The 140,348-nt window shown below is 49.6% G+C and overlaps 2 protein-coding genes across 2 annotated transcripts; one reads left to right on the forward strand and one right to left on the reverse strand.

Annotated features, from left to right (window-relative positions):
• Positions 1–23,602: 23,602 nt before the first annotated feature.
• cni (protein cornichon) lies at positions 23,603–50,904 on the reverse strand. Its single transcript, XM_077637915.1, has 6 exons — positions 50,749–50,904; positions 50,473–50,541; positions 47,643–47,755; positions 43,883–44,026; positions 39,585–39,745; positions 23,603–23,893 (listed from the first exon to the last, which is right to left on the reverse strand). Exons 1-5 carry the CDS (start codon positions 50,827–50,829, stop codon positions 39,715–39,717), a joined length of 438 nt encoding a protein of 145 aa, XP_077494041.1. The 5' UTR covers positions 50,830–50,904; the 3' UTR covers positions 23,603–23,893; positions 39,585–39,714.
• Positions 50,905–51,831: 927 nt separating this feature from the next.
• Positions 51,832–111,610, forward strand: LOC144104755 (sphingosine-1-phosphate phosphatase 2-like). Its single transcript, XM_077637928.1, has 5 exons — positions 51,832–52,891; positions 89,106–89,196; positions 95,754–96,026; positions 96,873–96,989; positions 101,677–111,610. The coding sequence occupies exons 1-5, from the start codon at positions 52,140–52,142 to the stop codon at positions 101,863–101,865; spliced, it is 1,422 nt and encodes a 473-aa protein (XP_077494054.1). The 5' UTR covers positions 51,832–52,139; the 3' UTR covers positions 101,866–111,610.
• The last annotated feature ends 28,738 nt before the right edge of the window (positions 111,611–140,348 follow it).

A 140,348-nucleotide genomic window follows, 5' to 3' on the forward strand; every position in this document is an offset into this window, starting at 1 on the left:
AGGGCTCTTGTGCAGTACGCATGCGAAGCAGCAAGACTCAGCGGAGCCCTGGAATAGGGGCCCGACCTTGCGAAGAGGCCAGACGTCAACGATGAAGACGACGGCCCACCGCTAATCTCAATGAGATTTCAATAAATGGTTTCTCTCTCTCTCTCCTTGGGATGGCCTGAGAGATGTCCGCAGTTGATATTCTGGAGCTAACTCAACGTTTATCAGACATCCGGAGCGCGCGTCCTTGGCACATTCTTCCGACGCCTGGGGTCCAATGGGTACTAATATTTTACAGCCAGATAGGGAACTGTTCCGCCGAGTGGACGTCGTTATAGTCCGTCGCTTCTCGGAGCAGTTATGTGGAAACTACGCGCGCGCCGGTGAAAAGCCGAATGGATCGTCATACGTGTCATTGTCATGGCAACAGTATCGAGCAGAAAACACTAAAACCCAGCGGGATTCGAAGTGTACTGCTGGCGCAAACGGAACAGCCGTCGCTACCCGATTGATGCTGTCCACGATTCGGCCATCGACGCGACAAGCGCAGCGTCAGTAACTATAGAGAGTTTTATAGCGTACCTGGTTAGCCGTACGGCAAGTACGGTAACGTATTGCCATTGCCAGGCTTGCCAAGACACATTTGCCGTAAGCCGTAGCTACCGTGTCTACCGTATGGTAGAGCTAAAGCTATCTTATGTCTCTGGCCGTCCAATTCAGAAGATTAACACTACCAGTTAATTAAGAAGTTCTTGGAGCGGAAGAAATTATTTCTACCTTGGGGATCACATAGTCTAAACTGCAAGCAGGCAGAAACCATAGACCACGTTTTTCTTTGCATTGTTTGGAGGGGGTATATTTTTGTGATATCTTGCAAAGGACACTAAAGAAGGAATTTCCGCTGGACTCGCATGCTAATAGGTGCTTACATGCACAGGGTAAAGATGGGGTACCGTACGACTTAATTATGCTAACAGGCCTCCACTGCATTTGGCGTTTCCGAATGTCAGGATGCCATTGCGATCCTGATGCACGACCCACACGGATTTATTTTCGGGAGTGCATGCATCGGTTTGTTGAATTACGGAGACTTCTGAAGCTCCCAAGTGGCTTAGAAGAGTGGAGCCTTTAGTGGAGTTCAGAGAGCATTAACATCACGAAGCCATTTCACCAGGCAGATATCTTTGTTACCGTTTGGTTTTTGCGACGTTTAAGCTTTATTTTTGGATATTGTGGCCCCCGATGAAGTCAGGCAACAAAGAAAAAAGATTATTCTAAATGTAAGTAATACAGCAGGGGCGCATAGATTTCTGTTTTCTTAACACTCATAAGACGGGCGCCACGAACAAGTGTACTTTCCCAACGATCACTAACCTCGCCTATTTTGCTGAAAACTTCCGGAAAAAACGCGGAAAATCCATTTATTTTGTCAACCGACAATAAAAAAAAATACTTTTCGAGCGATCGCCGCCTACAGCGTCCATAGGAACACCTCTACGCAACGAGCAGCGCGCAGAAGACGACGCGGGGCGGCTATGCCCTTGTGACATCGCCGATCAGAGGTTGCCAGACCAACAAGCTGTTCTCAAAATAAACGAAAAAACATTAAAAAATATCGACTGCGCCAAATAAGCTGAAACTTCGGGGAGCTGTAATTTTATGTGTTGGGAATTGAATGCAATACGCTGAGTATGTACGAAAATTGGCTGCCATAACCCCTTTATAAAAGCGATGGCACGGCGGCAGGTGCTGCCGTCGGCGGGACTTGTGCGACCCATGTTGCTCGGCCTGGGCAACTTATCGCTTCCAATCATTAGTATAAGTGCCTCCTGCCATTGCGGTAACTGTGCTCACTTTCCTGTGGGCATGATGTGGCAACAACACAAGACTGCGTGACGCAGGTTGCCTACGCGGGTTTCTTCTCCGGGGATTCTTCGCTCACAACGCCGACATCGAGGCCGAAGACGCCGGATTTTGTGCACGATGGCCGCCTTAACATTGTAGAGTTCGAAGTTGATCAAACGGAATTGAACTGCGGTCCTTTGGATCGGAAAATCTGAGGAACGTTCTTTGGCCTTGGAATTTTTGCGCGAGCAGCTTACACAGCACAGTATGCGAGTTGCTTTAGAAGAATACTCATTTATGGTCACTGATTACAGAATAATACGGACAATGACCTGTAATAAGCAATATGTGCTGGTAACAGGTCCGTAAACTCAGCGATAGCTTGCGCCAAGGGAACCCCAAGCGACCTTATAAGCATCTTTTAACACTGTGGCGTGATACTGTTAAGGTGAACTAATTGTGTCGCAATTTTTTCGTCGGCTACTTGTCTCAAAAAATTTAATTCTTGCGCGTGTGTGATTTAATTCCTCTAAACTGAACTAATCACGCGCACAACCTGGACATATTACTTATTGTGTAAATAGTTTGTACATATTACTTCTCCCCCTGTCCTCTATTCCTGTCCCCTCACCTCTTTCATTTCATTTCTCCATTCTGCCTGCTGTCCTTTATTTCCGCTGCCCCAGCTCAGGTGCTTCAGTATCGATGGCAGATGCCGGGGCTAGCAAAAATCTTTTCCTTCCTTTTTACTATTATTTTTAATAAAACCACTACCACCACCACTGAGGTTGAAAGGCACGTTATTCAACATCCCACCTCCGGGTTCTGCCCGAAATTTCGCCGCTAATAGCCGGGAGAAGAGAGAAGAATAAAATGACGTCTTTGGCCAAAGCCCACGTGCAGCACGCTGCATTCCGAACGTGGCGCTCGGTGCTGAAGCAGCAGCAGCAGCAGCAGCAGCGGTGCTGATATCGAGGACAAACAGACCGAGCGACAGCAACAGAAACCGAGACTTCCGAGCATCTTCTTCCAGGCTCTCACTGAGGTGCGCACAGAGGACGCAGGGACGCCCTGCTGAGGCGCACAGGCGACACGGTCCTGTTGGGAGACGCCGCCGAGGCTGAGGACGACGTGGCGAGCACATCGTGCAGCAGCACAGCGAGCTCCTCCTCGGACTCCGAACCAAGGGAACCACAGCGGCGCCCTGGCCTGCAGCGGCTGACTCTGAGCGAGGCGGTGCGACTCGGCGAGACGCGTCAGGATGCCCCGAACGCGGCTCACCGAGGAGATGCCCAAGCTGCTGGGGGTGCTTCATCCCGGGGCCAGGAGCTGCAGCAGCTGCCTCTATCCGCACGTGTACCGATCGCTTCACAGGTACGGCCGATGCACTCCTGTCTTGTATGGGCTGTTTGAGTTGTTCACCTTGTCCGTGCTCTTAACTGAGGACCGCTACTGAGACGTTGGGAAGGCGCTGGGCACTCGCGTCCCTTATGTAATCGTAGGCTGGGAGAAGCGCTCGTGATGTATTGCCCGTAATTTGTTCTCGCGATACATCACCATCATCAGCCTGACTACACCCACTGCAGGGCAAAGGCCTCTCCCATGTCTCCTCAATTAACCCTGTCCTTTGCCAGCTGCGCCCACCCTATGCTTGCAAACTTCTAGATCTCATTCTCCCGCCTAGACTTCAGCTGCTGCCTTCTACGCTTGCCTTCTCTGGGAACCCACTCCGTTACCCTTAATGACCAGAGGTTATCTTGCCTTCGCATCACATGCCCTGCCCAAGCCCATTTCTTCCTCTTGATTTCGACCAGGATGTTATTAACCCGCGTTTGTTCCCTCACCCACTCTGCCCGCTTCTAATCTCTTAACGTTACACCTATCATCGTTACACCTTAACGTTACACCTATCGTTAAACGTTTCTACCCCGCAGGCGAGTACCGGTAGGGTACAGCTGTTGTACACTTGTCCCTTGACAGATGTTGGTAAACTGCCATTCATGATCTGAGAGAATTCGAACCTGCCATATGCGCTCCACCCCATTCTTATCCTTCCAGTTATTTCCCTCTCGTGATCAGGATCAGCTCTCACTGCCTGCCCTATTCCTTTAGCACTTCCAACACCTCGCTTCCAATTGCGAACTGCTGTTCCCTTGCTAGGCTATATTGAACATTATTTTGGTTTAAGAGCGTACGTTGTTGGGCTAGTCGGTCAATCATGGTAAATACAAGGGGGGGGGTACTGCGCACAAAAAGACAAGGACAAGAAGATAACACAACAGGCGCCTGTTGTGTTATCTTCTTGTCCTTGTCTTTTTGTGCGCAGTACCCCCCCCCCCCCCCTTGTATTTACTATTATTTTGGTTTTCTGCATGCTAATTTTTAGACCCACCGTTCTGCTCTGCCTGTCTAAATCATTGATCATGCCTTGCAATTCACTCCTGAGTGACAGCACGGCAATGTCATCAGCGAATCTCAGATTATTAGGTATCCTCCATTAACTCTAATCCCAAACTGTTCCCAATTCAGGCCTCGGAATACCTGCTGTAAACAGGCGGTGAATAGCAATGGCGAGATCGTATGGCCTTTCCTGACGGCCTTCCTTATTGGAATTTTATTGCTTGCTTTATGAAGGACTATGGTAGCTTTGCAGTTGCTATAGATATCTTCAAGTATTTTCACATAAGGCTCTTCTACACCCTGATTATGCAATGCCTGTATCACTGCTGAGGTTTCCACTGAGTCGAATGCTTTCTCGTAAGCAATTAAGGCTATATATAGGTGTTGGTTATATACTGCAAATTTCTCTATCAGCTGATTGATAGCGTGAATATGATCTATTGCGGAATATCCTGTACGAAAGTCTGCCTGATCATTTGGTTGATTAAAGTTTAAGGTTGCCTTGACTCTAGTAGCGATTACCTTAGAAAATACTTGTAGGCAACGAACAGTAAGCTGATTGGTCTGTAATTTTTCATGTCCTTGGCGTCTCGTTTGTTATGAATTAAGATAATGTTGGCATTCTTCCAAGCTTCTCGTACGGCCGAGGCCATAATGCATTGCGTATACAATGCGGCTAATTTTCCAGCACAATTTCTCTTCCGTCCTTCAATGGATACCCGCCGCGGTGGCTCAGTGGTTAGGGCGCTCGGCTACTGATCCAGAGTTCCCGGGTTCGAACCCGACCGCGGCGGCTGCGTTTTTATGGAGGAAAAATGCTAAGGCGCCCGTGTGCTGTGCGATGTCAGTGCACGTTAAAGATCCCCAGGTGGTCGAAATTATTCCGGAGCCCTCCACTACGGCACCTCCTTCTTCCTTTCTTCTTTCACTCCCTCCTTTATCCCTTCCCTTACGGCGCGGTTCAGGTGTCCAATGATATATGAGACAGATACTGCGCCAATTCCTTTCCCCAAAAACCAATTATTATTATTATTGGTCAATGGATTTGCTGTTACCTGATCCTTACCAGCTGCTTTTCGCCTTTGCATTGCTCCTAAGGCTTTTTCGTTACTGGTGGCATGATGCCTTGCTGTGCGCTAATGTCTCTCTCATTAACGCTCTGATTACATTCGCTACTGTATAGGTTTGTGTAGAACTCTTCGGCTACTTTAATTATCCTATCCATATTGCTAATGACATCGCCCTCATTGTCTCCTAACGCATTGGCCTACATCTGGTTTTTACCTATGCCTAGTCTCCTCTTCACCGTTCAGGCTACCTCCGTTCTTTAGAGCATGCTCGGTTCTCTCCATATTGAACTTCCTTATTTCCGCTACACCCCCCCCCCCCCTTTCGCTTATTTACTAACTTCGATTGCTCTGCTAGTTCTGTGCTGTCTGTAGGGTTAGACGCCCTCATGCTTTGGCGTTTCTTAATCAGATCTTTCGTCTCCTCAGATAGCTTGCCGGTATCCTGTCGAACCGCCCTACCGCCTATACTTCTACTGCACACTCTGTAACGATAGCTGTCAGATTATGATTCATTGTATCTACATTGAGATCGTCTTCCTGAGTTAAGGCTGAATATCTGTTCTGCAGCGATATCCTGAATTCCTCTATTTTCCGTCTTATCGCTAGCTCGTTAATGGCCTTCTTCACAAGCTTCTTCCGTTCCCTCTTCAAGTCTCGAGACCTTACCATTCTGTGGTCGCTACAGCGCACCTTTCCGAGGACGTCCACATCCTGAACGCTGCCAGGTTGAGCGTATAGTATGAAGTCGATTTCATTTTTAGTCTCACCATTGGGGCCCGTCCAGGTCCACCTCCTGTTCTCTCGTTTGCGGAAGGAGGTATTCATGACCCGTAAATTATTTCTATCTGTGAAATCTGCTAATATTTCTCCCCTGCTATTTCTAGAACCTATCCCATAGTCACCTACGGCCTGGTCGCCAGCCTGCTTCTTGCCCACCTTCGCATTGAAGTCACCCACCAGTACAGTGTACTGTGATTTTACTTTGTTAATACCCCGCTGCGGTGGCCCAGCGGATAGGGCGCTCGACTACTGATCCGGAGATCCCGGGCTAGAACCCAACCGCGGCGGCTGCGTTTTTATGGAGGCAAAACGCTAAGGCACCCGTGTGCTGTGCGATGTCACTGCACGTTAAAGATCCCCAGGTGGTCGGAATTATTCCGGAGCCCTTCACTACGGCACCTCTTTCCTCATTTCTTCTTTCACTCCAATCTTTATCCCTTCCTTTAAGGCGCCGATATGTGAGACAGATACAGTGTGATTTCCTTCCCCAAAAACCAATTTTCATTTTTAGTATGTGCCCGTCGACTAGTACTGCATACGCCTCACCTGGCCTCCAAACTTCACTGAGCCCTATGACATCCCATTTAATGACCGCTAGTTCCTCGAACAGCACTGCTAGCACTGCATCTCGCGATGCGCAGCAGGCTTATTACGTATTTACCACCTACTACAAGCCGCTTGGCCTGCTCTGGTGGACACTGTGCGGCGGGTCATCGCTTAATTATTCATCGGTTTCGCATCTTCATACGCGACGGACCAGCGTCGATCATCTCACAGCCTTGCTTTACAATGTTCCATTTCTGAACTAACCTGTCTCTCCCCGTCATGGCATGCAGCGGTCGGCTGTAAAGTGACAGCCGAAAGCCAGGAAAGGATATCGTTCGCTGTATCTAAAATATCGGGCTGCCCAATGAGAAAAACAATAATAAACGGCAGGCAAAATATTGCCACAGTGTTAGCCATTTACTGGCGCCGCCATGCGGTGGGACAGCACCCGCTGGTCTTCTTTGTCTTCCCCGGCTCGTGCGTCCGTTCGCTGAGTGTGTCTGCCTGGCTAGTCCTGGTGTGCCCTTCTGCCATTTCTGCCGGCTTTCGTCGACATTTTGGCGGAGGTGCTGGGTAATTTCCCAATGCACGAAGAGCTCCCGGGAGCCTCCGACGACGCCCAGCTACACCCCGTGGACACGACACCTGTCCACAAGGCAAACCACCGCTTGCCAGGCTTATATCCTGAGTTCCGACCCCTGATTGCACCACCCCGCGCAATGACGTCCACTGCGACAAGTCAGACCACCCAGAATGCCGTCAGTTCCCCACCGCTACTTCTTCATGCGCCTCGCACTCCCGCGCCATTTCATGGCGACAAGTTCGAAGACTGGTTGGCCAGCTACGACCGAGTCGCTGCGTTTAATCTGTGGGACTAGGACCGCAAGCTACGCAATGTCTATTTTGCCCTGGAAGACTCCGCCAAGACGTGGTTTGAAAACCACGAGTCCGCTATCCCCACCCGGCGAGACCTCCGGCGACAGTTGTTCTACACATTCTGCAGCAATGAACGGAAGGAGCGAACTGAACTTGCCCTGTAGACCCGAGCGCAGCGGCCAAATGAGAGCGTCGCCATGTTCGTAGAAGACATGACGCGGCTTTTCAACCGCGCAGATCCTACCATGTCTGCAACGAGGAAGGTGCGTCGTCTTATACGAGGAGTGAAAGAGCAGCTTTTCGTAGGACTTGTGCGAGAGCCTTCTAGCACAGTGGTTGACTTTGCTCGGGAGGCGACGAGCATGGAGCGCACCTTTCAGCAGAGGTTCACGCATTACGGCCGTCCGGCGAATATAACTCCTATGGACGCCAACATGCCGCTGCTCGGCACCGAGAGTGAGGCCCTTTGGGCATTGTGGGCGAGGGGCCACAGAAGCTTTGCCCTGTCGAGCAACACCCGGGTGTCGGAGCCATCTCGGATGTCATTCGCGACGAAGTCCGTCGAGCGGTGCAGCCAATGGCCTGTCCCCAGCCGCTGCTTGAGCCATATGCCATGACGTACAGTGAAGCGTTGCCCAGCTCTGCGCCAGCACCACCGGCTTTTACTGCCCTGCTCCTTCTGCACCGCATGACCGCTTTTCGACTTCGCCTGCCCTCTCCGACGCACGACCACCCCTCAGCAAAGCACACGCGTGGCGCACATCCAACAACCGGTCCCTGTGCTTCCTCTGCAGTGAGGCCGGCCACATACTGCGCAACTGCCCGCATCGTCGGATGGGTCTGCGAGGGTTTTCACCAGACGCACCCCGGCCACGCTATGGTGAACGACCCCATGACATCGAGCAGTACCTTTCGGTCAGCGTCCCCCCTGCGCCTTCGCCACAGCGCCCGTCCAGGTCGCCGTCACCCCGTTGGTTCTCTTTCCCAGGTCGCCAGCCGTCCATCCGGCAGACCCGTAGTCCACGCCGGGAAAACTGAAGACGGCGACCTCTGGGGGTAGGGCCGCCGTTGCTCCGCAATCCGAAGATCCTCCGCTCACCGGCTTGACCCTTCAACTCGATCTTCCACCTGCTCCGACCACCTTCCGACGCCTAGAACAACCTCTGCTCGACGCCCCATTTCTACGAATACCTCCACCATCCACTCCGGAACCTTCCACGACGCGCGTTCCAGAAAATGAGGTTGTTTCAGCCTAAATACCGGTCCTCGCTAACAACCACCATGTGACTGCCCTCTTCGATACCGGCGCAGATTTCTCCGTTATGAGCCTTGTCTTGCCTACCCTCTTGAGAAAAGTCCTGACACCCTGGCACGGAACACAAATTCGGACCGCTGGCGGTCATGTGGTGATGCCGCTCGGCGTCTGTACCACTAAAATTGAGATTCGCGGTATCATCTACACTGGTTGCTTCGCTGTGCTGGCTGAGTGCTCCAAGGACCTGATCCTCGGTCTCGATTTTCTTCGCGAAAATGGGGCTGTCATCGATCTCCGCGAACTCATGGTGACATTCTTCGCCCCATGCACCGTAGCCGACGACAGTACGCCAGGAAGGCCCGTTTTTCGCGTGTCCAACGACCACGTCACTCTACCACCGCGTGCCAGCTTATTTGTTACGGTGGACTGCGACAACCCCCGCGCGTCCAACGGCATCGCAGAAGCAAACTTGTCTTTACTGCTGAGCCAACAAGTCTGCATCGCGCGGGGTGTCGTTGCCTTGCAGAACCAGCGAACTGAGCTAGCTACGAACTTCAGCGCCGAATACCGCCACTTGGCGAAAAATATAGCCATCGCCTATTTCTATGAAATTAGCATTGAACAATGATCAGCATCGCCGCTTGCAAACCGTCCTTGACTCTTTTATCACTGCTTTGCGACCACCTCTAAGGTCAGGCAGACGTCCATAACGAAACATCCTATCATAGTTGATGACAGTGAGCGGCCTATTCGTCAACACCCCTATCGAGTGTCGGCGAGAGAACGTGAGGCGATACGACTGCAGGTGGATGAAATGCTCCGGAATGATGTCGTACAACCGTCTACAAGCCCATGGGTTTCGCCCGTTGTGCTGGTCGCCAAGAAAGACTTAACAAAATTACCAAAAAGGACGTTTACCCGTTACCACGAATTGAAGACTCTTTCGACCGGCTGCGTCATGCCCGCTACTTTTCTTCTCTTGACCTCCGCAGCGGGTGTTGACAGGTTGAGGCAGATGAACGGGACCACGAGAAGACAGCGTTAGTTACTCCTGACGGGTTGTACGAGTTCAAGGTGCTTCCCTTCGGCTTGTGTTCCGCTCCTGCCACCTTTCAGAGAATGATGGACTCAGTCCTCGTTGGCCTCAAATGGCAGTCCTGCCTCGTCTACCTTGATGATGATGTGATTTTTTCTGCCACCTACGACGAGCATCTCAAGCGCTTGAGTGCAGCACTGGAGGCCGTACGATCGGCCGGCCTCTAGCTCAAACCAGAGAAATGCCACTTTGCGTTTCGACGGCTAAAGTTTCTGGGTCATGTCGTGAGCGCTGACCTCGACAAGACGGCTGCCGTCTCTGCGTTTCCGACCCCCACTGATAAGCGTGCTGTGCGCCGTTTTTTGGGTCTCTGCGCCTATTACCGACGTTTTGTGCGAGACTTATCCCGCCTAGCCGAGCCTCTAACTCGCTTGACAAAGGACGACCAGCTTTTCATCTGGGCCCAAGAACAGCAGACGGCCCTCGACGACCTCAAGAACTGCCTCGAAACTACGCCCATTCTTGGCCACTTCGACGAGGAAGCGGACATGGAACTACACACCGATGCCAGCAACGTCGGTCTGGGTGCCGTCCTCGTTCAGTGGCAATTAAGATGGTGTTGAGCGCGTGAATGCTTATGCAAGCCGCACTCTTCGCGATCTGAAGCGAATTATTCTACCACGGGAAAGGAGTGCCTTGCTGTCGTTTGGGCGGTAACGAAATTTCGACTATACTTGCATGGTCGCCCATATCGAGTCGTGAGCGATCACCACTCGCTTTGTTGGTTCGAAAGGCCCATCGGCGAGGCTATCGCGTTGGAGTCTCTGCTTCCAAGAATACGATGTTACCATGGTGTAAAAGTCTGGCAACAAACACAGCGACGCAGACTGCCTGTCCCATGCTCCTCTCCCGTACACCATTGCTGACACGGAAGACGGTTCCGCTTTTCTTGGCGCTTTAACCACGTCCGTCCTTGCTCAACAACAGCGAGATGACGCCGAGCTACTACCCCTCGTACCTCGAAGGCCGCACCTCGTCGCCGCCTCGATTCTTCACACGCGGGCTATCGGGCATCCTCTACAAGAGAAACTACGGTTCCACGGGCACTCCGTACCTGCTCATGGTTCCAACGGTGCTTCGAGATGAAGTTCTGCACGCATGCCACGACGACTTTTCTTCCGGCCACCTCGGCTTTTCTCGCACGTTGGCGCGGATACGGCCCAAGAATTACTGGCCCCGGCTTGCTACAGTTGTCCAGCACTACGTTAAGTCTTGCTGCGAGTGCCAACGTCGGAAGACACCACCTGTGAAGCCGGCCGGCCTACTGAAGCCCATTGATCCGCCTCAAATCCCTTTCCACCAGGTCGGCATGGACTTGTTGGCACCATTTCCGACATCATCATTGGGCAACAGGTACATTATAGTTGCCACCGACTACCTCACCCAGTATTGTGAGACGAAAGCCCTTCCCTGCGGAAGGGCTTACTCCCAAGATGAGGAGTAATGCCACAGTGTTAGCCATTTACTGGCGCCGCCATGCGGTGGGACAGCACCCGCTGGTCTTCTTTGTCTTCCCCGGCTCGTGCGTCCGTTCGCTGAGTGTGTCTGCCTGGCTAGTCCTGGTGTGCCCTTCTGCCCTTTCTCCCGGCTTTCGGTGACAATATTATTACAAATTTCAATCCCTTAACTCTGCACTGCAAAGTGCCCTGTAATTCGAGAGCTATAGTTGCGACGAAACCTTCGCGTGTGACCACCACAGAACATTGGTACAGAGAAGCTTAGCGTTGGCTTCTTTTTCATCCTGTCCTCGACGTCTTTCGCGAAATAGTGCGCAGTAGCCCTCTTCGAATCCGCCAAGGCGGTGGCCGAGTATGATTCGCACTTGAAGGAATAAAAATACCACATTTTTGCTCGCGTGTTTTCTTTCAAGTGACGCGTTAGACATTAGTACACATGTATCAACCCGTGTTATTCCACTGCGGCTGCTAAAATATTTAAAACTGAATTTCTTCTCTGATGCTGTTTCGGTTTCATCAACCGAGCGATGGCTGTGACATGTAAGGAGCGGTCGCATGAGAGATGAAAAACTGCACTATATATCGTCTGTTATCATTCCAGGTTTTGAGACATGCCGGCTTAAGCGTTACAGTATACTAAATCTACGTATTAGAGATCATATTGCAGATTTTTCCTCATGCGACCTGAGCACTCCATACTCGTCGCAACTATCTTTTGGTTGATGAACCAAAAACAACATCAGCGAACGAATTCAATTATAAATTATTTAGCGGCCGTTCTCAAGTAACACCTCGTGATTCCTGTATTCTAAAGACTTAAACATCATTACAGAGAAGAAATCATGCAACTAAACTGAAATGCACATCAGACGGGCCAAGAAAATTTTTCAAGAAATGTGCGGTAAGGTTTCCATGTTGATGACGATTGGTTCGTGAATATATCCCCCCAAAAGTGTATTTCGAACGAATCTTGTAAGAACTGATTGAACGGTAATCGAAATTTGCTCTTCGCACCTCTCCTGCTGTCGCACCTCAACAGTTGCCAAGTGGTTTTAGGATCGGCTTTGCATGCAGTAGGTGCGGGGTTCGATCCCCAGTGCCGCTGGGTATTCACCGGTGATGCAAGGGGCGCAAGCTGTGTCCTAGCCTGGTGCTCGGCTCCTCTGAGGTGGGTCTTCAACCCTTCTTTCGCACACGGAAAATATCATGCCGGGGTGTTATTTGGCCGAAGCTGTCCTTGCGCCACAATGATTCGACATCACCATGTCCTCCTTTCTTGATTCCTAGGAAGCTATAAGCAGTGGGCTTCTCCACTGGCCCCACCCACTGAAGCGTCGTCAGTGAAGTAATCGTGCCGTCCTTTTCTTCTTCTTTACTTATCTGCTCTCATTCATACGATGGCGCCCGTGACTTGCCGGGACTGCGACGCTGCGCGGTACGCTTCGCCTGGGCGTTATTTTAGAATCTGTTTCGCTGTACACTCTGAACACGAATTAGCCTATATGGGAATAGAAAAGGAGTAAGCTGTCCTGCAGCGCGCTCTCATTTAAGGACAGGGTATGCTGCCCAAGCACCGTGACAGATTTCAATAACTAAAAATAGAGAATGATATACTCTTGGCCGCGCGAGCATATTCCCCCCTCAAAGCATAGTAACTTATGCAGAGGAAGCTTATTAACGCCGCACAAGGCGCTTTGAGGTTAGCTGATAGAGGAGATCAAATATCTGTTACAATCTACGTAACCGATACAACTTCACATGTTTTGAAGAGGAAAGTTGTTTCCGTTGCCGTCCGTATTTCATTTTTTTACTGATGGAAATATACCCCAGAGTTGGGGCACAATACCCTGCTACTAAAGGGGAGTGCGCTGCTGCTTGTAGAGTGTAGTTGACCTTCATGTGACACTAGGAGGTATCTGACGAATAGCCGTTCCGAAACAGAGGTAGAAGTGGTACAGGAAAAAAGGCGCGACTTTTATAAGCCTCATTGCGTGTTCTCTGCTGCGTCTGAAGGCCTGATGTTAGAGGTATACATTCTAACGATTACATGTGAGTGCGCATGCTAACCACCCATGCCACACAAGAGACAAATGCATAACAATGTTCTTGCCTCTGACTCATCCACAAGAGGTTGTCGCTGAAGCCTCACTGATGTGCCATCGATTTGGTGAAAATGTTTATTGTGGAACTTCCGGCGCGCCTCTTTCATTCTTAGCAGAGGTGGCCGCTGTTTGAAGCATGAGTAATGCAACCTTTCCCCAACCCTGTTTAGAGCGAAACATTCATGGTATAAAAAAAAAACTCACGTGATCGAAACTGGCCCCCGAGCCTTTGAATATACGTGCCCCATACCATGCCATCATCATCATCAGCCTGACTGCACCCACTGCAGGGCAAAGGCCTCTCCCATGTCTCTCCAACTAAACCTTCCTTCCTCTGCCAGCTGCGCCCACCCTATGCCTGAAAAATTCTTAATCTTATCTGCCCACCGAACCTTCTGCCGCCCTCTGCTACACTTGCCTTCTCTTGCAATCTACTCCGTTACCCTTAATGACCAGCAGACATCTTGCCTTCGATTACATGCCCTGCCCATTTCTTCCTCTTGATTTCGACTAAGATGTCATTAACCAGCGTTTGTTCCCTCACCCACTCTGCCCGCTTCATAGCATGTGCGTAGCGTTTGCTCACAAGTGAAAGGAGAAACCGCAATATTTTTTCGTTTTCAATGTGCAGGATGGCCTTCGCGAGGTGAGCTGCCGGCCTGCTCTATGTATCACGGCTGTTGTATTGCTGGACGTCCTCTGTGCCTTGGTGGTCTGCTTAAGCTTCGTACACCGGATTCATGTGCGGCGCCGGGACTTAGTCGGCCTGCGACTGTCCCATGTGGACCACGCGAGCCTGCCATTTTTCTCTGGCTGTGACAAAGGGACCTGCCAGAAACGCACGGCCACCATTGAATCGTCCATCAACCGATCCCAAGACCCGTGCAACAATTTCTACCGATTTGCGTGTGATGGTTGGAAGAAACACCACCGTCCATTTTATGTTGCCAGTTTTGTAGAAGACGCCATGTACGGCCGTGCTTTAAGTGCCATCGAGTCGGTGACCCCGAACCTCAGTGACCACTGCACGGCACCGTCATCAACATCGAGCGTACAAGAAAAAGTGGCCAGCTCGGTTACGTCGTGCGCAAAGCTATCAAACAGCGGACATTGCAGTCTTAGATGGTTTATAGCCCAACACTGCTTGCCATTGCCTGAAACTTCACGCAAGGATCTGCTTGGCATTTTGCTTGGCCTCTGCAGAAATTATATCGCACACCTGTGGTTCCAGATTAGCTTAGACCTGTCGCATTACCGCAGCAAAACGGGGGAGCTCCATCTCAAGATCAGACCCAGCCCCAGTTTCCGAGTCTGGGTTGCCCCAATGCGCACCTCTGGCAGCCAACCAAGGGGAAACACCACCGTCGGTCCAGTGTCAAAAGTACGTTCGGAAATTTCTGCGTCTATTTGACGTTCCTGAATCGCGTCTCGACGAGCTACTGGCTACGACTGAAGCAATGAATAGGCAGACTCTGGCAGTGCTCGGTCCCGCAGTGGCCCATCCCAAACAAGGTACTTTGCGGATGTCAGTCCGAAACTTTAGTGAGAATGTGAAATCCGGCATCTCCGCCGGCCGGTGGGTACTGCTGCTCAACCAGTACTTCACCTGGGCAGAGGTCGTCCACCGAAACAATGGTGCAAGTCGAGAACCCCGAACCCCGACCTCATCCCAGCATTTTTTTACCTCTTGGGACTGAACACGGAGATGCAGGAGACAATGATGTTTTGCTTGGTAACCAAGCTAGGATTGGACGACTGACATCTCCAACGGCACACTTGTGCTAATGGGGCTCCCTTCGTTGGTCCACACGGACCTCTGCCTAGTGAAAGTGGAGAGCAGCGCAGGCGTTGCTTGGCTCAGCCTATTTTGTGGAAATCGTAGAGCAGCAGCCGTCGTTAAATATGTGCGAGACTCCCTCACCGATGTTGTGATGCGCCACACCAGGACCTCATTCGACCTTAGGGCAAGGGACAACTTTGCCCTGCTGGACGAGAGAAGCCAGCACACTCCCTGAGGAAACCTTCGGGCCCAGCTTATTCGGCAGCTGGGTGGATTTCATCAAATCGCGCAGACAGCTGCAGCAGTTCAGCTTGATCAACGTCCTAAAGCTGAGATCTGTCATCAGCCAACCATGGAGCCTTCACGGTGCACTCGTGACATCAAACGAGTACTTCCTGTTCCCAGTGTTTCACTCCGGCTTGTTGCTTGCGGCGAACTACGGTGGCACCGGAAGGCTCGTTGCAAACGAAGTCCTCACGGGCCTCTCCTGCGAGCTACTTTCGAGGGACAAGGAGCGACTGCTCCGCTACCACAACATCGCTCCTCCCAACGAAAGTGGCCCTACCCAGCACCAGCCGGTGTGGTCCCGAAACAGCGTTGACACTAAAGCTCTTTTGGTCACATTGGAAGATTACAGGCTGGGCTTCTTGCATCACGCTACCAGAACTCTTGCCCGGAAGCCAACTGTTGAAGAAGGCAGGCTTTAATTGTTTCTGTTGCCGCCTGCAATGCGCTTTGTTCGAGCGACGACTACGTAGGTGAGCTCTACGGGGACGCTAGCCGCCGCTGCAATGTGCCTGCTACAGCGCTGCACGAATTCAGGGCGGCCTTCCACTGTGACGCCCAAAATTACCCCCCAAATGTTTCAGCAGTGGGCGTTGTTTCTCTTTTAAAGCCAGGAACTTCAAGAATTTTTTGTTGCAACTCGTCATACGTAGTATGCGTGTCAGATAAGCCTCTGCTTACCGTTGTGTGGACTGTCTCAGCCGCTATGTGTATACTATTTGCACGTTGTGTTAGTAAAGTCCCTGATTTTCGATGTAGCTATGTATAGTGTGAATACGCCGTTTTTGTACGCATTCATTCAAGGCTTCCTGTAGACGTATCGAGGACATCTGTAGAGCACCTTTGCATTACCTCTTTTCTCGCCGACGGAAGTGCAGCGATGTTGCGGAAGCAGGAAATTCTGCCTGCTAAGATTCTCCGTCGTTCCTTGTGCGCGCTATTTGGTCTTCGCAGCTTTTTCTCTCCGTGAAGTCTTTTGGACGCTTATGGCACTTCGACAAACTCGCATTCGTGGTTTATTCGGAACCGCATGCGGAGTTTAGCACCTGGAAGAACGATAAATATAAAACGAGTATTACGAATATAATTACTAGTGCACTTCTCAGAGAACTTAGCTGAACCCGCTGGTGTCAGGCTCTCTACCTGTAGTTTTCACATCATTAGCAGCTAATGTGAATTTTTTTTGCTTGTCTCTCTTGTGTTAATGGCCTGCCATCGATACGGCCTGGAAGGGCGGCTTTGTGAAGACAAATGCTAGAAACAGGCACTGTAGGGAGATGGAGAAATGTGATGCCAACAGCGTCCGAGATTTGGATCCTCTCTGCAAACCATAGCGAAGCACTTTTCGAACGCACTTTTGAGTTCTCATATTATTTTACCGGCCCACTCTTACAATCCAACAAACGCAGGGATATGACATACTAGTGGAAATAAAGGGAAATGTGCTTGGGCAGGGCACGTAATTCGAAGGCAATATAACCGATGGTCCTTAAGGGTACCAGACTGGATTCCAAGAGAAGGCAAGCGTAGCAGGCGGCGGCAGAAAGTTAGGTGGCCGGATAAGAGAAGTTTGCTGGCATACGGTGAGCACAGCTGGCAAGTGACAAGGTTAACAGGAGAGGTATGTGAGAGGCCTTTGTCCTGCAGTGGACATAGGCTGATGATGATGAATTGTTTCCATGGGGTGGACCACGCCCAGTGCCCGGTCGCTAAAAAACGAGACGCGATTGTCATTGACTGCCACGGCATGGATGGCGTGAAGTGAAAGGAAAGTGTACGAGCTTCGCCTTGTCTGCAAATGGCACAAAAATGGCGATCACATACTGGGACCGCCACCATGCAGCCAGAAGTCCCCTTCATTCAACGCGCGCCAGCAACGTGCAAAGAGATTCTTAGACTTTGTATTAGCGTTGACCTTGTTCGAAGAATATTCCCGAAGGTGTTGAGTTTTTCGCTACGAGGGATGTGCGCATTGGTATTACAACTCTTCTCAGTCACTGTAACGCCAACAAGGGCAAGCAAGGGCTCGGTCGATAGAGCAGCTCATCGCTGGCAGAAAATCTTTCTGTAGCATTCAACACCTCAACTCAATCTCTCTGTAGACGCAGCCAGCTACCCAAGACACAGAGCAATGCGGCAGTCGCAATAGACTACGCTCACAAAGAGCTAGCCAGCATCACCATAGGGTTGTACCTCTACTGAAGCAGAGGAGACTGCATGCGATTACTCCCGCAGTCGCCGAAGGACACAGAAGAGGCGAATCCCTGGCAATCATCTCGGACTCGCAGACTGCCTGTCGGAATTTCCTGCGAGGCAGAGTTGGCAAGAATGCTCCCCGCGTTCTAAGACGAGGTGGCTCAAGCGAAGAAAAACATTCTATCATGTGGGCACCGGGACACGCCGGCCTGGCCAGGAACCATGCGACGGGCGCCATCGCTCGAGGACACGCTAAACCACAGATGGCTCGAGTCAGTTAATTACCCAGACGTACGGCGACATACTGGAGCACCTTAGGGGACTAAGGAGGGTCTACACCCCCCCCCCCCCCCCAAAGCCATTTCAGTAAAGAGCAGACCGTAAGTTGGAGACAGCTACAAACACACATCCATGCTTGTTTATTCTAAGTATAGGATACACCCCACTGCAAACAGGCCCACCTACGATTTCACTCTAGGGAATTAACCGCGATGTCAAGAGAACCGGTCAACGCCATTGGCTGTCGCTGCCTTCTCGGGGGAAGAGGGGAAAGGAGACCCCCCCCCTCCTTATCTAACGAGTCCCAGATGCGGGTATAGCCCGAAGTACCGCAGAGCCACCGCCGTCAGCAGAAACCTAGCTGACCCGTGGCGATAGAGAGAGGCAGTCGATGTAGAAGGTGGCTCCTCTCCGGTTGCCATGGTAACGGCGCATGAGCACAGCTGGCCTCTCGCATGTACCGCGAAATGCTCGACTGGTAGCCGAGTGTAGCTCCCACTACAATAATAATAATTGGTTTTGGGGGAAAGGAAATGGCGTAGTATCTGTCTCATATATCGGCGGACACCTGAACCGCGCCGTAAGGGGATAAAGGAGGGAGTGAAAGAAGAAAGACGTGCCGTAGTGGAGAGCTCCGGAATAATTTCGACCATCTGGACATCTTCAACGTGCACTGGCATCGCACAGCACACGGGCGCCTTAGCGTTCTGACTACATAAAAACGCAGCCTCCGCGGTCGGGTTCGAACCCGGGAACTCCGGATCAGTAGCCGAGTGCCCTGAGCCACCGCGGCGGGTCCGTAGGTGATATCCATATCAGTTTTTTTGAATTTCGAAAACGTGGTTACGCTCGGTGCTGTTGCCCAACAAACTTTGGCTACTTCGACGACTTACGTGCAATGGAGAGGTTGCTTTGCCTGCAGGCTTCTTAAAAGCGCATGTATTTTGGCGCGATGCGGCCAAAATTTGTTGGTCAACAGCGGCGAGGGTAACCACGTTTTCGATATCCAAAAAACTAACATTCATATTAATTACGCTAGGCTACACGCCTCTCAATAATTCAGGGGCCTAATAGTAATGGTTAGAAACTTTACTCTCCAATATTGGTTAACCAGCCTGCTAGTTAGCACGTCTTAGCTGTATTCTGAAGTGCTACACCACCGACAATCCAATGCCGAAAAAGTGTTCAAACTCAAAAAAATTGTGTAATTTCTGGTTTGTGACATCACAAAATCATAACTGAAGGAAGCATTATTGCTTAATGTACATACACAAGCCACTGGCTCCAACAGGAGGGTCTCAGATTTTGAGTATGTAAGGTCTTGAAAATTTTGTTCTCTAGGTGCATGCTGGTGTTCCATTACGTACCTCTTCTGGTTTATGTAGCGTTTCTGTAGCTTGATGTGAGTGCCGCATGCTTCGTGCTGGACACAGTCTTTTTGACAGCGTGCGATACTATACTGTTCAAGTCTCGTTCGCAAATATATCGGCGTTGGGCCTAACAAATGCTCCATTGTAATTAGCTGCGGAACTTTGTTTCTTCACATCTATATTTCAGAAAATGCAAATTTGGCTTCACGAATATTTTCACGTGTACTCACCAGTAAAAAAGTGATTCCTCATTGGGCCGTAGTGTAGGGCTCAGCATGGCCCGGCCTTGGGCCATGCTGAGCGAGCTATGCTTTACAAGCGAGCATTGGAGAAAAGCAAAATGAAGTGTCGTATCGTTGTCATGGCAGAGGTATCCAGAAAAAAAAATGGCAGTGGCTTAGCTCTGCTATGTCAGGATATACGTAGCGAGAGGTACGTTTCCCTGGCCGAGCTTGTTGTGGTCACTGTGTTTGGCAATGAGAGACATTGGTGTGGTGGCACGAAGCGCCGAGAGAGCAGACGAGGCTGCATTGAGGGGTATCGGGAACGCCCCTTTATTCCGATGACTGTCGCTTATATAGAGATGAGATGAATGATGGGTAGCACCTCCTATACACACACAATTGGGTATACGCATCTTTTATTCATTTTGCTAGACAGAGACGAAGATTGCCCGACAGTCTGTGAAGTACAATTCAGCGGTCTCAATTTTGTGGATACAGTATTTCGATTTGGTAGAGCCTCTTTCGTATAAAAGCTCTATAGTAGTTCCCCATTGTGTAGTCTGAACGTGAGGGTCCGAAGCTAAATTCAAGTCAAACTTTTCTTTCATACACTAAGAGAGTCCTGTTTCCTATTGAAGTCACCCAAAGTCAAACACAGCTGTGAAACTGTGCCGTGGGCTGGTATACACATGCCAACCACATCAATCGTCTACTTGACAGATGTTCCCGGTGCCACGTAGACTCCTTGGATGATAATGTGGCTTTCCAGAAGCCGAACACCAGCAGACTTCACCATTATACATCGCGATCGAAGGGAGATGTCTAACAGCAGTGATACTTTGTTTCACGTACACACAGACTCCAGCGTTCTTATTTGGATCAAGCCAACTTCCAGGCGACTTCAGGATCGGAAGTGTTAATCTTCTCTTGTCTATACTGCCGTTTAGCAGCGGCTGTACTCTCCTTCTCTGCACGCATTTCAAACACTGTGATACAGACGCCCACTGCATCCCCGCCTTTTATACGCAATCCTGCGCATGCGACGCGGGGTTCGGGTGATAGAGCGGCGTGCGGTGACAAAGAACGCAGCGATGCATGCTGGTGTTCTATTACGTACCTCTTCTGGTTTATGCAGCGTCTCTGTAGCTTGATGCGAGTGCCGCATACTTCTTGCTGGACACAGTCTTTTTGACAGCGTGCGATACTATACTGTTCAAGTCTCGTTCGCAAATATATCGGTGTTGGGCCTAACAAATGCTCCATTGTAATTAGCTGCGGAACTTTGTTTCTTCACATCTATATTTCAGAAAATGCAAATTTGGCTTCACGAATATTTTCACGTGTACTCACCAGTAAAAAAGTGATTCCTCATTGGGCCGTCGTGTAGGGCTCAGCATGGCCCGGCCTTGGGCCATGCTGAGCGAGCTATGCTTTACAAGCGAGCATTGGAGAAAAGCAAAATGGAGTGTCGTATCGTTGTCATGGCAGAGGTACCCAGAAAAAAAAATGGCAGTGGCTTAGCTCTGCTATGTCAGGATATACGTAGCGAGAGGTACGTTTCCCTGGCCGAGCTTGTTGTGGTCACTGTATGTTTGGCAATGAGAGACATTGGTGTGGTGGCACGAAGCGCCGAGGGAGCAGACGAGGCTGCATTGAGGGGTATTGGGAACTCCCCTTTATTCCGATGACTGTCGCTTATATAGAGATGAGATGAATGATGGGTAGCACCTCCTATACACACACAACAATTGGGTATACGCATCTTTTATTGATTTTGCTAGACAGAGACGAAGATTGCCCGATGGTCTGTGAAGTACAATTCAGCGGTCTCAATTTTGTGGATACAGTATTTAGATTTGGTAGAGCCTCTTTCGTATACAAGCTCTATAGTAGTTCCCCATTGTGTAGTTTGAACGTGAGGGTCCGAAGCTAAATTGAAGTCAAACTTTTCTTTCATACACTAAGAGAGTCCTGTTTCCTATTGAAGTCACCCAAAGTCACACACAGCTGTGAAACTGTGCCGTGGGCTGGTATACACGTGCCAACCACATCAATCGTCTACTTGACAGATGTTCCCGGTGCCACGTAGACTCCTTGGATGATAATGTGGCTTTCCAGAAGCCGAACACCAGCAGACTTCACCATTATACATCGCGATCGAAGGGAGATGTCTGACAGCAGTGATACTTTGTTTCACGTACACACAGACTCCAGCGTTCTTATTTGGATCAAGCCAACTTCCAGGCGACTTCAGGATCGGAAGTGTTAATCTTCTCTTGTCTATACTGCCGTTTAGCAGCGGCTGTACTCTCCTTCTCTGCACGCATTTCAAACGCTGTGATACAGACGCCCACTGCATCCCCGCCTTTTATACGCAATCCTGCGCATGCGACGCGGGGTTCGGGTGATAGAGCGGCGTGCGGTGACAAAGAACGCAGCGCAGCTGTGGTATCGGCGCATGCGCACAACTTCTCATCCGCGTGGCGTCACGCTCGGCTTTGACGGTGGAGTGGGCACGTGGCCACGGCGAAGCGCAGCACTTTGCTTCTCTTCGGTTGCCATGGTAATGGCGCATGCGCACAACTGGCCTCTCCCATGTACCGCGAAATGCTCGACTGGTAGCCCAGTGTAGCTCTCGCTACAAAAACTAACCTACGGGTCTCGAACTATCGCCGGCGCAAAACCAGCAGCAATCGCTACCCCATGCCTTCGACAATTCAGCTACCGCAGTAAAGTGTCTCTCGCCGTCTAAAACATAAGAAAATTGTGCGTCTGTGGAGTAGAGGAAAGGATAAAAGTGCGTTAATCACAAAGACTTTAGTTCATTTCGGAAATTTATTCTGTGTGCGTTAAAAAAGCACGAATGTTGGATGTGCGATAGTTTGTTTTTAATGACGAGTTCACCAGTCCCCAAGTACACTGAAGTAGTCGAAACTAAACGGAGTTTCCTGCCCCTGACCAGAAAGTAGTGGCAAGACCCAACCGTGTGCGAAGCCGAGAGTGAACGACTTCGTGGCCAAATCGACACTTCACTTCTTCAGCCGATGGCCGAGAGCGAAAACTGTCGCTTCTTTTCCCCATTTACAAAAAAAAATTGGCGGTGGTTTAGCTCTGGTTAAACTGGAGTGACGCGATAGCTACAGCTGGCCGAGTGGAACTTGCTCAGTTGAACTGCAAAGTCAGTCTTTCGCCGCTCCGTTTTGCTGGGCGTTCCTTCATCTTCGTCCCACTTGACACGGCGCATGCGCACAGCTGTTGCAGCTCGGTTTCGCCGGCGCGCCGCGCCGCCAGCAGCAGCAGCAGCTGCTCCGCACCATGTGCCGCCGCCACGGTCAAGTGCCACGGCCATGCTGAAGGCTCGAAATAGCACCGTAATTTAGCTATCGCTACAAAAGACGATACGAACAGATCCAGCGCAACCGTACCTTTGTGTCTTTTCAGCATCTTTAAACCTCTGATTACAGCTGGATGCAAGGCTGCAAGCAAGAATACATACGATCTTTGCTCCATTTCCGGTTACTCCTATTCATGAATATGAACTGCCAGCAACCCCTCCTGTATAAACTGCACTTAATAAAGAAGAGCTGAAGAAGCTTAGTAAGGAGCTAAGAAGAAGCTTAGTAAGAAGCTAAGAAGAAGCTTAAGAAGAAGCTTAGTAAGCTACGACAGCCAAAAGTTGTGTCTGTTACTTTGGTCTGCACATGTTTAAACCACAAAAGTTCTAAAGTAAAACAGTTCTCCAAACGGACTGTGTGCCTCGAATAGCAATGAGAGGAGGTCTGCTTTGTAGGCTGTCAGATTAAGAGAACATTTCCAATAAATATCATATACCCACCTCACTTTGGCCTCCTCTGCGTTCGCCTTCTATTGGAACCTATTCTGTTACCCTATGGGAGCAGCAGCTATCTAATCTTCCTGTTACATAACCTGCCTGAACATGTTCTTCATTCTAAGCCACCTTTTACATTGGCAGGGACTCTTGCAGTGACGTGCAAATTGCAGTGACTGATCCCAGCAGTATTTCACTAGAAAAGAAAAAAATGCAATGCAGCAGCAGTTGAACTAGAAGCTTTTATTTAATACTAAGCAAAGGAAGTCCTAGCGAGGTCCAGAAACGGCCCTCGTGTGACATTACGCTCCCAGACACACACACACAACAGCACACACATCTGTACATCGGCACGTGACACTTGGCGGACAGCTGCTCGAAACCGGCACGCTCTCCAGAGACCAGTAGAGAAGAGGGGAAGGAGGCAGCAAGACTTCGGGGTGGGAGAAACCTCCGGTCTGTTGGAACAGTTCCGGCACAGTTCAGAGGCACAGCACTTATATCAGTTGCTGAGCCTGGCTTTGTCCAGCGAAGACGGTCACGGTCGCCCATGCAAAGCAAGGCAAGGCAGCAAACAGCATTAAAAAGTGTCATTTGTGGCAGCTACTTTGGACACTAGTAGTGACACTTTCGACCAGAAGCATGGGCCTCCTTCCTTTGAGTTACAGGAAAGAGACATGCCCAAATGCAACTGTATGGAACAAGATGGGACAAAATGTGTCCTGTCCTCTTCCATCCTCAGTCCTTGTCATAATAGTCACGCTGTCCTTGCCCGAAAATTTTAAACATAACATTCTTCCCCACAACCTTAAATTTTTGTCTTTCAAGCCAGTATTTTCGAGAAGTCAGTGGGCCACAGCTTAAGTCATAATTCCACTGGCAGCCGAGACATCACACAACAACTTATTCGTGTGCCATCTGGACAGGAAAACAGTTGGAAAGCAAAAAAATGGCTGCGGTTTAGCTCTGGTACAGTGAACTAGAATATTGGGTAGTGTGCTCACTGCGCCGCGTCTCCACAGGCTGAGGTGAAGCTGCCGGTGTCGACATTTAGTTTCCCGCTTGTCCGCTAGGTGCCGCCGCCCTTCCGAACACTGTAGTCGCCGTGGCACAAGTAGGCGCAGTGATGCGCTTAGGAGTCGTTTTTAACGCGACAGCGTTAAGGACCCCGTGTCGCAGAAAAGCCGATGTTGTCGGCCGTGAGCAAAAAATCCCTCCTCCTCGCCAAATTTACATTTTTCAAAACCAAGGAGCTGATTTTTTCAAACAGCTGTAAGTTAAAAGGCACGGATTACAGCATAGGGGAGGACTTTTCACGCCCTGTCCGAGAAGCGCGAAAGCACCTTGTAAAATTTGCCAAGGCTACTACCACTAAATTTTCCTTGCGCTACAAAACCTTGTGCATCGGTTCTAACCGCTGTGCCTTCGACGAGTCATCACAATCAGTACATGAAATCTCATAGCATACGACTTATCGTCGCGCTACTAATCTTCCTCGTTAAAGCCTTCGCGGTAAACTGCCAAATCTTTCTTTTTCTATTATCTTTACCAACATACGTAGTTTCCTCTGAAAGCGTGAACACATTTGTAATCTTGTTTCATCATCTGCCAGCAATATACTCGTACTAACAGAAACGTGGCTATCAGACAACGTGACCGATCCGCAAGTTTTAGCAGATTTACCGAATTTTAACGTTTTTCGCAAGGACCGCAAGGGCTCACGAGGAGGAGGTGTTCTTATTGCCACTAACGAGCTGTTGCCTTGTTCCATTATTAATATCCAGTCAGAGCTTGAAATACTATGGGTAGTCTGTCGTTCTGTACCACAAATCATCATAATAGGCGTCTGCTACAGACCCCCCTCCAGTAGTCCAATCTTTTCTTCACAGTTAAACGATAGTCTAAATCAAATAACTGGCAAATATCCCAACGCGCACATTCTTCTTTTTGGTGATTTTAATTACCCATCAATCGACTGGCTGAACCTAACATCAACAGGCAACACCGAAATGACGAACTTTGTTGACGTTTGAATTTCAATCTCACCCAGTTAGTAACTGAACCCACATGCGTCACACATGAATCCTTCAACATCCTGGACCTTATTCTAACTAATCGTCCAGAAAGTTTATTATCACTTACTTACCTCCGCGAAATTAGTGACCACAAAGTTTTACATGCTACTTTCACTGTCATCCCGGAATCGGGCCAAACATTCCAGAAAACAATTCGCCTTTATGACAGAGGAAATTACGAAGAAATTAATAATCATTTGATGGCGTTCTTTCCCAACTTTGATACGTGTTTCGATGATCGATCACTTGAGGAAAACTGGCTTACTTTCAAAACTTTTCAAAACTAAAATTGCCGAACTCACCACGAAGTTCATTCCCACCATCACATTTCGTGCCTGTCACTACAAACCATGGTTTTCAAAGCTCTTGAAAACACTCGAAAACAAAAAGAACAGACTTTTCCGTGCAGCAAAACGCAACCCGAGCGCATGCGCCTGGAACAAATATTACGCAGCCGAATCCACATACCTGCAATCTATCCGTAATGCCAAACGCGATTTTTTTAAAATTCACCTGCCCAAGATCCTAACAAATAATCCGAGGAAGTTCTGGAAAGTTCTAAATCCTCAACAGGCTCCGGTCATCACATTAGCTAACCCACTTGGCGAGATGACCAGTGGCATGGAATGTGCAAATATTTTTAACACCGCTTTCTCATCCGTCTTCACACACGAAACTGATATGCCACTTTCTACTGCAACTGCCAACCCGAGTTTGCATATGCCTTCAATCATGTTTTCTGTGCACGGCATTATATGTATTATTGAAAATATCAAGCTGTCATCTTCTGCGGGTGCTGATGAAATCACCCCCAAGTTCCTCAAAAATACTTGCTATGCTTCCACAGCGTATCTATCCAAACTTTCTGCACAATCACTTTCCACAGGTAGCATACCCAGCGATCGGAAAGTGGGGAAGGTTGTTCTGGTCTTCAAATCAGGTAACAAAAAATCACCCCTTAACTACCGCCCCATCTCTTTAACAAGTGTGCCATGTAAAATCATGGAACATGTCATTTATTCCCACATAATGAATTTTCTTGACTCAATTTTTTTCATCCTGCCCAACATGGCTTCTGTAAGAACCTATCCTGCGATACACAATTGGCTATTTTCATCCATGACTTGCATGTGAACCTTGACTGTAACCTACAAACTGAGGCAATATTCCTGGACTTCGTGAAAGCTTTTGACAAAGTACCTCACAAACGCTTGCTACTAAAACTTTCATGGTTAAACCTTCATCCTAACATATTACAGTGGATAAGCGAATTCCTGGCTAACCGCACCCAGTATGTTTACGTTAATTACCAAGCCTCTAGTTCTCTTCCCGTAACATCAGGTGCCCCGCAAGGATCAGTCCTTGGCCTGCTATTATTTTCAATGTACATTAATGATCTACGAACGCATGTCTCTTGGAACATCCGTATTTTTGCCGATGACTGTGTCATCTATCGCACAATAACACCTCTGATCAGTTCGCCCTCCAGAATGACTTATTCAGCATACAGGAATGGTGTAACCAATGGCTCATGGAACTAAACCCCAATAAATGTAAACTCGTGTCATTTAACCGAAAACGTAATCCTCTCCTCTTCTCGTATAAAATCTCGCACGTCACGGTAGAATTGACTCAGACTTATAAATACCTCGGTGTGACATTGTCCAATGATAAAACCTGGAACGCGCATGTGACAAAAGTCATATCCGCTAACAGAAACCTTGGGTTCTTAAAACGACATCTACGCCATGCACCACAAAACGTAAAAGTACTTGCCTACAAATCACTTGTCCGTTCTAAGTTAGAATACGCCTCTGCTATTTGGAGCCCTAACCAAAATTATCTAACAAATTCCCTAGAATCAGTACAAAGTCGAGCCACAAGATTCATATATTTGTGCTATTCATATAATGTTAGTATATCGTCATTAAAAGCAGAGGCAGGCTTAACATCTCTAGCTTGTAGGCGTCGTATCACTAGTATGTGCTTGTTTCATAAATTTTATTACAGCTCGCTTCGTCATCCGCCCTAAATCAACCTGTCGGCACGCATTTCCCCCCGCATTGGTCATCCCCTTCAAGTTGCCCGGCCTCGTATGTGCACTACTACATTTGCATCGTCATTCTTTCCACGTTCAGCCACAAACTGGAACAGCCTTCCACACGACATCGCCGCAATCACCTGTCCAACAACATTTGTGAATTGTTTAAAGACTATATTTAACAGCGAATACTTTATGTACCTTACGAGTTTTCTTTGTTTATTAAATCTGATTTACACATGTAACCCACCCGTTATGTAACACCCCCAATCCCGGGGGCCTTTAAGGTAATAAAGTGAATGTACGCCACTGCCCCAACAGATAGCGCCCGACGGCACCGCCTCCCGCTCGTCACGTTCAGGCACAGTGGGGCCGTGCGAGCAAGCAGGAGTCACGCGGTGAGCGGTGAACAACGCACGCAGTGCGCATTCAAAGCGCGGTCACCACAAAGCTTGTGGCTTGCTGCCCGTTCGTTCGGTGCGGAAGCTATGCTGGCGTTCGTGGCATCAGGTTTGTCGAGAACGATGTGCCGACGAACTACGACGAACACTCCCAATCCCTGGGGCCTTTAAGGTAATAAAGTGAATGTACGCCACTGCCCCAACAGATAGCGCGCGACGGCAGCGCCTCCCGCTCGTCTCGTTCAGTCACAGTGGGGCCGTGCGAGCACGCAGGAGTCACGCGGTGAGCGGTGAACAACGCACGCAGTGCGCATCCAAAGCGCGGTCACCACGAAGCTTGTGGCTTGCTGCCCGTTCGTTCGGTGCGGAAGCTATGCTGGCGTTCGTGGCATTGGGTTTGTCGAGAACGATGTGCCGACGAACTACGACTGCAACTTGAGTCCTGCGCGTTTCGGCACGGCGCCTGGCAGCGCCTCTACGTGGTTTTCCGCTCCGCGCGTCCGTTTCACTGTACGCAGCACAGCGATTTAAGGCGTCACGCCGAACGGGTGATAGCGTTCCGTGGACTCCCTGGCAGTGCTGCAACACGCTGTTGCGTTCCACTCTTAATAAGTGTCCTCCAATTTTTTTGGCCGTTGTTGTTTGTTGTGCTCATTTTGTGCTTGTTTTGGAGGCTTCAGCGGCGTGCTTAGAACATTAGAACATTATTTCGTCTCCCACGAGCCAGCAATGCAATGTTTGCTTTGGTTTAGGTGGTTTAACATCCCAAAGCGACACAGGCTATGAGAGACGCCGTAGTGAAGGGCTCCGGAAATTTCGACCACCTGGGGTTCTTTAACATGCACTGACATTGCAAAGTACACGGGCCTCTAGAACTTTCGCCTCCATCGAAATTCGACCGCCGCAGCCGGGATCGAACCCGCGTCTTTCGGGTCAACAGCCGAGCACCATAACCACTGAGCCACCGCGGCGGTGACAATGCAAGGATGTAGCATCCTGGATAGATTGAGAGAGTGGGAAAAAAATGCCGGGTCATCTGCACAACCATTGTTTCGCGCCGGGTCTCAATACCGGCTATGCCTACAGGAAAGATGGCCCGAAGATAGCCCTCTTCAGCGTGCTAAGTTTTTAATTACAGTTTTGATAATCATAATCGCAGTTTTTAATCACAGTAAACTGCCTTTCGTTTTTGGCTTGGTGAAATGCATTTCTCAGGGAAACTGAAGATTTGGCCTCCTTGTTCCATGCGCAAGATAAAGATGCTGCTGACATATCTGAACGTCGCATGCCAGCAGGTATTAGTGAAGTTGTGGTAGAGCATCCGCCTCGCATTCGGGAGGTGCTGGGTTCGATCCCCAGTGCCGCCTGGTACCCACCGGTTTTTAATGGGTACAAGATTTCCCCCGGCCTGGTGCTCGGCTCTTCTGGGTGAGATGCTTGGGAAAAGGGTCGCGTCGTGATCATAGTATGTAGCCACGAGTGACTCACGACTAGTCGTGTAGCACAAAAATGTGCCATAAAGGCAAAGTTTGAAAGCGGCATAGCCCTCCTAACTATGCCAGCCACTGATAACAGTTTTCAACTTGCAATTGGCACGCAAAATACTGCAACAAGGTATACGACTCATCTACCCTTCCGCACAGCTCTTTGATTTTGTGCTGAAGCTTTAGAACCTTTTTACAGAAAGCTGCAGCCAAAGCCAACTCCATTCAGAGAGCATCTTTGATGTGCTGGATGTGGTCAGGGCAAGGTTGTGTAAACAGGTTGGTTGCCATCTTCACACAGAGGTTCTTTCCAAGTTAACTTTAAGATTTTACATCGTAGTCAGGCTTCAGTTTTTTGTGAAAGGAGTGAACACTGAGTGGCCTGGCAGACGTGAACGGGTCAAGCCTTTGAGGTTGAGCAGTAGCTGAACAACTGGGGCACTTGCTTTCTCAGTGTGCTTATCTCAAACAATATAAATAAATTTGTCTTTGCCCCATTTGAAGATGAAGGGCTTCGTGTACTGTTTAATATGAAATTTTGAAAAAAACGTGGGTTCGATTCTGGCCGCGGCAGTCGAATTTCGATAGACGAAATTCTAGAGGCCTGCGTACTGTGCGATGTCAGTGTACGTTAGAACCCCAGGTAGTCGAAATTTCCGGAGCCCTTCACTAAGGTGTCCTTCATAGCCTGAGTCGCTTTGGGACGTTAAACCCCGACAAACCGTAATTTCAGATCTGCGCTGAACACCTTTAGGCTGATGCTATGGCAACTGGAGTTACAGCACGCACGTTCAAAGGAATGGGTGGGTACAGGCAATTTGAAAAGAACGAACGAGTCGCGAAATGAACTGCACGGTAGCGGAACGGCGAGCATGTGTGAAGTTTCACAGCCGTCATTAGCATTGATCTGAAGCGATATTTGTCTACTTTAAAGTTGGTAATAAAGCGACACGCCATAGCTTAACTGGTGTGCTCAAACCATATGCTTTTAAGTCGTGTTGGTTGGATGATGTGGAGCGTCAAGTCCGCAATTTCAGCTGATGAGTTATTGGAATCACAAAGCAGCGGCCTATGCACCTGCGTTCCACACGCTTGACTCTGCTAGGGTGGCTAGAACTTTTTGAGGTGTGCAAAGCGGCTGCCGGAAGCTGCCCCCCAAGACCAACCGATGCCGCGCGGGGGCGCTGAAGACAGCGACGCCGTCAGAGCGAGACATCGGAGCATTGCGTGCACCAAGAAAGCATCGCTCGCGCTGATTGTTGCTTTCCGAAGCAGGTAAAGTTAAGGTGCATGGACCACTAGATGCGTTATTTCTGCCGCGAGATTTGAGAATGCCACAAAGACCAAAAGACAAAAAAAAAACTAAGCGTTGGTGTTTCGTACCTCAAGTCAAGTTTTACTGCTTATAACACGGGTTCACTTTTTTTAAGTAAATCGAAAGGAAGACGAAAGGAAAGAAAAAACCGTGAAGCCATGCGTTCTTTAGCGGGCTTATCATGCTGTTTTGTATCTATCAGCAACGAATGAAACGCGAACAAGAAAACTGAGACGGCAACACAAAAACGGGAAGATATTAGCTCCTGGATTTGAACTACAAGCCAGAAGAGTCTTCACTCCTTCGAAATTAAAATAGTAGGAACTAGTATTTAGCTCCTCCTGGCTAAGAGTGGCGTATCTTGCAGTCCGTGGTTCAATTGTCTTGTTCGCGTTTCATTTCTTGCTGATAGTACGTGGATGAACAACTGAAAATAAGTGTTCTTCCAGAAACGCGTCTTTTTCTTACTGTGCTGTTTTACTGTGGAAGCGCCCTCGTCACAATTCTATGCTTCATGAACTGCACTTCTTGAGAGCGTTTCTTTGAAAAGGGAATTCTCGTTTGCTCAGATTGCAACGCATGTAAAAACTCCACGCCGCGGAAAACTAATCCGGAGCTCTCCACTACGGTTTTACTATTGCTTTTCGGCCTCGACACGTAAAAACCCACTAAATCTTTCACTGTACGAATGTGTATGCGACACAATGTAGTCTTCACATACATTGGTCTAAGGAGCAGAAGAAAAAGCATGAAACACTTTCCGAATATGTTAACCATTTTCCACACAGTAGCAGCGCAAATTTACATGCTTTGTTTAGAGCGTGTGGGCTTCAAATCGAAGCTCCTGAGAGGCAGATCTAGTCGCTCGGTTGTTATCCGCTGCTACTCGACGTGCGTACCTTAACGAACCCCATCGCGGGAGGCAAGAGAAGGTGCTGACGCAAAACACTCAATTCCCACTTCATGTACGTACTTCAACGTCCCAAAGCGACCGAGGCCATGAGGGACGCCGTAGAGAAGGGCTCCGGAAATTGCATCCACCTGGGGTTCTTTAACGTGCACTGACATCGCACAGTACGGGCCTCTCGCCTCCATCGAAATTCGACCGCCACGGCCGGGATCGAACCCACGTCTTTCGCGTCAGCAGCAGACTGTCATAACCACTCAGCCACCACGGCGGCTGGTGACGCAAAACAAAAATACCACACATTATTTAGGAAGGAAGCCCAGCTGAAAGCAAAAGAATTTACTAAAACTGAAAGGCAAAAAGCAGCGCTCTAGCGGCGTGGAAAAAGAAGGGAGGGGGGAGGAGCAAACTTCTGGCACTCCTTTTCATGTTACAAACGAACAGCCGAGCGCGTTCTTGAAAAGCGTGTGAACGTATGCGCAGCAGCTTTTCATGCCAGCACACAAATCGAACCTGATGAGTGCTCCAGTTCCCTTTAAATCAGACCTCCGCAAATTCTGCTTTAGAAACAAAAAGAGAAGTGATTCCAGCAACTGGTTGTCGTCTGCTGCGCAAGAAAGCAGTTCTGCTTGGTGAATAATTCTGCAGAACTCGGAGCTCATAACTTCATCGAGTGTACAAACCACCATCGCGAAGCCATTTTCATCTTCAGCGGCCTCCCAAAAGCAAAGCACAGTGCGCAAATCACGCAATTAAACGCGGTCCGCGCGCTTTCCACCATGCATGATCAGCGACCGCGCGACGGCGCCTTTAGCATCAGCGCCCCTGGCGGCATCGGTGGGCAGCGGTGCCACTTCCGGCAAGGGAAACGCGCCGCGCTTTTCACACCTGAAACAGTTCTAGCCACCCTAACTCTGCCCTGCCTTCGCGAAAATGAGGATACTATTAAATCTTCATCCCCTAATGTTCAACAACACACATGATGCAAACTAGTTTAGTCCGTGCAGGCACAATCTTTTGGCAGTAACACGGCATTTTATCCCGTATACGCCTGGACTGCTTTCCCTGCCTTCCTACAGTGAACATGACAGCAGTGCCGCCACGGCGCCGCCTCCGTTTTGCGACAGCGGCGGTTTCACTTCAGCCTGGCCAGTGAGCACACTACCCCTATTCTAGTTCACTGTAGCTCTGGCTAAACTTGGAGTGACGCGATAGCTACATCTGGCCGAGTGGAACTCCCTCAGTCGAATTGCAAAGTCAGTCTTTCGCCGCTCCGTTTCGCTGGGCATTCCTTCTTCATCTTCGTCCCTGGACGTGATTCACTTTCTCCCCTCTCCACTTTTCCCCTCCATTCGGTTTTGCTGGCACCCCACGCCACCGGCAGCTACTCCGCACCTCGTGACCAACCGCGCACCACATGACAAGCCACCTGACCACGTGGCGGCGCCACGGTGAAGGCTCGAAATGCCAGTGTAATGTAGCTATCTGTGGCATATGCTATGCAGTAAATTGAGTTGCACACGTATCACTGGCGCGCACCCTTTCGTTTCTTTACGGTAGTCGCTATCGCCGCTCTCTCTCTTCCCCCTTTCCCTCACTTTAAGCATGCCTATAAAAGGCACCCTGCTTTTGCAATAAATCGAGGTTCTGCTCTCCTTGCTGACTGGCGTGGCTTCTGCACTTGGTGCGCCTCAGGGAGACCGTGGCGATGCAACAGTGGCGACGAGTATTGACGTTCCAGTCGTGAAAGAAGAACCCAAGGACTGCATTACGCCGTTGGACGTTATGGCCTATCTAAAGCTACCGGACTTCGACAAAAGTACAGATAAGTTGAAACCATACCTTGTCAAGGTCAAAGCTTATTTCGAAGAAAACGCCGTCGAGGATTCAGCAAAAACCAGAGCATTGCTTGTGGCAACATTAGGCACGCACACAGTCGAGATATTAGCCGGAAAAGTGGCCTCGCGCAAGCCAAATTCATTAATTTATGAGGAAGCAGTAGCAACCTTGACCGAGTATTATGGCCCCAAAAGGAACAAAATCACCGAAAGCTACAAATCTTTCAATCGATGCAAGGCAGAAGGGGAACCAATTCATGCATTTTTGGTGAAGATTCGCCGGATAGCGGATAACTGCCAATTCTTCGGAAGCGCTCCGAACCGGATGACATGGGACTGCATTGTTTGCGGTGTATGGTCGAGCGCACTGCATACCTCTTGTCAAAAAAAGATTTAACGTTGGAAGAGGTGGAGGCAATATCAATGGCAGCCGAGGCCACAGAAACCGACGTGAAAAAAATGAACATGGACGACACGCTGCTACTAAAAGTTGAGGCACGCGGGAAAAGACCGGTGCAAGATGAACACAAGCATTATCAAAGCGAAAGGTGTGGCAGATGCGGTAGCGGAAAACACGATGACGAGTGTTCGTGGGCCAAGTCTTGGTGCTACCGCTGTGGGCGGAAAGGTCACCTTGCGCGGAAGTGCCGAAGCCGTGCGCCGAACGCAGGCGAGACAACTCGAGCGGCGCGAACCAACACTTTGGCTGTCAGAGAAGATTTGTCGAACGATGAAACAGAAGCAGCGCATATCTCGACACTAGTGTCTCAGAGAAAAAAAACTTTCTGGAGCCACCTATCCGCAGAGTATTCACTTTGGGGGCGTGGAATTGGGAATGGAGGTAGATACCGGGTCACCAATTTGCGCCATCCCTCGGGAACTCTATGACAAGTACTGCAAGCAGTGGCCAAGTCTGAACACATCCAACCTCAAGTTGTCCTGCTACATAGGCTGCCTCCTGTCCTGGGTTAACTTCAGTTACCCGTCCGCTACCAAGGCGCCTCCGTGGTCTGTTCCCTGACTGTGTTAGATTGTGTGGGACCAAGCCTGTGTGGGCGTGACTTGCGTAGTTTACTCAACATCGCAGGCGCTCCAATCCTGCAGGTAGCAGCACAGGAGGTAATTACTGAAGACCGCAAAAGCAGCCACCGCGTCAACAGCAGTTTCGAGAACTAGCAGGATGTCTTTTCAGCCGGCATGGGCCTCATCGAGGGGACACCCGCCAGTCTGCACCTAAAGGAGGATGCCATCCCAAAATTCTGTAAGGCGCGGCCCCTCCCCTACGCTCTACGCAATAAAGTGACGCAGGAGTTGGACAGGCTAGTTTCTATAGGTGTACTGTCGCCAGTGCAGCATTCTGACTGGGCAACACCAGTTGTAGTTGTGTTAAAGAAGGACAGCACAGTTAGTATCTGCGGTGATTTTGAAACCACATTGAACCCAGCCTGTGCGACTGAGCAATATCCACTGCCCAGGATTGAAGACATGTTTGCCCGCTTAAGCGATGGTGACTGTTTTAGTATGCTGGACCTGCGAGATGCATACAATCAGATACCACTCGACGAAGCTGCCAAGAAAGTCTGCGTGATTAACACGCATAAAGACCTTTTCTGTTTTAATAGGCTACCCTTCGGAATAGCATCTGCACTGGCAATTTTCCAGAGAAAGATGGATGAGGTGCTGGAAGGGCTGCTGGGCGTACAAGCTTATTTGGACGACGTGCTGGTTTCCGAAAGAAAGAATGATAATGGCGAGCGGTTAAGAAATGTCCTAGAACGCTTCCGAGAGCGAGGAGTTAAACTTGGATCTGATAAGTGCGAACTGCGCAGACCGGCTGTATCTTATCTGGAGCACCGAATTGACCGAGATGTCCTTCACCCGACGGAAAAAATGTCGAGGCCATTGTGAAAGCGCCAAGCCCACGTAATGTCACTGAACTGCGTGCATTTATCGGAATGCTCACTTTCTATGCTAAGTTCCTGCCTAACATGTCTGCCATTCTTTTCCCGTTATATCAACTCTTAGAGAGGAATGCACGCTGGCACTGGAAACAGCCGCAGGAAGCCGCGTTTAATGCGGCTAAATGAAGATCTAAAACTGCCCAGGTTCTTGTGCCCTTCGATTCAAAAAAGGAATTGAAATTGGAATGTGACGCGTGCCCTCACGGCGTGGAAGCGGTTCTGTTCCACCCAGTCGGCAATGTTCATAAGCCAATCGAATTCCGTTCTAGAACATTGATGCCAGCTGAACGGAACTATTCCCAACTAGAACGAGAGGCACTGGCGCTCATATTTGGGGTAACAAAATTTCCTGACTACCTTCTAGGGCGAGAGTTCACACTGGTAACGGACCACCAGCTGCTTCTGGGCCTGCTGAGACCGGATCGCCAGATACCTACAATGGCTGCCGCCCGCATTCAACGCTGGGCACTCTGCCTCGGAGCCTACCACTACAAGCTGCAGTACACTCCGAGAAGGCAGATGCTCAACTCTGAAGCGCTGAGCCGCCTACCATAACGAGCTTCGGAACCTGCCCCAGATGATGAACCACCAGAATACGTCCGAGCCATGGAAAGACTGGACGAAGGTGGTGTGACAACACGTGAGCTACAGGCCCTGACAGCCACAGACCCTGTTTTGACCGAGGTTAAACGTTACGTAATGAACAGATGGCCCAAAACCAGAAACTTGTTACAGCATTTCGTACTGCCATTCGCTGACCGAAAGCTGGAATTGTCAGTGTCGCTTAAGCTAGCGTACTGGGGAAATCGCGTGGTGGTGCCAAAGGAAGCTCGTACAAGAGTGTTGTGTTTTCTCCACGAAACTCACCAGGGATCGACAGCGATGAAAGCAGTTACACGTTCTTTGTTCTGGTGGCCTGGGTTAGATAAGGACATCAAGCAAATATCAGCTACTTGTCAGAGCTGCATTCAGAACCTGCCGATGCTAACAGTCGCTCCACCAGTTAACTGGCCAGCGACAAACGAAAAGTGGTCCCATGTCCATGTGAATTTTGTTGGTCCCACCGCAGGCAAAATGATCCTGGTTGTGGTCGACACGCATACTAAATGGGTCGAAGCCATGCCGTTGGTCCACGCCAACACTGAAGCCACAGTTAGCTGCCTGCGTACTATTTTCGGCATGTTTGGAGTGCCACGTACGTTGGTCTCTGACAACGGCAGCCAATTTACCAGCCAGGAATTTGCTACCTTTGTACGGAACAACATAGTGCACCTAAAGTGCGCGCCTTACCACCCCCACTCAAATGGAGCCGCAGAAAGAGTTGTTAGAGTGGTGAAGGATGGGCTTCGAAAAATGAAAGGCAGGAAGATGGAGGACAGTCTAGTGCAACTACTGTTCAACTACCGGAGAACTCCACAGAACAGTGGGAAATCCCCGGCAGAGATGCTTAGGAGTTATCAAGTATGATCCCGTCTCGACTCGTGTTTCCCTTCTACTCTTGCAGAGCCACCGCAGGGTCACGATGACTGGACATTGCTACCGGAGACCGATGTTTACGTGCGGAACTACAGTAACGGGGACAAGTGGGATTTGGGACGTGTCACGAAGTCATCCGGTGCCAGGATGGTAACGGTGGCAACTCCAGGGGGGCTGGCCCAGCGACACCCAGATCAAGTTCGCGTGCAACGCGGCGGTGCAATGGAGCATCAACAGCCCGAAGGTGATGCGAGTGACCGAAGTCCGGCAGCTAGCCCGCCAACGACGGCAGACAGGCCTGGTTCTACAACCGGCCCGCCTAACGGCGAAAACTGTCCGCAACAGTTTTCCAGCGCCGCTTCTCCAGCTCAACCTACGGCCGGACCAGCACAAACAGAGGAAGCCGCAAGGAGCCCCGAACAAGTCCTGAGGTGTTCCACGAGGCAACGCAGACTGGTGCAGCATTTCACATTTTAAGAAGGAAGAGCTGAGGCATATGCTGTTCAGTAAATTGAGTTGCGCGCGTCACTGGCGCGCACCCTTTCGTTTCTTTGAGGCAGCCGCTATCGCCGCTCTCTTCCCCCTTCCCCTCACGTTAAGCATGCCTATAAAAGGCACCCTGCTTTTGCAATAAATCGAGGTTCTGCTCTCCTTGCTGACTGGCGTGGCTTCTGCACTTGGCGCGCCTCAGGGCGACCGTGGCGATGCAACACTATTGCTACAAACCCCCTCAATACGAATGACAGCTCCAACCACCTGCAGCAATCTTCCTGTTAGCCACATGACTTGAGAGGTTGCAGTGCAGGACATACCATGGTGGCATTCCACTTGCTACATTTTCACAACTACCAGTTACCTATGAAACAGAACTTGTATTTCAACACCAGAGATAATGAGGGCTGTGGATAAAATTCCTCTAAATGGGCTTGGCCAATCAGTCACTTTTATGACTTGTTTTTTCATGGTTTTTAACTGCAGTGCTTTCACAAGTGCAGTTTTTGCTGTATACATACTATATCCCATTCATATGTGCAATGAAAGCTCAGTTGTGGGTAAGTATTCTTGTGACTGCCTTCCGGTTTCAGCTTCACAACATCACACTGTTTAGCAGCAAAGTTCAGCAACCAGGACAATCTTGACAATCTTCGTTGGTGTATATAAATGGGCAGAACATGACTCGTAGCTATCATTTCAAGATTTCATGCCATCCTAACATCTCAGATGACAGCTCAACTCTCCACTCCAGCCTCAATCAAAGATTGTGCTCACCTGAAAGTTTAGCCTCGAAATAAGCTACTTCCCATGATGAGCCATTCTGTGTCAATCGGGCACGGAATGAACAACCACTAGCTGTTGCCAGTGAACCAGCAGCAGCCAAAATGCACCACAGATTGGCCAAGCCCCCTTCGAATTCCCAGAAGTGATACACTTCTACGATGACACTAACCATCCAGTTCATACTCTGAGCATCGCCAGCGCTTGGGTACAGTAAGCCTCTGTTAACAGAAAGGCATGCAGACACTAAAATTTTGTTCAAGGTAAAACTTTAAGGGATGCAAATAAGAGGGATTCACTTCTTACAGATTATGCAGCACAAAAATAGAAGCATTTTGCTGAAGTGCAAACTCAAGTTAACTTGAGTCAGCGCTTGTCCCGTTGGTTGTCTGGTCCTTGTCTTTTGCGATTCCGTGCTGTGTATTCCGTGTATCAGGCCCTCTGTATGGGAAGCACAGGAGCTGCTGTGGCTTGAACACTTTTGCATTCAGACATGGTTGCATCCTATGCGTTTGCTGGCAATGTGCTGATGGCAGTACAGCCACTGACTGCCGAGCTCATGTAACGCTTGCACTGTTATCTGTGTGCACAATGTGCGCCAAGATTTAGAACCATCTGGTTTGGTTTATGGGATCCAATGTCCCAAAGTGACATAGGCTATAAAGGACGCCTTAGTGGAGGGCTCCGAGCACATCTTTTCCCTGTACTGCCAGAACCCCATAGCACCACAGAACTTGGGGACCATGGAGGGTCCCATACAACCAAGGAACAGAGCATTGGCACAGCACAGGCACAGCAACCAGCAGTTGCTGTACAAAGATGCAGAGGTGACAAGACATTCACTGTCCTGGCACCTCTCTTTCAGTGTCCCATCCTTTAACCATGTGCATCGTGAGCAAAAGAAAAAGCAAAAGTAACTATTTGTTTATGCTTACAGATGTGTATCAGTTCTGCACATTTGTGCAGACCTAGCGTATTTTTTAACACAATTATCAAAGCAAGGTCAAAAGGCCAGCAACCAGAGATGCGGAAGGCCTGCTGGAAGATACTAAATCACTGCGAAAGCTAACCCGAAAGGGCACAAAAAGCCTAGAATTGGCATAGTTGTACTACTACACTGGCAGGTAGAGTTTCTGGTTCATTTTCTGCAGCTGAGCATGTGTGTGCAACTTCAGTGCTCCTAAACAGAAGGAAATGACTGCAATTAGCGAATTTTATCAGCACATTAATCACTACCTTCCCCACGAACATGCTACTTTCTTACATTACTGAAATGTGGATGCACCTAGTGACAAAATTTACTGCACACTCTTCGGTTTTAGCCGGCATCTTTGTTGCTGGGGCAATACAATGTGAAAGCAATGCATCAACTTGTCTCGCAATACATTTCACCAACGTTTCACCTCTCTGAGTAAGCAGGAAAACAGGAGCACCTGTGTGCGCGCAAGCGGCGATGGCGGACCAGGTGCACGGTGACAAAATGGCAGCGGTTCTACTCGTTCTTCTCCTTTGCGGCCGGTGTTGCTGCTGCTGCCTTCCTCCCCGTGTGCACAAGTCCTGGACTCACTCCACAGATATCAGGGAGTAGATCATGCTGCAGGGAGAGGGGGCCGAGGATTACAGGGCTGCCACAGCCACCAAAATGAGCAAACAAAAACATCGGCACTCACTTCTAAAGCACACCAACTCATCACTATGGACACTGCCTTGTCATACAACAGAAGAGATTTTCTCATCCATGTCTTTCTTCTTTCTTTTATGCGGTTTAATGTCCCAAAGCGACTCACGCTACGAAGGGCACCGTAACGAACCAGTTGGAGTTCCTTAACATGCACTGACATTGCACACTACACAGGCCTCAAGCATTTCACCTCCATCGAAAAGTTACAGCTTTGGCAGGAGTCTAGCCTGCATCTTTCAGGTCAGCAGCCGAGCGCCATAACCACTGAGCCACCGTGGCGGCTTTTGGCCATGTCTGTTTCACAAGAATTTCTACAACACTTCTTTCCTTCCTAGCAAGCTACTAACAACCCTGACTTATGGTCGAGCCCACGTCAACCATCGCCACAAAGTATGTGTTCATTTAAGTCAAACAAAATACTTCTTTGGTTCATTCACTGCAAGTAATTCTAAAGCTGGAAAAAGCTTCCTCGGCATGCAGTAAACACAACTGACTTCAGTAATTTTTAAAAATGCCCAATATAATTTCTTTTCATAAATTCTGATCGGTTTCCTTTGCACTTGCTTTACCATGTTTGCTGTTTTTTCTGCCACAAATGTCTGTTTGCAATTGTATTTTTTTTTGTCATTAGTAACTTGGAACCTGCCAATGTTTTCTGCTGCTTCCTTACAAACATTGCATGTAACCCACATTTCTCTATATGCCCTCGGGCACTGCAGGCAATGAAACAGAGGATTCACTAACATCAAAATTTGACACTGTTGGTTCATATTGAAGCCTCTAGCACATCAAAAGACAAGGGACGGTGAACAAGAAGTGTCCCTCGTTTTTTGATGTGCTATAGCTTGCAATAATAATAATAAAAAAACACTGATGAAAACCACTGTAAAGGTAGTTGCCTCAATCATTTCTCCCTGAAATATCCTTTGTAGAATTCTGAATGCAAAGCTCATACAGGAAAAAATTTTGCTAGGTGAGACTGAGACCCCTGAGAGAAGCTGCACATTTCAGTTCCTAAGGGGGACAAGACTCAATCCGCCTTTTTCATTTTCCTGTGCTGCCACCTAGCGTACAACGCTGGAAGCTCACTGGTAGGGTACTGCGCGCCCAACCCGGCCGGACTGAGTGCCGCTGCGGAGCACGTTTTGTTGGAATCTGTCAACGATGGCGTGTCCTGGGCAGCACCTGGTACCTGGAGGATTTCTAGGGTTGACTGATGGCTTGGTGCAAAGTCCGAGGCAGGCTGTACTGCCCACCGAAAAGCAAGTTCTTTAGTATCTCCGATCATCCGGCATGCGATGCGAACACCAGCTAGCAAGGGCCGCCGCTTCAGAGATGAAGGCTACATTCGGAACATAATGTTCAATGAAATATCCCCGATCAGTGAGGTTGGCGTTTTCTGCTGTATATGCCTGCCATTCATGAAAGGTGGATACTACATCGTGCACGCCGTAGTACAGAAAAAGACTGGGACAACAGTTTTCACAAGCAATCGTTGTGCTCAAGCGCTGCAGAATAGCTACACGAGCTATAAAAGCACAAGCGTACTCGCAACAAAGCAGCTCTGCTAGCATTTCACTGTATTTTCCCACAACACACCGCTGCATAGGTTAAACAAGCATGCGCGTCCATAAACACGAGCGCGAGAGGTGCACATTAATCCATTCCGGCGATACCACGCAGAGCTCTTCATCATGGATATGATTCGAACACACGCATAACACACCTTCGTCTTCTTCTGCCTCTTAATACATGGCACATACCCACACGGGGGGATTGGCCAGGGTGTAGTGGCATAAACAAGGAAATTTCCATAGGAGATTATGACAAAATTTTAGCAGCATGCGTGAATGCTCTCGTAGCTTCTTTTTCGTTGCCCGCTGCATCGCGCGTTGAAAGCGGCTCACAGCACTTGCCCATTTGGCCTTCTTGTTTGAGAAAGCAAAAAGCGCCGGAACGAAGTCTGGGTGCCGCGGTGACATTCGAGGCCTTCCTGCCCATGAATAAAACACTTCGTGATAGGCTGCACACGCATTTAAACACAGTACCTCGTCCGCACCTGTAACAAAGTGATTCCCGCACAGTCTTGACGTGCTTGACGGTTCCCAAGGGCGGCACGATCGTCGAGCCGGCGAACTGCTTTTATTCACGCTTCGCGTCGAAGGCTGTCCCGGGAAGCGCTCGGAAAGCGAAAAAATCCAAGTTTACTTCCCTTTACATATTGGGCATTGCTGCCGTATGCAACACATTTCGTAGGTATCGCCAAATGCGTCGCGCTGAACGCCTGACGGCCGCAGCAAAGCACCCCGCGTAGAATGCCGGTTTGTTTACACTTCCACGACCGGTCTCGAGTGGAGCGAGCGACCCTTCCAATATGTTTCGCGACACCGCCGCCAGGGGATGGGCGCATGCGCAGTCACGTCGTGAAAAAGGCGGATTAACCCCATAGCAAACTTGGACAAGCCAGGATTGTCATAAGCCGACTGCCATTTCTCACTTTGGATGAGCTCAACTTGCCGTGCGTTTTCCAGCGCTGTATTCAGTTTAATTAAGGCGAGCAGAGTTTGTCCAAAGCATTTTCTTTGTTTGCCGACAGATGGCAGCACAAGTATTAAATGACCACTTTGGTACCATTCAAAAAAAAAAAAAAAGTGCCCATTACAGGGTGTAAACTGGAAAACTGGAGAGCATAAGTCTCCTGCACTGCTGTGGTCATGGAGTGCTGATGTAGGGCCAAAGATGCAAGTGAACTGCTGTGCAACTGCAACTTTCACAGCAGGTGCGTACCACTGCTGCCACACACACGTTTTGCTCCAAAACTTTACTGTTTTGCTTTTCCTTGTTTTACGCGATGTAAATCAGAACAAACCAGAATAAAAAAAGTATCAGCATTGTTCACACTCGGCTTTAACATAGTGCTTTTCTGAAATACATGACCAGATGTGTGTGCTCTACAAATGGAACTTGCTGTATACAACTTGATACATACATACATAAATTAGTTTGGGCAGAAAAAAGAAACAAGAATAAAACTGCCGCCAGCCCCCAAAGCATAGAGATGCATACCGTATTTACTTGCATAAAGCCCGCACCAAAATTTGAAAAAGAAAAATGCATTTAAAAAGTGGGGATGCGGGTTGAATTTTCTCTTTGGGAGGGGGGGGGTCGGCTTCATGGCCATGCACGGCAGCCTCCCCCACGTTGTCCGCCATCCCCGTTGTCATCGACGTTTGTTAAGCCGATGAGTGGCCAACGAAAGGCATAGCGAAATCCACATTCATAATCTGTTTATACTTCCCCACGCCATTGGCCACATTTTCTTCAGCCAGCGATGTTGAGCCTAGTGTCAGGCGCTGTTTCGTGTACTACTACCCAGTTTGCACTGTTTGCCTGCTTTGTTTTGGCGTCATGAGTGTGACTCGATGGCAGTGTTTCAGAGCGAAAAAGAAGCTAAAGATTATAGCCACTGCTGAAGAATTCCACAACAGAGCTGCTGCGAGACAGCATGACATCGACGAGTCATGCATTCGCGACTGGAGGAAGAAAAAAGAGAGTCTTGAAACAATGAACCGGGACAGGTGAGCGTTTCGTGCTCCGAAGACTGGCGCATACCCCCCCCCTCGAGATGCAGCTTGCCAAGTTCATGAGGAGCAGAGAAGTCGTGGCCACGCTGTTTCGACTGAGATGGCGCAAATGGAAGCCCTGAAGCTGGCCTGGGAAATGAACATTCCGCGCGAGTTCTGTGCAAGCCGTGGATGGCAGCAGTGAGAGCAGCGACGATTGCGATTCGGATAACCAGTGATGTGGTGGTGGTCGTTTGAATAAATGTCCTGAAAACGAAATGATCACCGAGTGTGCAGGTGTATGTTTCTAGCGCTCATTTCTTTTTTTTTTTTTCAGGTAAACGTGCGGGTTATACACGAGGTTTTTTTTTTCCGTGGTGTTCAAATTTAGGGGTGCGATCTATACGCAGGGACAGGTTGTACACGAGTAAATGCCGTACATGCAGCATGCAAGGGCCACGGAAGCCATGCCCCAGGGGTAACTCACCCGTAGAGGTAGTAGAAGAAGGAGAGCAGGTAGAAGGCCAGCTTGACCCAGCCCTCGCGCATGGCCCGGCTCAGCTGGTCTGCGTTCATTATGCTCGTCGGGTCGTACAGGCCCGGCACGCTCATCACGGGACGCTGCCGGTACCTGCATCGCCACATTATCACCATCCCCATTTTAACCAAGGAGGCAACGCGAAAAAACGTTGCAGCAGAATCGGAAAATGCTTGCTCTGCACAGTGTGCTCTTGAATTTCGCCAGAATCCCTCCCAGTGATGGTTCTTAGTGAAACCATATAAAAAAGCATCCAAATGTTGTACTGAGTCACACATCAGCTTTTCACTAATGCATTAAACATTAATTTCTCAGTACCTTTGGAGAAGAACTGAGATAAGCCTGCAGTTCAGCATTTACGTTATCATAAAAAAAAAAAACAAGTGGAAAGTCAAGACACGGAGGAAACATGCCTTGCGAAAAGATCCGTTTAATGACAGTTTCTAAACAAGTGTTTTTACAGCCAATGGTTTCGAGAGGCACAAATCCTGACCCGCTCTCTCATTACCATGAACAAGAATGCTGTTTTCTGGGCGCATTGCAAGATAAAGCAATTGCTCATGCCAGACCTTCACCTGCAGGCACTACATTAGTTACTGACATGAGACAACTCAAATTCCTAAACACAGAAGGGTATGAACTGCAGTTGAAGTGACACTAAAATACAGAATGCACTAAAGCACTATAGCATACAAAAACACCTTATTTGCAATATGCAAGACATTAAATTTGCCTGAAATAAAGAAATAAGTGCTAGGCAGGGCACGCTCCGAGAAAAAAACTGCAAGTTCCCAATGTAAGGAACAAAAATTGGAGCATTCAACTAATGATTACTCCATAATTATGTGCAAAAAGTGTACTTTTTCCATTAGGTTTCCTCTTGGCACATAATTTCAAGAAGTCATTTTCAACTTTAGCAGAGAAGCAACAGAAAATTTTTTGCGCAAACTCATCTCATTTGTTTTGGAGGCATCTGTACACAAATGCGCACAAAGCTTTTTGAAGTGTTAAGGAAGCATTCACCATTTTAAGCTTCTCTGTAAACATGATGACGAGATTGGATTTTTATGGCGCAAGGGCATCTGTGGCCAAAGAGCACCATGGCACAAAGTATTTTTCTTCTACTCAAGGTGGGGTCAAAGACCCATTTCCCAAGCATTTCACCCCAAATAAGCCGAAACGTGCTAGAGCATGCTCACAAGCCTTGTCAGCATCAGTGCAAAAAAAAAAATTCTAGACAGTAGGTTCAAAATTTGCAGAAGTGCTCATTCTGTACTTTACATTCATAGATCCCTGGGAGCCCTCATACCTCTCCTGGCGCAGTGGTGCAGCGGTTAAGCGATGCGCCACTGCCCTGGGATGGGAGGTGCTGCCACCGGTGGGGCTTGTGCGACTCAGCTGCACTTCCCAAGCAACCTCTCGTAACCAATCATTAATTCAACTGCCACCTGCCATGGTGGTCAGTTTGCTCACAATCTGATGGGCAGGCTGTCATGACGGTACCAGGTCAGGTGACCTAGGTGGCTCATCTAGGTTGCTTTTCCGGGGATATTTCCCTCACAACACCAACAGTGACGACGACAATGCCGGATTCTCTGCACAACAGGAGCCTAAACACTAACGCGTTAAAAGGATGCAACTATGGTACTCATATTTCTTTGCCAAAGTATACCTGAAACTGGCTGCCTTGCATCTGCCAGGCGAAGTCAAACTTCATAATTCGCCATAATTCCACTTACGCTGATTTAAGCAGACAGGTATGCTTTCAGCGTTATCTATGAGCAAGGACACATCAGGCTGAATCCAAGTTGGATAATCCATGAAATCAGTGATAATGTTAGCTTCTCAAATACTGAGAAACTGCCCTCACGTGGCAGAGTGAAGTTAGGTGAAGGATGTTTCCAAAAGGAAAGACTTCCAAAAGCAAGGAACGCAACATCCAAGATCTCCTTTTGCATATCAATCTTGTAATAATTTTCATAATAACTAATACATTTCTGATTCTGACATGCAACAGAAAAAAAAATGGTGTCCTGCTGTGCAAGCAATATGTGGGATGCTGTAGAGTGATAGCTGTTGAAACACCTGCTTTTCACATGTGCACAGCATATCCTTGGACTGATCACAGGTGCAGGCCACAGGAAGAGATAACTCTGCTATTAACGAACACTTACAGGAGTGTGTCCTTTGGATGATGCCTCATAACCACTAGAGTGCAACAATATCTTTTTACTAAAGGTGTGGGGGGTCAGGGCCTCTGTGAGGGGTAGTAACATGCATCAATTAAGCATTGGCAGCAGCTGATGGGAAGTTTCACATGTCCTGTCCATTTGGTTGGTTCCAACTAGTAAACAGTATCATATACCAAGCACTATGTTGCTTCTGCAGCTTCTTTCTGGCTGCTTTTCTTTTTTTTTCAGGTCACATTTCTCAGTCAACAATAAGCCCCATGGTCCAGTGCTCAAAAGTGCAAAAAAACAACTCAGAAACAGGCAGCAGCATCAATCAGAGCCACTTATTCTCGTTTCCCATCCCAGCAGGTGGCGACAGTGATGAACCAAAATAGGCTTGCAGATAATAACAGTCCTCCACATCCTGAAGACTGACCAGCCAAATAATCAGGTCATCGCTGGTATAACGATTTCTTCCTGTATAATCTGCTGCAGGCTTATCACCAACCATTGTGAATGGGAGATAGATTCTACTTGCATTAGGGCTATGGTTAGCTTGAGCCAGTGACAAAAGATGAAAAGATGGTTTGGTTTGGTTTATGGGGGTTTAACGTCCCAGAGCGATTCAGGCTATAAGGGACGTCATAGTGAAGGGCTCCGGAAATTTCAATCACCTGGGGTTCTTTAACATGTACTGACATCGCACAGCATACGGGCCTCTAGAATTTCACCTCCATCGAAATCCGACTGCCGCGGCCGTGAAAGATGAAAAAAACTAGTCAAGTAGGATTAATATAGAACCACCACAGTGTCATAACCATGAAATGTTATGCTATGTAAAAAAATAAAAATAAACCGCAAAACAACCTATAACAGAGTGGTGCAGACAGTAGCAATACCTTAAAGTACCGTAGACACCTAATTTTAGTTGCATGTTTTCTCCTTTTAAGTCATGTATTAGATGCTAGAATACATGGTTCACCATGTGCTATTCACCTACGACCACAAAATAATTTATAACTGAATTTCCGCTCTGATGCTGTTTCAGTTTCAAAAGCACAACAACGGCCGTGACACACAGTTGGTATATAGGTCACATGAAGCACTAAAGAAATATAATGGCTGATACATAGCTTTAATCCATTACAACACTTATGCACGCTTGCTTCAAGATTTGGAAAGACAAAAAACGATGTATCAGCAATTGTGCAGCTGCTTTACATAGCTCACGTGACTTAAACACCAACTATATGTCCCAGCCATCATTCCACTGATGAAACCGGAACCAAAACAGCAGTCACAGGCGAATATGCATACTAACGTCTGATGCATCATTTGAAAGAAGAAAACACACAAGCTAAAATTTGGTGCTATACTGGGCCAAATGGTGGCACCTGTTCTGCATGCGTGCGTAGGCACCAAACACCTCCAACATATCTCTGCCCCGCCCCTGCTTTTTGGATAGCGTCACATCACACCACAAGAATCTGCGTAACTTGCTCGTGACAAGCCCCATAATGAAAGAGTGAAGCCGCTACCTGTTGATATGGTAGATGAGGAGCGGCAGGTTCAGCACCAGGGTGAACAGCTCACCCGACAGCAGAAACAGCACGTTGAAGAAGATGTGCACCAGGTACTCGGGCAGCACCAGCTGGGAAGAAGATGGAAAGGAGGCAGCCAGCATACACACTAAGACAAGCATGCAAGGGACAAAACACAGAAGGAAGCACCTACGGCGGACAGGCTTAAAGGGAAACTGGGGACAATTCGAAGTTGGTCTGTATCAGCCGACTAGTACATTGTATGGTCAGGGATGCTTTAATAAAAATGGAGCTTTTATAGGCTAGAAAAAATGAAAAAGAAAGATACAAGTTTTGCCTCACCGGCCCTTCTCATAAGCAAATTGCGGGGTCGCCAAAATTAATTTTGGCTCGCAGATCTCCGAGTCTAGGCTATGCTTCCATTCACATCCAATGGTGATCACAGTGCCCTTTTCTTTCTTGACAACACAAGTGTGCAAAAAAAAGGTCACTTGTGGGGTTTAACATCCGAAGCGATTCATGGGGTGTTATGAGAGATGCTATAGGGGAGGACTACGGATTAATATTGTTATGAAGACGAAGAAGAGTGCAGTGGCGCGGGACGGAGTGCTCGCGCTAGGCCCTTGAGCCATTAAAATCATATCTTCATTCAGTCATCATGTCGTGCTTTCCTTGGCTTGCCACCTTGTAACAATATGAACTACCTTGGACTCTCTAGTGTACGCTGACATTGCATGGCACATGGGCACGCTTTTTCCGTTTCGCCCCCATTGAGATATGGTATGGCTGCCGCTGATCATGAGTTTGAATTGAGCGGCAATGAAAAAAAAAAGACCTTGCATTTTCAAATTTGATTTTGTCAGCACTGAATGTATCTTTTGCTGCAACAACACAGCCAGAAAAAGCTACCCAACTGATTTTTACTAACAACGAAATTTTTAATAATCCCCAGCAGCCCCTAAGAGTTTCCGTGTTTGGTCCTCTACAGTGCTCTTATGCATATTCGTTATGAAGAGCCTGAACCAAACCCTGACAGAGGCACAGTGGTTTGCAAGTAACGTGTGCAGTTGAGCAGCTGATACGCAGTTAACTTGCATGGCACAGAACAAAACACACTCATAAAAAGAGAAAAAGTAAAAACGACTCCAATCTCACCCAACTGACGACATCCGGCTCTCGTCATATGTCAATAAACAAACAAAAATAAGGGTGTTGACAATGCTTTCGCTTGTCTCATTGTGCTCACCATCTGCTACTTGCAGCCGTTTGTGTTGCTTTTCAAAGGCCTCGCCGTCCCCTGTCTTCATTCACACTATTTTACTTTCCAAAAGCCCTATTTCCAAACAAAGACGGCTTGACAACCACAGACTCACAATTTGAATTTCAGGTACAATTTAAGAGGCAGGCATTGTGAGCATAGGTGTGTAATGTTTGATGTCATAATAGGTTTGTTTTGAAATGAACTTGTGCTAGAGATTAATTAAAGAGCATACTAGAAATTATCAATCAACATGAAAGGAAGAACAGAAAAAACTGTCCAATAGAAAAAAAAAACAGCAATGCACAGGTGTGTGTAAAAATCATGCCACCTCTGAAAGAATGTCCACATGGCTAAGGCAGCTCCCCTTTGTGTTGGGCTATCTGACGCATGTTGCACACAGTCCAAAACAGATGCACTTTTACCTTGTTCTTTGTCACTGTCTTGCGGATCTCTGCAGGGAAATTTTTTTGCAGCACACCAGGCTAGTTTAGCTCCAGACTTCACAGAGCCAGTCCAAGGACAATTCATTCGAGAGGTGACAAAAATACACATAGGTGTGCCTTACCAAAATGTACCAAAGTGTTCTGGCAAAAGATGAGAGCGTGATGCGTGACAAGGATGTAATAAAGATGAACAGGATGCAGTGTACATGTTATTTTTTTTTTTACATCCTCAGTTTGTGTCACTTTTACCAGGAGTAATGGACCAATCAGCCCAGTTGTGCACTCTACTGGAGCAGTAGTTTCGCAGAGAACGGGTGTGCAGGCACAGCAAAAAGATTGCAAGTGCGTAGCACATCACGTTTTTAATGGAATCTAACAACATAAATGGTGGCACTTAAACAAATGTTCCGTAAAAACATTTCACAATAAGGCGCCAACGTCATGAAGGAGTGTTTTCCCAAGGACCATGTGGCATATCCCCAAGGTTTCCTCTAGCGGTGTTTGGATCTCAAAAATAACACCACGATAAATGCGAGGCCACGCTTCACCCATTACGGTTGGCAAATGCATGCTCTCAGTCAGTACGACATTGGAACATTACAGGCATTGTATACTATTATGCACATTAAGCCATTGTCCCGTCCTCGATCTCCAAGTTAACTGGACCCCTTTAATTCCCTCTTCCAATCTATCAGACTACATACTATTGCCACTCCTTTTCCCGTCAAAACTTTCCTGTATCCAGTAATTAACCGCCTGTGTCTTGGCCACTCCCCCGTAGTGGGTATGTGCCAGCAACGTCTGAGGCCTTCCTCCCTTCAATTAGCCCAACTTCCCGCATCCAAGCACAGCATACAACCCGGCTCTGTGTGGTACGCTGCTGCCTTTAGAACAACACACCGGCACGCTGCATACACACACGTTCAGATTCGAACACGCCAATGCCAGCAAGCACACTTGTAAGCCCACCCTTCTTTTTAGTGAGATCGCCACGCCTTCACACGGGAATTATTTCCTTCCGTCTACGTACGGGCACAAGCAGCCCACAACAGACCACATCATTGCAGCGATTGTCCACGCACAGCTGCGGCGGCAAACTTGACACAAAAAGATGCCCACTCACCGGATTCAAGCTGTCGCACTGCTCGATGGGATTTTTGTAGTTGTTCTTAAGTTCGTCGAAGGCAATCACCTAGAAGAGAGACCAGAACAAGCATGGGATGCAATCAGGCGAGACAACGAAAGCGATGCACACGCCCAGCCGAGCTTATTTTGAGCATGCGACACGGCCAGTGCGGTATCTGCCCGAGAGCACAGGAGTGCTCGGTACGGGCCGAATCCCAGCGAGGGGGCACGACGGGCTGCGGCGGGTTTAAATAACGCAGCTGGCGATACGTACGTGGAAGACTGCCATAAATATGAGGAACGCCGTGAGAATTAGCGCTACAATGTAGCAGAACGCTACGAAGCTGAACGCCATCTTCGCAGTGAGCAAGCGTTGGTGATAGGAGCGCCGCCTCTGGGTTGTCTAGGTTGCGCAATGCGAACACAAAGCGCGCAGGAGTTTGAAACCTTGGAGGCGCAGTAGCTTGGAAAACAAAAGGAGGAAAATGACCGGGAAGCAGCGTCTTTAAGAGCGTATAAAAAAATCGGGGCACGTTCACTTCAGGCGTTTTTATTGTCAGCATGCACGGTGAGCGTGAGACCACACAAGGATTACCGCGACATGCTGAAGCCGACCTTGATGGTTATCGGGGCTGCCGAAGCATTGTATCCAAGCCTATCTAGCTCGCCAGGCAGTATAGTATCGGTCAACTCATATCGGTAACGCGTTCCCGATAACTTTGAACGATGTACCTCAGGAGCACTCAGGAGTTAAAGTGTGTGGTAAAACAGGAAAACATTAGTGATGGCTACATATTCTTCTGAGGACCAGACTTAATGTTGCCAAATGTATACAGAAAGGATTCATAAGCGCACCGCCCACCCCCCAAGAAAAAATATCAAAAACGAAATGCCTCTCTGCCAGTTCACAGAAGCGTTGTGACTCGGCCGAGCAGAGGTTTCAAGCATTCAAGACAAGTGTTCACTGCGAGCTGATTAGTACGTTCTTCAGAAGAACCGACAACTGAGCTATAGTTGGTGGATCATGGACGTGGTAAAAAGCAGCGCAGCGACGACGGACACGTACGAAGAAAAGACGGACAAGCGGACAAGCGCTGTCCGTCTTCTTTCTTCGTACGTCTCCGTCGTCGCTGCGTTCTTTTTACCATGTCCTGATTAGTTCTTATGCATTTTGCTTCAGCCTAGGTAGCGAAAATGTTTAAAGCGACAATAGCGCTCTTTGCAGCTTAGAAGGACTTTGGTGTAGGCCAGTTGGTATGACATCATGAAGAGCAAAACCGCAAAACAGGACGGGACTGAGGCAGGCGACAACACAGGGCGGTACTGACAACTGAGCATTTATTGAAACACAGCAGAGCTTATAAGGATCAGTCGCGCGTGTAGTCTGGAAAGCAATCATAAATCATAAAAAGAAGATGAAGCATGTAGAAACAATTCAATGGCAACCATGACGGAAACATTCAATGCGGCGAAAGGAATGAAACCGAGCAAGAATGACACTACTAACCTGCGCAAAACCAAGCAAAAAACAACCTAGTGAAACGCTGACAAAAAAGCTAACTCTTTGCAGCACACACTTTTCTTCACAGCCCGAATGCCTCGAACGAAGCCGGTTTTGTCGATTTCGGTTTCGAAACCAAATTTCTAAATTTTTTGTTGTCATTTATGGCCGGCAACGAGCCAGAGCCGATCGTAGCCAGAGTCAGCTCGAGCCGAGTGCCATCGGTTGCATCTGCAGGGCTCGCCGTCAACGGCAGCGACGACTCGCAGTGCTGCAGCTGCTGCAGCCGCACCCGGCCGTCGCGACAGCCACCTGCCCGGCCCGTCGATCGTGCAGGCGCCCGCCCAACGCCGCCGCTGGAGCACGTCGCGGGTGGCTGCGATCGGCCGGCGGCCACCGTCGTCATGTGGGAGCTGCTGCACCAGGGCCGCGCACTGGCCGAGGCCCTCAACAGCCCGTTCCTGGTGGAGCGCGTGCAGAACTACTTCGGCGTCCACCGGCTGACCGCCGCCAAGAACGGGCACCCGCCCAACGGCGCGCTACGCAACGGCTACGCGCGCAAGGTCGACGCGTCGGTGGCGTGTCGCGTGGAGCGCCGCCGCTGGTACTACCTGTTCCGCTTCGGATCGCTGCTGGGCTACGAGGCGTTCTACGCCACCTTCTTCCCCTTCATCGTGTGGAACTGGGACCCCGTGGTGAGCCGGCGCGTGCTGCTCGTGTGGGCGGTGGTGATGTACTGCGGCGGGCTGGCCAAGGACCTGCTGCGCTGGTCGCGGCCAGCCTCGCCGCCCGTGGTGCAGTTCGACCGTGCGTACGCGGCCGAGTTCGGCATGCCCTCGACACACGCCATGACCGGAGCGTCGGTGCCCTTCGGACTGCTGCTCTTCACGCAGGGACGATACGAGGCGAGTCACCAGTTGTCACTTGCTTCCCGCGCGGCCACAATCAGATGTCATGCAACGCGGGCACAGCTGCCGAATGCAGCTGTCTGCCAAAATCGCGGGCTGGCAGCGGCCAAGTCCGCTAGGCGGTTTAGTACTAAATTCGCCGTCGTTTCATGTCCGAGCGACGGCGCGATCGCTTCTCCGTTCACGACCAAGGGGCTGAGGATGAGCGTAGACACACCACGTGTTTGGATTTCGGCAATCCGCGACACCTGACCCGGAGCCGCTGCAACCTGTCAAGACCTTCTTTCCCGTCGTACCTCGCAGTGACACTTGTTGAGATGCTCCTTCATGCCGGTCTCAAACCACCGGGTTGTACAGTAGATTCTCTGCTGCGATGCATTTAATGGGAGGAAGGGGTGGGGGGTTCGAGAAGTGCACTGTGTGCATATAATTGCTGCGTCCGAAATTTGTTCTTGGCATGCTGTGAAGCTCGATTTTATTGCTAATTAATGCGCCTGTACCTTGCTCTAAGTGCTCTCAATCTCCGCGCTCCCGACATTGTTTGAACCTGGGAAGTTGAAACTGCGCCACTGTTTCACTGGAGGCGTTATTGAAAATCTCCCGAGTAGCGAGATATGTCCTTGACTGCGGTGCTCCTCGTGACCCGTCTTTCAGATACTGCGCGTGACACATTCGCCGCCTATCTTGGTTATTGCCTTTTCCTAAAACTGGAGGTCTCGGTGGAGATTGCTTCTGCAACGTGCGGTCACTTCTTTGCCTAGTGAGTGAGAGATAACGAGTGGCTTTTCGCGAATGTGGTGAGTTGCGTTTAAACGGGGATCATTGGAGGAAACAGGAAAACGTGTCGCAAGTTTTTTTTTTATTTCCCGTTATTATTGTTATTATTATTGTTTTCATTTGGAATCAAGCAAGGGGGCATGGCAAAGCTGACAGTGTTTTTAGGCCAGGAGCGATTTTATATTTGACCGTGAGAGAGAGAGGGTGGTTTTATCTGCGGAATGCTTATTTTGGACCTCGTTCCTTGGAATGATGGGTTCTTTGGTGGTTTTCGCGGGGAAAGTTTCTCGCCGAGGGCGGGCCCCATCCCCCATAAATCCACCCCCTGGTCTCGGCTTTAGTCGAGCGAGAAATCCCGGCGAGTACGAATCGCTTCTCTCGTGATTCAAAATTAATCGCAGTGCGTGACTCTCTGCTGATCGGTGATAAAGAGAAGCAATCTCCCTTACGCGCAAAGAGCCACCGGCCTCTTATCCTCCGACATAAGGGAAAGCTGCCTAGTGGCTATCGCGCCTGTCGCATCCCGAGCTTATCTCCTTTGTGCCGGCAGTGTCAGTCTGGCGTGACAGGGCGAGGCGGTGTCGCATGGCTGCGTAAAAGCGGCCTCGCATTTCGCTCGCACTGGGACCGTCTCGTTTCGGAGCGCAGTCGGCCGTCACGGTAGGATACGGGGTGCTCGGAAAAGACGCGCGTCGAGAAATGCGAAACCGCGTCGGCGGGCAGGTTCGTTCTGCGGCCAGGAGGTCGCACTAAATCGAGCCACTTTGTTTCCGACGTGTGGGTTACGGATGGAGGGGCACGGAAAATAGTAAACAAAAAAAAAAACTCGCCAGACAGCCGGCTTGACGCGCTGTCATTGCAGAGGGGAGGACGGTTGGGCGAGCGCAAACTTCAAAGAGCACGCATGACAAGCATTGCAATCACTGCGCGGTGTTCTGTCCAGGGTCTCTGAATTCTTGTAATGTGAACGGAGTCCTTTGGAAGAGCCGCCGGTCGAGTCACTGTCAACAGGTTTTTGAATCAGTTAGAGGGGGCGGGAAACCGTATCACTGATTGTAGTACATACTTATTTACTTGTTCATTGTAGAGTGAGCGGGTGGTTGGAGTGCTGGCATTTCGTTTCATCAAACGGCTTCGTCCCAGGCTCCTGCTGCTTTCTGGCAGTGGTGTCCTTGGCGTTAACGTGGATGAGAAACGCTGTTAGCGACTTAATTTTCAAATATTCCGGAAATTATTCCAAATAACTGCGGTACATTGTTAGCTTCCCACTCAGCAAAAAAATAAAACTGAGATGAATGTATTGCAGGTCAGCACATTGTTCCTGTTTGCAGCTAAAAGTGGAAGTCATTACGTGCAGAATATGCCGTCGTCTCTGGAAGTATTCTTCCCAACCCTCCCCTCGACTTTCTGTCCGTTAATTTCCTGCTTCTTCGCTTTCCTTTATGTCGCACCACTCTCCTCTTCGAGAAATATATCCGGAACTCCACGTGAGCCGGTGGGGCTTTTGCGAGTCAGGTCCTGGGAGGTGTAAGGTTCAGCGCGGTTATGCGTACGAAGAAAAGGCGTGTTCATACCCCTTCTCACCAATTCGTTTGCAGCTCTGTGAAAGCTGCGACGATCTGATCCAATCAGAACAGCGTGCGCTGCAAAATGTGTTCCTCCTCGCCCCTCACCCTGCTACTGGTAGCTCCATCACTGGAACAGCAAATGACTACATGTTCTAAAAAAGAAGTCTTCGTGGTTTTGTGCATACTGGTCGGCAGTGAAGGGCAAATTAGTCGAATTCTCGGAAGCTCCAAGTGTATTATTCTAGTAGCCGTTATCTTCAAAATAGTGTGGCGCAGTCTAGGAGCACCTAGTAGGTTCATGAGATGCGTCATGGCGTGAGGATGTATCTTCTGCTGCGATTTTCCACATCTCGCAAACAGCTGTGTAGTAAACATCTATACTCTCTGTCGGCTGAGAGGTTTTTCTTCAGAGTCATTCATGTAATGCGACTAATGGTGATGCGCGTCCACCGGCCCATACTTGGCTGCGGAAAGCATAAAACCGCACACATAAATAGCCCATCAATCAAACATCTGCGCTGTCGCTCTGCCTTTCGCTGTTTCGCTCAAAATACAGGAAAAAGGATGTCTGGTTGGGGCGGTAGAGGTTTTTGACCATCGCTGTCCATATAAATGCGACAAAAAATACACGAGCCCAATAGCCGCGTTTACATGAATGCGACAGAAGTCGATTCGAGCGCACTTTTCAAAGAAAAGGGCAGAAGCATTGAGGAAGGGAGTAGAGAACGAGTCGCATCTTGCCTTCTCAAGAGCCGCTCTTTCTCGCGTAAAATCGACTCAAGTCGCATTCATGTAAACGCGGCTAATTGCGTTTTCATAGTAGCCAGGCGTAAAAGCATTGAAAAAGTTTGGCCCCTAGGAAAACTGGCCATAATTCCAGGCGTGCGTATTAACGGCGGTCGCGTTTATGGGGCGCAACAGCGCGCTTGCACAGAGAAGGGGGACGCTGTCAGCTCGGCGAGGTCGGGTTGTGCGCGCGGAGCGACGTCGGGGGCCGACGAACTCGGTCGTGCCGCGCGCGCATGACCCGCCGGTGCGAGCAGCTGGCCACGCACTACATCGACGGCAGCCCGGGTGCTGGAGGTTGGTACAGGTGCATCCACTGTGGGAGGGAACGCGTGTCGCTCAAGAGGGGGGGACCCCATTTGGACGCGACAGCGTTAACTTTACCGTTTTGCAGAAGAACGTGAGCGAGAAATGGGCCACCTAGGTTACGTGACCTTGTGGCGTCATCACAACTGTCAACCGTGGCAGGAGGCAGTTCAATTAATGACTGGTCGCGAAAAGCTTCTCGGGAAGAGCAACCTGCGGGCTCCAAAAGCCCGGCCTGTGGCAGCACCTGCCATCGCAGGGCGTCGCTTACACGCTGCACCACTGCGCCAGGAGCGGTATAAGAACTTGCAGGGATCTATGAATCTAAAGTCGAGAATGACCAATTGCGCATATATGGGCATTAGCACGCGAACGGACCTTATTCACGAGGGCCTAGAAGTCAAATAACGCGTGTCCTTGTCGTCGCCAAAGTTCTTGGGGCACAAGGGGAAATGATTTTTGGACACCCCTCGTGCGGTGTTGCTTCGAAGGGGACTCAAGTTTGCTTGCGGCAAAGGTGCGTCCGCCAAGCCCTCTACGCTTGGAGACGACGCTTCGTGGTTCCAGGGGCGGCTTCGTCCTGCCAAAGGTCGCAGCTTCGAAGGGCGCCCATCTACTCGCGAGAGCCTGCAGCGATGTACGCTCAGTCCTCGCATCTGTCTTGCTTCTCGCGAGGAGGATCAGCTCGGCCAGGTCTGGCAGGGGAAGCGCATTTTTGTACTTGATTTGTACCCTGAAATTAAGCATCTTACAAGTACTACTACTACTACTGCCGAATGAAAAATCGGAACACAATTTGTAGTTGTAAATACTATGTGAGGTACAGGCAATTACCGCTGGTTTAAAATACACGAAAGCGGCTTTTTTTTTCGTTTAGTGCACGGGGTTCTGTGGGATTTTTTTTTCTTATGTAGACAAGTGCGTAAGCCTCTGTCGCACTGACAGATGAGGAGATGAGAGCCATGAAGGAGCCTACGGATGTGACACAGCTGGTGGTGATGAGTTTGCTTGAGTGCATTGAACTGAGCATGTGCATGGACTGATTTATGTACCGCTTTTCTAAACAAGCCCAGGTGTCAGTGCGCGCCTGTCTTGCAGACGCCCATTAGTCTCGCCTTATTCCTAGTGTAGCGGGCTAATTCCATCAAAAATGTACAGCCAAGTGCAGTCGAATACAACTCTATAACTAGGCGGCCTTTCCCCCTTCCTGCCAATGGGCCGATTCTCATGAGCCTGGTAGCGTGACAGTGCATGGGAAGGGGCTGTCTCCTTTCATCGGCCACTCCCTGCATTGTGACGCTCTAGCAGGTTCACGAGAATCGGCCAACGCCACTGGCTGGAAGGGGATTTTTTGTCGGGGAAAAACCAGCCGCCTTCTTGAGTTGTATCCGACGATAGCTGCCATTGCTGCCTTGCATCTCTGGCGGTGTTTGGTTCCACAGATACTTTCTTTTTTTAGACGGGGAGTCGACGAACCATGTGCGAGCCAGTCTATTGGCGAGCAGAGACAAGCGAACAGCGTGCTGCGAATGTCGCTGTGCACGCGGTCAGGTCCCGGCAGCGGCGGCCGCGTTGCCATGGAGACGAAACGCAGAAGGCGACCCTGGGCTTCTTCACGTGGTCGAAGTTACTCCGTAGCACTCCGCTACTGCGCCTCTTTCGTTTTTCCTTCTTTCACCTCCTCCTCGATTCCTTCCCCCACGGCGCGGTTGAGGCGTCCACTGAAATGTGAGACGGGCAGAGTCGATGACACTTGTTAGAGCGCTTGAGTGGTGTGCTGCGGAGGAAATGAAATTAAATCTTATCGCAGCTGCTATGCCGGGGATAAGGCACTGGTGCCTGCGCGGTTCACATGTCTATGAGCCTTCTCTACGACGCAATTATTATGTGTGAAAGTCAATACCTACTTCAGAATTTCGCTTTATTTCCACCGGGCGGCACCGCTCGAGCGCTCTAGACAAGTGTGAGCGACTCTGTACAGTTAATGCGCTTTTTGTGTGATCGCGAGCAGTTTGTTTTTATTAACTATAAGAGAGTAATTACTCATTACCAGCCGTAGGCCTTCAAAGGAAGGCTCTACAGCTTTCACAAATTTCGTAGTTGAGAAAAAAAAAGATCATGGTCCGGGGTTCGAACCCGCGACCACCGCCTGTCCGGGCCAGTCGCTCTGTCAGCTGTAAGCTAACCAGGACGGCTAGCATGTGGTGAGGCGAGAGCGAACAGATCAACAGCTCTGAATGGGAACTATGTTAGCCCATCGTTTTGGGGAGTCCCCCAGGATGATGTGCAGTTGCAAGAAGGGAGCAGTTGTTTGCATCCACCCAAGCGCAGCCATATACGGCTGAGCACACGTCCTGCATAGCGGCGTCTTCCTTTTATACCGCTGCGCGTGGTTACCCCCTGCGGCGAGGAAACAGCGATAGAGAGAGAGTGTATTCTTTAAGCTCCGGTGCCGGCGCGGCCGTTCTCGATAGCTATGCGGCGTGGAGCGGATGCGTGCGGATGATGCGGCCTGTACGGGTGCTCCGGTCCGGAAGTGATCTGCGGTGCCGGCGACGGAGGCGCGGGTTTGTGGCGGTCCGCGTGCAGACGGCGCCTTCAAAGTGAACCGTGTCACATATTTCCCCCTAGAAGTGTACACGGATGGACAGAGCTAGAGTGTGCAGCTGTGGAAACCTTTTCGAATTCACGCTGACGGGTCGGCTGGGTGCGAGGCACGCTGTAGTCAGATACAACTTAAGAACGCAGCGGCTTTTCCCCGTCTAAGCACCAACTTGCAGCCAACGGCGTCGGCCGATTCTCATGGCCCTGCTAGTGTGACAGAGCAAGGAGTGGTACATGAAAGAGGGTAATCCCTTCCCTGTATGATCGGGGATATACCCCACTCTCCATTGTGGCGCCGCTCCGTGCATTCTCACGCTAGCCGAGTCATGAAAATCGACCGACGCCATTGGGTGGAAGTGGGTCCTTTGACGAGGAAAAGCCGCCGAATTCTCGTGTTGTATCCGACTATAGGAGCCATGCAGATGTCTGACTAAGTTGCGGGCCGAGTATTGGTAGGTAGGTTAGGAGCATAGGAACGACGCAGTAACCGTCTCACTTATTAGTTGGCACCTCAACCGCACCCTGAGGGAAGGGAGGCAGATGGGGTGAAAGAGAAAAGAGGTGCCGGAGTGGAGGTTATTTTTTGGTGTTTGAGGTAAAGGAAATGGCGCTGTATCTGTCTCACATATCGGCGGACACCTGAACCGCGCCGTGAGGGAAAGGATAAAACAGGGACTGGAAGAAGAAAGGAAGAAAGACGTGCCGTAGTGGAGGTCTCGCGAATAATTTCGACCACCTGGGGATCTTCAACGTGCACTGGCATCGCGCAGCACACGGGCGCCTTTTGCGTTTCGCCTCCATCGCAACGCGGCCGGGATTCGATCCCCAGCCTAGTAGCCGAACGTCCGTGTGTTCGTCTCGCCCTGCGTGGTCTCGTAGGGCGCTAAGAAAAAAATGAAACTGTGTCTGACCTGTGTATTCGAGGCGCCAGCAAGCGAATGGAGGAAGTTTTTCGGAGCGCTGATTGGCTGCCACGCAGCGAACGCAGTACGTGCAAAACTAATCGCGGATGGGCTCCACGCGTGCAGCAAATATAAATCGCTCACTCGACAAGGACGTGAGCCCATTAAACTGAAGCGACTGCCATACTCGAAGCTGTCTCCTGCGCTTCACGCAACCCACTCGCGCGCAGGTGTGTCCTTGTGCACGCGCATATCGTTCATGGTCGCGGCTTTAGGTGTACTTTGTCACCTCCGCGGTGTCGGTTTCATTCCAAGCCCCTTTCTCTCTCTCTTGGCTGCCCTTCGTGGCGTTAGCCGCGCTTTGCGTTAACTTTTGTGCCGGTCTACGACGCTTTCTGCGGCCGCTTCGCTAATGCGCCACACTTTTTGCGTCGCATTGCGTGAGAAGGGGCCGCCTGCTCTGCGCTCATCTTCGCAAGGAAAGCGGTGCGCGCACCAACCAGACCGGCGGAATTCACTGCGCGACGAGAACGCGAGAAGACTTGGGCGCCCGTATAGCGGGTCCTCGCCTTCCGGCCTTGTTTCTACAAACACGCCGTTTGCTTTTGGAGGGAAAGCTCGACTTCACGATCAAAGCTGCGAAAGCCGTGGCATCGCTGAAGACTTTACCTCGAATAAATGAATAACTTAAATAAAATAAATAAATAGTGCCACGACTGAAATTCGAACCCGCGGCGGCGGGAACAGATCAGATTCGCTGGCCACTGCGTTAGAGCACTGTGCTATCGCTGGAACCAACCACGCGTCGTGTTAGACTGCAGCACGCACTCGCGCTGTGCATTACACATTGTCGTCGTCATCAACCACAGTCTGAGGCGCGTACAGATCAGATCAGGTGGACCTTGATCAGAACTTAACCTGAGTCCAATATCGTCGCCAGACGTGCCTGTGACCCAGAAAAGCAAGACCATGAACCAGCCAGGATAAACACATGCTTTCGTAGGTCTACTGGGTTTAACTACGTTAAAACACTGCTCTTTTAACGCGAGAGCGTCAAAGGCACCGTTGCACCAAAAATCCGGCCTCGGCGTAATCAGGGAAAAATCGCGAGCATGGCCCTGGCAGGTGGTGCCCAGAGAGCAACCTAGGAGGCAAGTGGGCCACCTAGGTCACGTGACCTTGCGGCGTCACCACAACCTGTCCACCGGATAGTGGGCAAACTGCCCTCATTGGCAGGTGGCAGATAAATTAATGAGTGGTCGCTCGGGAAGAGCAACCTGGGCTCACAAGTCCCACCACTGGGAGCACCTGCCATCTCAGGGCAGTGGCGCATCGCTTAACCATTGCACCACTGTGCCAGAAGAAGAGAGATGAGGATTGCCGGGGATCCATGAATGTAAAGGAGAGAGTGACCCTCCGCGTATGTAGGAATTAACCCGTTACACTATCACGTCATACACTTAAGCCGGAGCTTAAGTGCCCCTCCATTTTTTTCTAGTGTGCTAACACGAAGACTTTTAATCACAAAAAAAAAAACCGTTGTATGTTTGTCTGAAGGCAGCCAGAGCTGCAGAAATACAATAAATAGACAAGGAGATGTAAATATCGCCACGCCTGGGCGTCGAACCCGCGGCGGCGCGAACAGACCAGCCTCGCTGGCCACTGCACGAGAGCACTATGATGCTGTACCGCCGCCACCGATCACGCATCGTGTTTAACTGGCGCTGCGCATTGCACGTCTTCGTCGACTTCTGTGGTATCGCACAAGGCGCGTTAAGCGTGTCCCAAAACGTTGTACTGCGCTACCACTGAGGTCCCCAGTCCCCGATTTCGCCGATATTTGCCTGAAGCCTGACCTTGGAACCCGAGTCTCGAACCGAAAGCGAAATGGGACACACATCGCATTAGGCTAAGTGAGCTAAACCAGCTGCGTTTTTTAAAGAGCTTTAGCTCTTGCTACTCGCATTCGAACGTTTCTTGTCCGTCGTGGCATTGTAGTTCGTGAAGACGACAATGCACTGCGCGAGAGTGTGTTGCAGTTAAACACGAGGGGTGATCGACTGCGGCGGTAGCATAGGGCTGTCACGCAGTGGCCAGCCAAACTAATCTGTTCGCGCCGCCGCGCGTTCGAATTTCATTCTGGCAATATTTCTTTATCTTAATTTAGTTATTCACTTATTAGAGGTAAAGGCTTCAGCGATGCCACGGCTTTTGCAGCTTTGGCGGTGAAGTAGGTTCGAATCCCAGTCTCCGCAATATTTCCTTTATTTTCTTATTAATGCAGTAGCATTGTATGGTTATGTCGCCTCAACACAAAGTCTCCGCAACGTTTGTGCGATCGATTATGTCGTTCTGTGGAGATGAATGTGTAAAGGTTTCATTGTGTTAAGTAGTGCGTGAGTAGATCTTGAAATGGAGAAAGTTGGCTTGGCGAATTATGAGTTGTTAATTTATTAAACTGAATATGAAGTTAAATGCTGTGTATGAAGCAGGTTTTGGGTGGCTGATTCGATGAAAAATGATGTAAATGCGTCAGAAGGCTTAATTAGTATAAAAAGGAACAAAAATAAAAGAAGAAATTATACAAGAAATTTTCTAGTAACGAAAAATAAAGGATGAAAAATGGCGGGAGAAAGAGGAAAAGGAAAGGCATTTCCGCTCTTAAGCAGACTTCAGTGCAATCGTGTAATTTTTTATTTATGATTCGGCCGAGGTCGCCCTCAACGTCAAGCCTTAGACAAACTCGGTGAGCCGGTTAGACCCCGTGAAGAAGTTATTTCGCGCTAAAAAAAAAACATAGGTGTCGCCATCCCCGGCCGACTTCGCAAGAAAAGTGCATGCGTCGACGCAGAGTTTCTACGCGTATCCCGGAGGCAAGGCTTACGCCGGCATTCATTTTATTACGGAAGCAACCAGTCGGTATGGCCGTCACGAGTTTGAGTCGAGTGGTGGGGATATTTTGGAATTCAGTTTTCTCGGCCATAAACGCGCCTTCTGATGCCGAACGAAAACGCCAGGTAATCAGTTTTTGCTGAGAACATTCGGATGGAATTACTCCTCTGTGGCCCCTTTTTTGTGGAACGGTGGATTCATGGTATAGGTCCTGTATGTATCGGGAGTGGAAATCATTCAGCGACGTTTCTCGCACACGCTATACCTTTATAAAGGGCGCATCCTTTATGCATGCCCTGTCGTGGCCGGGAACCGCCTGCCTCTGCTGGTATAGGGCTGCGGTCGTGGGCAGGATGTCCGCTCGTAATCGTCTCCATGCATGTATCCGGTGTCTCCGAACGGAGACTGTTCGCATGCTTCGGTGGCGCCCGCAGCTGCTGAAGAACAAATGGGAGCCGAGCCAGCGGGGCGGCAGTTTTCTGCCGTCCCCCCTAATAGGGACATGTCCGCGCTCTATCTCCGCTTTCCGTGTGTAGTTCTCTAGGCTTTCGTAAATGTCGCCGTGGAGTCGCGCTCGCGGCCCGCATTACATTGTCTGTTAACACGTTTCACTCTTCAACTGGGAACGTGCTTGGTGCGATCTGCTAGTAAGGTGCACTTATCGTCATTGCACTTCGCAAGGATACTAAAAGGTTATGAACGAAAGAAAAAGCGCAGTAATTGTCCCAGGTCGATTACCCGGGGCTCTTTGACCCGCGTTCGCCTGATGACGCGCCATGACGCGGGTTCGAATCCAGCTTGCGGCTGCCGAATTGATGGAGGCGAAGTACAGGACTATCGTGTGCATTGTGCAACGTGGGTGCATATTAAAGAATACCCGGGCGGTTGAAATTAATCAGGAAACCTTCGATATAGAGCATCTCTCATAGCCCATATGCAGCTGTGGGTGGTTAAACTTTATGTTATGACTAAGCTGTCGACGCGCCGTCTGACCGGCCGAAGATCTTAAAAAGCGGTGCTGAGAAGCTGCCTGCGGGATTTCGCACTCTTCGCTGGGCGATGATGACCTTCCCAAAGAAGGGCGCCTGGGGACTTCCGGAAGAAAGTATTCGGGGGAACAAGGGAACGGAAAAAGCCGCATCGGTATTGCGGGCAGCACTGGCGTCTTCGGTTGAACTGTCACCTCAGTAGATTTGTATGACTCATTCCAGTTACTCCTCTTACATCTGTTTATGTGCCTTTGGCAAAAATACGCGGCACATTATAGCATCGTGTTATTGTGCGAGGCCTCGTTCAGCAAGTGTTTTTTTTATTTTTTGAATATATTTAGTAACGTCACGGCGTGAATATCATGCAGACATTGCAAGTGTGACTACACAGCAAGCAGTTTCATAAACATCGTGAAAGACACATCTGGGTATTATAATTATAGTTGAGGATGCTGTAAGTGTAGTGCAAAGTTACGTCGTCGGCAGCTTTTCGTGATGAATGTTTACCTACCCACCAAAAAATGCAGCCCCCCCCCCCCCCCCCCAAAGAAAAAAAAAAGATAAGCGCCTTTTAAAGCAATGGTAAAAAGGATGCAGCTGTAACGATCCCACCCGGCTGTGGGTGTGACAAGCGTACTTCGCACCCTTAAGGGTGCAATTTTTTTTTTACAGGATAGGAGACTCAGACAACGGCGCCCACTGTCCCCGCAGCTTTCAGACGTGGCGGCCGCGGCTGCCTTCAGTCGGCGCTCGTCGACTGCTGTAGCCTATATCGTCGGTATCGTCGAGCGAGTGGCCCGGAAGTAAGTGCTCGGCGTCGTATCGCAGTTGCGGCACGCCCTCCACGAGTGGCTGCTCGAAGCGTTGCGGAAGCGTGTCGACCTTTCCCCCCTCGGGGGCCGCTCCATCGAGGAATCACCGCTTTCTTTTGTGGGTGAGGGAAGATAATGCATTTAAGCACGGCACGGGCTCGGGCCGGGCCGGGCCGGAAAATTACGGTTTCGCCGGGCTGGGCCCAGGCCGGAAATTGCGCTCCCGGGCCGGGCCTGCACTTATAAACGGGCTGCGTACGGCTTTTGATTCACTAGCGGTGGGCGATATGCTCTACCAGAGGGCGCTCCACATGTGATCGGGTTAGAGTCACTGGGTAAGTCTTCAGACCCCTCTCCCCGCCACCAGATTTGAAAGAACTGACTCTCCCAGCACTGCAATCGCATCCGTGCATATCTGCGCATCCGCCTTGGCAACGTTGTTATTATAAGTGACAAATTAGCACGCACAGCTAACTTCTGAGATAACTGAACGGGCAGTGAGAACAAAACGGGAGACAATTATTTTTGTAACTCGTTTGAAGCAGCATCTGGCGCATGTATGCGAGTTCCAGAGGAAAGCCCTGATGTTTCGGAAACCCGCCTCTCTATATGGGAAGTCCTTGCAAATCGTAGTGTTCGCAGTTATGGCAGCATTGGGCCGCGGCAGTGGTACTTCTACCAAGACCGGCGGCGCGGCGGGAAACGAACGCGGTACTCTGAAAACTTATCCGGTGACTCATCCAGCTCTGATTTTTGTGTCTGCTCATGAATGGATATCTGAAGCCTCATAGGAACCGCTGGAGAAGTAACTACCTTCATTCGATTGCTCGACGGGCAGCCGCCTGTTCCGAGATGGTCTTTGATTGTCTGCTTTCGCCTCCCAAAAGCACATCTATCTCTACGCTTCGAGAAGCGCCATTGAAGAAGAGCATATTGGTTTAGGAGACACTTCGGGTCTTCATGCACATGCTGATCAATGAATAGGCACTCTTTCTTTTCGGTTCCATGTGCACAAACGCGGTCAGTGCAGCCATGAATGCAGGCCGAGAAATAGTGCTCATTAAAGAAAGAAAAAATCGATCTTATTGGTACGGCTTCGAGTTTGTTTTAAGCGTTAGACGTCGCGGGCTGTAAAAAGTGACTGATTAAAAACCTAGAGGTAGCGCAATGTTTATTGCGCGTGTATGCGACCGTTTTCGTTTGGCTCTTGGAACTTTGAGGCTGTATATTTACAGACAACATCGCTGTTGCAAAACCTGAGCCAGCGAACCCGCCTCATGTCTTCTGTTATTTGTATGTTTACCAAACCTGCAGTTTCTTCAAGTGTTATTGCGATCGTAGCACCTTTGTCGGCCACCTATTTACCTGTGTAGCATGCAGGAGACTACACTGGCACACAGTGAGCAATTTGCCTCTTGAGTTTTTACTGGGAGTGGAGAGCAGAAGCTCTGGCCTCGGGCCTCTGTGCTGTGCTGTGCTCTGAACCTAGGCGAAAAGCGAAAAAAGCTGAACCAGGGCAGTACTGGAGCGGCGGTGGTGCCGCCGTAGTGAGCTCAAGTGTGCTCAAGCAAACGGAATCGTTATAGTGTCTGATTCAGGGTTTCATGTTGCCTATATATGGCGTACTTCTACGTTTTTTTTTTTTTAGTGCGCGCGTTAGGCTGCTATAGTCGCTGAAACGTGGTAAGGCACCGATGTCGCGTGGCACACTAGAGAGTTTTTGCAAAGCGGAGACGTACTGTTTGACACGCAGTGGTTTATCGGCCATCGAGTGCGCAGTGGCGGGGGCGGGCGCGGCCACTGCGCGCGAGGTTTTAGCGTAGCGGAGACGTGCAAGAGTCTGATACAACTCGAGAACATAGCGATGAATGCGCTCAATGGAGGCTCAGCACGGATGCTTTCAGGCGCAAGATTAGCCACTATGGGCATTAAGAGCAACGCCACTACAACCGGTCTATGCCACTGACTGGAGGGAATTCGTTGCTTCATTCTTGAGTTGTGTCCGGCTATACGGGAGCACCGGACGCCTCGTGCTCACGTGCAGTTCCGGGGCGGGGCGAGGCTACTGCGCGGTGTACACTACTGCGTCTCCGCTCTGCTAAAATCCTCTATGGGGGTTTTCGCATTGCGAAGACGTGCTAGCGCAGACGTGCACGGGGTTGCCGGACACCTGTGCTGGTGCGGCTCCGCTGTGCTAAAGCTCTCAAATGCTGCGCGAGAATAGGCGCGCGAGCAAGTGTCGCGGCGATCTGATGGTTTCGTCTCGGGAGGCCTTCTTGAGACGCGTGCACCACTACTGTGCCAGTGAGTGTGGAGTGCGCAACATTCGTGAGTGGCACGGACAAGGTATCGCACTTCGTCTGTTCTCTGACGAAGACACTTGGGATACTGAAAGCAGCTTTGTGGTCTAGTTCGAACTCCGTTTTTTCTGTTTTCTCAACGCTGTTAGTCTCTCCCTCGTCTGTATACAGTGTCCGTCACCGTTCTCTGGGCGAGAAACCGAGAAGTGACAGCGTGTCCAGCGTTGATGTGATACCCTTGTGCTCCGCTGTTGCCGCAGGATGGGCTGTGCCCGCGGAGGTCCTTTGCCCGTCAGGGTTGTTTTGTTTTTGTTACGAACCATTCTTCATCTGAATTGCTTTTCTGGGGACTACATCTCCTTGCGTTTTGTGTCAGATTGTCTCTGAGCCCTGCAAAGCTGCGCTGGTACGGACCCCCCTCCCGCTTTTATTTGTGTTCTTTTCAGTACAATCATTCAGTGGTTCAAGGGTAGACAGACGCTGCACAAAGCGATGTTTACGACGGAAAATGTTCGCAAAAGATGAAGCCGTTCAAGAGAGAGAGAATAAACATTTAATTGTAAAAAGAAACCCGGAGCGGAGTGTGGGTGGGGTCTTGGTCAAGACTCCAGTGGCATCCGCCGACGCTTTGGCGATGGCAGCTAGCACTTCCTGGTCTTTCCAGGCTGCCGCTTGCCAGCGTCACCTTCCACTGCTCCAGCGCCGCGTTGGGCGGCTTTAAGTGGTTCTCTCTAGCTGAGCATGTCCATGTTATGTGCGTGAATGTGGAAATTTCGCCACACCAAGGACATGTATCCGCGTTGGAAGTATAGCACAGATTTAGCCCTTCTGGGCAGCCTACTGTGCCGACGGAAACAATAACGAAAAGGGAACACATGTGAAATATTTAGCACAGAGCCTAAGAACGATACAAGGTATTACATATACGGTGTCCGCGCTGATTTTACGATCTTGATTTATTGTGTGCGCTACGCGAGTCCCCTCTCAAGATCTTCGTGAGCGCAGTGTCGGATGGCGATGAAGACTACCATCCCCGGTGAAATTGCACCTTTTGTGAGCATTTCCCAGGAGCCCTGAAGCATATGCGCAGGCAGAATCAGGTGATCGCACAGGTAGTTTAGGGTGGATTCACACGGCGGACCGTTGGCCCACCGACCAAGCGTCACGTGACGTCCAAGTTCCGCTCCGCGTGGTTCTGCCTTGTTCGTGGGCATGTCCATATTCCACTTATCGCCGCGTGAAAAGGTGAAGGTCCGAGCAGGCGGCGATAAGGGCATCAAATATGCGTACGGCCTTTCTCGGTGTGCGAGCCATATATGCAGACATTGTAGAGCTGTGGAGCAGTGGCTTGCGAGCAAGCCACTGCTTGAGAAAGCGACAGACTTCTGAGGGAAGGGTGCGAAGACGCGGCCACAGTCAAACCACATTTTATAGACACCTTGGAAAGTGCGGCAGAAAGCCTTCCGCCGTATTCTGCGTCGAACGTTGCTATCCACCCAATGCTTATCTCAGGAGAAAACGAAACTGTCGGCTTGTCATCTGGCTTTATGTTCCTTAAGGAGGGAAGAGTTAATTTCTTTTAAACAAACATATTTTTAAGAGCGTCAGCTCTTACTACTTGCGGTTGTGAAGGACGAGTCTGTCTGCAATGAAGGTCAAATTGACCAAAGCAGTTATCACGCGACCACACTATATCACATAGCGACAGTGGGCGCGTAACGCATCAGTCGATACCCCTATACTTTCGATCCGTTGTGTATGCACCGGCCATCGAAGTGGGACACCCCCTTGGGACCACCATTTGCATAAAATTTAGGGTCCACCCGCTTGACGCAGAATGTTTCAATCGTGTCAAATGATTTGGAGGATAAAATTACAAATTGAGATCAAGCCCAAAAATATGTGTGGGATTCATACCGATGATTTTTCCGCCCCAAAACCGTGCATTCTGAGGGCCTTCAGACGGCCATTACGGCCGAACCGTTTGTCGCATGGGTTTCTGGATGGTGTCAAACCATTCGTCGTGTTGTGATGCACACGTTTGTAAAATTTAGCCCATGTGCACTTGAAAGAAAGAATTCAGCAACATAAAAACGACGTTCGCAAATTCGCGAGAGCGCAATCCAGTAGCCGAACATCCGAGGACTCCGACCATGGAATCAACTTCGAAGAAACCCGCATCCTGGGAACCGAAACAAATTACCACAAAAGGTTCCTTCTGGAATCCTGGCATATCCAAACCACCCCAAACAATATCAACCGCACAAAAGGAAACCTGCCCCCAGTATATGGAGAGGGACTTCGCTCTTCAACTCAAGGAAAAAAAGTCGCCATTCACCACCTCCCTGCAGTGCGCCAGCGTGACTAACAGCCTAAACCCCCCTCCCCCGCGCCTTTCCCGTCACAGCTGTCGTTCCTTTGACCCCCCCCCCCCCCCTCCCTTCCATACTTTAAAGACACTAGCTACTGCCCTCAGTCACCCCTGATGAAGGAGCCGTGTCGGCTTCGAAACGTTGGGTTAAAGTTAAAATTTTTGGTTGGAGTTGTGCAGTTTTATTATATGTCTTCAAACCCAACCAGACAGGCAAATTTTCCAGAATGTTTAGCTTCTAACTTAACACCCCTTAAACCAAACCAAACCTCGTTGCAACAGAAATCGAAGGGGCCCTGCGATTACTTCGTTATAGCCCGTGTTGACCGAGCTTTAAAGGGGAATCGTCATTTCTTTATTATATCCATTATTTCGCCATGAACCGTTTCGTTATGGGCTCCGTGCGCTGGTATGGTGGCGCCAGCAGCGACCACATCGCCAGCGCCGCTTCGTGGCACTCGCCGCGTTAACCGGACCCTCAGTCACGGCCGGTCTCTCGAGGGGAAAGCGCGCGCCCCCCTAGAGACTGGCCGTGGTGACCCTGCGCCTTCCTCCATGCCCGATGCGTTCGCGTCAGCCCGGCCGCATAGCAGACGCGCACTGACCGCGATGCCATTTTAAGTCAACGCCTGCTTCTCTGCGGGTTACCGCGCATTGAAAGCCTTGACGCCACCGCTGCTACATTTCGTTACAATTGCTTTCAGGTTGGGTTGATCACCGATTCCGAGCAACCATGATTGTTTTGCAGTCCCGACGGCACTGCAATATCCGGCAGCTCAGTTGAGCTTATTGAGATTATTTAAGTACCTTTACAGTTTGAGAAACAAGTCTCTGATTGACGCAGATAATGAAATCAGCTATGTAATTTACATCCACTTTGACATCCACTACGTGAATGGTTGGCTAGAATGGCAAAAACGAAAACTTACACATATCAGATGATAGCGCTCTGCATCCTGTAGGGTCTACACTGCTTTACTTTGTGTATTTCCCTCAGAGAAGCATACAAAAAGACGATGGGTTTCTTGCTGATTATCTTCCACAGTTAGAGGACTTTCATTTCAGGAATTTCATGAAGGCACCAATTACACGAATTATTTTGGTCGTATTTTCTTTTTGGTAAATACTTAACTCTAGAAAGGCCGTCGCGGTGGCTCAGTGGTCATGGTGCTCAGCTGCTGACCCAAATGACTCGGGTTCGACCTCGGCCGCGGCGGTCGCATTTCGATGGATGCGAAATGCTAGAGGCCCGCGTACTGCGCGATGTCAGTGCACGTTAAATAACCCCAGGCGGTCGAAATTATCTGGAGCCTCCTACTATGGCGCCTCTTATTGTCTGAGTTGCATTGGGACGATAAACCCTAATAAAATCAAAAGATTAATTCCAGAAATTAAGGGTTTAGCGATGTTGTGTAATCCAAGAAATATATATAGGGAAATTTGAACCACTCTCTATTTTTCTTTTTATTCGCCCAGAACAGGATTTGTGATCTCAGAAATGCAACAAATAAAGATACAACATTTTAAACTACTGTAGGAATTAAAATGATGCAAATAAATACACAAAAGCTTAGGTGGAACAATGGGAAAAACGACATGAGTACTCTCAGAATTAAGACGTCGCTCTCACAGCATACACGCACGCACGAAAAAAAAACTAGAAACAAAATTGACACGCTGAACCACAGATGCGCATAGCAAACGAAGACTTAAACTTCAGATGCTAGCTCCAAGAACTTCTGTAGACCATTTATTGTGACTGACTGAGCGCATTCTTTCCCTCTACATAAAGACAAAGCAGCTCCTACCAATGATGGCACGTTCAAAACCACCCCAGTCAATGTAAAGCTTTTCCCAGTTCACACTCATGAATTTAATTCCACAGTGCACTCATTTCCAGCAGACCCTCTGTGCATGAGCGAGCATGCACGATGTCCAAGGAACGCCTTAAAAATATATTCGGTACCTTGACTGCAGTGTTTTTATAGCTGTTATGACATTGGGTAAACACAGCTGTAGGTCGAGCACCTATAATTATCCAAGTTTGTTTTCGCCTTCGGACGAAACACCGTTCCCCTCGCTCACTGCAAACTGAACCAGAGAGCTGCGTTGGCTGCGTCCGCCTTTCGCCACCGCTGTTAACCAGGTGGCGCCACTCGCGCGTGCCAAACTGCAGCGCACGGAGCCTTAACAACGTTCGACTGTATGTTTCTTCTTTCGTTGATCGGCAGTGTGGCATATACTCCGGCTGCCCTATATACCGGCAGAGATTACATTTGTCACTGAACGCCGTGTTGTGTCTCCACTGCTTCGCCTGCATCTGTGGCGCTGCAGTGGTTCCATTCCGGAACCAACTCGCCGCGCAAGTTGCGTTATATCGGGGTTGCCTCTAGCATGTTCTGCGAGGTGTTCGTCTTTCACCAGCGTTGGATAAGACTTGCGAAGTACACTCGAGAAGCAGCTCATTGCACTGGCGTACTCAACGGCAGCGCTGTTCGGATGGAAGCAGTGGCTGTAAATCACCGCGGTGAGCCCCGGAAGGATGTTTCATATAACTGCTAGGGTTTGTAGAGTGATTAAATGCTTGTTTTTCTTCTGTACAAGTTGTTCCATCGTCCCTTTCTTACCTCAACAACAAAAGAAATGATCAAGTTGAACTGTGAATGTTAAATTGATGTTATTTTAATGATTCTATAGTTACTTTTGTTTCTGACCTAGAATGTACCGGTGACTTCTTGCCCCGTATATATAGATAACTTCATATTCTATGAATCAATTTCCGGCCTGATTATCTACGCCTGAGCGATGAGGCTTTGTCTGTTAGCGCTGTGGGTGAACCCGTCAGCCTTGTTTCTGATTAATCTTATCGCCTTTCTCTGATTTAGTGATAAGCCGTCGCTTGCGCATCGCCACAGATTGTGAAGGGCTATAGCGGGCGTCGTCAGACCGGCGCGACACAGGAGCGCAGTGTGTCGAACTTCACGGGTTCTCACCCCGTAGGTCACGTGTGCGCGTGGCCTCAACGTCGCATTGAAACACGGTGTTCGGTGTCGTGGAGCACGCCAGCCTGCTCCGGATCCCCATTCGGGACATGCAGAAGGGAGTGAAAGAGGCGTCGTAGCGGAGCGCTCCGGAATAACTTGGACAGCCGAGGGTTTTTAGAGCGGAAGCTCTACTCTTCTCAAGCAAAACCTCAAAGGTCAGGTCGCTCCGAAGAATGACCTTCAAGCGGCGGAGCGGGGGCTGTGACGTCGTACCATGCGACTCGGCGCAGCTGCGGCGTGGAGCAGGCGGCGTTCACTCGCCTTCGCAACGGCCTTAAACAACGTGATTCAACGCTCACCTCGCAGTTGCGCCGAACCACGTGGCTCGCCCTTCATCTGATGAGACAATAAAAAGCGCAAAGCATTGAATGACGCTCGCAGATAACTATGGATGAGTCACGCGCTGGAACCAGTGCTTCGGCTGTGTATCGTAGACGGCTGATTGAATCTGATGGTTCTCATGACCAAGTCTTTTCTTTAGTGAAGCAACAACCAAGTCAAGTCATTAATACGCAGTAAACCACAGCAAACCGTGTCTGACCATGCTTAATTGATCTTCCGCTCCGTAAACTTCGTTCAGCCTGGTTGAACCCCATCCAATCTTTTTTAACCTGCGCTGACATTGCAAAGCCCACGGTATCTTTTGCGTCCCCCCCCCCCCCCCCCCAGTCGAAGCGTGGCCTGGAATTGATCCAGCTAAGCTCAGCCGAGCGCACTAACCATGCACTGAACCACCTGAGCTTAGAGGAAAAGGGACTCTGAGTTCCCAGGAGAGAGAGCGCTCCCTCCAGAGTTCCCTTTCTGCCACGCTATTCGCGGTTTTCACGAAATGGACGCCACACTGCGGCAGCGCCCCTAACTAGTCCAAGGAGGGTGGGCGCGCTTCGTTGCCTGAGTGGTTCGCCGGTACATTCAGGTGCTGTCGTCAGAGTTTTGCTGTAAAAGTATTTCTTCGGAACGCGGCTTTATCGATACGTTTGCGCGCCAACAGCATGATCGAAAGAGCCGCTAATTTTTATCGCGCTATCTTTCTGGTGCCTGTAACAAAGAGCGAGCACGGGAACAGGAAGTCTTCAAGCTTTAGTGGAGTGCTTTCAGGGCCATGGCAGCGCAGATTTTATCGGGCTGCCGGCCTATCTGGCCATACCAGGGCCTATGTAAATACAGAGCTCTGTTTGTTAAGCAATATCGTTGGGAACAGATAACTACGGGACAGATTTCATGCGCTGAGGGCATTGTGTGTGACTGTCCCTGTAATTGCAGGCAGCATTACGGCCCAAGTCGCGTGTGTGGTGATATGATGCTTTGATATCCACAAAGGAGAGGGGGGGGGGGGGCTATAAGGATTTCAGTCGAATTTCATTTCATTGTGATCATTTTTGCAGTTTTGCTGCCCCATGGCATAGCTTTTTCTAGAATCAGACAGACGGGTGCGTGGCAGGCATTGAATAGAATCGGGCAAAAATAATTGTATCGTAGCAGCCTTGGATTCTTTACACGCCTTCCATCCACTGCTTATGCGTGACTGGTTGCGGTAGAAGGCGACCTCATGCTGTTCTCGCTTTCCACACATATTTTGATTCATGTTTAAAGTCCCACCTGGGTAATAGAATTTATGAGGCCGAGAAAACGCGAAGTGGCCCAGCTTTATCAGTTAGAACTGAAGCAGCAGTGACTCGCAAAATTTTCCAGCTTTTTTTCTCGGTGACAATAGCTGGGTCTTGCTTGTCTGTAATGCTGATTGCTAGAGTTTTCGCCGCCGATGTCGCTTAGTTTTAATTCTGCCCAAACCTCGCGTCCACCATCCAGTGCTTCGTTGTCATTCTTTTGCAGCCTCGAGACTAGAAATACTGTTCGGCCCAGACAAGGCTCTCACTGTCCGCGAACAAGAGCGAAAGGTGGTCGTGAAATTATGAAACAAGCGTGATTCTGCCTGGGCTGACCGCTAAAGCTTTCCTCAGTAACGCCGCCACATTGGATCAGTTGAGGTGTCCCCTCTATAGTGGTGCGTTCCATTTGTCAAGACGTCTACTGTGGCATCTCGGAAGACGCCTAAATATCCACACACCATGGAACGGATGGATGGATGGATACGGCTGAACCCTTTAAATCGGGCGGTGGCTCAAGCCACCTAGCCATGACTTATGAAATTTTACTGTTCTCTTGATTTTAGCCACCAATCAGATAACCTTCGCTTGGTTACTTCTACCCGCTTAAAATCTACTTTCCCTTCACAGTCCTTAAACCCCAATGCCTTGGATAAATCAGCCCCGCGGCTTTCCACAGTGGGGTGAAGCCCTTTACAGAAAAGTATCAAGTGTTCAGCCGTTTGCTCCTCCTCCGCACGCAACTTGTTCACTGCTCCTGCCACCTCGCGGCATAAAATGGAACTAAAACTCATGGATACCTATAGTGTTATTTTTCTGAAACTTTTTAATAATTGAGGTTACAAACGTGTATTCAACTGTTTGCTCATTCTTTTCCTGTCATAATGTCGCGTGTTTTGTCGTCGCATTGTGTAAAGCAGACGGCTGGTGGCAGCGCCTATCGGCCGGTCTACTTGTAGCAGGCGATACTGCTCGCACAATGGTTCCACTGTCAGAAGGCGACGCTAACGACGCTGTTATTCTCTTCTTATACATACTAAAGTGTTTACATTCTCCTCGAATGTGCTCGTCAAGGTGGTCCTGTAAGAATGCGAAAGACTGTTAGCATGGATAAGAATTTACACGAAAGATGCTACAGCAATATAAAATCACATATATGAGCGCCGTTACACCGGCCATTCGTGACACCTGGCGAGGAACACAAGACGGGCGAGTTTTCGCAGCCGACATTGTCGTATTGTAAACAGACCTGGAGCGTCCGCTGCTCTCGCAAAGTTCTCATCCGCACGATTCCCTCGTGTGCGATTTGTTAATATGCACCGCTAGGAATCGCACGTCTATGGCGATTGCTTAATTATTCACTAGTACCTGTTTCATATGCTGCGATTTTCGCCTCCCAACGCAGCGAATATCATCGGTCTGCGACAGGAGAGAGCGCCGATGTGCTCCCTCTGCAACTGTCCAATGGAGAACGCCGAGACGGCGTGCGACGTGGGGGTCACGTGTGTGGAGTTACCGTGGCGAAAGCTAAACTGTCTCAAAACATACGAGGTGTCCCCGATAGCGTGAGTCGCTTCGGGACGTTAAACCCGATAAAACCAAACCAAGACATACGAAGTTTTGCCTTGCCTATAAAAGTACGTCGATTGTAGCAGCGTCAACACATTCCACGTTGCGCTGCTTCGCGTCTAATCGTGGCTTGTCTGTGCAAACATCAAGCAATCCTGCGTGTCGTTGCGACCGAATTCGCAAATCGCAGCGCGACACTGCGCCGAATATTTTCGTTCTAGTCGCAGCCTGTGAAGCGACCATCAAAAATTAACCTAACGAAATGACTCACATTTGAAGAATGGCCCCAGTATTTATCCTCAGCGCCCTGCTTTTGAGCCACCAATTTTCCGTTCGCTTTTTGCTCACGTCTACCACAGATTTACTCTCATTACCATTATCATATCTGAACCCTATGGCCTCAAGGATAGTGACTGTTCCTATGTCGACATCTGGATGGATACTGCCACAACATTGCAGTAAAATATGTTCAGTTGTTGGTACGAATTTCCCGCTAGGTCAAGTTCCACGCATTGTGCCCTCTGTCCATTGCCGTGCGCTTCGTTTCGCCTTCTTTGCGGCGTCGCCAGGTTTCCCTGTTCGCAGCGTGCCTGCACTGAGTGGTAGCTCACGAGAAATTCCTCGCACTCCCCTCTTCTCTCCTCCCTGCGTCGCATTACGGCTCTCATTCTTCCCGCGTTCTTAAACACGGAACTGTTCCACTCTGGTCTCAAGTGAAACTCGTCGCTGGCCTTCCTTGCTGCACTACATTTGCCTGGGTGACAAGTGAGCGCAAAGTCGCAGGTTAGGTCTCGTCGGTCCCCGGTGGTCCCGGAGCGGTGACGGCATTGAGTTTTCTGGTGCGGCGTAGCGCGTAAACGAAAAACTCGGCAGAGGCACTTAAGGATGCTTACGTGTGAGAGTGCGAAAGCATTAAGTGCTGAGTCATGCTACGTTGCAGAAGTGCCGAGTCACACGTCATGACTGTGGCTACACATACTTTGTACAAACTCTGTACACTCACCTTACCTTACTTGTAAAGTGCTGAGTCATGCTGCGTTGCAAAATTAGTGCTGAGTCATGACTGACTATGAGTCATGACTTTCATAGGCCATATCCCGTTACGTGCCATCCATTTGTGACCACATATATTTGCTTGCATGTGTTGTGACATCTTACACCGGCGTTCTGGCATCCTCCGAATTTCGTGCCACAGACGGCTGACGCCGGATTTTGTGCAAATGCGACATATGATGCTTTCGCATTAAAAAGCAAATGGCAGCCGAAGGGGCGCAACAAAACCAACCGCAAAGTGCACCTGGTATGGCTTTTCCTGCCCGCATGGTGGCATGTTGACACCAAGAGTCTTTTATTGGTGTTCTGCCGCCTTCGAATTGGGCACGCACACTGTGCACGCAAATTTGTTGCCGTGAAACGAAGGAAAGCTTCTTGTGAACTACGTCACGAAGCGATCACAGTAAACGACATTATATTAATGCGACAGCATTAGCGTACACGTATGGAGCAAAGTTCGCTGACGATGTAACGAAATTTGCTGATTGGTCGAGAGAGATATGACGTCACAAGGTTGCGTGATCCGAAAGGATGAATCACAGGCCGCTGCCCAGGGGAGGCAAATTCAAAAATGGATTCAAAACTATTTGATACAAAGAGTATGATAACGATACAAGATGAACTAAGGTGGACTATTATATTAATGTAATGGATTAGTACGTTGATTAAAAAGGAACAATAGTGGGAGTAAGAAGTAAATGATGGATTAGTGGTCAGAGGCCAGTGGTCATCAAAATAAAAATAAAAATCAGAAAAAAATTGTGATAATGCGCATATATGCAAGTGTTGGCACCATCACAGCATAGCGTATACCTGCATGCTACTGCAGCTAGAAATCCGAATGAGGCGGTTGATGAGCAGACAATTTAGAAAAGACTGACGCAAACACACGCAGAATTTGCAACAGAAGCTGCGAGAAATGTGAAATCTAATGCTTTCGCTCTCCACTCTTAAGACGTTCCCGTAGATTTTTCATGTACAAAGCTCGAGAAACTGCGATGGCGTATCACAGAATTTTGCAACAAACTCAATATTTCCAATCCAGCAAGCTTGCTGCAAGAGAACATAGGGTTATAACTTGTCGCGAGTTGTCGAAAACGACTGTTTGTTTTGAGCAAAGGAAAGGCGCAGTAACCGTTTTCTCGGTGAACACCCCAACCGCACCCTGGGATGGGAGCGGTGAACGAAGAGAGTGTAATAAGTAAGAGAGAAAGAGGTGAAGAGATGTTCTGCAAAGAAATGCGCTGAGAGTGGAGTCCTCACTCTGGGGGCCCGGTAGATCTTGCTGCTGTCTTCGCCCATTCGATCATCTGTAGCGTCCGGTCGGGGTGGAAGCTGGGCAGCTTTCTCTGCCCACTGCTCAACTATCCCCACAGGATGGGGGATAGCTGTGATAGTCTTATTGCGTTGACAATCCCGAACAACGTGGTAGAGTGCAGAACGGTCTCTAAATTATGGAGTCAGTTAAGTGCGTATGACACTGGGACGGTGGCGTAGTCTGAGTACTGTTAGTAGGTAGTCGTCTGAATACTGCTTTCTGTTCCTTCGTAAGTGATTTGTGGTTCGGCGGGTAGGTTTTACGGGAGAGTCTGTAGTGTTATGTCTCTGAAAGTGACCAGCTGCTGGTCCTCCCGTGGAGCCCGGCCGGCTCCGGCGGTCATATGAACAACGAACTTCCTGCGGAGAGTGATGTCCAAACGATTGCATCACACAGTTCTTGTTAGGGGTATACTTATTGGAGCAGTTGAAGGGCTGTTTGAAATAGTCGTCCATTTGTAACCTAATTGTGAGCCCTTGATAATTGTAATGGCCGTGGTTTGTGCCATGGCGAGCGCGGTGACAAGGTTCCGGAGTAATTTCGACCACCTGGGGATCTTTGACGGGCACTGAGATCGCGCAGCACACGGGCGCCTTTTTGCGGGCCCGTGGGATTTCAGCACACTCTAAAGAAACCCAAATGTTATTAACAAACAAATATCTTAAAAACTATTCGTCCGTTCGCATGGCAGTCTGATATTTCTAACGACGTGTTTGGCGCACGATAGCCCCAGCCGCGTCATAAAAATCAACCTCGCAGCAACTATTGCACGGAGATAAACTACGCAAAGCTTCCGTTGTATGCACGGGCCTTGCCTTGGTGACGTCGGCAACTGACCATTGACAGTGGGCAGTGCATTTTGGCGTCGTGTTTGAAACAACACGTTCGCATATATAGACGAGGTCTGAGGCAGCTCGAAACCGTACGGCATTTCTCTGGCGAGGAGGTGTTAGATCGCGGCGTCATCAGTGACGTTTCCTGTGGGGGCGCATCGGTTTCGTTCACGGTAGGGTGCCTTGATGTCCCCTCGCCATCGAGGCACCCTGTAGTTCAAGGACTCTGCCACCGTGTCACAGACGCACGCTATATACACGGGCGACCTTCGAAAAGATGCTACGGCAGTTTTCGGAGTCGTTTTTCTAGTGCAGCCGATGGGCCGATTGGGCTACTGGTATATTTTACGAAACGTCATTAATAATACCAATATCAGAAATATCAGTACAAATTTTCCTAGTGTGCGCGGCTGCCACCGTGCGCAGCATGGGTCTGAACATTTAAAATTGCTGCAAAATTTTTTAGATCTTCGGTACAGCCCATTGATTTTCTATGGCCGTCGCAGATAGTCGGCTGCGGCGCGGGAAACACTTCGTAAGTACGATTTTTCCGCTCGTAGGAAGAGCAGTCCTTCAGGGACAATATATTCGCGCAGCATCTCACCGCACCCCCTAGCTTCCTGACAATTGTAAGTGAGAATGCACCCCTTGAGTTGCGCTGTGTTCGCTGCCGGCTCCCGACAGATGGCTCTAGCTGGCGATGTCCGAGAATGCTGGGCTCGCCTAAAGCCTGGACTCCATGTACGCGAAAACTCACGCGAACGCGACGGCGGCGGCGACGGCTGGCGTTCGCTCCGTCGCTTGTGGGCAACCTCCATGCAAGCGAAGGCGGCAGGCGTCGCCAACCCGCGACGTGCGCAGCGGACTTTGCGCACTCAAGCTTAGAAACACGCCCGTAACCTGTTCTCTCTCTTAAAATTTTGTGAGTGTGCCTCATAGTCAGGGCCGAAGGAATATTTCCTCTACGGCAGCGGTGTAGCGGCAGTGGAGATAGCCAAAGGCGTGCTTGCGGAGACGAAGTCACATCACGGGTTCACGGGGGAGGTGTGCTTTCGTTCGGTGCCTGGGCACTCCGGCGTAGTAAAAACACTCCCATAAACTGCCACCGCAGTTTGATTGTAAGTGAGCAAACTATAATTTACCAGTGAGAATGCGCGCCGCGAGTGTTTCTGCGCAGTTGGAGCGCAGCGGTACGGTGGATCGAGCGCCGGTACCCGCGGCTCGACACGCATCTCTCCCTGCAGTACGCCCGCTCGCGTAGCCCGCTCCAAATGCTGTTAGCCCTCCGCACCCAACAAGTAGATTGTTTTAATTATTTAAATCATGCGGGTCTGCCTCTTAGCTACAAAACCAAATATTTTATCGACGGTGGCGATGACCAAGTCGACGGGCGGGTTTCGTGAGATGTACCCGTGAGAAACCGTAGACAAACCGGAAACGGCTTTGGGGGGCTCTGGTTGGCCAGTCGCGTGGGGGACTTCCGGGCGACGAGCGAAATTTTCTGTGGGTGCAGATCCGAGCGACACGGCAAGCGACACATGCATTTTGCTTCGCGCGACGGCGTCGCTTGCCGCCGTCGCCTTCGCGTTCGCGTGAGTTTTCGCGTACATGGAGTCCAGGCTTAACGATCTGACATTTTTTTCAGGTAAAGTGCGACAGGTCGCGGTGATGTCTTTATTTCAGACGAACTTGGCACCTAATTGTTCCTATTAGCGGAAAAGAAGGCTTGGACTGCGGTCCCGAGGGAGCGGATTGTAATTCTTGTGTGAACAATTGCGGCTCGGTCAACATGTAGCGTAGGAAGGTGCAGAGTGGCTGAAGGCTGCGTGTCGTGCTTTTCCAAGGTCACGCGCTGCGTTTTCTAGCACTGAAAGGTCAGTTTCCTTATCGATGATTTTACTGTCTCCGGGGTGTGCGGGCTGGACAACATTATTTTTCGTTCTTTTTCTTTGCCCACACTAATATATGTCTCCGGGGTATAACCACACTGCTTGGGCCTACAGGAGACGTGCTTAGCGCTTTGAAAGACGAACACAGCGGGAGACGTTGAGAGGAACGGTTTCATCACCTAGGGAGCTTTTGTTTCTGCAAGGCGGTACATGTGTGAGAGCTGCTTACAAAGCGGCTGACACCGGAAGGTGCTTTGAACCACAGTTGTCCGGCCATATGTTTCAATTCGTCGTCGTCATGCGTGCACGTGCGCCTCCTGACAGGGTGCCTCGGCGGCCATCTTTCAGCGTTGACTAAGGGAAGCGGGCACTGAGTGCATCGTATTCTAAATTTTCCTATCACTCTAAACACGAATATGGGAGTAAAAAGCGAGTAAGCTGTCCTCTAGCCCACTCTCTTTTATAGAAGGGAATGCTGTTTAGAGTGTGCCGTGCTGGTATTCGAGCGCAGGCAGACAAAACGTGCACGACCCCATGAATGGACCGCAGGCGGTAACGCCGCTGCAGAGGGGCTGCATCGGGCTTTTTGATCGTGAAAGTCCGGATTTCACTTCAGCGGCCTTCGAAAAATAATTTTTTCGGTTAGCTGCTAGCTGACGTAACACTTCTAGTGCGTCAGCTTCGAACCTGCACTCGATGTTTGTTTCTCTGTAGGAGCTGTAGAGTTTAAGGCGTTGTAGTATGCTTTATAGGATTTGGGCAATTTGATGGAGCTGGATGGAACATAGTGGGTATGTTTCTGCTTCCACTGGGCACTGCTACACTAAACTCTTTCTTGCAGTGACAGAAAGACGACCATTCGTATGAGCACAGAGAGATTGAGCACGGAGAGCATTGCGCAGGGGGATCGGACGTTGGGCTTCGTGCGCGCGCAGTCCTCCTAGCCTTTTTGGATGCAGCCCACCGCTTCATCTTTTAAGCGCAGAAATGCGTTACCCGACGTGATGTGCAGAGATGCATCTCTGTTTCCCCTGGGGTCTTATTCGGCTCTGTGCAGCGTCACCGACAGTGTTTTTGGTTTGGTCAATAGTTGGTAGCTGTTCCTGCAGTCGGGTATACAAGTCAAGGATGCAGTGGTGAATGCCCCTCAATGGAGGCCCCGGCCTCCAGCCAACGGCGTCGGCCGTTTTCCGTTAACGCCGTGTTTATTCCCTTGGCGGGACATCGCAGGCAGCTGGCAGGACCCTCCGTGAAAGCGATTTAACCGCCACGTCATGACACTTGTTCGACGCCATTGGCTGAAAGGCCTCTTTTCTAGTATATATATATATTCTACGGCGATATTGAGTTGTATCCGACTATATACCACGTCTTTCATGGAATACTTTCCAAAATAGGTTTTTAGGGTAAACATATTGCTTTTGCGGCATAGGATTACCAGTGGTGGCGGGGACCAAAAAATTGGCGAATCGGTGAACTATCACATCTAGGCAACTGTTTGCGAAGAGATTTATAGCCGGTCGTTAGTAAGGGCCATATCAGTTTAGAATTTTTGAAACGCGATCACCCTGGGCGCTGTGGCTCGAGAAAATTTGGCTGCATCGTGCCAAAGTGCATGCGCTTTCGAAAAGCATTCTGTCAAAGCAACCTTTCCACTACATGTAACTAGTCGAAAAAGCCAATTTTTGTCGAGCCACAGCGCGGAGGGTAATTGCGTTTTCAGAATTCTAAAAACTTATATGGAATTTACTAACGACTGGCTACAAGTCTCTGTGAATAGGCGCCTAACTCTACTAGCTGAAGGTTAATTATTAAATTAGTTAACCAGCTTTCTACTTAAGACGATTCACTGGTTTTATTGTGTCCGCTAACACTGCTAGTCTTATAACATAGCAAAAGCTATATTTTTACCCCCAAAAGCCTATTTTTGAAAATTTTTTAGTCTGAAACACCTGGAATAACGGCGCGTGTCGTATCTTCTTTCTTCGTTGAGTTTGTGCCCACAAAGAAAAAATCATCGTGAACAATTTAAAAGTTTTAGCGCTAATTAAGGGGGCAAAGGGTTGCCATTTCAAATTTATTGTCATGCCATGTTTTTTTTTTTTAAGGATAGGGGGTGGGGGTTAGATAGTGGTGATTGGTTGGGAGTTTTCGGATCTTAGTCACCGTTCATTGAGCTGAACCTCTCTTCACCGAAATTGGGCGCATCTTACTCCGCGACTGTCCATGGTGGTGGCCCACAAAAGCGGGCGAAGCAGTCTGCATGCCCATGGAAGGAAGGCGGCTGCCTGTAGGCGGGATGTTGACGCATTTCGAGGCTGTGCGACGCGCACCATTGACGCCATGCGCGACGCCGGCTCGACGATAAACGCCAATTGTCGCCCGCCCTGAGGAAGCCACTTGCAATTGAGCGGTGCCCAGCTTGCGCTTTGATGTTTCTTTCTGGGATGCGCGGCAATTAGCATTTTTTTTCCTGTGGCGTACTCTTCTCGTATCCCCTAACTTAGGCACCGATTAGTGTGCTATCTACTACCTTGTGCGCTACGTTATCAGGATGCGTGTCGTTTGGGCGGCAGCTAGGCTCGGCGGTGCTTCGTCGTGGATGCCGTTCTGAGTATTGCGCTTTTTGTGTCGGAGGCCCTCGCAAAGCCGCGTTATTTCCTGCGGGTGTGTTCTTGGGTCGCCAAGATTCAGCCCGTGTGTGCGCGTGTGCTGAAGGTGGCGTTTGGACTGTGGGTGCACGGCCCGGCCATTCTCCGGTGGTGGCTTGTGTATGGTGCTTCTGAAGAGTGGGTGCTTCACCTGACGACGAAACATGTGCAGACAGAAAGACGACGGCTTTGACGGGTTTTTGACGCTATATATAGTCGAACACAACTCAAGAACGAATGCACAGAATTAGGTCTTGCTATTCACACTCGGTTGAGTCACATATACGGAAGAAATGCAAGAGAGGTGCAAGCCACAAGTGTCTAAAGCTGAAGGGACAGCTGTGGTGCGGTATACAAGATAGCAGAACGCCATGTATATTTCATGGGTCGCTCCTCCTCCCACACACACACATGCACAGACAGGCGTTGGTTTGGTTTATGAGGGTTTAACGTCCCAAAGCGACTCAGGCTATGAGGGACGCCGTAGTGAAGGGCTCCGGAAATTTCGACCACCTGGGGTTCTTTAACGTGCACTGACATCGCACAGTACACGGGCCTCTAGAGTTTCGCCTCCATCGAAATTCGACTGCCACGGGCGGGGTCGAACCCGCGTCTTTCGGGTAAGTAGCCGAGCCCCATAACCAGTGAGCCACTGCGGTGGCCAGACAGGGATTGGATTGTATTCCTCGCCCCGCCGGTTGAACCTGCTACAAGGCGTATGCGTGTTATTGTGGTGTACACTGCCAACTTGATGGGCAACTGCGCCGAAGCCCGAAAGCGAACAGACACGAGCACAAAGAGGGAGAAGGCCACTGGCGAGCACTTACTCTCACTAAACGATTTACTATCTGAAAATGTGTATGTGCGCTGCCTACGTTGTTGACTTGATGTTTTTTATCAAACACTCGTGCCATGCATTTAGACAGAATCGTGCTCTGCAAAGGCGCTTAAAAAGCGCGTAAGCACAGCAGTGTCGCCAGCGTATGCACACTGACAAGCGACACAGGGACACCTGCGCCAATTAAGACCCGCGCCTGTGCTAATCATTAATTCAGCTTCCACCAGAGGTGCTCAGGCGCTAATCGCGACGTCTACAAACTCATGCACAACACTATATCGGTGCTTGTACACAGCTGAAGTCCACGAAAACCGGGGATCACAGGTGCAGGCGCGACAAAATTGAAAAATGGTTGTTGGGGAAGAGAAATGGCGCAGTATCTGTCTGACATCTCGGCGGACACCTGAACCGCGCCGTAAGGGAAGGGTTAAAGGAAGGACTGAGAGAAGGAAGGAAGAAAGAGGTGCTGCAGTGGAGGGCGTCGGAATAATTTCGACCGCCTGGGGATCTTTAACGTGCACTGACATCGCACAGCACACGGGCGCAAGCGCGACATGGAAAATCTAGGATGAGGGTTAGTCTAATGCTTATGGTATGAACGGCACATGCGCACACTATACCAACTGATTATTAGGCGGAAAGGAGGCGTATTTCATCATGTTCCAACTCGCCCTGGACCGCCTCGATCCTCGCCCATCAACAGAGCAAAAGATCCTCGGTCCGTGGCCACAGCAGTCGACTGCCCTCAAGGCATACGAGGCACTCTTTGCCTACTTGAGAGCGACTGGATTAAGTTACAAATTGTGACAGCGTTGTGCGTGTGTGTGTTGTGCCTTTTTTCCTTATCTCTTTCTCCTTTTAGTCCCCTAATTCCTCTTCCCCAGAGCAGGGTAGCCAACCGGAACCCTTTTCTGGTTAACATCCCTGCCTTTCCCTCCTCCTCTTTATCTATCCATCTATCTATCGCCCCACAGGCCGTTATTCTAATTCTTAATATTTTCTTTTATTAATATTAAGACTTAACAGACCCGAACGTGGGAACAAAATCACGAAAATTGCAAATTGTTATGCGAAACGCATGCAAAAAGACATCAAAATCAAAACAAACGCAAATGGTGAAACAGAGGTAAACAAGCATTAGGCATGTCTAGGTTGTAAAAACATGGCAGCGGCATCGGCACGAAATATATAGACATCCATTCCGTCAATGATTGGATGGAGAACTTTACTATAGACAAGCGACTTTGGACCCTTCAAGAGCCTAGGGTCACCGCATAGCCCCCACATTATGCGCATGTGTCCAGGCCACGTAGGGCCATGGCACTGGCACACCTGTTCACACAACCCAATTGAGTGCCCGGCTCGTGCGACGCAAGGAGGGCCTCCCATTCCTCCCATGTTTCGATGGCGGGCTGTCCCACCATACTTTCTTTGTCCCTGCGGGGGAAGATCTGTAGGGCAGCCGAAGAGGATGTGGTCCAGGGTGGCGTGCGATTCTCCGCAGAGAGTGCACTCTGGGGAAACAGGGCGGAAGCTGAGGGTTGGGAAGAGTTCGGGTCTGGAGGGTCTGGAGTCGCCTCCAGAGGACATGTTGGGAGTGGGATAGGCGAGGGCGTGGAAGAGGGTAGAGTCGACGGGAACGTTTGTGCCATTAAGTATAGTGGTGTTTGGGCCGCCAGCCATATACAAGCCCCCCCCCCCCCCCCATGATAGTGCTTCTTCTGGACCAAAAATGTTTTGATCTTTGCTGGAATCTGGAAACGCAGATTCCAGGGTAGGAAAGTAGCGTGGCAGTTAGTCCCAATAATTCTTTGGCTGACGTCGGGAGATACGCGGCCTGATAGCCTTGCCGTGGCTTCTTCAGACTGGGTGCTGATATACGGTGGTTTTAGGTACTCGTGCTGACAGTAACGCAGTCCTGATAAAAAAAATGAAGGCTGAACTTTGGTTTATGGTATATGGGGTTTATAGTCCCAAAGCGACTCGGGCTATCAGGGATGCCGTAGTGAAGGGCTCCGGGAATTTCGACCACCTGGGGTTCTTTTACGTGCCGTGACATCGCACAGTACACAGGCCTCCAGAAATTCGCCTCCATCGAAATTCGACCGCTGCGGCCGGGATCGAACCCGCATCTTTCAGGCCGGCAGCCGAGCACCATAACCACTTAGCCACCAACTTTAAAGACTTTAACGCATTGACGCATCGGCAGTGTTAGAATTCTCGCCCTTTTGCGAATACGGCGAGTAAATTAGCCGAAGAGATTTGTTAAAGAATGCCTTCTAAACGTTTTGTTCATTCTTGACGCCATCTGGCATGTATTAGCTAAGAAGGAATGAAATCGTATCTGGTCGTTAGTAGTGCGCACTGCGGTGTCGACGACGCAATCATCTGCATTCAGCCTTACTGAAGGGTGCGTTCACACTTGTCCAAAAATCCGGCGAGCGAAGCAGATTCGCTCGCCGGGAAAACTAGGACCTGTTCTCATCTGTTGACGTCCGGACGAGGCGGAACCGCCGCGCCGCTGCTGTTTCTCGCTTTTCCACACACTTCCCGGCCACCACGTAACCGCTCGCGGCGTACGCAGATATGGTTAGAAAAGAGCATAAATCGATGCTGTCTGTGTACCATAACCGTATGCACGCTTGCTTACGTAAACGCAGGCACGTTCCCATTTTTAGTTCAGCGTATGCAAACAGATTCGCAACGAAATGGATGGACGGATGGATGGATGGATGGATGGAAGGTAGGAGCGTCCCCTTTGAAACGGGGCAGTGGTTGTCGCCACTATGCTCAGTGTTTTTTCCTTTAGTTTTGTTTACTATGCTCTAAGTTGTTAATACAATTCGCCATTTCCTTTAAAAAAAACGTCTTCCTAACTTTAAAACTTATGTCACCTCTCTGCTTTTGTGCCACCAATCCTCCAATCGCTTTTTGCTAATTTCCACCGCAGATTTATTTACATGACTATTGTTATCTCTAAACCCTAAGGCCTCAGGAAGAGTGACTGTGCCTGCATTGACATCGGGATGGATACCATCGCATTTTAGGATGAGGTGTTCTATTGTTTCTACAGATTTGCCACACACAGCACATGTGTCATCTTCGTTAAATTTTTTTCTGTAGCTGCGCGTTCTAAGACACCCTGACCTAGGTTCAAAGAGGAGGGCACTGCCTCTTGAGTTATCATAAAACGTTTCCTTCCTGATCTGCCTTTTCCAGCATCGATATAGTTCTACACTATGCTTCTTTTCCATTGAATCTATCCAATTTTTACCTCAGACGTTTTTAAATTGTCGTTTAATGCTCTTGCTTTCTCCTTCCTCGTCTCTGACAAACTTACTGGCCAGCTTTCTAGTTCGTTTCCGCCACTCTGTGTCCACGCTCTTTCTGTAGAGGTATTTAAATACCTTAGCTTCCCACCTGTTATCGTCCAATTTCCTCAGGCGTTCTTCGTATAGTACTTTACTCTAGTGGCGCCATCTTCTTGTCAGGACGAGAACTAGTACTTTCAACAAAACCGGCGCTCCTCGTAGGCCTAGTAGCGGCAGAATCGTCACTCAAAATACAAAAATGAAGCAAATTTATCACTTATACTTTTGCTTATAGGTGAGGTGAGACGGAGCGATGTACCGGTGTCCGATTTATGGCCAGTGAACGTGCTGAACAAGGCCGCAACAACGACAAATTCATTCCGAGGCGAGAGGCCCTGCGTCGAAGGGCGTCGCCATGTTTTTCGCCGCGGCGGCGGCGAACGCGGAAAATTTGGGTCCAACCCGATCGCCCTCGCCGCGCCGCTGCCCCGTTCACACTTGTCCAAAAATCCTGCGAGTGAAGTGGATTCGGCCGCTTTTGACGCCGCGCTAGGCGGAAAGCGGCGCGGCGAGGGCGATCGGGCTGGACCCAATTTTTCGCGTTCGCCGGCGAAAAACATGGCGGCGCCCTTCGACGCAGGACCCCTCGCCTCGGAATGAATTCGTCGTTGTTGCGGCCTTTTTCAGCGCGTTCACTCGCCATAAATCGGACACCGGTACATCGCTTTGTCTCACCTCACCGATAAGCAAACGCATAAGTGATAAATTTGCCCTATTTTTTATTTAGAGTGAATATTCTGCCGCTACTAGGCCTAAGAGGAGCGCCGGTTTTGTTGACAGTACTAGTTCCCGTCCTGACAAGCAGATGGCGCCACTAGGCTGGGCGTTTCGTTGCCAGTCTGTTTGCATACGCTGGGCATGGGAATGTGCCTGCGTTTACGTACGCAAGCGTGCGTACGGTTATGTTACACAGACAGCATCGATTTATGCTCTTTTCTAACCATATCTGTGTACGCCGCGAGCGGTGACGTGGTGGCCGGGAAGTGTGTGGAAAAGCGAGAAACAACAGCAGCTGTTTCGCCTCGCCCGGGCGTCAACAGATGAGAACAGGTCCTAGTTTTTCCGGCGAGCGAATCCGCTTCGCTCGCCGGATTTTTGGGCAAGTGTGAACGCGCCCTAAAAGCCGATGACCGAACTCTCAGGCGCCTGTAGACCAACACTTTGTTGTGTCCTGCAATAGCAAAACATTTTTACCCCAAAATTGATGGACGCTGCCCTCACTGTGGGGAAATGTCCGATAACTTCCGCATGGTTTGGGCCTGTCAGAAGAATCCTTCCCTTTCCCCAAACCCTTCCCCTTCCCGAGAGGCATGGGAAGCAGCCCTGCTCATTTGCCCAGGGCTGGAGTCTCAAAGGTCTCTAGTACGACGGGCGCGGGTAGCGGCCTCGTCCAGCGGGGTCCCGGACTAAAGGGCCATTTTTGGCCACGATTCTTACGCCGTGATTTTTGGCCTGCGAACTCTCCTCTCTGAATATCAAGTTTTCACCACCACCATCCACCGCCAGTGCGCACGCGCGCACCTGCCGGGTACCTGGCGCCATCTGGAGCCCTCAAGGCGATCTGCGCATGCGCATTGGTGGCGAGCTAGCTCCCGGTATTCCTGTAACATGGTACACGGTATACTAAAGGGGTCGAAATATTCGGCGTCTCAGACCACTGCTGTTCCCAAGGAGCTGCGTGCTGGGCGAGGTCAGGTATGTGCTGGGTGTCATAGTTAATTTTCTCCTCTTTCCCTTCGCAGTAACGACTTCGTGGTGGCGCTGCTGGTGTGCGTGGTGTGGTGCTCACTACTGTGCGTCAGCCGCCTGTACCTGGGCATGCACACCGTGCTGGTGAGTAGTTCGTTTTGATGCGGAAGCATTTCCTGTCTCATGAGTGGCACATACGGGCCTGTCGGCAGAGCGTGTCTGCACGAAAATGACGATTCGAAAAAGAAATTCGCCGGCGTTGTGGTTTGAACCCATGCCTCTGTGTGCCAGGTGGGCACGCAACGCATAGGCCCACGAAAGTTTGTTGGTAGGTGTGTTAGAGGGGCACGAAGTGAACGCGTTGTGGTACTTGTGGTACGACGGTAAAGTGTGTTGGTGATGTATACTGATGTTAGACAACTATGACTTGCAAAATAAGTTGCTAACGTCATCCAAGGGTCACGTAGTAAGTGTAACGTGGCAACGATGATTTGCAAAACAGTTGGCGACACACTTCACTGGGTCGCGTAATAACTGCACGTGGTAATGATGACTTGCACAGCAGTCGCCAACGCCGTTCACTGGTCACGTGATAAGTGTAACACGGACAATTGAGTTAGTTGGTACATCTTTGAAAACTTTCGAAAGCGCTGCGGCAGGGGACACCAAGAGAAAGACACAAACGACAAGCGCTATTATCAACTGAAGTTTATTGGAAAAAAACAAAGTTAAATAGCTCACACAAGGCAGCCAGCAGCACATGCGCCTACCTCCAAAATGACAAAGTGAATCACTGTGTTGAATTAAGATACCGAATTTCACAATCATGGATTACAACAGATGGTGTCCTGATGCACATGCCGGAGTTTTTGTGAATTTGATATGCCTCAGATAATTCCCTTGTTAGCTGATTGGAATGCCTATACAGAATTTTTGTACTATTGAACAGAGGTACACATGCTCTTTTGTCCAACGGGTTAGAATTGTTAAGTTCTCAGTCCCTGTAATGCAGGGCCAAATTAGATGTTGGAGCCCCCTTTAAAGACGTATTATGTTGTCGTAGCCGTGTGTTTATACATTTACCTGTTTGGCCTATATAACTCTTGCCGCATGTGAACGGTACATCATTACCACTCCCCTCGGCACAAGTTGCAAACAGCAACTCATGTTTTATATTGCACTGTTCTTTACTTTCTTCGACTTTTGTTTTTCTAATCTGGCGCTCATATCGACCATAGCACAAATTTTTCCAAGTTTTTGGGGAGCTGAAAACAGCACCCTTACCCCATATCTAGTGCCTACTGTTTTAATCGGTGGGATAATCTGTGAATGTACGGAATTATTGCACACTTTCTTTTCTCGTTACTGGGAGGCTCTGGAGAATCGGGTTTTCCGAATGATGAGCTTTTTCAGGAGTTTATTGCAGGCTAGTGTAATCACGTCATTAGAGAAGCCTGAGTCGCTTTGGGACGTTAAACCTCCATAAACCAAACCAAACCACTTTCTCAGCAAGCAGAATAGCTTTGCTCTTGAAGCCAGCTGTATACTGAGCACGTGAGCACGCCATTCTGCTTGAAGACAACTCGACCGTTTGATGGGGATAGGCCTAAGACTCGAAGCACGGAACGCACAACTACACGCACTGGCACCAAACACAAGAAAGAGTGAACAAAGCGCGCTGCTCAATGCCCTGCTGCCTGTTAGTCACGTGGCCACGTTTTTGCATCAATTGCAAGGATTAACAGACAGATGGCGATGGAATCGCTGGCTCCTTTGCTGGCGTCTTGGCGGCGATTGCGAGCGCTCAGTGCCTCCGATATGGCTGTTTCATTTTGCGGTCACGGAGGCCACGCAACCTCGCTACAGGTTGCGAGCATTCGTCAAGAGCTGGCGCCCTCTCATCGCGCGAGTGACCCTAGCTGGCGTGGACAGCCTGTTGACTTGTTCTCACTGGCGTTTTTTTTTTTTTGCGTTTGCGATGAGGTTGCCGTTTTGTCCTAGTAGTTGTGACCTGTGGTTCGCGTACTGGTTGACCGGCGAGTTGAAGTGCGTGATTTCGAATGACCAGTACGATCAACACTCATGTTTGACACATGAAATGATTTTAATAGTTGTGTTTGGTGCTCTTCATAGCGTTTTTAAACCTAGTATTCGATTGTAACGCGGGGGGGTGACATTTCCTTTCTACTTTCGGTAAAAAGCTCGCGTTACATTCGAGCAAATACGGTATACACTGGTAAATAAAAAAATAAATATCAGAATGCAGCACGCAGAAAAAAAAGGCTACAGGAGGGGGTGGTGCGGGCGAAGAGAGGTGCTCACGACAATAGCAACATAAACCTACATGAATTTTTGTCGCAATTCTTGTAAGAGAAATGTCGGACAAGTCAAGATTATCACAGCGGTGCAGCTGATTCAGTAACTTAGGTAATATGTATTCCAACATCTGATGGTCGTAAATTGGTACGATATATCTTAACACTCCAAGGCTCTGTGCGGCGCATATCATACTTTGTTTTGTTTTTCTCTAAACCAGCCAGATTAATCAGTGCATCATCGTTTTTCATTATTGCAAGTTTATATTTATGACAAAGCCTATAGTCATATATGCATTTTATTGGTATAATGTATTTTTGGAAAATATTTGTGGTGTGAAAAAAATATGGCACTTTACTTACAATGCGTATGATTTGTTTCTGTAAGACTGCAAGTTTATTAATATTTTCTGCTGTTGTTGTTGCCCACACGAGGCATCTGTAGTTAAGTACAGAAGAGAAGAGTTGTAGAGTAACATGTTAACCGCTGTAGGAAAATTAAGGCAATGACGGCACATGATACCGACTGTTTTGGAAAGCTTGTTAACTATACGTATAGCTAATGTGGTTGGTCCATGTCATATCGTCTGCAAAGTAGACACCAAATGTTTTTACAGACTGTACGAAATCTACTCTGGTATTGTTTAATTCAATCAAAGGAAATGCGAAGGGTTTATGATGCGGGTGAAACATGACAGGTTTAGTTTTATTAACATTAATTTGTAAATGATTGTTAAATTCCCAAGTATTTATTGCTCTCAAGGTTTTGTTTGCTCAGTCGCCAAGGTCAGCACTTGAAGTACCAGAAAAAAAAACGCAATGGCCCATTCTTCCTATGCGTAGCAAAAACGTTAAATGTCCATCGCTCGCATTGAGTAGTTAAGACTGCCAGAGTAAACCACTGGGGAACTTTTTTTTTTTTTTGCGATAGCGAAAACCTTAATAGCAAGGAAATGCGAGCTTGCCAAGGGAAGTTCTGCGGATATATTCGTTGTTGTAGAGGAATCTTGCGATATAGGAAAAAATTTGCATTCATAAACAGCTTCCTGTTGAAAAACGTGCTTGTCCAGAATTTCTGGGTGTGAGGGGTACAGCGCAAGAAACGAAAGGGACAATCCTCTTACTGAAACTTTTGCTCTCGACGATGCTGTATACCGTGTTTACTCACATAATGGATTAACTTTTTTTTCTTGAAAAATTTGTGAAATTCTCGGGGGGTAACAAATTCAGAAAATATTTTAAACCAGTAAAAGCGGGACATAAAGTTAGCTGGTGCAATAAATCATCCGGTGTGACCCGCGTTCTGAATAAACTAAATTGCACTCTTCAGCACTGTTTGCGGACTCACGAGCATAGTCAAGTTTCATAACTATGACACGTGTAACTGGTGTACAGGTGTCCAATAACGATCGAGTTTACTTTCGTACAACTGGCACATTTCAGCGCGAAGGCCAACTGCAACACACAATCCTTAATATGCAGGCTGAACAGAAGTACCCTTCGTGATCAGGCACTGTTCCACTGCTTCTCAGATTCCGCGCAGAACATTCTTATTTGCTGTTGGCCACATTGAGTGAGGTATAGCAACCTTAAAAAAAAATGGCGCTTTATAATATTGCACACCTGTTTCAGGGTTCAAAAAAGAGCACCCGCTAGAATTTGCTATCATCAGCAGACTGCGCTGCTCCAGACACGGCTGAGCCGGTATCTGGAAAACAACCACCTCACACCTTTGTGTATGTTTGGTTTCTGACTGGGCTTATCCACCGAGGACGTTTTTCTACAACTCAAAACACCACATCCTTGACTCTCCTGCGGGTGACACCAAGGCTATCCTCGGCATCAACCTAAAAAAAGCTTTCGACAACGTTACCCCACGCAGCCATCCTAGAAGGCCTCCATGCCCCAGTCGTAGGCCTGCTGATGTATTATTGCTTCTGTGACAGTTTCTCCGAACACACAGCCACAGTCACCCTGGGCCACCACAGGCTGCCCGGTATGTCGGGGACATACATTTCAGCTTCTATGCTGACGACATCACTGTCTGGGCCAATCAAGGCAGTGATGCCAACATGGAACACAATCTACAGTCCGCCCTCAACATCATCGACTCGTTCCCTTGTGTGCGCGGCCTAGCCTGCTCCCCTGTTAAATCAGAACTCTTCCTCTACCACCCTAGTCGCATGACCCCATCAACCCTCCTATCTCACTCACGCTAGGGAACCACCCTATTCCCCTAGTCTCCAAGATTCGCATCATGGGCCTCGTCCTTCACTCCCACGGTGCGCATGGCGATACCATCCAATTTCTCCGAACCCAAACCCAGCAAGCCACCCGTCTCATTTGGTGCATTGCGAACCAGCGCGCGGGTCCGCGAGAGTGGAACACTCTCCGCCTCACCCAAGTCTACATAATGAACCGCATGGCGTACTCATTCCCTTACCTGCCGTTAAAGCAGGATTGGGACTGCATCAACGTGCTCCTCAGAAGCTGCACGAAGGTCGCCCTCCGCCTACCCCCGTCACCTCTACTCCCCGGCTCCGCAACATTGCTGCCAACAACACGTTTGAGAAGCTGGCACAAGCCACCCTAATAGCACAGCTAACTCGCCTGTCGGGTACTGCAGCAGGCCTCACTCTACTCTGTCAGCTAGGCATCGCCCCGATCACCCATCCTACCAAGGGGGTTCCCATACCTCCAGACCTACGCTCCCATCTCACCATCCTTCCCATTCCTAAGAACATGCACCCCGAGCACGACGGAGAATGCAAGGCAGCCCGCGGCAAAGCCCTGCACAAACTGTACGGCGACAGTTCCGAAGTAGCCTACGTAGACCTAGCAGCGTACTCGTCAGGCTCCTGCATGGTCTTCGCCATCGCTAACAATCAGGCCCAACTTATTGCATCAGGCTCCATCACCACTGACTCATTGGAAATTGCAGAGGAAGCAGCCATTGCACTCGCTGTCATCTCCACCTCTGCCACCAAAATTATTTCAGACTCAAAATCTGTCCTATCCAAATTCGCCAAAAGCCAGATATCCCGCACTGCAGCTCGGCTTCTACGCTTCTGGCACCCCACCTGCCCTGTAACCCTCATGTAGACCCCCGCGCACATGGGCCTCCCTGGTAACGAGGAGGCCCACTCCGTCGCCCGACGTCTCACTTTCCGGGAGCGTCAGCTTACGTTCAAAGATAATCTTGCCTACTACCGAGATACCCGGCGCGTTTACGCACCGCCGGCTCCCTCTGTAACCTTAACCCAGGCCTCCCACTGGCGCCGACTCGAGACACGTACTGCTCCCTACCCTATTCTCCTTCATGCCCTCTACTCCTATCAATTCCTCTCCTCCTGTAAGCTCTGCGGGAAACCGGGACACTTTATTCATGCCCTCCTCACATGTCCTTCCTTCCCACACCCTCCATCCCCAACCACGGTGGAGTTGTACTGGGAGACTCTCCTGGCCAGCTCCATTGCTGGTGACCAGTGCCGGATAATTACCGACAGCCTGGAGCGGATAGCCCTCCAAGGGCTGTCCTTTGCCCTGTAAGGGCAGTCCCCTAAGAGTTGACTCGTGCCGTGTAAGAGGGGACGGGGTTTACCCCCTCTGCATTGCTTGGCAATAAATGTTCTCAGCACCACCACTCGTAAACTGCTTGCAGTGGCATGTACTGCTGTGGTTGTCCGGAGATTTGTATTATGCACATGAATAATCAGCAAGCTGACCTTTTCACAATTTGGTACAAAGAAATAGCGCTGTGCCCGTGCAACGGGCATCACATCGTCGTTAAAATAAGCTGACAGCGGATTCTGCCGAAGAGTCCACGGTGTTTTACACTATTTCATGGGGTGCTAAATTTAATGAAGTGCTTCTCAATTTATCTCAAGGTTAATCTAGGCTGCTTTGGTCATTATGCCATTGCTTGCTACGCTTGCCCCCTCTCGGAATCCACTCTGTTACCCGGAAGGACCATCCGTTATCTTCCTTTCGCATTTTTAACTCCTGCCCAAGCCCTCTTCTTCTTATTGAGCGATATCTCGCCGAGGGGGCTCAGTGGCTCTCGCGCTCGGCTGCTGATCCCACTGTCTGGGCATCAAATTGTGGCCTCAGCAGCCATGTGTTGTGCAATGTCAGTACGTGGTAAAGAACCCCAAAGGTCTAAATTAATCGGGGCCTCCACTACGGTGTCCCCCACAGTCCGCTTGTCTCTGTGAGATGTTAAACCACACTATTTAATTTCTTTCCTTAAAAAATGGTGCTAAATTATGTGAAGTGGCGTCGTCGAATAGTGTTCGCATTTCATAGCCCTGCAAGCTGACTTGTCATCGCCCTCATCAATAGGATCACTGCCGTCCAGTAATCCTCTTTTTTTTTCTGGTGGTGCAGGACCTGGTTGTGGGCCTGTTGAGTGCATGGGCGCTGCTGATTCCCCTGGCGGTCGCCTCTGGGCCCATCGAGGCGTGGCTGCTGGCACGGCCCTGGGGCGCCCCGCTGGGTGCCGCGCTTTTGCTTCTCGCTTACCCAGCTCCGCCCAGGTGGACGCCCGCGCGCGGGGACACCTGTCTTGTTATTACCACGGTGGCTGGCATCTGGGCAGGACAGGCACTGCTGCCACGGCTGGGACTGCTCGAGCCACCAGCGCCCACACTCGGACCAGGGGTGGGTGCCTGCTTCACTCTGACGTTTGCAGAAATGCATGTCCAGGCTTGTAATTCCTCGTCGACTTAACTCAGGAAATGCACGGACGAAGTAGTACAGGGTTGTGCATCTTTATCCTGAAGACTTTCAAAAGTTTTCCTGCCTTGACCACTGGCTTGTTTGCTCTGCAACTGTGCATAGAGCTTGGATATTGCGTTAACTTAGTTCTTGCAGTAAGTTTGACAACGGTACTTACCTGGTTCAGCGGCGCATTATGAAAACACGGAATTGTCATTGCCCAGATCGACGAACCGAAAACCGCCAAAGCCGGGTTTTCGCTGATGAATGGATGGAAGATGGGAGCGTCCCCTTTGAAACGGGGTGGTGGCAATTGCTACCATGCTTGACATTTTATTTATTTTTGTTTAACTCTTTTGTAAAATGTTCTTAAAGTTTGCCATTTTCTTTAAATACATTTTCCTACACTTCTAACGTTATCTTACCTCTCAGCTTTTGGGCCACCAATCTCGTATTTTCAGTTTGTAATAAGGAAGTAATTACTCATTAGCATCCACCCAAGCACAGCCATATGGCTACAAAGGAAAGCTATAGAGCTTCTACAGAATTTCATATTTGAAGAAAAACTCTTCCTTGAATTCTCGAACCACCTCCTCACGGGGGCAGCTAGGATATGGTAGGGCGAGAGTGAATTGGTCAACAACTTGAAGCGGAAACTATCTTAGTCCAATGTTTAAGGGAGTCCCTCGAGGTGAAGTAGATTTGTAACATGAGAGCAATTACTTAGTAGCATGTTGCAGCTCCGTGTGAAACCGCAGTTTTCAAACTTCACTATGTACTTGCTCCCAGGCTGCTGCCCTGTACCCAGTCCAGTTTCCTTCTCTTGTTGGGCTTGCGTTCATCACAGCGCGGACAATTGTGGGCCTCACAGCAAGCATTGTTGTACGGACCCTCGTCAAGGCTGCGGTGAGTCCAACTTGAGCTCTCGAGTAAGCATGTGACTGCATGGCCACACTCTGTACTGTTTTGCTCTCAGCGCATTGCCGATTGTCTCTGATGAAATTAAGGACAGGACTGCCCACATTCTGACCTCTTCTCTGTTTAATATGTGTAGCATCTATAGTAGAATCTTGATGATATGATCACAGCTGATACGAATTTTGGTATGTTAATGAATTTCGTAAAATTCCCTGGCCATAGTGCATTGTGTACAGTAGGCAGAATTTGAGATATTCCGAATGCTTTGTTGCACCATTACGTATGATAGCGAACACAGAAGTGACAAATGCACCCGCGAGCACTAAGCGCTGCCCTCACATTCCAAGTGCTGCATTCATCAGTTGCACAGCACGAGTTTGGAGTACTGAGCAGCGGCACGCATTTTTAAATAAGAAAACAGATCTGCCTGAATGCATTTCCTCTGCTCCGGGATGTGGATTACCGGTTTTGGTTGGTGCGAATTTCAGATGATAGCAAGATTTTGCACAACCCCATGAAATTCATTTCATTGAGATTCTATGTAAGTGACAACACTCTTTCCTGTTGCACCTTGAATTTAGGGACCTGACCTTTTCATACAAGCAATTTTTGTGTCCCCTTTTTTGCGCATTCAAAGTAGCACTCTTCCGGTAGTATTTTACCATAGATACTTGAAGTTTAGGTATTGTTGCCATATCAGTGTTTTCATGTCATGTACAGAGTGTCATTGCACTCTATGAAGCTGTTGTTGCTGCATTAAAACAAGGAGAAACCGTGGTTGAATTGTTGCTTTAATACATCTCCAAAAAGCTTACAGTAGAACCCCTCTATAGTAAACTCGGATATAGTAAAAACTCAGATATAGTAAAGTGAAACTGTGGTCCGATTTCACCTTGCATAGATGACTGTACAATATTTTTTTTTTTGGCTATAGTAAGGATTTTATAAAAAGCGGCTATAGTAAAGAGCGTCTGGCCGTGGCGACGTACCTCCCACTGATTGATGACACACGTGGCACGCGCGAGGCCGACATTTGGAGGTAAATGCATATCAAAGACGATAGAACAGTGCTCTTTGAGATAGCTTCACCACCCAGCTCGAAAGCTGTGAGGAGAAGCCAATCTTAAGTCCTTGGGGCCGTGAGGCACAGCTCGCGGTGCGCACGAAAAAGAAACAAGTGAAGCAGGCTATAAACTCAGAAAGAAGGGGGCGCGTGTCGTTGAGAAAGGAAAGACAGTAAAAATGCAGTGAAGAGTAGGGAAGGCAAGAAAAGGGCGAACATTCGTATCACGGCAACGCGATGCACAGCACATGGAAAAGCGCGTGGAAAATGACACCGTGTTCATGCAACACATTTGTTTTCACATGAAATCAAACTCTCGTTATATTCGTAGCCGCATTGTATTTGTGCAAATGCGGTACTTCCTCGAGGCGTAAACAAAAATGAGAACGTGATTACATGAAATGTGATAACTGAAAATAAATAATTATCACATAAAGCAACAATAAGAGCCACATGGAAGGCGTTCGTCGGTGTTTCTTTTATGGGCGAACACTGCGTTTGGTAAGCAGCCAATTTATTACCAGATAGCATCCTCAGAGCCATGCCGTCACCAATAGCTGATATAGTAAAGGCCCTGGTATAGTATTGATTTTTGCTGGTCCGAGTCACTTTACTATAGAAGGACTCTGCATAGCATTTGTCTGTGGATGCAATCATGCCATGTTCCTTGCCTTTTTGAACGACTATCAGTAAGCTCACATTACATTTCAGAAAACATTTGGAAAGCTTTTGCTGCCTGCTCTTGGTGGATGCAACAGGTGATTAGCACCGCTAGCTAACATCGTGATCCAATGCCATGCCATGTTGTGATTCCACAACAACATGGCATTGGATGGTCAGGGAGGGGAGGTATCATTTAATTTATTCATTACAGACACCTCAAGGGCCCTTGGGTGAGGGCTTTACATGAGGGGTGCTATTTGGGTGCTATGCTATTCGTTTAGTGATGCACCTGTGCTTTCTTTCTGCATTGTAAAAACACAGCGCAAGGAGCAGGAACAAGGAATGCCACAAAAAGAATGAGATACACACAAGGCTGACCGAATCCACTGCATATGCTCAGCTGAGCCCAGAAATTCCAGCTCTTGCTTGGATGCACAAAGAATGCATCATTTGCACGACGGATTTCAAGGGCTTTGATTATCTCCCTGGATACCGTATTTACGAGCATAATTTGCGCACTTTTTATTCAGAAATTAGGGCTCGAAGAAGGGGATGCGCAAATTATGCGGGGATTTCGCGAGCGCGACTTAAAAAACTCCACAAGGGTCATAACGCGGAATATAGGTATAGTGTATGTTGCTGCGTATACGTCAGCACCCGGACCCACACCTCACGCTGGCCGCTCCCGAAAAAAAGCTCACTCTAAATGAAAAGCCCCGCACCCCCCCCCTGCGGGATGGCATGAAGGTACATGCATGAAACTGAATAAGGCGCTAAAACAGCGTCATCGCTTGCGGCCCAGCCAATTGTTTTCGGTAGTTCCCGGTTCCGTAAGTTTGCTTTCGCAACTTCATCCGGGATAGCAAGCGCGAATCAATAAATCAATTATCACACCACACAATTCTTTAACAGTACCGCGCGAGCGTCGACCAAACTGCTTGTCGGCGCCTTATCACGGTGCGGAGCTGCGAAGCCAGTGAGAATAGCCATGTGCGCACTAGTTTGCCGACACAACAATTGTCGTCTATGGGCAGACTTATGCGCATACGGTTATTCTCACTGGCTTCGCCGCTCCGCGCCGTGATAAGGCGCTGACAAGCAGTTTGAAACTTGCCGTATAGTTGTGATATCCCATCGCAAGACACGACCGAACAACCAAACACAAGCCGTCAGAGCCACCAAGAAAAGCGTAGCCGGCAGTCGAGTCACATGCATCAACCAAACAAATAGCAGTGTTGGCTCTTCTATCAGCTGCCGATCCTCCCCAGAAGCGCTGCTGGCCGTTCCTAGTGGCGATGCCGCTGGTGCTGCCGCGATTGTAACAGCGGCCCCTGACACCACCAAGAACGCCCAGTGCACAAAAGATTCAAAAAGCCTTCCGAACAAACACGCGGAATAGCCGAATGCTACTGCAGCCATATGGTAGAGCCCGCGTGCATATGATGGTGGTCTAGCGCAGCGCGGTACGTAAAATATGCGAGTAAAAAATGTTTTTTTGTAAACCCGGGTGATAAGTTAAGGGTGCGCAAATTATGCGCGTAAATACGGTATTCTATCTCGTCCTCTCCCGATTATGGCAGCCTTGTTGAGCAGTTTGTAAGAGCACGTTCTAGCTGCCTAGTAAAGAGCTGTAATTCTTAGGCATGGTGGAGCATGCACAGTGAATTGAGTGAGGGCTATGTGTCTCATCCTTTTTAATGCGATAGCATTAGACTTCACAGCATGCAATTCCATGTCCTGCGTTAGTCACAAAAGTTGCTGATTGGTCAAGAGGGCTGTGATTGGTCAAGAAGTTGTGTAACCATGTGACGTTGTCACAATCTGCCCACCGTGCCACTTCACATCATGCGAATTTGCGTTCTGCATTAGTCACAGGAGTTGCCGATTAGTCGAGAGGGCGATGATGTAGTGTGCCTTGGTGGTCTGGCTGCAGAAGACGATGGCATGCTCCCAGCACGCTTGCCAAGCATGAGCAGATTTGATTGTGTGGCTGCGCAACCGAATGCTGGCGGCGCACTGTCCTCCTCCCATCTGGCTGTGTGGGTCCTGTCAAAATATATTTGTGGAGATCTGACAATGACTTTCGTCTGAGGTTATTCTCCACAATCTTCACACGGTCAAATGACTATGGTGCGAAAATTCCAAACTAAAAAATAAGGGGAGTGCGCAACGGGGAAAGGGTGAGACATAAAGGTTGGAACGTATTCTCAGTGGCTCACTCAGCGCATGATTATGTGTGTGCTGATAAAGATACGATGACAGGGGCAACATTGCATATGCAGTGAGGGAACTGACACAGATATATAAATAAGTAGAGACAGTGTCGCTTCTAAGCCTATTGCATTCCACTCTTAAGGTGACTTAAGCGCCCTGATAAATTTGTTCTTTTCTTTTTTCTTATTCCTTGCACTTTGTTTTAACAATGCAGTACCTACTAGCCTGTTAACTCTCTCATGATTTTTTTATTATTGTTATTTCAGTCATTTTGTTATTGATTACATCTCACTCCACTAAGTAAATCTTATGCAGTTAGGCTGTAATAACTACTAATTTATTGTTTTTGTCATTTTTTCCTTTGTTGTCGCTTTAATCTGAGCACACAATCACTTCTTTCTCAATGGCCCCATGCGCACATTAGCAAGCTATGATAATTAAAGATGGCCTTCCATAGTGGCTTTGGTGTTTGGTGGCTGTGGGTTCGAGCCCATCCGCAGTGGCCGCATTTTGAATGGAGGTGAGATGCAAAAGGTGCGCATGTGCTGCTTGTCAGCGCACATTATGAGATTTAATCCGAGATGTCGTCCTAAATTAATCCGGAGCCCACCACTACAGCATCCCTTACAGCCCATGTGTTGCCTTGGGACGTTCATCCTCACAATTTACAGATAGATCTTAAGGAGGAAGATAGGTAAGGGTGCAGAGATGAGAGAATGGCTGTTGCACGTGCAGACATACCCCCTGCTGTGCGTGCTCCACGGCTGTGACCCACGGCAAGAATCGAGCCGGCAGAAGGCCACCATTGAGCTTCCCTACAAGTACATCACATACCTCTCCATGGGGCTCACCATGTCCCTTGGCTCCCCGTGGCTCTTCCAGCTCCTAGGCATCCAGAGGGACGAGCTGCCCTTACACCTCTAGAGAAAAGTGCCAGAGGTGTATGCAATGGACGCGACTGTGTGGACGTGCCCCCCGCGTCTTTGCCTGGGACCTGTTGCTCGCTCACCACTCGCCATTTTGGCACGTCCTGTGTGTCATGTGGTATGGTGTATCACGCAGTGCAGCACTGTATGGTGGTGCATATTGGATTAATTGCTTCAAGTGGCAAGGACCTCTCCGAAAAAAGCCTAGTAGTCGCAGGGAGCAAAGCTGCTTGCCCTCTTTTTTTAGCCAAAGCCTGTGCTTTACTTATTCTTCTGCAGGTTTTTTATACCACAGCTATTCCTGTGCATCGAGTGGCGTAAATGGTGGCAATGTTGTCTTTGCCCTGTGGTGCATGTAGAGAGGGTGGGTTAAAAGATCTCAGGCCACATGTTCTGCTTTTAAGCCGGGTAGTCGGTGATGGCACCAAGGGGAGGCGAGGGGTGGCGGTCATATGCCGGGCCACAGAAATATCTGCCGAGCACTTCGTTCAGACCCTGAAGAGGAGGAATGTAGTCTGTATTGGGCCCCCTCGCTGTGGATCCACTGCATTTTATTTATTTTATTTTTATGAAAAGCAACCTGCCTACCCACCATTTACCCCTCTCCCTACTTACTACTCCATGCCACCCGATCACAAATGTTCTGGCGCTGTCCCTATGCTCGAAATCTCTGGAGGCAGAGGAGGAGTCTCATTCTCACTTTTCTATCTTGGTACTGTCATAGGTACCTTGAGTGTCCAAATACAACCTTTGTCCGTAAAGTTTCGAGACTGATTTATTTTCTTCTCTAGAAATCATGTCCGAAAACAAATGTTGGTGCGTATGTATAGCGCCATCTTTCCGGGCTAACCCGGGCTATTTATGTTAATTTCTGTGGCAGCTGATAGATGGCACTACATGTAGAAAAATATGTTGCCTCTAGTCGTCTGCGCATTCTACTGTGAGTGAATGTGGAGGGATGGATGTCCACCTCGAACAGCGTGTAAACATAAAATTCTGTGTGAAGCTTGGCAAGACAGCCACACAGACGTATGAGCTCCTTTGTGACGCTTACGGCAACGAGACATTATCGCGGGTGTGAGTTTTCGAGTCGCACAAAAGGTTCGTTTCGGGAAGAACGTCGGTGGAAGACAACACAAGGCGGGGGCACCCTTCAACCTCACGGAATGAAAACGTGGCTCGGATCAGGGAACTCGTACAGCAAGACCGCACCATTACAGTCTGCATGCTATCAGATGGTCTCGACATTAGTAAGACAACATGCCACCAAATTTGGCGTGAGAACTTAGTGAAACGAAAGCTGAATGCCAGACTTGTGCTGCACTCCCTCACACAGGACCAGAAGGACACGTGGGCATCAGTGAGCGCTGGTTTGCTCTCCAAGGCTAAGAAGGATGCTGCATTCGTCCAGAGCATCATTGCTGAACATGAAACATGGTGTTTTCAATACAACCCTCAAACAAAGAGCCTTGTGCCGAATGGCGATCCACAAGCTCTCCGGCATCGAGAAAGGTGCGGTGACGGAAGACCAAAACAAAGACGATGCTGATAGTTTGTTTCAACGCCAGAGGTGTCATGCACCATGAGTTCATCCCACAAAGGCGGACGGTGAACCAGGAGTTTTATATCCGCGTGCCCCAACACATGCGTGATGCACTGCGACGCCGTCGCCCTGACTTATGGACATCTGGACAATGGAGCCTTCAAGTACAGCATTACTGTACTTCCCTATCCCCCATACTCGCCTGACCTCTCCCCATGCGATTTTTTCCTTTTTTCTCGTGTGAAGAGAGCCCTAAAAGGTTGCAGGATGGGGAGCGTGGAGGCCATTCAAAACGCCACGACAAAGGAGCTGACAGCCCTGTCAAAAGAAGCATTTTCCAACTGTTTCCAAGACCTGAAGAAACGTTGGAAGCTCTGTACAGACTGCAAGGGAGAATATTTCGAAGGGGTGCTGCACAAATGATTTCAATGCTAAACACATTTTTTTTAATGGAGTCAGTCTCGGAACTTTACGGACAAAGGTTATATATGCTCAATAGCAGACCCTGTGGCCTGGGAACTTTTGACGAACCCTGTACATACTTTGTGTTGGTTCACAGAGCCACCGAATGATGGTGCAAAAGGTTGTTTGCTTTGCATGCTGAGAAAGCATCTTTTGTCTTTTCTGCCATCACTGAAGTGCATTTTAATGCTGAAAAATCTGACTGCCGTAGTGACTGGCTTCACTTAAAGCTGCTGTAACAGCGTGGCTCCCAAGAGTCAAGTCTCTTTCACTGTTGGACCATCTTGACGCTGCCTTCAGCTGGGTTTGTGATGTGTCCATATCTCACAGCCTGTGCTTCCCAGGTTCTGTCACAGCCAGTTTCCTGCCAAATACAGGCAGCATGCGAAACCTGCCTTATTTAAATGCTGGGTCAGCAATGCCGTCCCTCTTTGTCGTTTGACTATGCCGTGCCTGTTGTTGTTCAAACCCGCTCTAGGTATTGAGGCTGGGGCCCCAAAGATAGCAGCAGCATTGTAGCAGTATTCAAAATAATGCTGCTATTAGTCATGGCATTTAACACAAATATGGAATAGGTCCTGAGCCCCTGGTATGTTTCTTTTTTTTGAGCTGACAAAGTCATCTCCTTATCAGTTAAAGGTATTTGAAAAATACTATAGCTGACAGTGCTTTGCTTTACAAAGCTATTTTTCTCTGAGTAAAAATATAGTTTGAAAATTGATTACTATTTCTTTTGAAAGATAAATTTTCTGTGATCTGACCAAGATATTTAGTGCAATACCATTAGTTGCCACAGGGCTTAGGGGGCCAGGAATGAAATTTCCACAATGGCCTATGACAGACCACAACAGTACGAGTCTATATGCCTATCTCACCTTTGGTCAGCATAGTGACCCTTGTTATGGCTAGTTCCTATTGCAGTGCTCCATCCAGGAAGATCTTGAAGTTTTAGACAAATGAGGTGCGCGAACAAAAACCAGAAGTCCGGCGCATGACTAGAAGGAGTGCAAAGTTAGGTGGGTGAAGCATGCATCAAAGTTCTTTGTCTTTACATGTTGTGAAACTGCAGTTTATAACACAATTGTTGTTCACAAGCAGGAATGAAGCAGCATCCGTGGTGAAACTTGGCCATGTAATAGATCCGCAGTTGAAGGCTCACTTAACTGAAAGGATGACTATGGTGAGCATGAGTTCAACGCTGCCATTGGTGCCAAAGTGAATGAAACATTTAATGATGGGAAATAAAATATGGCACAGAGCTGCTTATGTATATAGAAAGTTATATTTTTGATTTTGCACTCATGTTTTCCGTGTGGCCGTTCTGTGGATGTCTGCACTTTTTAAGCTGGTTTTGAGTCCAGGGCACCGTTAAACCTGCACAGATTCTTGCTGCGCTTTTTGTGGCATTTTTATTTCCTCGCGTTGTTGTAGACCACACTTGCAGGTGTTGTAGTGCAGGACTACTGGTAGTGACGTACGAAAGCTGGTCCACTGCCTGTGATGTCAACTAGCATGGTGTGGCCGAAACTAAGGACTCTATACTTAGTATGATGACCTGAATGGGTGATCATCTTGTTGTTTGGGCTGTTATTTAGTGAGATGTGTCGATGTTGCACAATGCTGTGGCTTCTTGCATACCTAAGAGCCACTCTTTTTAGCTCACTGCTAGCACTGACTGTTTTATTATTTTTTGTGTGCCTGACGTGTAGTCTGCCATATGGTGGTTGTACTGCGTAATGGTTGGCAGTGCTGTTTGTAATGGTTATAGCACTAATATAATGCAGACTCAATTGAATGCTTAAAGAATCCTGTAATATTGCTCCGCATATTTGGATTCAGAAAATGAGAGTTGTACACGGTCAAAGTACTGAGATTTCAGTTCAACCAAGAAGCTTTTTTGGTTGGGTTGGTGGATTATCTAGCATCAGAACAACAAATGATGCAGGGATGGGGCGACAGTAGAGGACAAATTTCTCTATTTTGAAAATTAGCAGAAGCACCTTTGTACAAGTGCGCAAGTGCAAATATACATGAAGAGGTACCCATGGTCGAAGCTCTGATTTCATTTGAATACCCAAAACTGTACAGAACATATCAAGCCCTTTGCTTTGTCTGAAATCATGACTTAGCAACTCTGAGCTCCAAGGAATAACGCATTTGTTTTTTGGAGCAGGTGCGTGATTTGTTAAAGCCTTGCATATCAAAGTAAAGTATATTTAAAAGTGGTAAAATTGACATGTATCTTTGCAATTTTTTTTACAAGACAAAGTTACAGCAAGCAAGGTACCTGGCACATATGGTTGCTTCATCTACTTAGCTGTGTTTTGTCAAATGTAAATCCAGCATGTTTGAAGACTGAATGTAAAAGTGTTGTATTCCCATTGATTGAAACTGATTGAAACTGTGATTTCTGGAGTCATATGTTTGTATTTACTAGATGCTAGTTAAGCAAATGTTCATTGTTGGAAACATTTACTGTTAGAAAAAATGTTCACATGAGACAATGTTGTCAGAATTGAAAGCTGGTTCAGTTGCCATACTAGCGAACAGCATTCTGTGGCTGTGCAGTGGAAGCTGTAAGCCCGAGGAGCTGGCTTCCACTAGTGTTCTGTTTGCATACATGCACGAGCCAAAGACACAGGCCTGTGAACTAGCAGTGCATGCTTATAGCTTCCACTGCATAGCCACAGAAAGCTGCTCTCAAGTATAGTGCTTAATGTCTCGATAAAACAGTGCAAAAACAGAAAGCAAAAAATTTGACAAGAAGGGGAAGCAGAGAGAATGAGTGCTGTCTCACACTGAGAACACACTGGTACAATTATGCTAACACAGGGTTCAATGCATTTATTTTTGTGATTATGTTTTCTACATTGCTGTGTTGAGGTGCACTGTGATCTGGTATTGGTGATACAGTAATGCCAAAATACAGGTGTGTAATGTGCCAGGGGAGTTATACACATTATTCTTTCTTTTGCATGCCTGGCTTTACTTTTCAATCAATTCAAGACTAAATGATTTTAAAAATGTAAAACATAATGGAAATGCAGAGCGGGTTTACTGCTTAGTATGACTGAATATTTCTATTTCTTTGGTAAAAATCGAGTTACAGGTTCTGTGCTTCAGCTGGGCTGGTGGGCAGAAACATTGCACATCAAGTGAGATTGGTATTTATAATTTGCAATCTGTTGAAATAATGCAGAACTATAAGCGAGGTCTGTGCATTGTTAAAAAATAAACACCCTTAAACCGTTTTATTTTGTTAATGTAGCACTTAATAAACACCCTTAAACCGTTTCATTTTGTTAATGTAGCACCTCATAATCTCTTTATATATCAATGAGCTTGGTACCAGAAGGTATGGGCTGAAAATGTTCATCCATTATGCTGTTCCTGTTTTTTTTACTATGTGCTCCTGAAAATTTTGCACTATGTTTTCACAGAATCCTTGTAAGCACAGGTACATGTTTACCAGGGTTACACTTAGAAAAGTCATGTCTTGCAAACTCTTTAGAAGTATTTCAAGCTCGGACACAAGTTTGTAATATCGAATCATAGCCGTGGTGGCCGCAAAACTGCCCAAGTGCTGTGCGATGTCAGTGCATGTTAAAGAGCCATAAGTAATCGAAATCGATCCACAGCTTTCTGCTGCTGCATCGCTCATATATTTGTGAATTTAAACCTTATTAACTGATCAAAACCAGATTTCAAGCTGAGATAATGCCAGATTTTTGCCCTGTGAATCATGATGGCTGAGCATATCCACTCTGACGTAGTGAGAGCTCCATTGGTTACATGTTTGTACAGCGTAATTGAGCCAACTGTGGCTGCATTGAAGTCGCACCGAGAAGTCATTATATTGACTTGCTCTGTAGTCGTACTATGAGACGCCTAGTCATGGAGGCATTATCCATGTATTTAGCATGGAGAGTGCTGCTTCAGCAATGTCGGTATGTTACCTAACCTTGATGCACTTATAAAGCCACCGGCTTTCAGAGTGGGTCTTTTGTTTTAGTAAATGGAATTGCATGTGGCAGGAATGCAATTACTGCATGGCAACTGCATTGCCAGTGTTTGTTTGAAACAGAACAAATCATGTTGCAGCCCGGTCTGAAAGATTTTGTGGAAATTACATTCAAACGTTGCGTTAATTGAAGCAGCACCAGATGCAGAAATGTACTGTCTGACATTCGTTAGCAGAGTAGAGATTGCACAAACAAGTCTGTACAAAATGCGAGAATGCACTAATGCAAAATTTGTGCTCTAATTTAATTACATGGCCTTTACCTTCATTGTTGCCAAGATATTAGGAATGTCTGTTTAAGCGCTGTGCAGGGACGCTGAAGGTGGACTTTTGGTTGTCACTTAGTTTGGATGGTCAAGAGATCTCGTTTTGAAATAAAAAGGGTTGTGTGCAGGCACAGCCAAAATTTGATTCACTTTTATAGCCTTTATAGACAGCAGTCTGCACTATGCACAACAGAGGGTGCTATTTGTACAGTTGCCAATTTGCACATTCTGTGGCACTATTGCCAGCACATGAAATGCAGTGCAAACCGTTCCTTCTAAGCTTGCGTGCACATGTCCAGTGTGTTTTTAACCACTGTGATTATTTGTGCACAGATGCCAGGTGGATATTAAAGCAGTGCAGAGCTAAGTAGGAAAATGCTCTTTTGGTTGGTTTGCAGCTGTTGAGGCCACGGTATAAATTTCTCATGCTTCTTTGCCCTTCCAGCGGAGAAGTTCTAACTTGACCATTCTTGAAATTCAAACCTTGATGGATGTTTCTTTTTGAAAATAGGGTCAGCATTTAATCAGAACTTGCAGATGCAGCAAGTGTCATTGTGCAATTGCAAGTCGTGAACGCACTGAAACTTCGCTTTTCGAGAGTTAGGAAAATTTCTAAGCAAATATTCCCTAGCACATGGTGAAAGGCAGCTTACAGTCAACGTCACCCACTACTTAACAGTAGCAGGTGCTGCCAAGCTGTTGGCTGTGAGGGCACCTCGTGCGGAGAGTGAGTGTATAATTTTTTGTACTCCAGGCCACACGACGCTGTTGTCAAGAGATACCAAAACTTTGCAATTCATTCTATTCGCACAGTTATGACACTCCTCCCGTAGTCCTTGTCTTCATGTCCCTCCCTGCATGCATGCTGAGCTTAACCAGAGGCAGACTGCTTCGCTTGTCACGCAGTCAAGTTTTTTACTTGCTGCAGTCTTCAATATATTCATGGCTAGCACATACTTGACAGTTTAGTTTTATATCGCTAATAGAGGATGCTTCTATGGCTTCAGAAAGCCACGTGTTAAAGAGCATGCAGTGGTCTGCTGTTACACATGTTAACTTCTCAGGGATTCATGGAAGACCACCCAGCCAGTCCAGTAGAGTGAACTACTACTTGAGCAAACTTGGGGGCACCATGAGGGAATATTCACTTGAATAAAAATTCGCTCTATTGAAAATCGCAAGTAATATTTAATATCTTATTTTTGTCAACCAAAGTGAATTTTAAGCATTTAGAGAGTTCATAATGCAATTTGTTTTGCAGTACTGAAGATTGCATGCATGTTTTATGTACGTGGAAATTTTGGATAGAATTCATTATTTTGGTGGTGAACTTTTTATTTACAATTGCCAGCTTTGTAAAATGGACGTGTTTCTATGTATTTTTATGTGCCTTTTTTCATACAAACATTTGCTCAGTGTCAAAGGTTTCAGCTGTCGTAAACACATTAGTGCCTTTTGTACTGAAATTCTTGTTGCATTTTCTACCAAAACAAGTTCTTAACATTTTCCCAAAAAAGAGAGGCAGTCATGTGCCAGTACATTAAGCTGCTGCTCTAGTTAGAAGCCAAACATATAGGCGTACCAGAGGAAAACAGATGTCAAATCCAAAATTTTCACAAGTTCCTGTATCGAATCAGGTATTTGGTCTGTGCTAGTTGGTTCATTACTATCAGCACATTAATTCAGTGGGAAGGAATGAAGGCACAAAAAAATACACAAGACTGGAGCTATCGTGTCAACATATTAATCCGCTACCTGTACTGTGTTGTGTTTTTTCATGTCCTCGTTCCTTCATGCTGGCTTAATCTGCTCACGTATTGTGCTGTGAAGCTTTGCAAGCTAGCAGCTTCAGAATAGCAGAGTGCAAGATTTAATTCTCAAAAAATTGCTGCATGTCTGACAAAATGATGTATTTTGTTTCAAAAGCAGGACATGTTTGCTGAGCTGACAGTAGCGGCGTACTGAAACTTATCAGCTAATACATATTTCGATTCCTTCTACATGGTTCGGGCACAAGATTTAGTGAGTTCACTTAACTGTAAAGTTTGAGCAGCATCTGTTCAAGTGGTATTTCACTATATTGAACTCTTACCTTAAAGTGGTGTTCTGTTGGAAGAAAGAATTTCACTGCAGCCTCGAGCATGTTTTCTTGGGGCAAAGCTTTGAATGTCATATTAGGCAGAATAACACGGAGGCTCTCATGCACATTTCTTAGCTTTGGTGCCTTCGAATAAAACCTGCGAGACCATTTCTGAAAACTGCGGAGATCCTTGAATACTGATGACCCCACATTTCAGCGCGTTTTTGACAACTCTTTTGCGCCCTTGCATTTAATCAAATCATGCCACAACTAAGCAAAGTGAGTTGGATGTGATGTCAGTGGTGTGCTACATGTGAGGCCTGCAAACTGCCAAGTGTATTTGCCCTCAGGATTTGTTTGAAACACCTGTGGTGCCTGTGTTGCATTAATTGCACTCTACTGCCCTCAGGGGTGGCTTGAGTAGCATCCTTCTGGTGACAGCATTTTCGCACTAAGTGCGTTTGGAAAACCTTTATTAGAGACTTTTAGCAGAGCGGGCCAGCGGAGCGGAGCAAACGAGAAGGGATGCCGCTGCGCATGCGCAAAACGCTCAGACGGCCAGCGGGTTTATGGCGCTGCACGCTCGCCCGCTCCTCTGGTCATTCAGCAGAGAGTGCCCAGCGAGGTAAGGCTTCGGCTTGACTTGGCCATCGCAGTGCCAAACTTTTTTTTAAAATGACATATCTAACAGATCATAAGGATCATTCATATTAAAGAGTATACTAGGAAGACAAATAATGTCCTTATTTTAGTGTAATAAAAGCAAGCATGATTCATATTCATTTCAGCGTAACTCTGCTTTTCACCAATAGGTGGGGCAGCACAACGCTCTGCTTTACTGTGCTCATTTTAGACGCTGCGCGAAAACTTTATTCATGCTACGTTCCGCTGGCGCTCCGCTAGGGGGCTCTCTGTGGAGTGGAACGTAAATCCGCTTAGCTAAAAGTCTCTATTGTGTAAATATCAGCATCAACTCTTCATGAGACATGTGGGAACACTGTGCCACGTCCTCTCATATTTCTGATGTCTCTCAAAAAATGCACATCCTTTTCAAAGCATGGTCGGGTGAGATCATAACCCCATTTTACATGAACACTGCATTCAAGTGTCTTGAAGCTAAGGAGAATTTGCACTTAATTCGCTGAGCATGTTTAAAATGCTGTTGGCAGCAGAAATCCTTTAAATTCACACCACTTGTCTGCTGTGATCTGTATATGTCTGCTGGCACACTGCCCATGTGAAAGTATTTTTTTCGACATTGAAAATAACTGCTGCATGACTGGGGTGAAGCAGTTCCGGTAAATACGTGTCGAATTGTATTTGTACTCTGATTTTGGTTGCACAGTTGTGAAATAAAGCTGCATACTTTCATCTGTTTGTACGCAAAATACATAGTATATCCACCAGTGTCGGTTTGGAGACCTTGGATCCAAGCCACCTAACTGGTGTATATTTAATTATTTATTTTGTAATACTGTCAATCCATTTTTGGGATTTTTACAGGAGTGGACAAGAACATATGACACACAGATACAGTTTCACTGACTAAAGTTTGAAGCTTAACGGTGAGATGATAGACATGCAACACATGTGACACAGAAGTTAGTTTATTTCTTGAGATGCATGAAAATGCATGCATTGATCCTATAGAAAGAGGTCCCAGAACAATATGCTGTAATGGGACCTCTTTTAATAAAATGGATCAATTGATGACAATTTTTTGCAATAGCAACCATGAACAGCAATGAGTTAAAGCATATCAGGTAAACATTATGACATATTAGGTAAAAGTACATATTGAAAGGTAAAGGCCAGTGATACCACAGATAGTGGAAACGCAACACAATAAGCAAAAAAAACTGATCAGACTAGCAGTTGAAAATAAACGCATGAAGCCGGTGTTCAAAAGACGATAGGAGCTATTTCAATATCATAGGGCAATGAATTCCAAAGTTTAATGAATGAAAATACAACTGTATGAAATCTGAAGCTGGTGCAAACTTTCGGAAGAAACAAATTATTCCAATGTGAAAAGTGTGTAACATTTGAATTCGTGATGTCCTTTAAGAGTATGAATTGCAGAACATTAGGATCACTGACTACCCTGTATTCAATTTAATGAGATTAATATCCAGTATGTTAAGCTCGATATGAACCAGTTCCCCAGTCCACCCATCAATCATAGTTCAGCCAACCGTGGACAAATTTATCAAGTAGGTTAGTGTTCTTTTCTTAGATTTAGTTCAAACAAAACAGAAAAAGAAGGAATCAAGCCATAAACAAGAATGGCACTGGCATATGATACATACATTAGAAGAAAGCACAGCAGTAAAAAAAAAAACATCCATTGTGAAATAAATTTATGAACAGAGCTAGCTTGATAAATTTGTCCACGGTTGGCTGAACTGTAATTGATGGGTAACTGGTTTCAATCTCAGACTACTTGTGGAAGAAATAAACATCTGAAGGCATTTTTGAACAAAAGAATTCTTCGAGAGTGAGTGCATGCTTGTGTTGAGTAGTTCCAGAATGGTTAACACGAACAAAGTCTATAGAGGACAACATTAGTTATTAAGAATTAAATACAAAAATTTGAGACGGTGTAATTTAGCACGTCTGGACAGCACGTGAAAGCCTGCTGACTGTAAAAGTTCTTGGTGTAAGATGCAAGTGTTATCACATTTGCCTTTTAGGTTGATTGATAGAGAAGACGTAGTTCTAATGTAAGGGATAGCAGATAAATGTCCAGATTAAGTAACGTGATCTACACACACCTAACAGCAGATGCACAGGAAAAAGAACATAAAAGTTGTGTTGCAGAGAAAACTTGCAATTCTAAAATACATGCTCGCATGCCGGTTAATCGCGCTCGCACATCAACACGCGCACCCACATACGTGTCAAGCTTGTTCTTCAACAATCTTCGTCCATGGGTTCACCTTTGTAGTCTTGTTGGCATTGGACACCCAGCTTCGGGGCTGAGCACACATTTCGCTGACTACTCTCCCTCCATACTTCTGAACATAATGGTGCCTCCCACCCTCGGCCACTAAAACAGGAAGACTCCTCACGCAAACAAACTTAAAAAACGCTCGCTTGTATAAGAGGATGCTTCTAGCTTTTCATACCACGTCACCGGAAATTTGTCACCCGTTATAAGAACGAGGGGTCTGTTATTACGCAAGAAAGGACATTGATCAGCTTTAGTTGAATGAGAATGCCCGTGGCACGATGAATGTGATGTGTAAGAAAAAGATCATACCAATGCCAACATAGCTTGCTTGTCGTGAAAAGGTTGTGCGAAGCAGGAGATCCTCTTAAAAGGGGCATTCCAACCAATGGCTTCGGCCTACCGGTGATTTTCACGAGCTATAGAGGGCGCCACATAAGGGCAAATATGGCGGCTTTAAGGAGCATTGCTGCGGAGTCGTTAAGAAGCTATCGGGAATTACTCCAGCATTTGAGAGAAACAAGGAAAGTATATGCTGAGCCAGGACAAAAATCCAAACTGAGAAACGGGTCACCCTAAGGAAATTCTAATACAGTCAAATTCAGATATAGATGGCCTGCGCGTTTACTAACAGACGAGGTGGCGCAGCAGTCGTGGTGGGCTCGTGGTAGGCAAAAGGTCCCGGAAGCGGAGAGGTCTTGAGCGCGAGTTTTGGAGGAGGCTTGTTGGCGCGTTTTAGCGCGAAAGCGCTACTTGGCTAGCAAAACTGAAAAAAAAAAATTGGCGGTGGTATAGCTCTGGTTAAACCTGGAGTGACGCGATAGCTACAGCTCGCCGAGTGGAACTTGCTCAGTTGAATTGCAGTCAGTCTTTAGCCGCTCCGTTTCGCTGGGTGTTCCTCCATCTTCGTTCCACTTGACACGGCACATGCGCACAGCTGTGGCAGCTCAGTTTCGCTGGAGCGCCGCGCCGCCGGCAGCAGCAGCTGCTCTGACCATATGGCTGGTCACGTGACCAACCACGTGATCAGCCATGGCGCCGCGCCTCCAGCAGCTGCTCCGCACCACGTGGCGGCGCTGCCACCGCCATGGTGCCGCTACGCTGAAGGCTCGAAATGCTACCGTAATGTAGCTATCGCTACAAAACACGAGGTATGTGTGAAGCCTCAACCTTTGAGCACCAGTGGCAGAGGCCTTGCGCAGCTTCTCCATCAATGAGGGGAACTTGGCTGACTATAACATCTTGCATGCAGTTGCCTTTGAGGAGGGGTTGCCTCAAGCGCTTTCGCACGCCCTACTCAGTTCATCGGGGTTAAAACCAGTGACGTCAAGAGGAGAGTGCGGACCGCACTGTGTGCAGCACTGAGGGGGTGCACTTTTTCAGGGCAGTGGGGGCAGGGGTTGGAAGCGGGGACACCAGGGTTGCGACGCTACACTTGCCACTCAAGCCTTCGGGTGGCAAGAAAGATGCGCTTGCCTCTCATTTTCACAAAATTTGTAATATCTCGTTGAGGCGCTAGCAGGCAATATCGACTTATCCGGGCCCTATGACAACGCATGGTACCCAGTGCACAAAGTATAAAACGGCGAAAAGGTTGCTGTGTCTTGGCTGGAAGAACTCTAGTCGAACGCAACAAAAGGTAGGGCAATTTCCATCTACTACAGTACGCAGAGGCAGAAGTCGGCAGAGGCTTTGGTTTTGCCTTTGTCAAAAGCAAAGAGCCCAGATGGCTTGCCTCTATGCCCACGCTGTGTGACTCATTATGCGTTGCTAGATTGCCTTGAATATAAAACGCCTCTCACAATTTAGGACTTCCATGGATTCTACAGGAGCCTTCACGGCGCTTTACTTTCATACCGAACTTTGCATATTGTCATTTCTACTAAGCGCTGTTGTTCCTGATGGCCAAGCAAGTTTCCTACTCAGATATTTGCCGTTGTGTTCTCGTTCTCGCTTTTGTAGAAACAGGGCTATGACAAAGGGTGCAAAAAGCAATGAAAGACAATTGCGCCGAAAACAGTGATCATCGCTCCGGAATGGCTGAAATGAAGGAAAGCTTGAATTTCATCAAGGCGAATTTGAAAAGTTCAAGAAACAGTTTGTGCTGCTTAGCAGAAAATTAAAACGAAAGGCGGAAAACCGCCCTTGAAAGTAAACTGGTTCAGTACGAGCAGTATTCGCAACGATGCCACTTTGAATTGAAGAAGTGACTGAAAGCGATCAAGAAGGCCTTGAGTCGTTTGTTGGGAAAATGTGTGATGTTTAGGGAGTGGCTATATCTGCGGCTGGTATCGAGGTTTGTCATCGCGTGCAAAGGCGGAACACAGAAGTGAAGAACATTATCGTCCGGTTTAGAAGCCGCAGGCTGTGGGACTATGTCCTTTAAAAGGCTAGAAAACAATGACAACTGCTTCGCTGGACTTGCCCCCTCCCACTGCCCATGCTAATGGCAATACTAACGACAGTGCAGCCGGTGCCGTCAGTGCTCCTCCAATATATGTGAATGAGCACTTATGTCCCCGTTTGAAAGAATTTGTCTCCTTGGCCGTTCCTAAAAAGCGCCAATTTCACTGCCGACTTGTTTGGACATGAAATGGGCGTATCTTCGCACGTCAGGTTGAGGGTAGTACGGTTGTTGAAATCAACTCCGCTGAAAGCCCCAATATGATTGCATAGAACAAGGCATTAACTTCATGGGATCTTTTATTTTCTACGGCTCTGCATGAGGACTATCCGGAGTGTTTGCCCCGAATGTCTGCAACTTCGTTCTGCCAAAACGTAGAAACCGTTCATGTCAACTCTCGTTCTCTTGTTAACAAGACTGATCAATTCACGCTGCTTCTTGAAGAATTTGCCTTCAGATTTACCATTTTAATGATTACTGAAACATGGTTTTCTGCACAGGGTAGTAGTGCCCTAATCTGAGTGGCTATAGGCTTTTTTCTATGCACCAAACTGGCGAACGTGGTGATGGTGGAGCGATTTATATTTCAGACACAATTTTTTCAGATGAATTGCCCAATTTTACTGCTGTAAACCCAAATTATGAGGCCCTATATTTGAAAAACAGCAACACTCTTTTCTGTGTTATGTATTGCCTTCCTTCTGCTAATACTAGTGTTTATTATTATTTTTTTACTCTGTTATTGAATTTGCCTCCACTAATTGTTTAAGGCTGGTTTTAGGTGGTTATTTGAACATTAATCTTTCTACTGAAAGTGTTTCGACCAATGAACTAATGAACAGAATAGCATTATGTTTTTCGGAATGCAATCGTTATCCTTACTCATGTAACTTCAACGAATTCTACTATTTTTGATTTGTTCGTAACTAATGTTACCACTCCCATGGAGGTGGCTGGCACTATAAGCACTGGCATTAGTTATTCTCCCATGTTCATAGCTTATTCGCGCTCCACTCCTCGAGTAAAGCGACGAATGCCCATAATTAAGCATCAAAGCATTAATTATTTCAGCTTGGACTCGTATCAAGATCCAGAACAACGACTGGTCTGCAGTTCTCAAGGAATGCACGACCAACGGCGCCTACAATAAATTTGTCTATGTTTCTGAAAATCTACAGCTCACATTTTTCTCTAAAAAACCTTAAGCTTCATAGGCATGTGCGAAAACCTTGGATCCATCCCTAACAAATGCAGGTCATTCATCAAAAGAACAAACTCTACAGTGCATTTTTGAAAAAGCAAGGATCCATTAACGTTGGAAGCATTGCAAAAACGTCGCAACTAGATTACGGTCGAACCGAGAAAAGCAAAACCACACTATTACCAATAACGGTTCAGTGGCATATGGCAATGGGTTGATCAGACAGAACTTTGCTTGGGAAGTGCCCTGACCGCACTGATATGCTCGAGATCGTTGTTGACGGTGAACCAATTTCTGGATCTGCATTATCTGACCACTTTAACACCCACCAGATACGTCACCGGATAAGATCTCATGCTGCCTACAGAAAGAATTTCCTTAGACCGTGTTTTTAAAACCCAAAGATGAATCGAAAGTTTTTGACACATTTCTAAGCCTGAAGAATAGCAAAGCCCTTGACATTGACAGCATTCAGGTTAAACCTATAAAACAACTTCTTGATCTCCTATGCCTGTACTTAGTGCATATATTCAATCTTTCGCCAGCATCTGCCACTTTTCCTAACGACATGAAACGTTGACAAGTCTTATATCAGTTACTAATACACTCACATTCCGAAGTATCCAGGTAATTAATTTCGCTCTTGTAGCTCGCTTTACTAATGGCGAGTTCATAGTCCTGCTGCTGTTTGGCGAGGGCAGCACCGGCACGACTCGGCAAGCGTGGGTGAGAACTTGAGTCTGGGTTCATGCATCGAGATGGGCTAAAATTGGTTTCAAGATCAGCAACTTGATGAGCAACAGAAGGCTCTCGCTTGGGCAGGGCCCCAAGCAAAATGAACATAGTGTACGGGCTACATAGACGGCGAATTCTTTAACTAAACGGCGGAAATGCGAACAAAGTCTAAAAAAGATCCGGGCATTCATCGTTGAATGGGGAACAGTGAAGTCCTTGCCGGTGGGGATCTTAACGGCGTCTGGTCGTTCTTCTGAGGCATCGCAGAGGTAGGCAATAATGGAAAGCGGTCGGCAGTCGAATCGACACTGAAAATTAGGTAGAGATGATGATGATGATTCCATGCTCTTTAAGCCCGAAATAAATCGGTGGTGCACGCAGGCACCAGATGGGGTGGTTCCCTAGTTACGGGACCCATATGTTTCCAGCAACTCCTGGCCCCTGTCCGTCAGTGCGAGCTGAATCGGATGGAGACGCGTTTGGCAGAAAGTGGCAAAAAAAAGGAAGTCTTTCGAGGTGTGCAAAATGGAGGAGAAAAGGCCATGGCATCGTTGATCGACGCAGAACAAAGAAGTCGTCCACTTGAAGCCCTGAAAGCGAGACCCGCTCTCGGCTGGAAATCGGCAGGGGCCATTAGGTGTAATGAAAACGGTTTTTTTCATGGTCCATGTCATCTACAGTGAAATTACAGGTACAGGAACGGAGATCGACAGTTGAAGTCGCGCCTATCGTCGTGACAATCCACCTATCCACGTAACAATATATTAAAAAAGTTTAAACTGCATGAAGGAGATGGAGGGCTTTATATTTTTTAATGTTAATTTTTTTTAATTGGTTTTGGGGGGAAAGGAAATGGCGCAGTATCTGTCTCATATATCGTTGGACACCTGAACCGCGCCGTAAGGGAAGGGTAAAGGAGGGAGTGAAAGAAGAAAGGAAGAGAGACGTGCCGTAGTGGAGGGCTCCGGAACAATTTCGACCACCTGGGGATCTTTAACGTGCACTGACATCGCACAGCACACGGGCGCCTTAGCGTTTTTCCTCCATAAAAACGCAGCCGCCGCGGTCGGGTTAATGTTGATTAGACAAAACAAACAAAATCCAAGCACGTTTCCGAAAAGGCGGCCAAGGTCGGGCCAGTCATTTACTGCTTGGCAGCTGATGCTGGGTCAATTGTCTACAGAGCTCGACTTTTTGCTTGGGTAAGGAGAACATCGATACAGATATCGATACGAACGCTTTTACGTGCTCATACAATGTTTTCATTTCTTGCTCATGCACCATGCACAGTCAAATCTGGCCTTTTCAACCCAGGCGTTAATGGATGCCGCACCACCTTTTGTGGTGTATTTCTTAATTTGTTGTTTTGAAACCAAGCATGTCACAGAATACCGTACAGCCAGGGGCATATAAGAAAAAATACGGACGCCATTAAACAAAACAAGAACTCCGGTCAGCTGATACAAAAAAATGAAGTTCGAGCTCCAACAACATATGAAGGGAGCCAACAGTCACCGAAACCAAGGTGCATAGGGGAACGTTAATTTTTTTTTAATGTGTTATGCTTATCAGTGGGATAATAATACTTAGATTAATAAATCGCTTAAAGAAAATTACTTATAAAGCAGCAGAAAAAACAAACATGCCGCCGGTAGGTTCCGAACCCACGACCTCCGAATATCGCGTCCGGTGCTCTTACCAACTGAGCTACGGCGATGGCTGTCCAATCTGCTGCTTTCGTGGGTATTTATGTTTACTGCGTGTAAGCGAACCTTGAGAGTGTTCATTAGCGCCACCCTCAACTATAGCGGTGGACGTAGCACGTCCTGTTATACCGCGAGTGTGACGTAGAACGTCATCTAACGGCAGAAGGCGGAAACTGTGCGAGAGGCCTCTTATGCTACCTATGGCAACAAGACTGCCAGAACCAAGACCCTTGTTAAGCTATTAGCAGATAAGGCAAATGAAATGAGGGGGCTCGCTTGACAACCCTGGTCGAAAGCGAAAAGCTGCATTTCCCTGGCTACGTTTGTGGTCGAGCGACTGGCGGTTTTCATAGATAGCCATCCTGACACACACACAGTAGTAGACATGTTTTTATTCGTTAAACATCTTGCTGTCTTCAAAACGACCTTAAAGGCGCTCACACAAGACAGTGTATATTTATTGTACCGCAGCGGTGGCCAAGTGGTTGAGCATCCGCCTCGTATGCGGGAGGTGCGGGGTTCGATCCCCAGTGCCGCCGGGTACCCACCGGTGATACAATGGGTACAAGCTTTCCCCTGGTCTGGTGCTCGGCTTATTTAGGGTGAAATGCTTGGGAAATGGGTCTCTGACCCCACCTTGAGAAAAAGAAAAAATACCTTGTGGCATGGCGCTCTTTGGCCATAGCTGCCCTTGCGCCATAAAAATCCATCATCATCAGTATATATTTATTATAGCTTCGGTGATATTTACAACTGTATTATTGCTCACTGTATGCTGAATATGGAAGCAAATCCGGTTCTAAACGACGGGCAAACCCAGCAGATAATTTAGAAAGCCAAATTGAAAAATAGATTGCTTTTTTGGGGGAAAGGGAATAGCGCAATGTCAGAAAGGCGCCATTTCCTTTTACAACCAACTATCGTTTTCCTTCGCTTAAGGCACGGTTAGGATTTAAACCGAGATACGTGAGACAGGCGTCATTTCCTTTCCTTGAAACCGATTTTCATTTGATTTTCTTTATTTTTGATTTCGTTCTTTTGATTTTCATTGGATTTTGACCTATATTCATGATGAAACTTGTGGCCACGCTGACCTCTAGCTTACATTCAAGGTCAAACTTGCGGCCCCGCTGACGGCTCGAAAAGCTGGCGTAGTGAATCTTTTCGCTTCAAAAACATGTGTGGCTCTTCAGAGGTTGAATTGCAGAGCCAGAGGTCAGTGGCTGAAACTCGGCGGTGTGGGCTCATGATGAGGGTACAGCTACACTTTTAAAACGATAACTAATCACAAGAGCGTTGACACGCTTATCCGTTCCATCTGTTATGGCTCCAGAGAAAGGCAGGAGAGGAGTAATCAGCTAAAGCACTTTTCATTTACAATGGTCTCATTACACACGCTGACTCGAGCCTAACACCCGTAACTGTACCGTACTGCCTGCAAAGCTAGCGACATTAAATTAGTACCTGAATGCCATGCTCGCCAACATTCATCAATGTACCGGAAAACTTTCTCTTGTTGGTAAATTAATGACCAATATTTTGTTCGATGCCTCCGATCCCTCATCAGTCGCATTTTGTTCCATTGAGCGAGCAAGGCTGATATCCTAAATTCTAGGAGCCTGCATAAGAAAAGCGAATGCAAAGTAACATGCTGACGCGCTTTCACTAAAGCGTTTAGTCACAGCGTTGGGTGAAAAACGAAAGAAAGAAGCATAACGGCCTAGCGCGTAGCTCTGTGAAAGCTGATTAAAAATTGATTTTTGTTTGGTTTTTAGGAGAAAAAAATAATAACAATTGTTTTCTGTGGAAAGGAAATGGCGATCTTTAACGGGTGATTCTTCGGTGGGCGTTCGAAGCGAGCGGACGTGTTTTTTTAGCTCTCTGCTCCTTCGGACGCTGGGCCTAAGGCTTCGCGGCGTTGCGGGGTCTCCCCATGGAGGCCACAGACACCGTGAACGAGCGAAGGCCTGTGTTCGGCGGTGACAATCAGCAACGCAGGGCAGGCCGCTCACGATCACGGAGACGAACGCCATCCAGAGGAAGGTCGTCCAGCACCATTCGGCGAATGCAAGCCGAGATCGCTGATCTGCGGGACACGGTGAGGTGCCTGACTGCGGCGCTCATCACCACCTCGGAGAACCTTGAGTTCGTCATCGGGACTTTGGACGTGTCGCCGGCGGACCCACGCGTTCTAGCCTTGAGGGACGCCATGGCGCTCGCTCACCAGACGCAGAACTCCATGGCGGCTCCCTCCCCGCCATTTCTGGCCACCCCTGCGCTTCCTGCTGCCATTGCTACACCTGGGGAACCGGCTGTGATGCCCTCTCCCCCTGATGCTGCTGCTGCGGGCTCACCGCGGACACCTGCAGCCGAGGAGAGCATGTGCACCCCAATGGACGAGTCTGCTCTCCGGAAACGGCGACGCTCAACGGGGTCCGAGGAGGAGAGGGACTCGGAAACCAAAAGGAACATCGCGGTGGCCAAGCGGGACGCTCGAAGGCCCCCCACCGTCACTGTTCCCTCTCCCTCCACACTCGAAGGAGCAGGGCCTTCCCAGCACGAGCCCCATGGAGCCCACCTCCAGCCTGCTGCTGATGCTGCTGCTGTTGCTGGTGGGGCGACGGCGTCCGGAAGAAAACCGGGTGCGACCTCACCAAATCCCGCCGCACGAGACCAGACTGCGGCTGGGGCTTCGTCTGCTGGCAGCGAGCGTGCCCACCTCCGCGGCACGCCGCAGCAATGCGCCGAAGGCAGCGGCGACGCTGATGCTGGGGCCAGCCTGGTCCCGTGGCGCATTATCACTACCAAGGCGCAGCGGCGTCGGAGAGCTGCCCTGGAGCGAGCCGCGGCTGCCGTGGAGGTCCCGTCCAGCCTGGTGGGGACGGTGCTGTTTCGGCCGGCGAACCGGGGCACCGCCTTCACCAGGGAACAGGGCTGGGAGTTGGCCGAGGAGATCGGGTCCCGCCCGGGCGTCCTCGCCGTCCGGGTAAACATGCGGCGGAATGTGGTGGCAGTGGACGCGGGGAGCAGCGATGCTCTCCAGGCCCTGCTAGCCACGGCCGTCATCCGCGGCGTGCCGGTCTGCGCCAAGGAGCCTCCTCCTCGGAATCAAAGCTCCGGCCTGGTCTTCGGTGTGGACGAGCGCAGGACGGCGGAGGAGCTGCTAGCGGCGGCGGATCGAGTCAACGGTACCGATGGTGTCGGCGTCTCTGTCGGGCAGCACACTCGCTCTCCGTTTTGCGGCGCCGACACCCCCGGCGTTCATCACCATATTCAAGCGCAGGCTCGCGGTCCGCCTTTGCCGTCCCCGGCCGCTCCAGTGTGCCAAGTGCGCCAGCCTGGGGCATGCCACTGAGGTGTGTCGTGCTCCTGCCCGATGCACGCGCTGCGGCGGGCCGCACGAGCCTGGTACCTGTGCGAGCAAGCCCCGCTGCATTAACTGCGGGGGGCGGCTCGCCGCCATTGACCCAGCGTGCCCGCACTGGCAGCGAGAGCGTCACGTGGCCACTTTAATGGCCACATCCATGGCCCCGATGTCCAGGCGGGTTGTCCGAGCCGTCGTCCAGGCTGAGACAGCGGCCCCAGCCCAGCAACATCAGCAGACGCCGCGCGCTCTTTCTTATGCGCAGGTCGTCAGGGGAACACCCCAGCAGCAGCAGCAGACACAGAAGCAACGGCAGCGCCGGCAGCGGCAGCGGCGATCCGGTTGCCCGGCGTCCCGTACAGCGCGGCCCGAGCCTGCGGCCGCTTCTCACGGCCAGCCCTCTGGCGCACGGGACGCGGAGATCGCGCGCCTAAAGCTGGCGTTGCGCGCCCTCAGCGCACTTTTCCCGGAGGGCACCGATGGACACCGGGCTTGCTTAGAAGCACAGATAAGCCAGCATGATGGCTAGCCGCCGGACTCCCTCCCGCGTACCATCCATCCTGCAGTGGAACGTGCGCTCACTTGCGGCGCGGTACGCCGAAATGCGAGTTCGCATCGCACAGGATTCGCCGGAAGTTATCGCGCTGCAGGAGACGTACGTACGTTCACATGACGGGGAGCCCCAGATGCGGCTACCTGGCTACATTGGCTACCACTCAGCCACCACGTGCGAGGAACCCACCTGTGCTGCAGTGCCCTGTTGTGTCACATCTCATCGCCCCGGGAAATCAAGGTGCGCGATATACGTGCGGCAGGACGTCCAGCACACCCTCGTCGGCTCGGCGGCGGCGACATCTGACGCCCAGGAGTGCGTGGTGGTGACAGTGCGCGTCGGTGGTGTTGACACGTCGGTGGCCAGTGTTTATGTGCGTCCAGCTGTCGCGTGGAACGCGCTGTGTTTTCGTGCTGTGTCCTCGTGCTGTGCCCCGCGCCAAATCATCTGTGGTGATTTTAACGCCCACCATAGTGCGTGGGGTAGTGCGCGCCACTCCGCGCGTGAAGACGACCTGCACGACGCAGCAACGCAGCTGGGACTCACCCCCTTGAACACCGGCGAGCCCACCTTTCGACGACGCGGAACAACCGGCTCCTGCATCGACGTTGCCTTCGCATCCAGAGGCATCGAGGCGAGATGGCGCCGATCACCATCTCTGTGGGGCTCGGATCATTACTCCATCCTAATTGAACCCACTGCGATGGAGGCGCGCCCCAAACGTGCCTACTCCATTACCAACTGGAGTGCGTTCAGGCGGGCGGTCGACGAGGCGGCGGCCACTGGCGCAGATTTCTTTTCAAGTCTAGTCCGAAGCGCTCTCGCAGCCACCCAACGAGCAGAGGTAAGGGCAGGGCAGCCCACACCTGATATGAAGCTGCTCAATCTGCGCGAGAAGAGAGATCGCGCAGAGCGACGGGCGCGACGGACTGACAGAGCCGCCGACTGGACTGTCTACAACCGCTTGGATGCAGCAGCGCGCCGCCACGCCAACAAGCTATACCGCCGGCAGTGGGCTTCACTATGCCAAAGGATGGAGGACGATGTCAGCTCGCGGAGGCTGTTTGACACCCTGCGGCCCATCACCGAACCACAGGCAAACCGTCAACCGCTGGCCGCCCTCGCAATCTCCAGCGGGCTCAGCTTTGTAGAATTGGCAGAGCGGTTTGCCGATCGGTTCGCGCCGCCCAGCCCCGCAAACGCCGCCAACATAGCTGCTCCTTAGAGCCCCAGAAGCGACGCCAGTCCCTCGCCCGTCGCCTCGGAAGGTCCATGTGATGCGCCGTTCACCGCGGCGGAATTGAACAATGCGCTGCAGCGCTGCCGCCGCCGCTCGGCGCCCGGACCGGACGGGGTGACATACCAAATGCTGCGAAACCTGGATGCGCAGCAACGACAGATCCTCCTGCAGCAGATCAACCTGGTGTGGGAACGCGGGGAGCTACCGGAGGATTGGCGAACCGCGGTCGTTGGTCCCATCCGAAAGGCAGGGCACCCACCTACGGAGCTGAGCGGATACCGGCCAGTGGCATTAACATCGGCGGCAGGTAAGCTCATGGAGCGTATGGCGTTGCAGCGTCTGAACGAGCGGGCTGCGGAGGCTGATTTGTTTGACGAGCGGCAGACGGGTTTCCGTGGGATGCGGTGCACGGCTGATTCTATATCGGACGTTGTTACAGCGCTGGAGCATGCCAGGGCAGCAGGCCAGGTTGCGCTGCTGCTGCTCCTGGACGTCTCGGGCGCTTTTGACAACGTTCACCGCGCACCAATTCTCGCGGTGCTTGAGGGGGTTGGTGTGAGCGGGCGCCTATTGCGATACGTTCGTGGCTTCCTGAGCGGGCGCACCATGCGCGTACGAGTAGGGGGTAAGCTCTCCAAGCCTCGCCCGGTCGACATGGGCGTGCCGCAGGGCTCTGTCCTATCACCATTTCTGTTCAATGTGGCCATGTCGGTGGTGCCAGCCTCCCTCCCCACGAGCGGGCGACGCCATGTGTACATGTCCATATATGCAGACGACATAGCTCTGTGGTGCCGGGGACCACCGGGCGAGGCATTCCGCGTGCGGGGGTGCCTTCAGGGAGCCCTGACCGCAATCGATGCCAGCTTGCGCGGCCTTGGTCTGTCGCTGAGCGCGGACAAATCGGTGGCCATGGCCTGCGTTTCGCGCTCGCGCGCGCACCTTGCGCCACTGTCACTGGACGGGACTCCGATTCCTTGGCGTAAATCGGTGCGGTACCTTGGCCTGGACATCGACTGGCGCCTTTCCTTCCGCCCCGCGGCGACCAAGGCCTGTCTGAAGATGAAGAGGATCACCGCCGCCGTGCACAAGCTCACCGCTCGAGGCCAGGGCATCTCCCAGCAAGCCGCGCTGCGTCTATACAATGCCGCAGCTTTGGGGGCGGTGCTCTATGCGCTGCCGCTCGTCACGGTGCGCAAGCCGTGCTGGAAGAAGCTCGAGCTTCAGCACCGCAAGTCCCTGCGCGCGTGCCTAGGCCTGCCCAAAAACTCGTAGTGCGCCGCAACGTTGGCCGAGGCAGGAGCGTGGCCCCTTGAGCTCCAAGCAGCGCGCAGGGCACTGAATCACATCGACCGGCTTCACCGCGCACCGGACGGCGGCTCGCTGCTGCAGCGTATGCTCTCGAACCTGCGCTCACGAATGGGCGCGGCGCTGCTCGAGTATGAGCAATTGACCCAAGGCCCACCCCCCTACGGCTCCTGTGCGCCCTGGCCTGCTGCCTCGGAGGTACAGCGAGAGATCGTCGGCATCGCGGGAAAGCGGAGCACACCCCTCTGTGCTGTGCAGCAGCTGGCCAGAGCCGTCATACACGAGGAGCTCCAGGACCATCTCCTCGTGTACACCGACGGCTCAGTGGCCCGCGACAACTGCTCCCTTGCAGCGGCGGCTACCATCCCCGCTCTGCGACTGCACAGCCAGCAACATGCAACCTTCCTGGGCTCCTCCACAACGGCGGTGTTGATGGGGATCCGGCTCGGGCTGGACCTGTTGCTCGCCCTCGGCTCTCCGCCGCCCAGTTGTGCTCTGCTGTGCGACTCCCGCGCTGCCCTCAGGCGCCTGCAATGTAACGGCCGCGGTACCCCACTAGTGCGGGAAATTCGCTCGCGCATCGAGTGCCTCGCGCAGAGAGGATGCGCCGTGCGTGCACAGTGGGTGCCCGGTCACTGCGGCATCGCCGGCAACGAAGAAGCTGGCGCACGGCTGAGATACATTTTGTACCTCTCTCTTCCCCCTCCTACACGCTTCAGAGTACCGGAACCCCTCAAGGGTCCGTCCTCTCCCCCTTGGGAGGGCGCTGTGAGCGCGCGAAGCGAGTGGACATACAGCGCATCGTCTCCACCAACTTTTGGCTGGAGCCACGGTTCCTCGGCCGGAACCCCGTCAACACAGCCGCGTCTGTGTTCGCGAAGTCGACAGCTACCTGTGGACACCACTCACACACAGGTGGGGCAACATTTACGCATTTTAGGGCCGATCCTCACTTGCGTTTCGTGGCGACGGCGCTAGGCCTAACGCCTACGCCTCGCTCGGCCGTGAGTGAGTCGCCCACCCGTGTCAAGATGGCTGCCCAAAAAGTACAACGCGGCTACGACCCGGACGCCATGGCCTGGTCCGAGGTTCCTTCAGCTCCAACGCCTGAGAGTCCGGACTCTGCGCCCATCGAGAACCCCAGGCTCTTCAAACTAGTGGAACGCCGCTCCCGCAAGCGGGACGCCGCCTCCAAGAAAGCGGACGCCACGTCGGCAGGCCGCTCAACACGGCACAGCGCTGCTGCGCGCGCTGCAGCGCTTCACGGAGGGGCCCAGTCTAAGACCGGACCCTCTTGGAAACCAAAGCCACTGCCGCGTCTTTATCCAGAAGACATCGTCATCATCCTGAAGCCCCGGGTGACCGTCGCTCTCAGGGATGTCTACCAACATGGCGAGCTGGGAGCAGCGTTCGCGGACTACCTGGGCGCCAAGGCCGCAGCATCCCTCAGCCTGCTCCCCACATGGGAGCAAAACCTGATCGTCGCAGGCACCAGAGAGCCGCACGTCGCGGACAAGCTTCTGCGGGATTTTCAACTAACATCACCGAAGGGCCAGCTCTCCATGTACGGCCAGTTGAAACTCACTGGAGACGTGTGCCGCGGCGTCATCACCGTGGCCAAGCACGAGACCAGTGAGTCCCTCCAAAACAAGATCCAGTGGCGTGCTGGAGAGCTTGCCGATATCCGCAAGCTTGGCAAATCCGACGTCGCGTCGCTCACCTTCGTGGGAAAAGTGGTGCCGCGATATGTGCATTACAACTCTGAGGTGACCCTTGTGCGTCCGTACAAGAGAACCATTCCGGCCTGCGTGCGGTGCGGCACTGTGGGCCACCGAGCAGACACCTGCCCCTGCCCGGATGAAAAGTGCGGCCTGTGTGGCCAAACGGCGCCGACCGTCGACGGAGTCAAGGCGCAGCATGAATGCAGTCTGTCCTGTGCAGTCTGTGGGCAAGCCCACGCTACCAACTCCCGCGACTGCACGGGAAAATTCCGGCAGCTCAAGGTGCATGGCCCCAAAGCTAAGCGCCCAGAGGTGCCAAAAAACCAGCGACCTGGCAAGCAGCCAAGTCATTCAAAACCAGGTGCCGGTGGCGGAACGCCGCGTGGTGCTCACGGCACCGACCACAAGACATCGTCACCTTCTTCACCGTCGGTGAAACCAGCGCCCGGGAAGAAGACGGCGCCTCCACCGCCCAGCGGCAGAGACACTGGCCACTTCCCGGCCCTCAAGACAATTGGCGCTGCCGACGCCCGGGCATCAGCGCCTCAACACCACAAACAGGTGAGCAGCTGGGCTGAGATCGCCTCCTCTTCCTCCCATCCCTCACCCTCCCCCGTAACCGTCTCCGCACTCGACGCGGAATACAAAAAACAGATAGACGTGCTCCGGGCACAGAATGAGCTTTTGCTCAACAAAATTCAAAATTTAGAATCAAAATTGGCGTCCGCCGCACCGAGCCCGCAGAACTCGGACGCAATGGAGAGCGACGCGGAGATCTCGCCTGCCCTCGTGACAGCCATCTCTGCGATGGAGGAGCGCTTAACCTCTAAATTGCGATATATGATCGAGACCGCCATGGACCAGATCTTGACAAAGGTCAAATCTGCCGTCCCCGCGGTGGTCTCAAAACACATCTCGGACAACCCCCGCCTCCTCCGTCGGACGGGACCCATTAGGGACGTATCCCGCCCTTCAAAATTCACCCGTCTGATTATTGATTCGGACAATGAGGACAACTGCCCCGCTCCTTCCGTCATCACCCCCTTGATGGCGCAAGTAGCTGGCTTTGAGGCAGCCAATCCCTCCTCCTCCCCCCCAAGAATTTTAAATCATGGCGAGACACCTTAATCAAAGGAATTACGCCATCTCCAATTCGGCCATGTCAACTTCAATAACACAGTGGAACTGTAGAGGCTTTAAGGACCGCACTAAGCGGGCCAATTTCCGCCTCTACCTTGAAAATTTCGAGTCCTTACCAGCCGTGGTTGCCCTCCAAGAGCCAGGCCTGGGCGCCACAATTTCAAATTACACGACGTTCCAACAGGGTCCCGCGTCTTGTCTTGTTCACAAAGACTACACAGCAAATCTAGTGGATCTCGACCTCCCACTAGAAGACTCTTATGTAATGGTGACCCTCCTACCAGTCCGCCGCAGGGACCCACCGTTGCATATACTCAACGTGTACTGCTCTCCCAAACTAAAGCGAGTGACTTTTGCGGACCTCTTTAGCCGCGCGCTAAGAGTAGCGGGCCGCGATCCCCTGCTTATTGTGGGCGACTTTAACGCTCCCAGTCAGCAATGGGGGTATCGCAAGGAGGAGTCACGCGGGCGTAAGCTGGCGGAGCTTGCGTCCACGTTGGGCCTCACCCTCCACACGGACCCTGTCCACCCAACCCGGCTAGGAAATTCCGTGACACGGGATACGTGTCCGGACTTAACCTTCACTCGTAACATACAACACGCAGACTGGCTCAGCACCGAGGAGACCCTCGGTAGCGACCACTGCATCATTAACACTACACTACGCACACGCCTCCTCAAGCGTCCCAGAACACAAGCCCATATCCCAGATTGGACGAAATTCAGGCAAAATTTTAACTCACTTGATAATACACCCATTTCCGCGCAAGGCTACACAGCATGGTCCCAACAGCTGCTGGCACACCTTTCCTCGCATGAAACACACATCCAGCTCTCAGAGGCGGTCACGGACGTGGATAACCACCTTCTACACCCCTGGGAAGCCCGTCGCAGCCTCGTCCGCCGTTGGCGACGCCAGAAACACAACAGAAAGCTTAAAGCTCGAATTGCCGAGCTTACCCAGAAAGCGGCAGAGTACGCGGCCCAACTCGCCGACTCCAACTGGGTAGATAGATGCAACACGGCCGCGCGACAAATGTCCAGCCGAAACACTTGGCGTCTCTTTCGAGCCCTACTCGACCCAACCCAAACACGAACCGAAACACAAAAACATTTGCAGTGAGCCATGCACCATTTTCCTGGCAACACGACTCAACTGGCACAGAAACTTCGGGACCAGTATCTGTGTACAGCCCAAGACCCCCGTGGATCTGCGTACTCTTATGCAGGCAGAGAGAACACGGAGCTGGATCAACCTTTCCAGCTCCATGATCTGCGGGCGGCTCTCGCCAAAATGAAACGGGGCACTGCGCCAGGACGGGATAAGGTCACCGTCAAGCTTTTGACGAACCTGCCCGACTTGGCATACCAGTCCCTCCTGGAATACGTCAATGCGATTTGGCGCGGGGACACCCCCCTGCCAATCGAATGGAAAACGGCTTTGGTGACTTTTATTCCTAAAGCTGGCAAACCAATTGACACAGATAACCTCCGCCCCATCTCTCTCACCTCATGTGTGGGCAAACTAATGGAGACGATGGTGCGGGATCGGTTATCTACATATCTTGAACACAAACAAGTCTTTGCGAGCACCATGTTCGGATTCCGCCCACACAGATCCGCACAGGATGTCCTCCTGCAACTCAATCGGGAAGTCCTTGACCCCTCGAACGCCCCCATAATGACCGGGTAGTACTCGCCCTGGATCTTAAAGGGGCATTTGACAATGTAACACATGAGATCATACTCACTAACCTAAGTCACACCGACTGTGGCCTCAACACATTCCAATACATAAGCCAATTTTTAATGGATCGTCAATCCTACATTCGAATTCAAGATAGAGACCATGGTCCTTACCTACTCGGCACGCGGGGAACCCCTCAAGGCGCGGTACTTTCCCCGCTGCTCTTTAATCTGGCCATGATGCACCTGCCGGCCCAGCTGAGTGGTGTCGCCGGCGTGCAGCACGCCCTGTACGCCGATGACATCACTCTGTGGGCCACACAGGGCAGCACAGGAGACATTGAAACCAGCCTGCAAACAGCGGCGACGATAGTAGACCGCTACGCCCGCCGCTGCGGTCTTCAATGTTCCCCTCAAAAATCGGAATTTGTGCACCTCCGCCCCTCACAGAAGTGCACAACTAAAATATCTCTCTCTCTTGAGAGCGGTCCCATACGCGAAAGTGATGAGATACGGGTACTCGGACTCTACATCCACAAACACAGGCGGCCAGACACTACATTGGCCAAACTCCGTAAGGTGGGGGACCAGGTGGGCCGCATGGTCCGCCGGGTTTCCAACAAACGCGGAGGGTTACGAAGTAAGGATGCCTTGCGGCTGGCAAACGCCTTCGTAACTAGTCGAATTCTCTATTCGACTCCTTATCTCCACCTACGGAAACAAGAGGAGGACGCCCTTGAGGTCATCCTTCGCAAAATTGTTAAACGTGCCCTTGACCTCCCCATCACTACTTCAAACAGCCGGCTTATGGCTCTTGGGGTGGTGAACACTTTCCGGGAGCTCCGGGAGGCGCACCTTACAAACCAGTACACGCGCCTGTCGCTAACGGAGTCGGGTCGCCGCCTTCTTGCTCGACTCCATATCCAATACACCCCTCCAATGGAAGACAGGTTTCGCATCCCGGAACTGTGGAGACGTGCCCTCCACGTGCGGCCTCTTCCAGCAAACATGTCACACGAAGGCCATAATGGTCGGCGCCTGGCACGAGCGGAAGCGCTAGCCCGATATTATGGCAACAAAACAGGTGTCTACTACGTGGACGCCTCCGGCCCTCACCACGGGGGATGGTACACGGCCGCGGTAGTTCACAACAGCAACACAGTTAACGGCCTAACTTTCAGAGCCCGCAGTGTAACACAAGCAGAAGAGGTCGCGATTGCTCTCGCGGCCTCACATTCCTTATTCAAAATACATAATCACCGACTCGCGAGGGGCCTGTCGGAACGTCGAACAAGGCTGCACTCCCTTCCTAGCCTATCGAATATACCAAAATTGCATACGGGATACGGACCCCGCACACCGTTACCTCATATGGGCCCCTGCTCATCAGGGGTTGGCAGGAAACGAGGCAGCAGACGCAGCCGCCCGCGCGCTCTCTCACCGGGCTGTTTTCTCCTCCCCATCCGATCAGGAACCCGATTTTAATCCGGTCTATACATTCAAAGATATTACAACATATTATCAAAATGGTCATCGCCTTTACCCTACTCCATGTAAAGGCCTGAAGAAGGCGGATGAGCGGCTCCTTCTCCGCCTTCTCACCAATACATTGCTGTGCCCGGCAGCGCTAAAACATTTTGACCCCTCCTTTAGTGGCAGCTGCCCACACTGTAGTGCAGTGTCCTCTGACACCTATCACATGGTTTGGGCCTGCCCCTCCAACCCCGCTATTCCCCCCATCCCCAACCCAACCCGGGAGGACTGGGAGGCGACCCTGCTCGGCTGCCACGACTTACTGGCCCAACAAGCCTTAGTCGGGCGCGCCCGGGCGGCGGCAACCGCCACTGGGGTCCCATACTAGGGACCTCCACCTAGTGCTTGTACGGATCGGTCCCTTACGGGCTGATCCAAACATACCTCCTATTCATCCGTAATAAATGTTTTCACCACCACCACCCTCTCCCCCTTCCTCTTTAACATCACCCTCATCCCCCTCGCCCGAAAATTGGCAACTATTCCCCACCTTAAGCACACTCTTTATGCCGACGACATCACACAGTGGACCACCCACGGCAGTGACGGCGACATAGAGAACACCTTACAGGAAGCAGCCACCCTCACCCAAACTTATGCACAGAACATCGGACTGTCTTGTTCCCCAGAGAAGTCCGAACTGCTCCTCATCCGGCCTAAGAACCAACGCTCCCCCCGCTCCCCCATTGCCATCGAACTGAATGGGGACCCGGTACCGGAGGTTGACACCCTCCGCGTATTGGGCCTGCATATCCAGAACGATGGCAAAAACACCACCACCCTCAAGAAACACAAGCAGGTTGCAGGCGCGATATCGCATCTCATCCGCAGAGTTTCGGGCCATCATAGAGGCATGAAGGAGCGCGACCTCTGTCGCCTCATTCATCCCTTTGTCCCCAGCCGTGTGCTCTACACTACCCCATACCTAGAACTATCCAAACACGACATAAATACTTTGGATGCCTTGATCCGCAAGGCATTCAAAGTCGCTCTTCATCTTCCCCTCAACACCCCCACAGACAGATTACTAGGCCTGGGCCTCCACAACACGATCGGGGAACTCGTGGAGACCGATCGACAGGCCCAATACATAAGGCTTACACAAACCTCCACAGGCCGGTATATCCTGGACTCCCTCGAAATCAGAATACCGGCCAACGACCCAATCCTCCTCCCCATTCCTCGATCCCTTCACCGAGAGCTGGTCATCAAGCCACTGCCAAAAAATATGCACCCCTCCCACCATGAGCAGCGCCGCAGAGCCCGTGCGAAGGCACTCTACCGAGTGTACGGCTCCGAGCCGGACGCCGTATAGGTGGACGCCGCCTGCACGGGTGACGAAGCAACCGCAGCCGTGGTGGACTGCTCTTCATCCGCCCTTCTCACACTATCTCTCCCCCCTGACACCACCCCAGAGGCTGCAGAGGAAGCCGCCATCGCAATTGCCATCACCCGCACGGAAGCCCAGTACATTTTAACAGACTCTAAAACTGCAATTTGAAATTTTGCGCGAGGCCGAGTCCACGTCCCTGCTTTTGGCATACTGGGCTCGCCTGATGCACCCCCACCCCGCCATGTAGACCTTATATGGGTGCCTGCGCACTCCGGGAATCCCGGAAATGAGGCCGCCAACCTTTTAGCCCGAGGTTCTTTAAACCGGGTTCAGGTGGCCTCGGATCGGGGATTCGCGAGGGAGCGAATGCACTCGTTCAGCGAGATGACGCACGCCTACAGAGCCTCGCGCCAGCTCTACCTCCCGTCCCACCCTCCCTAGATAACAAACACGCAACACTGGCGCAAACTACAGATGGATGGATGGATGGAAAACTTTATTAAGCAAGCGAGTTTGGACCGTGCAAGGTCTCAGGGCCACCGCACAGCCCTCACATTACGCGCATGTGTCCAGGCCACGTTGGGCCATGGCACTGGCACCCCGGTTCACACAGCGAAGTTGCGTGTCCGGGTCCTGCGACGCAAGGAGGGCCTCCCATTCCTCCCATGTACCAATGGCGGGCTGTCCCTGCGGGGGAGGACCGGCAGGGCAGCTGAAGAGGATGTGGTCCAGGGTGGCGTGCGGAGCTCCGCAGAGAGTGCACTCTGGGGAAACATGGCGGAAGTAGGAGAGACGCTGAGGGGTAGGAAGAGTTCGGGTCTGGAGTCGCCTCCAGAGGATTTGTTGGGAGTGGGATAGGCGGGGGTGGGGAGGGGGATAGAGTCGACGGGCAAGGCGTGCTTTTTGAGTTAGTTCTGAAAACGTGTGTGCCCGCTCCCTCGAGAAATCCCGGCTGGGGTCGCCGTTTGCCCGGCAAATAAGTCCTCGGGCTATGTTATCGGCGGCCTCATTTCCGGGATTGCCAGAGTGAGCCGGCACCCACACGAGCTCAATATGCCTATCGGGATTTAGGGTGCACATTCACAATATCTGCCACGCGGGGGGATGGACGCGTCCGCGGGCGAAGTTAAGAACGGCTGTTTTGGAATCGCTAAGTATATAAGCCGCATTGGTTTGGCAATGGCTATTGCTATAGCTGCTTCCTCTGCTTCTTCCGGGGTACAAGGGGGGTCTATGAAATGGGTAAATGGGGGGGGGGATAAATTTCGCTTAAAAAAACAAGAGGTGCCGTAGTGGAGGGCTCCGGAATAATTTCGACAACCTGGAGATCTTGAACAAACACTCACAATCCACAGCACATGGACGCCTTAGTGTTTCGCCTCCATCGAAACGCAGCCGCCGCGGTCGGGTTCAGAAATGGCCCAGAAATCGCCTCGTATCGCGGTGGACTCCTCATTACAGGAGCCCATTGGCGACCGCCGCGACTCGGGCTCGGTGGACCGGGGCCTTCTGGCTTGCTAGGTCCGAGCAGCCGAGCAGGGCTGCCTCCCAGTCCTCCCGGGTGGGGTTGGGTTTGGGGGCGAGGTTCGGGGTTTACTGGCATGCCCACACCATGTGAAAGACGTCCGAAGACTTCTCCGCACAGTGTGGGCATTCTCCTGTACAGGCAGGATCAAAGTGTTTTAAAACTGCCGGGCACAGCAGCGTTTTGGTGTAAAGGCGGAGGAGTGTGCGTTCCTCCACCTTTGTGAGGCCCTTACAAGGCTTGTGATAAATTGCATGGCCGAATTGGAATAATTCAGTAATTTCTCGAAAAGTGAGGGCCGGATTGGGTTCGGGATCCGTATCCAAAGGGTCTGAAGGCGTTGCCCGGAGAGTGAGCGCGCGGGCGGCGGCGTCTGCCGTTTCATTGCCTTCGAGGCCCATATGAGCTGGAGCCCATACAATCGTTCGAGTCGCGGGGGCCCCGAGGTAGTTACTGTTTTGAAGGATGCGATGCGCGAAGAGAGGAATGTACCCCTGTTTAATATTTCTGCAGGCCCCTCTCGAGTCGGTGCCGATCACTCGCGACTCCTGGTCTGCGGCGGCTAACGCGATGGCAACTTCTTCCGCATATGTTATGTCTGGAGCTCGGAACGTTAGGCCATTCACCACGATTTTTTGGTGGACGACTGGTGGCCTCGTTGCCTGGATTTCCGGAGTGCGCAGGTACCTACATTAGCTCCACATGGCGGGGCGGACTCGTGGGGAGCGCGTTGAGAATAGAAAAGGCAGTCTCGTGGACTCTTCCCCTCGGCAAATTTAGGAGGGCGGTTTTGGAGTCGGTGATTATATAGCGGGCTTCTGTGCGGATAATCGCTAGCGCTATCGCTGTCTCATTAGATGTTTATGAGGATATTTACCAACGGCAACCGTGCAACGCTTTACTATTACAGCGAGGTTGCATACCTCTATCGTCCAAGGAAATTTTCGTGTCGTCGTAAGCAAAAACGCCAGGTTAAATATTGAATGCTGCTCCGAGTGCAAAAATACCGAACAGCAGCGAGATTGAGATTGTATATCGCACTGATAATAAAGCAGTTGCAATGTAAAAATAAAATGTATATAAAATATAATGCAATAAGAAATAGAGAAAATAAAAAATATAAAATACAAAAATAAACAAAAAATAAAAATATATAAAAAGGGTAATGTAAGTACATCTCACTTGTCTCCGGTTTCACTCTTATTAGAGTCACCTGTGTGAATTTTCAAGGGATTTCGCAATGGGTCAATGTGTGTTCTGCTTTGAAAGGGGTACGTCATTCGATGCCCTCGTGTGAAGTGCAAACCGCATAATGTGTGATAACGGCGCCTGCAAACAATGCGAAGCACGTTCCTTCTCCCCGCATTTCTTACCCTAAGCTACTTCGAGTGGAAAAGTAGCCAAAAGCATAGAAATCGTACATCATACTGATCACAACGCAGTCGTAAATATCGTGAAGTAATAAAGGGTAATAATGTGTTCGTCTCAGGTCTCACTCTTTGTAGAGCCATGTAGGTGAAGTTTCATGTGATATCGCAATGGGCAACTGGGTGTCGTTTTACGGCTTTGCTGTCCGATCACCTTCACAGCGTGGATTGGAACCAAAATTTTTTTTGTAGCGGGAGCTACACTAGGCTACTAGTCGAGCATTTCGCGGTACATGGGAGAGGGAAGCTGTGCGCATGCGCCGTTACGATGGAAACCGAAGAGGAGCAAAGTGCGGCGTGCGCTTCGCCGTCGCCGCGGCCGCGCGCCCGCTCCACGGTCAAAGCCGAGCGTGATGTCACGCGGATGAGCAGTTGAGCGGTTGCGCCGATACCATGTTAACCAGAGATATACCAATGCTGCGCCGCTTTCTTCGTCGCCGCCTCGCCGCACGTCACTCTATCAACCGAACCCCGCGTCGCATGCGCAGGATTGCATATAAAAGGCGGAGATGTATTGGGCGTCTGTATCACAATGATTGACATGCATGCAGATAAGGAGAGTCCAGCCGCTTCTAAACGGCGGTATAGACAAGAGAAGATTAACTCTTCCGATCCTGAGGTTCTCGCCTGGCAGTTGGCTTGAACCAAATAAGAACGCTGGAGTCTGTGTGTACGTGAAACAAAGTATCACCGCTGTCAGACATCTCCCTTCAATCGCGATGTATAATGGTGAAACCTGCTGTGTTCGGCTTCTAGAAAGCCCCATCATCATCCAAGGAGTCTACGTGGCACCGGGAACATCTTTCAAGCAGACAGACGATTGATGTGGTTGGAACGTGTATACCAGCCTACGGGAAGGTTTCACAGTTGTGTGTGACTTTGGGCGACTTCAACAGGACTCTCTTAGTGTATGAAAGAAAAGTTTGACTTCAATTTAGCTTCGGACCCTCACGTCCAGACTACACAATGGGGAACTACTATAGAGTTTGTATACAAAACAGGCTATACCAAATCGAATACTGTATCGACAAAGCTGAGACCGCTGCATTCTACTTCACAGATCATCGGGCAGTCTTCGTCTCTGTCAAAGAAAATAAATAAAAGATGTGTATACCCAATGTCTCTCATCGTTAAACATGCAGTGACCACAACAAGCTCAGCCAGGGAAACGTACCTCTCGCTGTGTATGTCCTGACATAGCCGAGCTAAGCCACTGCCAATTTTTTTTATCTAAGTGGACACCTTCGCCAAGAACTGGTGGCCAAAGTGTACCTGGGGATCTTTAACGTGCATTGACATCGCACGGCACAATTTCGACCACCTGGCGGGGACCTTAAACGTGCACTGACATCGCAAAGCATCATTTCGACCACCTGGGGATCTTTAACGTGCACTGAGATCGCACAGCACACGGGCGTCTTCTGCGTTTCGCCTCCATCTAAACGCGGCCGCCGCGGTCGGGTTCGAACCCGGGTACTCCGGCTCAGTAGCCGAGCGCCCTAGCCACTGAGCCACCGCGGCGGGCCCGTAGTGGAGGGCTGTGGCTTAATTTCAACCACCTGGTGGCCCTTAACATGCAAGGGCGCGATGATTCAGTGGTTGGGGCGCTCAGTACTGATCCGATGTACCCGAGTTCGAACCCGACCGCGGCGGCTGCGTTTCGATGTAAGCTAAACGCAAAATGGCGCCTGTGTGTTGCGTGTTGTCAGTGTACGTTAAAGATCCCCAAGTGGTCTAACTTATTCCTCAGCCTTCCACTACGATAGTCATTTGAGCGGTGGGAGGCGATTCTGACCTGCGATCGTATCGAGGACCAAAGAGCCCTCATAAAACAGGTCCGTTTAACAGCTAAGCCATTCGAGCCCTGGAATGAGCACCCCACCCACAAGCCTCAATAAACATTCCTCTGATTTGAATAATTAAGTTTACCTACCTAACTCTTCATTTCTTCTTTCACTGCCTCCTTTATGTCTTCCTTACGGCGTGGTTCGGGTGCGCAGAGATATGTGAGACCGATACTGAGCCATTTCCTTTCCTCAGTAACCGAGTTTTCGGTGACGATGTCCAGCTATAGATAAATAGTAAGGCGTTGCACGGTTGCCGTTGTACACTATAAATGGCTTGTATGCCTTGTTCATAGCTATTCCAGCTTTCGGCGTAAAACCACGTATGTCGAAACAGCCATGCCTAGATAAACTGAACTACGCTTACCACACTACATGTGCTTATAGGACACTGTTTGGAGATAAAATTAATTTTCCCACTACTTGGACCCTCATGAACCATGCGTAACAAAGAACTTCGAGTCATTGCAGAACCACGCTGTTCGTTTTATTTACAATGATTATTCAGGTCATAGCAGCATCACAGCCATGAAGAAACGCGCAGGTATAACGAATTATGTATCCGCCGTACAGTTTCATGTTATGATGATGATGATGATGATCATCATCATCACTCATACTTCATAACGACTTATTTTATTTGCCTCTTTCCATTTTTGACCGACGCGATCACGGTTTTAAAATTACGCGCGTGTCATGTCATACATCTACCTATGCCCATTCAATCATACCACGCACTTTAACTGACTGGAACGCTCTGCCTTCATGTGTCGCGACTTCCACTGGTGCGGATAAATTTTATTCACTAATGTCTGCCTTTACTACCGCTTAACTTTCTTGCGTTTGGCAGAGGTTGCCGCGTCCTCGTTTATGCCATCAACGTGGAGCTTCGGAGCCGCGCCATCTCGATGTCAACGACCGAGGCCAGCCACCTGCTCCGGTGCCGCTGTTTTCAGTGATCACTGCGATGAGGATGTGAAAAATTGGCTGGAATCGTACGAACGGGTGAGCCGTCATAACAACTGGGACGACCGCGTAAAGCTTATCAATGGCATCTTCTGCCTCGGCGATGTCGCGAACCTCTGGTTCCGAAACCATGAGGCCGACATTCCCACTTGGGCCGTTCTAAAGAGCACACTTGCGGTGGTTTTCGGCCGTCCCGCCGTGCGGAAACTGCGCGCTGAGCAAAGCTTGCGTGTCCGAGCTCAGCACACGGACGAGACCTTCACCAGCTACACTGAAGATGTAGTTGACCTCTGCAAGCGTGTTGATCCGGCTATGTTGAGGTTGACAATATCAAACACATCATGAAAGGTATCGACGAGGACGCTATTCAATTGTTTTTGTCGAAGAAGCCCTCCGCCGCCCAGGAGTGCTCTGCTGTGCGACTCCCGCGCCGCCCTCAGCCGCCTGCAATATAACGGCCGCGGTACCCCACTATTGCGGGAAATTCGCTCACTGACGAGGCTGCGCTGCCGTATCCCCCCCTCTAAATTTTTATTTACACAAGTCGGGTTTGGTGCTCTCTCCCCTTTGTGCATTTTGCCGTGAGCCAGAATCTATTGAACATTTTTGGCTGTATTGTCACCGATTCAACTCACTGAGAAAAAGGTTGCTGGAGGAGCCCTTGCAGCATCTTGGCCTTAGTTTGAGCAGCCCGCTCTTGCTATCATTTGGCGCCACCACATTTGGGTTCAGCCACAGATCTGTTTGCACCGCTGTTCAAAATTTCCTGATAGAATCTCACCGACTACCTTGCTAAGTGTTCCAACCTTTTCTTTTCTATCAATTATTACATTTTGACTAAATCATTAATATTTAATCCCTCTCTTTATTATTATTCTTAAAATTTTAAAATCAAAACACTCATCCCTTTTCTGTTCATGACGAAAAATTCACCGGTGTTGCGATCCCACGTGCTTTTCCTTTATGTTAACTGCGTTCAGGTGAATAGCCACCCGATTCTTGGCCGATCCCCCAGTGTGGGTATGTGCCATCTTTTGATAGGATAACAACAACAACAACAACTACCTGCCAGCGATCTGCCCCTTGCGCTGGAGGACGTGCGTGCGGCCATCCACGACCATCTCCGAAAGCAGCACCCCGACCCACGCATCGCGGGAGGTGAGCGCATTGACAGTGTCACCGGCTGTCGCGCACTTACACGGTCACAACGTGCAATGATCCTCCGCGCGCGCATTGGCTGCGTGTGGGCCGGGGAACGACGGGTGCGTTACGGAATCGCGACGAGTGATCTGTATGACGGATGCGGTGCAGTGGAAACACTAGAACACCTGCTCCTCCACTGTGCCGCGTTCGCCGATGCTCGTCGCGATATGCTCGCGGCCTATAGGGCGCAGGGCATACTACCAGACTCCATCAAGACGCTATTGTTGCCGCAGGGCAGTGCGCGCACTCGTGAGCGAACTTTGGTGAGCCTCT

This window comes from Amblyomma americanum, chromosome 9, assembly GCF_052857255.1.
Source record: "Amblyomma americanum isolate KBUSLIRL-KWMA chromosome 9, ASM5285725v1, whole genome shotgun sequence".
In the NCBI taxonomy this organism is placed as follows: Eukaryota; Metazoa; Arthropoda; class Arachnida; order Ixodida; family Ixodidae; genus Amblyomma; species Amblyomma americanum.

Excerpts from the sequence above, each read along its gene's own strand:
- LOC144104755 (XM_077637928.1), top strand. The coding sequence starts at position 52,140 with ATGGCCGGCAACGAGCCAGAGCCGATCGTAGCCAGAGTCAGCTCGAGC. Across the intron at positions 52,892-89,105 it reads CGATACGAGGCGAGTCACCA|TAACGACTTCGTGGTGGCGC; the intron begins GTTGTCACTTGC and ends TTCCCTTCGCAG. Across the intron at positions 96,990-101,676 it reads GGACCCTCGTCAAGGCTGCG|ACATACCCCCTGCTGTGCGT; the intron begins GTGAGTCCAACT and ends TTGCACGTGCAG.
- cni (XM_077637915.1), bottom strand. The coding sequence starts at position 50,829 with ATGGCGTTCAGCTTCGTAGCGTTCTGCTACATTGTAGCGCTAATTCTC. Across the intron at positions 44,027-47,642 it reads CTCATCTACCATATCAACAG|GTACCGGCAGCGTCCCGTGA; the intron begins GTAGCGGCTTCA and ends GTGGCGATGCAG. Across the intron at positions 39,746-43,882 it reads TTCTTCTACTACCTCTACGG|CATGATCTACTCCCTGATAT; the intron begins GTGAGTTACCCC and ends CTCTCCCTGCAG.